We start from the raw sequence: 121,484 nt of genomic DNA on the forward strand, positions 1-121,484 counted from the left end.
AGGCTTATAAGCCTGAACATATGTCATTTTTTTGCGCCGATTGTCCTTATTTGGGGTTATCTTTAAATTTTGTCCCTCAAATTGCTAGTCTTTATGTTTTGTTCTTCGCTTAAAAAAATGATTAGAAATATTTTGAGATTCTGAGTTCGAATTCCCACTTAATAAAAAAAAATTACAAGGTCAGGCTTTGCAAAAAATTCTGTCTTATGCGGCATATTAAAAGTCTGCCCCATACGGTAGAACTTTTCCTCAAGGCATAGACTTTACCCTATAAGGCAGACTTTTAGTTATGCCTTATGGCAAAATCTACCGCATAAGACAGAACTTTTTGCAAAGCCTTATCTTGCAATTTTTTTTTATTTTTTTGATTTAAGCCGAGATTCGAACCTAAAACCTCGAGATATTTTGGGCGAAGAACAAAAATTAAAGACCAGCAATTTGAGGGGTAAAAACTAAAGACCACCCCCAACAAAGGGAAATCGTGCAAATTTTAGAAATTCTAATAGAAGTATCTGTTTTTTTCTCTGAAAATTGATCGGGTTTCTTGCGATTGTTGTAAAATAAAGACTATAAAGTAAATACACCAGAGACAAGTATATAGAGAAAGACTAAATGTGTATTCCTTTCTATGTCTTTTCAGTACAAACAAGCTCCTTCATATATATAAAAGGGAAAAGGCTTCTAGGACAAGCCATAGTTGAAAAAGGCTTCTAGGACAAACCATAAAAACTTAATGACCAAACTAACTTTGCGGCCAAGTAAAATGGACATACAATATAATATTTACAAAACTCCCCCTTGGATGTCCATTAATAAATGATATGCCTCATTAAAACCTTATTAGGAAAAACCCTGTGGGAAAAAGTCCTAATGAAGGAAAAAGAGTATTCATATCTAGTAATACGCTTTGAGAGTTGCCTCATTAAAAACCTTATCAAGAAAACCCAATGGAACAAAACTTGGTTAAGGAAAAAAGAGTACAACGCGTATTTCACTCCCCCTCACGAAGACCAAGATTCAGATGTCGGAGTCTTCGCATTCCAATCTTGAATATCATCTTCTCAAGAGTTGAAGTTGGCAAAGATTTGGTGAACAAATCTGCAGGATTGTCACTTGAACGGATTTGTTGCACATCAATATCACCATTCTTCTGGAGATCATGTGTGCAAAATAACTTTGGTGAAATGTGCTTCGTTCTATCTCCTTTTATGAAACCTCCTTTTAATTGAGCTATACATGCAGGATTATATTCATATAATACTGTGGGTATTTTGGTATCACACTTCAAGCCACATCTTTCTCTGATGAAATGTATCACTGATCTTAATCACACACATTCTCTACTTGCTTCATGAATAGCTCTTATCTCAGCATGATTCGAAGAAGTAGCAACAATGGACTGCTTTGTAGATCGCCATGATATAGCAGTACCTCCGCATGTAAACAAATAGCCTGTCTCAGATCGAGCTTTATGTAGATCAGATAAATAACCTGCATCTGCATGACCAACAAGATCTATGCTGCAATTGTTAGCATAAAACAGACCCATATCAATAGTACCCTTTAGATATCACAGTATATGCTTAATTCCGTTCCAATGTCTCCGTGTAGGAGAAGAGCTCTATCTTGCTAGCAAATTAACAAAGAATGTTATATCAGGTCTTGTAGCATTAGCAAGATACATAAGTGCACCAATGACACTAAGATATGGTACTTCAGGACCAAAAAGCTCTTCATTTTTTCTTCGTGAGGTCGGAACGGATCTTTACTCACTTCAAGTGAGTGAACAATCATTGGGGTACTTAAAAGATGCGTATTGTCCATGTAAAACCGTTTTAAAACTTTTTTGGTATAAATAGATTGATGGATAAAGAACTTGTTTGCTCAATGTTCAATATGCAGACCAAGACAAAGCTTAGTCTTTTCAAGATCTTCATTTAAAATTCTTTCTTTATATATTCGATTGCCTTTTGGAGCTCTTCTGGAGTTCCAATGAGATTTATGTCATCAGCATAAACAAAAAGTATAACAAACTGTGATTTTGTTTTCTTAATAAACACACATGGACAAATGGCATAATTTATATAACCTTCATTTACCAAGTACTCACTGAGGCGATTGTACCACATGTGCCCTGGTTGTTTTAGAGCATATAATGATCTTTGTATTCTGATTGAATACATTTTCCGAGACTTTGAAATAATTGCTTCAGGTATTTTAAGTTCTTCAGGAATTTTCATATAAATTTCATCAAGTAAACCACATAGGCTGTGACAGCATCCATCAGTATAAATAATGTGACATTTTCTGATGTTTGGACTGCTAGCCCAATAAACATTACGTTTACCAAGATGCATCATTTTACTTGGTAATTATTTCTACATCAACATGCTTTAAGAGACGTAGAAATCAAATCCTCACAACCATATACAATATTGCGCGCTATATTATATCAAAATATTGTCGACAAGATATCATATTGTATCGGTTCGCAATTCGACATAACTTACTGATATCTCATCACTTCATTATTTTCAGGTACCTGAACCTCGCATAAGGTTTCATGAAGTGTTATGTCGTCGGCTCTTCAAGAGCACTTTGCCTCCTTATTATGATCATTTGCTCCTCCCTTTTTTCAAGGATTATTATATTTGGAACCGACTGGTCTACCATGCTCCATGCATGTTGTAGACTCTGTCCTTCAGGGACATTAGGAGCATTTTGCAGATGAAATATGAAATAGTTGGATCAGTAAATGCTTCCAGCATTTTACTTGAATTATTTGAGGATCATACTGATGATAATTCACAACATATTTCTTATTTGCATATTTTTTCCCCTTATGTTAGAAAAACTAACACATATTCCCATTTTCTTTGGGAAATCCATCTATGTGCATTTATAGTATATCCATTAATCATATAACGCACACCAAAAGCTAAAAGATGGAAATATTTTGTTCCTGACCCAGAACCAGTTATGAGGGGAGAATTTAGCATAATTTATTGGTCTGAAGAATATAAGTGGTGTTGTATGCAATATATTATATCTCAGACCAACATCCGAAGCTTTGTTCTCATAAGCAATGGTTTAGCTATATAATGGAGGCATCCAATGCCAAACCAGCTTAGATATAAACCAACTTATCAAGATGAATTGTCTTGATTACATATTCTGAAAATTGTGCTTCCAACTCAATTATTTTGAGCAAGCAACTTTGTAAATGTCAAACTGCCAGTTGACAATAAACATACATGTGATCGTCTCGCAGATGCATCTATTTAAGACATCACATGGCAGGTGAAGGGGCCCACATTCACCTTTTATATTTTTCAAAATTTAGGGGATTCAATCCTAACATTAGTTGGTGTAATCAACTTATCACGAGAACAAGCAACACAAACAAATTCTTAAAGAATCTTCTAGTTCTTCAATATATTTCGAATACTCAGTTAGCACATCAGATTTAAATCAGGACAATTAAAATGGTCTTGTCAACTGATAAAATAATCTGTACCCGTAAACTTCAAGTTTACCATGAGGAGTGCTATTTATTTTAGTAAACTTCGGATTTACAATTGCATGAGATTTTATGTCAAAACTTCTGGTTTACTGTGACGCGTGATCTCATCATGCTCGGGTAACGCTTTACACACGTGTCCCTACCCGTAATAAGTTGGAGATATTCAATCTTCCAATCATCTGTAGTCTCAATATGATGACCATTTTTCTCGCTAGTAAACTTCAGGTTTACTATAATTTATTTTCCGATCGTAATAATTATGATCTAGGATGAATGGTACTATCATATATAAGCTCTTCGAGAGACATCAATTTGTTCACCATAATCATATATTATTTGGACGCTGCTGGTGTCATGATACTTGTAGATATACAATTAGCTCTTCTGGAACCCTTAATCATTAGTTTCTAGTACCAAATATTTTCTAGATACTTCTGGTATCACAAAAAAAAAATTTGGTTAAACACTACTGGTGTCATGAAAAAAAACAATAATCAAATGGAAATTTAAAGACAATTTTAAACGATAAATTATAAAAAGTAAACATTAAACTATAAACTTCAGTATTTCAAAATATCTCCTTCAAGGAGATTAACCGTTATTATCTGCGTATCCTTCAGGGCGGGATACATTAATGTTTATTTCCTTCAAAGAAATCAACAACAACTAACCATAATGTATCAATGTGGTTATAGTAGAAAGCATTTTACTCTGCTTCCTTTTGCCTTAGGATGATACTTTAATACGTTTCGACGTACGACAGGTACGTATTGCAATGCCTTAATTTCATACCACAAAAATAACATGTATATCCATTGTTATTTTATCTCTCCAAGAGAGGGGTCGTGGTATTTTTCATTTACTTGAAACTGATTATTCAAAGGTGCTTGCAATACGACGTTACTCAATAACTCGTCAAGCAGAAGAAGACATTACTAGAATATTTCTTAGATATTTTACCAGTTCTTTCTGCTTCAGGAGTAAAGTTAAAGATTTACTACTTCAAGAGTAAAATCTAAAGTTTTATTACTTCTGGAGTAAAGTTTGAAGGTTTACTACTTCGAGAGTAAATTTCAAGGTCTTACTACTTCAGGAATAAATTTCAACGTGCTACTACTTTGGGAGTAGAGTTCAATGTTCTACTACTTCGGGAGTACGGTCCAAAGTTTTGCTACTTCGGGAGCAAATTTCTGAGTTTACAACTTCAGGAGTAAAGCATAAAATATTCGGAATATTGATATTTTAACAATCATTTGCACGTTCATATTTATAAGCTTTACTACATACTGTCACATTCACTTCTGGGAATGGATCTGTATTTGAAGCATTTATCAAAAGTTCTCATTCTTCAAGAATGAAACATAATTATCCAAACGTGCCTTAACTAAATTGTGATAGCTTAGAACCTCTTTTAAGAAATTGCTACTTCGGGAGCAAATTGAGGCATACATATTTAGTCCCAACAATAAGCCCATAAAAATACTCCCACTTCTGGTGGTTATAGACATAAATGAATTTAATCGTAACGAGATTTAACAAATATTATCACTTCGAGTGATCATATATTTCTTCTAAACTCTCATTCTTAGTCATTTAAGGGATATAAAATTAACATCATGATCCCTCGTAACAAAATTATTCTTCAGGAACAAATTTAAGGCATAAATGATCGAGTAAATCGTTAATTAGGTTGCGGAGATCAAAATAATTCAAGTATACAAAATAATTGTAACAAACATCCAAAATCCATGAAGGATAATATATAATATACTACTAATGCTATGTATTCATAGCTCTTTTCCGTAAAAGCAATTTTGCATATGGCAATTAATTCCAAATGTTTAATCACGTACAACTAATAAGAGAGGATGAATACCATTTTTATTCAGGCCACATGGTCAGAATGTCAAAGAACTCAGCAAAGAGAACTGGTGTCCCTCGCTATATTAAAAACAACAGAGGGAACAATAAAAAGAAACGAAAATTGCTAAAAGGGATACCTGATGCAGCTCTTACTTTCTTCATCTTTTAAAATATTTGCTCAATAAGGTAGAGTCTCGTGCTGATAACGTGTTGTAAAATAAAGATTATAAAGTAAATACACCAGAGACAAATATATAGAGAAAGACTGAATGTGTATTCCTTTCTATGTCTTTTCAATACAAACAAGCTCCTTCATATATATAAAAGAGAAAAGGCTTCTAGGACAAGCCATAGTTGAAAAAGGCTTTTAGGACAAGCCATAAAAACTTAATGACCAAACTAACTTTGCGGCCAAGTAAAATGGACATACAATATAATATTTACAACAGCGATGTTGTTATTTATTTTTTGTCCTCATTTTTTTAATATGCTGCAAAAATAGGCTCTTTATTTATATATATATATATATATATTATCGTTGATATTTTTATTCCCTCATTTTCCGCTTGTTCTCCAACTCTCGTTCCTCAAAATGATGGTTGATTATTGTAAAAATCATATGACTATTTATTATAGATACTTAAATCGTTCGTTTAAGGCTTCACTGATTGGCTTGAAGAATTCAAAACTTTATTTTTGGTCATTAACAAATGTTGAAGAAGATTTTTTTTTTTTTTAAAAAACGAGTCTATTGTTTGGAGTTGTTTGACTGAATTGGTATTTGGCAATTGTTTGTATTGGAGGCTTTGTTCCAATTTTTAGACATTTGAAATAGCTTTTGGGGGGTGGTTTGATCAAAATGGAAATTGCAGATTCACAACGCAGCTTGTTGAACAAGAATTGTTCTATTGTTTCTCATTGAAAATGTTTAAAATCTAGAGGGAAGTGAGCTGAGTGAACCATACTAATGAAAGAATTCCTCAAGTAGTATAGCTGGTATTCATGAAGATGGCTATGCTTTACTGAAAAGATACGATACGCATTAACGAGCATCTGATGACCAACAATTCTAATTCACCTACATTTCTTCATAGTCCACACTTATCCGTTCAAATAGTCTCTTTAATGAGATAACTATAATGGAAAAAACCAAAAAGCCATAACAATTCGGCGTGACTTATGAACATTTTAACAACACAAATATTTTAACAACACAGACAAATATTTGCAATTCGATTGGACTTCAAAGTAATCATTGTGTTGCTCTACTTGATGCTTCAACACTAACCTTGTCTCATGTGGCACTCTTAAAAAATAATATTTGGCAGGTCTAGATATTTGGTCTGAAATATCTACTTCACAATAAAATAATAGTAGGAACTTGAACGAGCTCATATGATGCAGCTTCCCACAAATAACGTTGAGTCCGGAACCAAAATGCCCAAAAAACAAAAAACATTTTGAATCAAAATATCCCAACAAAAAAAAAGTTACCAGAATACCTTTAGCGCAGTATTTTACTGCGCTATAACACTTCACGGAGACGGAGCCGTTAAGTGCTATAACGCAGTAAAATATTGCGCTATACAAAACTTTCTCTCACCTATAGCGTAGTATTTTACTGCGTTATAGGAGTCCGGCATTTTCAATAACATCACATTTTCACTCCTCTTTACGTAGTTTATCTTTTTTACGTAGTTTAGCCGTATATTAATCATGCTTTGAGATTCCGGAACTTCAATATTTTATATAGAACTCTAGTTATATTTGTACAATTAATAAAACAGGCTCAACACATCAAGAATACGCAATACTTTGGATTGTCATTTTAGTGGTTGAAAAGTGCTCGAAGTCCTTTTTTGTTTGAAGACTTACAGTAATTAGCTTTAAGTTATTTATCTTTTAGGGTTTCGTCTTAGTTTTAAATTAATAATGCTTAACTTTATTTTGAATGTGTCACTTTTTTTTTATTATCAATTTACGATGTGAAACTATAAACAATAATAAAGACTAAGATAATATTTATAAATATGCAAAAAAATAGATAATATTTACGATAAATTGTACAACACTAATGTATATACACTATCGAGGATGGTCCCACATGTAGTATGCCGAAGACTATCCCTAGGCCTAAGGCTCATATCATCCCCACCGCCCTCGCCATCGTCTCCATCGCCCTTTTTCCTCTTAATAACCGGGCGCTCCAAGCCATGATCATCTCCTCTTCCCCTAGCCCTTGCGCCCTTAACTAGAACGTGCTTCTTCTTAGGATCTGCTCCCGCTGGCACGCTCAGAACCTCAGGCTGAGCTGGGTCTGGAAACTCGACCTCTTCCTCGTCGGGAGTCGCCACCGCAGGCGCCGAAGGATGAACCTGAAAAGTATATAAATATTAGTACCACATCTTATTTATATTGAATACATTAACGTTATTTATTTAATCAAACTTGTGTGTCAACGGGTGCCTGAGTAGGCTCCTGATATGGGTCTGTAGGCTCCTAAGATGGGTGTGGTGGTGAATATGAGGTAGTCTCCTGGACGACATGTTGTTCGAAGTCCAAGTAAAGGTTATAAAAATTAAATAAATATTTACCTTTTATTGAATAAAATTAGTTTTAAGTAAAAAACTTACATGCGCCTCGGTAGTCTCATGAGAAGACACCTCTGCCTCGGCAGGCTGATGAGAATGCTCCTGAATAGGCAGCTCCTGTGGACCCACTGGCGCCGAATCCTAAAATATGAAAAAAATGAAATCATAAGTAGCATACATATTTAAAATAAGTACTTTAAATGATCAAATATGTATATTAAATATTGACCTTATATTGAATAAAACTAATTTTAATTAAAAGCTTACATGTGGCTCGACAGTCACATGGGAAGACATCGCTGGCTCGGCAGGCCCATGAGAAAATGCCTGAGTGGGTGGCTCTGGTGGACCCGCTGGCGCCGAATCCTAAAATATAAAATAGTACTAAATAATGAGTAACATATATATATTTAAAATAAATAATTTAAATGAACAAAGAAGTATTTTAAATACTAATCGGGATCAAAAACTCATCGAAGTCAAGAATCTGGGCTCCCTCTAAATTCCTCACAGGCCGCTCATCAGCTAATGAAGCGCGTAACGCCGCCCAATCAACGTTATCACGCTCCTCCATGTATGCATCCTGGCTCGGCTGTGATGAAGACCCGGGTATCTCAGCAAGTAAGAGCGCCGGCGTAAACGTAGGTGAGTCCCCAGGTGAGCTGCCACCGGCCTGGAAGGGCTGCGGATGGACTAGACCGTGAACACCCTCTGGAATGGGATCTGCCTCATCCGCCTCATCTACGAGATGGTGTCCTCCACCACCAGGTCCTCTAGCAGCAGCACCGCGTCCTCTACGCGCACGGCGTCCTCCGGCAGCACGACGTCCTCTGCCAGCACAACTTCCTCCTCTGGGAGCACCCGGTGCTGCCTGATACTCAGCCTCCGGAACAGGCTCCGCCATGCACCTAATCTCGCTTGCCTGCCGGATACCATCCTCGGAAATCGTAACCATCTCCGCGGCAAGCCCCACAAGCCCAGGGTAATGCATATGCTCTAACCCCAAGATGTATAAACGTTGTACGGCCACCAGTTGCATTTGTGTTTAACAGAAACAAAAAAAGTTTATTTTTAAAACGTAATATTAATGAAATTAGATAAATCTAAATACGATAAACTTACCAATGCCTCGTACTGCCCCGCGAGTGCTGAGTATCCTACATCCCTAGGGGGACGCAAAGCTGGGTTGCCGATCAATCGGCGTGTGATCTGATAATACCAGCGCATGTAACGCTCAATGGGAGTCAAATGGCCAACCACCGCTAAAGTGCCCAACCTGTTCTCCCAACGGTGGAGCTGGACATCCATGAAAGCCAAAAAATCGTCATCAACGGCAGCCCGATCGTCCCGCTGGTAGTGTCGGAGCTCATGACGGACATCAGGGGGTATACTCTGTGTATGCCCAAACTGTCGTAAGACACGCTCGGGCATGTGATCCTCTACGATGTCCAGGTGTATCAATGGACACCGCGACCTCCAAACCCCCCTGACCTGCCCTACAAAAGGCCGTCAAACCATCTAATATAGCAGCGTATGGCGTCCATATAAATAGCTACATAACATATAAATACAAATCAGTGATCACCGAGTAGAAAAGACGTTTAATTAAATTATTAATGTAAATTTAAATAGTTTTACCGCATCGTCCGTCATGTGATCAAGTTGGTCTCGGAATGGAAGAATACTGTGGTGCGTATTGACATTCCGGTCAAAACCCGTTGTCCGCCTCCTCGCATAAGACATGTCAATCTCGAGGTGATGCCTAGGTACGGGCTGAAAAGGCAGCATTCTCTTCCACGCGCATAACTGTAAGCGATATTGGAAAATACGATTTATTAGTCGTCCTTTCAAGAGGTTTGTTGACATTAAAGGAACGCACACTTAAAATATTACCTGGAGAAGAGCAAAAAATCCACACACATCTTTGACAGCGCCAATAGACGCTCGGCACAGGCATCTGTAAAGATATGCCAAAGCAGCACCGCCCAGCTGTAGTCTCCCAAGCGGTCCAGATGCTCCAAGAAAACCAAGTAACGTAAACTGACAAAGGCACCCGATGAATTCGGGAACAAGATGCTCCCGAATATAATAAGCAGGTACAAACGGGCATGACGATCAACATCGTCCTGCGGGGTGCCGTTGTCAACCGGATCCAGACCCTCCAAATAAGTGCAGAGTGCACTAAGCTGAACCCGACTCTGTCTCGAGATCTGGGCCACGGCATCAGGTACGAAGTGGGTGAGCCTAGTCAACTCCGTCACCCATGTCATACCAGGAGGAGGCTCGTACCGAGTGTACAATGGCTCTCCATCTACCCGCAATCCAAAGAGGACCTCCATATACTGAAGTGCAATCGTGGCCTCACCAGTGCGAAGATGGAAGGTATGTGTCTGGCCTCCACCACTCAACCATGGCCGTGATGAGCGCCCAATCATGCTGTACCCGACCAACGGACACGCAACGGTAAATGCCGCCCCGAAACAATATCTCCAACACGCGAGGGTGTGGGGGGTGCTCGCATAAAAGAGCCCACGCTCTCTGCAGCCTACGGGGACGGAGCCTAGTACATATCTTTACAATACCAGCCCATAATAACTCTGACCTATGATTGTCTTATAAAGACAATACTGATCTATCAGCGGGCCCTGGGTGAATAGCGGGCCCTTGGTGATCATCGGGCCCCGGGTGAGCATCGGGCGCCGTGGGAACATCGGGCCTAGGGGGAACATTCGGATCCATGAAAGAGTCCGGTCTGTACAAACTAAATTAGTCATTATTCTTGAAATGAAAGATAAATTATATTAACTAATCGAAATTCAGCGGTAATATTTATTTGGAACTCTATTTTGAATATGTGATATATTTTTAGTTGATCAAATAGCCAACACAACTATGATAAAATTAAACTAAAAGAGTATATTCGTCGACCACATATTTTCTTATAAACTTTACATTTTTTTCGTTAGCTTATGTATTTATGAAAAGAAGAACTTTAACTATTCTTTTTAAGATAATCTTTTTTTATTTAACATATATATTCACGCTTTTAAAATTATATAGATTAACATTTCATAATCGTTTACAACTTGTTTGGATGGTTGTTACCTATTGTATTATATTATGTTGTTAGTTTAACTAATATGTTTGCTTTGATTGCTACTTTAATTTTATTGTTATGTAACAACGAAATGTTCTATTTTATGTAACCACTGATTTGGTCCTATACAATACAACACAATACGATAAATGTCAAAACAATACATAATAATCATCCAAACAAAGTGTTAACAACATAATAATTCATTACCAATCAACTTCTTTCAATTCATAAAGAATATTTAGCAAATACTCAATTAACAAAATAATAATTCATTAACAATTCATAAATAATTAACCAAATTAACAACTCATAAACATATAACAAATTAACAATTCATAAACATTTAACAAATTAACAATTCATAAACATTTAACAAATAATCGATTAAACAAAAAAAAAAATGGAACAGTGGCTGAGGCCACTGCCTAGCCCGATAAAAAATAAAAATAAAAAAATTTAAGCATTTTTTTTTTGAAAATTAACGACGATTAAATGTTAAACATGCATGCAATATAATGTATATAACAAAATAATAACAAAAGTTCATAGTAGAAAACCTAATCAAAGATTTTTTGTAGAGTTATTTTAATCGAGTTGTACGCCGCTTTCTCAAAATTCGAACTTAGAATCTTGCTCCTTGACTTGAATATACCGAGAATCTAAACTTTCCGGACGAAATTTAATAGAAAACGACGTTTTTTGGAAGTGGGGACCACCTTGGCTCGCCTCCAATGGCGTTTTAATTTTTTTTTTCGCCACTAGAGGGACCAGTGGTGGAACCCGATCGGGTTTTAGTGGAGTGATATAGCGCAGTATGTTACTGCGCTATAGGAGAGAGACAAAGTCCTATAACACAATAAAATACTGCGTTATAGGTGAGAGAAAGTTTTGTATAGCGCAGTATTTTACTGCGTTAAGCACTTAACGGCTCCGTTTCCGTGAAGTGCTATAGTGCAGTAAAATATTGCGCTAAAGGTACTTTGGTAACTTTTTTTTTGTTGGGGTATTTTGGTTCAAAATGTTTTTTTGGGGGGCATTTTAGTTCCGGACTCAATAACGTTTGCATTTTGGAATGGTGAAGGAACAAAGCAAGGCTATAATATCTTATTCTCTCCATTATGGCTCAAGAAATGCTAAATGTTTCAGTTTCAACAGTAATGTCAGAAAACGAATTTAACCAGAGAAGACAGTAACTTAGAGATAACCACCGCTCATTGGATAGCAACGCTATGAATGTTTTAAATTTTTATTTTTTTAGAGGCTAGAGTAGATTAGAAAGAAAAAACTACAAAACAATATAATGTTCCGGTTTGGCCCGAATCTTTTGACGGGTATAATGCAGATATTCAAATGATGAATCAACTGTTAAGAGTTATGGTGGAATGAATATAATTATCTTCAAAATAAAAAAATAAAAATAAAAAGGACGTTTGCCATGTCAGTGATAACACAAAAAAGAAAAAAAATGAAAGAAAGGGGAACCTACACTAACGGTAAAAAGGTTGAAGTTGGAAAAAGAAAAAATCTCCTTGCGATGAGAAAGTAAGTCATTTCTTTTTATCAATTCCAATCACCAATTATAGCATTTGAGACTCCAATCCATTGGCTTGATTGGAGAGTTTTTTTTTTTTTTTTGGTAAACAGTTCTTCTATTTCAACCAAATTGTTCTTTACAAACCAGGAAGTTGCTGACCAACTCCTACTCTATTTATGACAATAACCTATACACGTCAAAATTAGCTAGTATTAAGCATGGACAAATACATCAGAACCTAGCTACAAGGTATGGAAAAGAGTTCAATGATGCAAGATGACTCTGCTAGTTGGGAAATAAGCTGCTTCGGGTGTGTATATGGACTGCAATCTCTTTACAAAGTCTTTCTGGTGAACTGCTTCCACCCTGAAACCTGAGCTTGTTCCTATCTCTCTAAATCAAGTATACCATCATACCAAAGACACATGAAACAATTGCCCAATGTCCAGTTTTCCTTTTGGCACATATGTTCACCCATTGTACCTCAGCTTGCCAAGTAGTGATTTGCCTGGGATGTCCATGCCATGACAGGAGTCTAGACCAAATACCTTTAGCATAAGGGCAATCAAAAAATAAATGCTCAAACAGTTCATCAGTTAAACCACAGAATACACATGTTTGAGGTACTTGAATTCCAATTTTCTGCAGCCTATCCACAGTAGGCAGTCTACCATGAGCAGCAAGCCATAAATTGAACTTGAATCTGGGGTGCAAGGGTAACTGCATAATCAAACTCTTCCAAGGGACCCTCTGGAACTGGGGACTAAGTAATTGGTACAACTTCTTAATGCTAAATCTTACACCAAGTGTCTGCATTTAAGTCAATCTAGAGGTCAAGTCACCTTGCATATGCTGAAGTTCTGTAATGAGACCTCTAAGTCCAAATATCTTCCTCACAACCCAGGCTGCATTCTTGGGTATTGGCATAGAATCCACAACCTGGTTCTTTATTTAGTAAGAGTGAACCCACCTAATCCAAAGACAGTCTTTCTTCATAGTTACATCCCATAGATGTTTAGCCATAGCTGCTTTGTTTCAGTAATAGAGGTTCAGTACATTTATCCCCCCAGTAGCATGGGGCATACAAATTTTCTCCCATGACACCAAATGCTTTCTTAGAAATAATGGATGTACCTGTCCAAAGGAATTATCTACAAGTGGCTTCAATCATTTTCAGCACCTTCTTTGCTAGTAGGAATATTTGAGCCCAGTACTATTGTACTCCAAAAATAACAACTTTGATCAGTTGCAGCCTTCCTCCATAAGATAACATTTTTGATGTCCAACATTTTATTTTTGATGGTTGAGGAGTTTTTACTTCTTATTTCTTTTTTATTTTTATTCGGTGTTATTTTATAATTTTGATTAATTTAGATTTGCGTTGCATAAAATTCATGTAAGGAAAAGTGTTTTCTATCAAATTTTTTAATTCTCAATGCTCGAGATCTAAACTTCTTATCAAGGGTGAAGGTACTTTTATTCATTCCACCACAACTCTTAACTCTTAATAGTTTGAATTGTGACCTGTCATTGTTAGGACCCTTAACCTTAATAGTTTGAATTGTGACATGTCATTGTTAGAGAGAGTGTTTTATCCGAATGTGTGACTTTTTGGTGCGACTTCAAATTTAATCGGACTCATACCAGACACCGTGAGCGAAAAAAAAAAGAATAAGAATTGTGATAAAATTAATTTATCGCCGTCATTTATTTTTTGTATATACGCCTGTCAGTCGGTTCTATCTCTTCGGATTTTTTAAATTTCTTATGTAGAATGTAGAAATCTTCTTCGCGTCTACTATTAGAAAAGAAAAGTTCACGCGTTTTAGATTAAGTAAAGGTAAGTAAGTTTCTAATTTCCGCAAATACTCTGTCTATTCCTTTTCAAAAGCCTTTTCTTATTCTTTTTCCTACTGTATACATTAAATAATAATTAATTATTGTAAATATTTCATTTCAAGAAAGGTAAAAAAAAAAAAGAATTTATTCCCAACATTTAACGGAGAAAAGAGTTGTAGAATTAATAATAAGAAAAAAAAAAAAACAGAAAAAAAACAAAGGTAAAGGAGATGTAGGAAACATATCCAAAAAACCCATCATTCGAAATCTTCAAATCTTGAAAATACCCAATTTTTGACCAAATTTTAGCTCAGATTTCAATTTCAATTACAACCCATATTCAGAAAATTTCAAGTACCCTTTACTGTATTTTTTTTTTTTTTTGTGTGGGAAAAATATAATAAAGGGGTACCCTATTTTTCAGATTTGTTCTTCATTGACTGGTAAAAGAAAATTGCTTTTTTTTTCTTCGATTTATTGTTTTTTTTATTCCTTTTATTTGGTAGGGTAAACATGGTAAATCTTCTTTTACTATCCTGATTGTTGAATTTGTACATTGTTTATGATTTTTTTTTTGTTTGGATATAATTGATTGTGGATAATTTTTGGTTTGTGGGAAGGAAGAATTTGGATATTGACACTTGCCATAGAGATAAAAATGGGTGATTTTTTGGTGTTTGGTTAAGCAATATGATTTGTGTTTGACCCATCTTAGCATGAAAAACTTATGTGAATCCTGAGAAAAATAATGAAGAATTGTAGACTCAACTATTGGATGAATAATTGTAGCTGAAATGACCTTGCTTTATATTCTTAGGCCTAGTTTGAAGTATTTATTATTCTCTTTCATTTTGTCAAGCAGGAAGAATATATTTACCTCGCTGATCGGCAGAAATTAGCTCATTTAACACAATCAGGGAGAATTTGACATTCAAACAGATTGAAAGGTGAAACCTTTTTGTCTCAGCACATCCACCTTAATTGTTAGGCCTTAGGCCAAAGTTTGTATTTTTAGAAAAGTGTGTAGGACTATTATTTGATCAGGATGGATCCTTAGATTAGTTCTCAATTTAGTGTGTGAGCTTGGGCATGGCTATTTGGTTAATATTTTTGGTTGTGCAGATATGCAGAGTCAGTTGATGTGCAGTGGGTGTAGGACAATGCTTCTTTATCCCAGAGGAGCTTCTAATGTCTGCTGTGCAGTGTGCAACGCGCTCACCCCTGTCCCACCTCCTGGTATCTATTCTTTTCTCTATTCTCATGCTGTTACAAGAACATTATCTTCGTACTTGTGGGGTAATTATTTGGATTGAACCCCCCCCCCCCCCCCCCCCTCCCCCTCCCCCCTCACGCACACCCACACCCACAATCTTGATGATAAGTGTTGTTGCAAGAAGATTGTTGTTAGGAAAGAAAATTAGTGTATTTAAATATTTTAAACATATCTAATAGGAAAGCATGGAGGTCGAGAATTAGGGTAGAAGGTTAGTAGGTAGTTGAGCGATTTTTCTCTTTTCGGGTGTGTGTGTGTGTGTTTTTTGGGTTGGGTTGGGGGGGGGGGGGGGGGGGCATGGTTGTAGTTTACAGCACCTGGTTTGCCTGTTGTTTCTTTCACTTTGGTTATCTTTACTATTTCCATTGTTAATATTTTTCTTTTCTTTGATATTTTCATCATAGCTTCTTTATTTTTGTATTTTTTCAAACCTGTTTGTAAAACGTTTTTCTTGAGCCGAGGGTCTATCGGGAACAACCTCTCTACCGACAAAGGTAGGGGTAAGGTCTGCGTACACCTCACTCTCTCCAGACCTGACTTGTGGGATCACATTGGGTATGCTGTTGTTGTTGTTGTTGTGAGTATATCTAATATTAATGCTTAATGGTGACATTGTAAAATAATGCCGTAGAGGGGGCTAGATTTTTGGGAGGCTTGGTGCATGATCTATTGGGATTGAGGTGTATATAGTTATTGTTGTTGTTTTGCCTTGACATGGATTGAGGCGTAGTTGTTGTTGTTTTGTTCTGTTACTTGAATGCGTTGCTTAAATTCTGACCTTTCTCAGGAATGGAAATGGCTCAACTGATATGTGGAGGCTGTCGTACATTACTTATGCATCCACATGGGGCGACCAGTGTGAGATGCTCCTGCTGTCATACGGTGAACCTTGTCCCAGGTTCAGCTTATAACTTCTCTTTTCTTGATTTCTGAGACTAAAGTTGGTCTGCTTATGAAAATCTAGCATCTCTTTGCTGGAATGCAATGTTTCCTTCCTTTGAGCGTAATATGAAATCTAGCTTTTGATACTATCCGCTTAAGCTTGGGCTTCAGTTGTTTTATTTTATCATATGAGATCTTTCTTCTTTACTTCTTGTATAACATGGCACTTTTTTGTTGGGACCGTCACATTATTTTGATGATGTAACTATGTCTTACATAAATGAACATCTCAGTATGGTCGTGTTTTTAGTCGAACTATGTAATGAGTTTAGAGTGTGGTCCCAGCTTAAATTTGCAACTTTAGAGCCCTTTGAACTTTTGCCTGGGGGAAGGGAGCTGTATAAATCTATGTATTCGTCAGATTTAGTGGCACATGATTATGAGATCACCAAAAGCGTCATATTCTTTGCTTGTATAATGTTTTTTCTAATCGCGGGCACAATTTAATCAGAAGTCTTGCCTGATAGGTAGGTGTAACTACAATTGATATCTCTTAAGTTTGGTAGTTCCTCATAATAACGAGTCAGCATATTACTGGTGCTCTTTGTAAACTAGCAGCCAGCTCACAAAAGATATATCTCATCGACTGTTATATCTTCTCATCAGCTTTACTTATTGGTCATATCAGCTTCATTTTACAGCAAACTTATAATTAGCGTGGTGAACTTAGTTATGACTAGTAGTTGGTGGAGAGAACTTGGTGTATGCTTTTTTCTCCAAGCACACGTTCTTATACATCACGGACTAAGTCTTTTTATATGCGTCTTTTGTGGTTTTATGAAATTATATTGGAATGTGTACATGAGCAATCAAGTGGGTGTATGGTAAACTGTGCTCTTTCCTGTCCAAACTCAGTAGTTTTCTTTCCCCCCTAGGTCTTCTATCTTGTTTATAGTGCTGGGAATATCTTTTTTTCATTTTGCCCTTGGTCAGAAGTTGCGTGATTTGAAGTTGGATGGTGGTCCTGAAAGCAACAACATTTGTAGGTTGACCGTGCTAAAAACTGTAATGTTATGTGCAAAATCAGTTGCCTTTTTACTAGAGCTAAGCTGTAAAGAAAGGTGTGTAAGATGAGATAGTTATCTATGACACATTGAATTAAGGGAATTATGCCTAAAAAGTTCGCATGTTCTCTCTTTCAGTAAAATTTTGAAAGGTAAAGAACTAGATGAGTTCCTTTTTGAGGGTTTTGTACCTTATATAGCTCTTAGGTTTCTGGCTCCCCTGTTTTTCATGTGCCAATTTTGTTTCAAAGAATATCCTGGACGACATGTAATTGTGCTGTCGATCTTCAGGTCCTAACCAGTTTGCTCACGTCTACTGCGGGAACTGCCGTATGATGCTGATGTATCCATGTGGAGCTCCATCGGTTAAATGTGCAGTATGCCATTATATCACCAATGTTAATGTGAGTATGATGATTCATTTTTATCACCAATGTTAATGTGAGTATGATGATTCATTTTTCTTTTTGATCTTTGGTGAAAATTTTAGCTGATGCTTCATCTATATAGTTTACTGTATCTTTCTATGCAGATGAACCTGCACAGTTACTAAAAATAAAAGAAAAAACACAAAAAGAAAGAGGAAAGGATTTTAAGATTATGCTTTTGGTAATGAGAATTCTATTCAATGCAGTAGTTTACAAAACAAAATACAATGCAGTATGTTTCAATATTTCCTGTTGCTAATTTGTCTATGAAAATCTCTAAACAAAGGGTGTTTATTTAGCTTTATCCAAAGCAGACACAGGCACGCACAGACAGAGAAAGGGTGTGTTCATTTAGTTAGGCCTCTTTTTCTAACTTGAGAGGAGGGGCTCCTTTGAAAGGATTATTTCCAGATTTTAGTGTGCTTGAACTTATTTAATGTTGTATCGTCTTTTCATGTGCTGCCATTTCAATGATATCTACTGTGGAAAATTCATTATAAAGAATCTGTTTTTTTTTTTTTTTTTTTGTTTTTTGTTTTGGACGAGCTTTCCATGAGCTCGCAAAAATATTGACCAGATTCGATGTGTCATATCTTGTAATACTCCCTAAAATATTTTGTATTTAGTGAGTAGTAGAATATTTACCTACCTTGTTAGGATCAGAAAATAACCAACTACCATATTGATGCAGTTTAATCACAATTTGAAGTGGGAATATATATCACTTAACTGTAAATAAGTAATAAAATGTGTGTATGAAAGACAAGTCTTGCATTCATTGGTTGGTGTAAACACCAGGTGTGGATAAGTTTTTACTATATTGCATTAGGGTGCTGCTAATCAATTAAAATCACAATGTTAAGCCTTCTATGTAAATAGTACAAGATTTATGGACATTAGAATGATCAGAATTGAAGGAGATAAGAAGGGAATAATTAACACAGTAAAATGTTGTTTTTGGTGCTTCCAAATAGCCAATCCTAGAGCCATTGAGACTCAGGGAGATGGGTTGGGTTTATCTCTGTTTAAGCTGCTCTTATTCTGGTTTCCTTATCCACTTATAGTCTGAACCTGTAGGAACTAGGAATCAGTCAAAAAAGGCGATTAACCTTGCTTCATAGTTCATATCATGGGCTGTAAAGCAAGTAGATTCAGGGTGTGTTTGGTATGACGGAAAATGTTTTCCAAGAAAATATTTTCTCGGAAAATAAGTGATTTTCCTACTCATTTTCTTGTGTTTGGTACGCAAGTTGGAAAATGTGATTTTAAGAGCATTTGCATATATTCAAAGCAAAACACGATGAGGTTTTTGAAATCAGAGTGCAACTTCTGGTGGTGGGGGTAGAGGGGGTGAGGGTATATTGGGGGGGGGGGGGGGGGGTTAGTAAGGGGTGAGTTGGGGATGCCATTGGTGTGTTTTTATTGTTTTAGAAAATGTTTTCCCTCAAAATTTTAAGGAAAACATTTTCCAAAATATTTAGTGCAACCAAACAAGGGAAAATAGGGAAACATTTTTCGTCATACCAAACACACCCTAAATTGAAAATCATTGACATATTTTGAGCACTTTAATTGAAGGAAAGTATCAGAGTGGTTTTAATCCTTGTGGAAGTTTAATGGAGAAGCTTATGTTGGAAGGGAAGTTTGTATCATATTCTCGTGTAAAGATTTATGATCTTGAGCTTGTGATGTCAGCGTCACCAACTACTTAAATGCGAACCTGTTTTGAATTTTTAGCTGCAAAAGCTCAGAAGTTATTGATATAACAGATTGTGGAAGAAAAAAAAAAGGAAGGGGTGGGGAGTGGGGGGTGGGTAAGGAAGCAAAGCTGCCAAAAGAGATGTGAAAACTGTAAACATGTTAGTCATTGATTTCTCTTGTGCTTGTTAAGCTTTAGCCAAAATCAGGTCATTTAAGTTACTAATTGATCGCTTAGGCTATTTGCATGCTTACCTGATTGTGATAAGGTTCAGTTTTCATGTGTTTTTATATGCATCTCTCTGCAGGCAGGAGATGGAAGAGCCCATGTACCTGTGAACACTCCTAATGGCACTGCTACCCCTGCTTCAGGATCCTCTTCAAATGTGAGTTCACAAGTCCGCCACGCGTTCCTTTCTTCCTTACAATTTTCTAATTTGACTAAAATTTAATTTCTGAAATGTGTTCGTATCTGCTTTAGGCCAAGGCTCGTTCTCAAAATCAAACTGTAGTCGTTCAAAACCCAATGTCTGTCGATGAGAGTGGCAAGTTGGTAAGTTCCGTCATGTTTAACCTCTTTTTTATTTAATTTTCTTGGTTTCTTCACTCTCAATTTATCCACCTTATCATTAACGATACTGTTTTCCATTTCTAGGTGAGCAATGTAGTTGTCGGTGTCACGACGACTTCATAGCTTCTCAGTTAAATCTGCTGTCCGTGGACAAACGATTGAGAGTTTTGCTCACATCATTTGGAAAGATGAATATAAAGACAGCCGGTGCATATAAATATGGTAGTGTTTAGTGTTAATACTACAGCCACACCCTTATTTTTCTGTAACATTTTGAATATTGTTTGGGCGGTTGAGGCTGCAGTGATTGTGATGATTGTTTGGAGTCTGTAATTGATGACCACACATTGGATTTGTGGCGTGAATATGCCCAGCGTCATAAGTAAAGAATGTTGTTATGTACCTTGTATGCCATTATATTAATGTATGTATATGACCATATACCATGAGCCGTTAGTGTCTTAACGCCTTGCTTTAAGAGGCGAATTTAGGATTTAGAATTAGTGGGTTCCGAATGTGAGTGATTTTTATTATATGTATACATTTTTTCCCTTTGGCGTATGTGTGTAATGGTTTCGGTTGAACTTGCAGAACTTGTCCTGGATTTGTCTTTGATTAACATGAATGGTTAAAATATGAGAATGACAAGGAGGGGGGAAATCTTTCTTTTTTAATTCCCCTACCCCACCCCAAAATTTGTCTTCTTCTAGTCCAACTACTTTGGTTTCTTCTTGGGGTTGAAAACTTGTATATGTTACTCAAAGAAAAGATGGTAATATAGCTTCTTTATTCCTCCACTCAAGGCCTAATTAATTGTTGAATAATCAAAACTTACTGTTTTGTTGGGAAGGTGCAGGAAGATGTAAAACAAAAAAATAGTAATTTACGGAGGTTAAAAGTTGCAATTCACGGAGGTTTTAGCCTTCGCTAGTTGCTAGAGGAAGCTAAAATTTTCGCGAATTGCAACTTTCAACCTCCGCAAATTACTCATTTTTTTTGTAGTGTATAATATTCTCGTGAATTTTATAATTTTGTCGAACAACTAAAGTATTATGGTAAAATATTTCTCACAAGGACAAGTTGAAGTTGATTTTAATCTCAATTTTGCGTGCATAATATACCTACTCAAAGATCATGTCTAAACTTGTTGCATACTTCACCCAAAAGCCTTCCATATTTCCCACCAACTGATTAACCTAATTTGATGACAACAACAAAAAAGGTAAAATAATACGAGTGAAAGAAAGGCCAATTGCTCTCTTTATATAAACGAATCAACTGTCAGTAAGAGCAAGACAAACATACAAAATGGCTCAAGAAGGAAATGGACAAAAACCAGCAGTAGGGGAAAATAACAACATTACTAAGCCTATGGATTATTGTAAATGGGTGATGCCATTGTTGAGGTTATTGGCATTTGGTGCAACAATTTCAGCGACATTGGTTATGGCACTTAATAAGCAAGAGAAAACTTTTGTTGTTGCCACTATTGGTACCAATACTATTCAAGCCACCGTCAAGGCTAAGTTCCAGCACACTCCAGCTTTTGTGTAAGCCCTTTCTGCTAATTATCTTTTTTTTTTTAAATAATCGTGGTGTTAGGTTCAATTTGTGCGCATTTCGATTAGTTCTACGAGATACCTGGCTATCTCCCATCAACACAAATTCCAGGTAACTCTGTCTACCAAAGTTTGGACAGATGACAAGAAATCACGAAGTGTTTTTGCCTCCGCTAAATAAGAAACAGAGACCTCATGGTTCTTACAAAGCAAAATCTAATTCTCTAATCATATAAAGTACGGAAAAGGCTAAAAATGTTCCTAACGTTTGTGATTTGACTAATAGCGTCCTTCGTTAATTAACCTATCGGCTCATTGGAACCCAAACATTATTTTTTGTCTTAAATATACCCCTGATCAATTAAAAGGTTCAAATATATCCCTCACACCTAACTATTATAGTCACGTCGGATATATTTGAACCTTTTCAATTGCTCATATTACAACAAAAAAAAGTATAGTCAGGATGGTTAAATTAATTTGTGGATGCAGGTTCTTTGTGGTAGCAAACGGATTATGCAGTCTCCATAACTTGCTGATGTTAGCGTCTTGTTTTGTTGGAAGCAAATATGATTACAAGGGACTGCGTTTTTATGTGATTGGAATCCTAGACATGGTAAATAATCAATTAATTAACCACTAATTAATCACCCATCTTTATAATTCTTAAATTGTTCAATTGGATTAATTAATCTCTTGTATGGTAGATATATGTGGCATTAGTCTCTGGTGGGGCAACTGCAGCAGCTTTTATGGGGCAGCTTGGTAGAGATGGGAACTCTCATGCAAGATGGAATAAAATTTGTGACAACTTTGATACATTTTGTAGCCATGGTGAAGGAGCTATTATTGCTTCTTTCATTGGTTTGCTCCTTATGATCATTATAACTGGCATTAATATAATTCAGCTTAAGAAAGTCCAAAATTCTGGCAATTATGCCATTATTCCTTAATCACGAAACTCTTTGTATCACTTCATAAAAATCCCTGTATGGTTTTCGAGTGTTGTACCTAATTGTGTTTCGCTTTTCCGGCCTCTTAATGCATTTGCTTGTACCATTATAATGATGTTTTTAATGAAGTTTTTCATATTGGCTTTTATCACATCAATTTATCCTCCTCTTGCCACCCTTTCTCTATGTAATATATGAGTTTATAATTTATATGTATAGATAGTGTAAAGAAGTTCGTATACTATCAGGTTACCAAAAAAATAACATGTCTTCATTAAAAGAAATTTTTCAGGAGAAATTTTTTATGGCAATTCGAACATAAAAAAAAAAATTCTCTCCAGAAATTATGTGACGATTATGTGTCGTCAGAAGGAGTCATGAATGAACTTTTATAGGTCATTAGTTGAGCTATTGCTTTACTTGTTGTCTATGACGTTGAGCCTACGACATCTTAAAAATGTACTTATCGAAAGATTTGAAAAATCTCGAGAAAATTTTACAAGGTCAAATGACTCTCCATAAGTACAAAATACCATTATTCAAGTATTCAAACGACTAGAAATGAAATACAATCAATGTCACTAATGAAATGATGCATCTAATTTGGTTCGACTTATGAATAATTTATTTTCCTTTGGAAAGAACGATTTTTTATTAAATTTGTTGATTCAAATTTTAAATGATAAGTAGTACTTTAACTAAGAGTAATTAAACACCATCAAGTTGGTGTGACGCCGTCATATCAGTAGCATGGTACACTTTGGAAATTTTTGACGTCATATCAGCACTATGGTAGTACTTTAATTGAGATGTATAGACACCATAAAGAAGTTCTTATACTATCAAATTACTCAAAAATTACGTATCGTCATTAAAAGGGAAATTCCTAGGAGAAATTTTTATGACAATTCGAACGTAAAAAAATGTTGCTATCTTGCTTGCACTCCAGAAATTATCTGAAGATTATGTGTCATCGAATGAGTCATGAATGAACTTGTATAGACCATTAAATGTCACGAGAGGTTTGGGCCATTGCTTTACTTGTCGTCTATGATGTTGAGCCTACGGCACTTTAAAAATATACTTATCGAAAGATTCGAAAAATTTCGAGAAAATCGTTTAAGGTCAAATGATGCTCCATAAGTACAAAATACCATTATTCAAGTATTGAACAACTAGAAATGAAATACAATCAAATCACTGGTGAAACGGTGCATCTAATTTGATTGAATCCTGTACTAATTTCTTTCCTTTGAAAAATCATTTTTTTCGTTACATTTGTTGATCCAAATTTTAAAATGATAAGCAGTACTATTAATATTAATTAATTGTAATTAAATAGTGGCAAGTTGTTGTGACGCGGTCATATAAGAAGCATGTTACACTTGATAAATTTTTGACGTCATATCAGCAAAATGGTAATTTAAATTGACCAACTAAATTTTAGTTCTAGCCCAAAAAAAAAAAAAAAAAAAGGAAAGAGTACTAGCTCTTGCACTTAATGTGGGACTTAAACGTGCCACGTCATCAGAACCAAATTCCATAGTGGGCCCACTTAGAATAGTATTTTTTGGGCCCTAGGGTTACCGAACCATTGGTTACTCCGTGTGCATAACTTCCAAATTTAGGGCTGTACAAAACAAATCATTAAGGGCATGTTTGGAAAGCCACCCAGGTAATTGGAATTGAGTGTAATTACACAGTTTGGCCTGTTTGTTTGACCAAGTAATTACACAGTTAGGTGAGAATTAGGTGTAATTGACAGGGTGTAATTACACTCTCCAATTCTCAAGGAGGGCTGAGAATTGAGTGTAATTACACCCTGTAATTATAAGGTTACTTTTTAGTTTGTTTATTTTTTTACTTTAATTTATTTTTATTTTTAATTTATTTTATTTCTATTATTTTAATTTTTTTGATTTTTAATATTTTTTTATTTCTATTATTTTTATTTCTTTTTTATTTTTACTTTTTTATTATTTTTATTTTTTAAAATATATTTTTCTTTTTATATTATTTATTTTTCATTTTCTTTCTTTTCATTCCCAACCTTTGCTTTTTGTGATTCCATGTAATTGCTCGTATTTTTTTTATTTTTTTATTTTATTCATTTAGCATAACCGTGTTATTATTCTAATATTTGAAACTACACCTCTTAATATTGGAAAGAATGAGTTATTAACAAACTTGACATATAACGGGTGACGTTATTAAAGTAGAATTTCATTGTGAATGGATTATAGACTTATATTTTTCCTTTCTTTTGAATTATTTACTTAAGTTACGTTGGAATTTACTTATGTAATGTTGGAATTTGATATAAGAGTATTATGTTGAACTTTTTCTTTTGGATTTTGAATTTAGGTTATATTTTCAATTTTAAATTATTTACTTTCACGTTGCATGTTTTTTATTTTTCACTTACATTTGATGGATTTTTTGTGTCAAACATTTGAATAATGTTATGGCATTATATTTATTAATATTATTTTTTTGTCAAACATCCAATCCATGACGTTCTCACAAAAAAAGCCTTCTTTTAAGTTTTATAATTAATTAAAATTAAATATTAATTTGAAAAATATATATCAATTATTTTTGTTACAATATTAGTTACAAATATATGATTATTAATTAATATATTTTCAAGAAACAATGTGTTATTAAATATATTTAATAACATTTATAAAGGCAATATTTTTTAAATATTAATTTTAAATTTTTTATAATTAAATTTTATTTTTAAATTAAACTGACTATGTAATTACACTTGTGCAACCAAACAGCACGCTTGTAATTACACTGTAATTACGTTATGATAAACAAACAGGTCGTTGTAATTACACTACTGTGTAATTACTAGGCTATGTAATTACTACCCTAGTGATTACACCAATTCCAATTACCAGGTGGCTTTCCAAACAGGCCCTAAATCGCACCAAATCGAACCATAGTGGTTGGGTTTGATGTTGAAAAAAAAAAAAGCCGACATTATAAGGTTGGTTTGGTTTTAACTAAAAAAAGTTAAACCGAACCCAAACCGACCCGATTATATGTTTACTATTTTTAAATTATTTTATACATAAAAATATTTTTTAGAATGTAATTTATAAAAAAATTCTTAACTTTTTTCATAATTTATGTATTTTTACATTCATGTCCCGAACATTTTCATAGGCATGACAAGGAAGTAACTTACCGGGATATGAATGAAGAGACGAAAATCTAATAAGGAATCAAATCTTTCAAAGGTTTTTTTCATTCCTTCTGAAGCTGATGCCATGTTCCTGGAATCTTAAAAAGTTTTAGGAATATTTCTGCAGCTCTATTCCTTAATCGCGTGGTATTATGAACACTTTTGAGAGTAAAAATATGGCTATTTTAACATTTTAATTGTTCTGCCTGCATCTTAGATACGAGAAGTAGTGAGCCAAAAAAGGGAAAAACACGTGTCCCGTTCCCATATGAAACTTGCTGCTCGCTGCTACAAAGATGAAAATGGCGTTGTTTGCTGCCATTGGGGTCAGGGACGGATCTACAGTAGCAGGTGTGGGTTCTCGGGAACCCACATCCGCTAACGTAGGTCCTATTATTATACTGAAAAATATAGTAAAGTATAAGTATTTTCAGTTCGGAATCTATAATTAAATAATTGTATGGTTTAACGGCAAAGAGGGGAAACCTGGGGCTCTAATCGTCTAGCAGTGCGCGGGATCTATTCCTGCTAGACTCATTTTTTAAGTTCAATTTTGCTTTTTTTTTTTCTTTTTTTTTTCTTTTTTTTCCAGCAAAACGCAAGCACACCAGTAATTCAAACCCACGTTTTTCTCTTTTCTCTTTTGGTTTGTCCCTCATTTCCTTTGTTAATCTGCTTTTGATTTTTTTGACATTACACTGGGTATATTGTTGTTGTTGTTGTTGTAATTTATTTTTTTGGGAACCCACAACCTTAAAATTCTGGATCCGCCTCTGATTGGGGTGAAGTTTGGCCACTGTTGCAGCAGTGGAAATTACTCTCTTTCCCAATTGTTTTGGTGCTCGCCTCTATAACAAAATGGATAAATTCAATCGTTCAAGCATGGGAACTGCAAAAATTGTATAGGACATTGACTCATCACTTGCCGCAATTTTGTTTCTACAACTTACATGATTTTACTTATATGCGTCGACTTTGAATTTACATAGGAAATAATTTATCGTACGTTTGAAATATTGCATGTGCCATAATTCCTTTAAATTATATGATATTGAAGCTTTACATTATATGATATTGAAATAGTCTTTTAATTATGTTGATGTTATGTACTAAAACGCTTCTTAAGAAGCATTGCCCTTACTGTAAATGTTTGTACTGTCACCTGAGATGTTTCACACTTTATTTAAGATGTAAAGATAGTTACTAAAATGAATTTACCGTAACTTGAAATATATTTATCATGACAAGCACTTTTGCTTCAAGTTTATTATATTGAATGATATTATATTAATCCAAATGACCTGAATGATTTAAAAAATGTTTTGATATGAATATTTTGTATCTAAAGAAAGTAGTTTGAGAGGGAAGTTTAACGGGTCCTGTAACTAACAAGGGATTCGTTAGACCTGTAACTTACTGAGCATGTAAAATCCATTTTCGTATTTTCCCCAAATCTTTAGCCTTATATATTAAAGTGTATATCTTATTTGTTTGCAAATTATCAAGCAAATGTTGTTGTATGGTGTTTTTCATTAAATAAAATGAAAAATCCGAGAAACTCGAGAAAAATAGATATTGAAAACTCGATTTTTATTGGTTTGGTTTATAGATTTAAAAACCCCGACACAAATGGTTTAATTTGTTATTTAAAAAATCTGAACTAATCCGGCTCATGTACACCCCTCCACTACTTCCAATTCTAAACTTATACTATTGTACTATTCTCTTACATGCATTAGCATTTGTACCCTTATGAATATTTTACCCTTCACTTTAGTGGCTCTTGCTTCGTTTGGGGTCCATATTGGAAGTTCATATGTTTTGACTTCTCTAACCTTCTTCCGGCCATAGTTTGTATCCGCATTATAACTAGGGTCGTTCACGGTTTTGGTTAAAATCAAAACCAAATCGAAATTTTAATCAAATCGAATAAAAAAATCGACATTTGGTTTGGTTATGGTTATATTAAAAAATAACCGAATAAATAACCGAACCAAACCGATAAACTATATACATAAATTTTATAATTATTTATATGTATAATATTAGTTTTTCATAAATAATTATAAATATTTTATACATTTCAATCATTAATTTGATTTTTGGTCTACTTATTTCACACGATTGTTTAAGGCCCATGTTTTTAAGAATATGTCCAAACCCATGTCTTTAAGTCTTTTAACTCTTTAAGTGTTAAGTGTAAACCTACTAACAGAAGCTCACGTTAGAGTCTAATGTCATTAACTTAAATTTTTAGCCTTTCTTTGTCAGCCATTGAATTTTAGGTTGTTTCTTTTTTTTTTTCCCGAATTTATACCTTTCTTTTTTCTTGTCTGAATGGGTCCTAAACTTCTAATATTTTTCATATGAAACGGACAGAGGTTGTAGATTTGGAGGTTTCTATAGAAGATACTTCAGTAACATCAGCATTTGCTGCAACTCAAGCACATGGTAATGCCCTAATACTTCTTTCGTGGGTAATCCTCCTAAAAGGCAGAAAAGAACAACTCTTTGTAGTCGAGACCCTAGCCCTGGAGATAATGATAGAAAAACATCTGAAGTTTGGAATCATTACACAAAGTGTTTTTAATAAAATGAGAGAAGGACAAAATGCAAGTGTTGCCCCAAAGTTTGGGATCATTACACAAAGTTTTTTTATTTCATATATTTTCATTTTACTTTTAGGTAGTCTTTATGTTTAATTAATATGTATGTTTGTAACAACAACTAAAAGCTCTTATGCTCTACTTTATTTCCAGGTATGTGTATTAAGATGACAAAAATGGTGCAACCATTACTTAATCAGTTTTTAGCTCTATATGTAATAGTTTAGCAACTTTGGGTAACTTGACTATGACACTATCACTGATAGTGAAAATATTTCTATGATGTATGTTCCACCTTAAACGATAAATAAAAGTTATCGCTTAAACAAAAAAAAAGACATGTCTTTTTCAACTTTTTGATGTTTTACTGATAAGTCTCATGGCTGTTAGTCATAAACCGAAAAATCCAACCAAACCGAATCAAACCGACAATAACCAAACCGATGGTTATTATTTTATTTGGTTTGGTTATGGTTTTAGACATTTAAAAACCGACTAAATTGGTTTGGTTATGGTTTTAATCAATAACTGACTCAAACCGAACCATGAACACCCCTAATTATAACCCCTATTAATTTTTATTAATATCGCGTAAGACCCATTAAATGGAAATATGCTTTTTATTCGAATTTTTTCTAGTTCGGAGCTCGAATCTGAAAACCTGACTAAAGGTGAAGAGATCATATTCTTCCACTACAACCTATCGTTATGCCTTTCCACTACAATCTATCGTGATGCCTTCTCAAAACTTAAATGTTTAGAAGTTATTATTTGCATAAAATATTTTACAACAATTTAAAAGTAAAAAAAAATTACTCCAACTTTTAAGATTAACATATAGCTTAAAACTATATAGAATTTATGTCTGTTCTGTCCAAAATTAAAATGTTTTGATTTTCTTATGAAAAAAAAAAGACTATATGAGATTTGACTATGAAAATAATTCATAATAGTCATTTTGACAACTTTATCAAGCTTGACCATCAAAAGATAATGAAATCTATTAACAAGAAATTGTCAGGTCAAATGAGAGAAAACGATATAAATGGTCCTTTAACTATGAGAGTAGGTTCAAAATAGTCTCTTAACTATGCACTTAATAGTTTTGGTCGTTTAAGTTTGGCACAAGTTAACAAAAATGGTTGGTTAAAAATAGTCCCTTAAGTATGTGCTTAATAGTTATGGCCCTTTAAGTTCGCCAAAACTTAACTCTTTTAGTCTCCGACAAAATATTCATCAAACTCTGTTTATTGAATTTGACGAGAACTATTAAAAAAAAAAGGAAAAAAAATTAGCGAGAACTCACATTTAGAGGTACGCATCACTAAAGAAAAAAATAAATATCTCTGGACAAAACCGACGTCTGTTAGTCCATTATAGGGAAAAACAAAGGAAAAAACCAACAGACTTGATAATGTCAGAAAATAGTGTTTCGAAACACAAAGACCGACAGACTCTGTTGATTAAAACCGAGGGAGTCCATCAGCTAAGTAAAATACAACAGACTTAAGAAATAAATTAGAAATAGTAGAAACTACAAAAGTTGTCACTACTAAAAACAAGCGAAAAAAACGATGGATAAAATTGAGGGACACTATTTTTTAATTTTCTTTTTAAATTTTTTTATGAAAACCAACGAATGTCCGACGGTTATTTTCGAGGAAAAACGTGCGGATTTAAAAAAAAAAAAAGAATCACTACAATGGAAGTATTTATTTTTATACCGGGTTTTCAGTAAAAACGAGTCGAGTGTATTTTACTTAGCCGAAGGACTCCCTTGGTTTTAATCGATAGTGTCTGTCGGTCTTTATGTTCCGAGATACTATTTTCTGACATTATCAAGTCTGTAAATTTTTTCTCGGTTTTCCCTATAACTGACTGACGTCCGTCGATTTTTTCCCGAGGTATTTGATCGTTTCTTTAATAATGTGTGCTTCTAAATGTGATTTCTCGCTATTTTTTTTTATGGTTCTCGTCAAATCTAACAAACAGAATTCGATGAGTATTTTATCGGAGACTAAAAGTGTTAACTTTTGGCGAACTTAAAGGTTCAAAACTGTTAAGTTCATACTTAAGGAACTATTTTTAACCAACCCTCATAGTTAAAGGACCAATTTTGTTAACTTGTGGCAAACTTAAAGGACCAAAACCGTTAAGTGCATAGTTAAGAGACTATTTTGAACCTACTTTCATAGTTAAGGGACAATTTATGTCCCTTTTTCAGTCAAATGACATTAGTCTTTGCAACAAAAATATCATTTATCTAATACTTGTATTATTATCAAAATAAATCGTTTATACAAAGCATTACCAACAAATGAGTTCAACTATTTGGCCAAGTTGCCGAAATCAACTTATTTTGAGAATTACTTTTTTATTAAAAGTGTTTTGTGAAGAAAAAAATTGACAGAGTATCAATTTGTATTTGATTAATATTATTAACAAAATTGCCAACTTATGTGACGATTATGTGCCGTCAGAATGAGTCATATATGAACGTGCATAGATCATTAAATGTCAAGAGAGGTTTGGGCTATTGCTTTAATTGTTGTCTATGACGTTGAGCCTACGACATCTTAAAAATGAATTTATCGAAAGATTCAAAACATCTCGAGAGACTTGTACGAGGTCAAATGACTCTCCTTAAGTATAAAATATCATTATTCAAGCATTCAACGACTAGAAATGAAAATACAATCAAGCCACTAATGAAATGGTGCATCTAATTTGGATTGAATTCAGCCTAATTTCTTTTCCTTTGAAAAAACAACGTTGTGTTAAATTTTGTTGATTCAAATTTTAAATGATTAGTAGTATTATTAATACTAATTATTATTATTATTATTGTAATTAAAAACTGGCAAGTTTGCTGTGACGCCGTCATATCAGCAGCATGGTACAATTACACTTTATAAATTTCGACGTCATATCAGCAATATGGTACTTTAAATTGACCAACTGTATAATTTTAGTTCTAGAAAGAAAAAAAAAAAAAAAAAAGCAAACAAAGAAAGGAAAAAGTACTAGCTCTTGCACTTAAAATGGGACTTAAACGTGCCACGTTTTCGGAACCAAATTCCAAAATGGACCCACTTGGAATAGTACTTTAATACGCCCCACAGGTACCGCCTCATTGGTTTAATTCTTGTCACAAACTGTGTGCGTACGTGGGTTCACTTCCATTACTAACACTTATATAACTTTATTTTTTTATTTAAAAAGAGTGTGCACTTATCATGTGTGCGTACGTGGATTCACTTCGATTACTAACACTTATATAATTTTATTTTTTTATTCAAAAAGAGTGTGCATTTATTAAATTAAAAAAAAATAATTAAATTTATTAAGAAAAAATTAATTTTATTTTTTAAATTTATTCTTATTAAGTAATAAGTGATCAAATTTTAATACCTATTTAATTAAGAGTAATTTAGTTAAATTATCTATTTTTGTGTAAGAGCTAATAAGTATTTTTTTAAGGGGTGTGCAAATAGTTAAGTGGACACTCTTTTTCATCCGGAGGAAATATTCTCTTTCATGCATCAGCATTTGTACACTTATGACTATTTTACCCTTCACTTTAGTGGTTCTCGCTTCGTTTGGATCCATATTGAAAGTACATATGTTTCAACTTCTCTAACTTTTCTTTCCCCATATTCAGTAATTGCATTAAAATCCCCATTTTTTTTTGTCAAATGGAAATATTTTATTCAACCAGTAGCAAATATGTACAATTAGCTTTGGACTCCGCTAGGATTCTAAAAAATAACCAACAATAACAATATCAAAAATTCTATAGTGACCAGCCTGTTAACAATATCAAAAACTCTATAGTGACCAGCCTGTTATAAGTTCAGGTTTGGTCTTACACTCTTGGAAATCTACTTAATCTATGCAAACAGGTTGCCCATTTAACATGCTTTTGCCCCACAATATGTAGCTGCAGAGCAATATCTCTAATTAGAGCCTCGGATGTCTTCTTCTGCTTTTTGAACCTGCGATTGTTTCTCTCCATCTAAACTTGATAAACTGTTGCTGCAAATAGGAAAACAAGTGTAGCATTCCATGGTCTTTTGCTCCTTACCTTCTTCTCCAACCATTCTACTTCATTATGCCAATGGCCAATACGTCTGTTCAGTCCCACCCACTGTAAAAGAGCTGCACATATGTGCTGAGAATATCCACGATCAAAGAATAGGTGTTCCTGAGATTCAATCACTGCATTTTCACATAAAACACAGTCTGTTTGCACTTGTATGCCCCATTTGCTCAATCTATCAACTGTTGAGAGCCTTTGGTGCAATTCTAACCATATAATAAATTGGTGCCTAGGTATAGGGCCTTGAACTAGCACTAAGGATTTCCAGTTCACCTTTGGGTACTAAGGAAGCATCATCCCATAAGCAGTTTTTATACTGTACTTCCCCTCTTTTATGTGGAGCTGTAGTGCATGTATGACAGAGACTGCACCTGTAGAGAACCATCCTCTAGCAGCAAGTATCTTCCTGACTATCCAACTGGATTGTTTTGGAATAACCATGTCCTCCATTCTTTTACCCTTGATATAGTAACTATGTATCCAAAGAACCCAAAACTTATCTTTCTTCATGGCTACTGCCCAGAGTAACTTACTAATAGCAGCTTTGTTCCAGGTGTAAAAGTCAAGTATGTTTAACCCTCCAGCTGATTTGGGCTTACACAATGTTTCCCAAGAAACTAAAGCTTTCCTGGAATTTTCTTTAGAACCAGACCATAAAAAACTTCTACATATGCTAGTCACCGGTGCATGAACCTTCTTAGGTAGGAGGAACACTTATGCCCAATATGTTTGCATTTCAAATAGGACACTCTTGATGAGCTGCAATCTGCTCCCATATGAGAGAAATCTAGATTTCCAACACTTGACTCTAGCAGCAATCTTTTCCACTAGTGGCATACACTGACCAATAATCAACTTTCTAGAAGATAATGGTACACCCAAATATTTGAAAGGTATCTCCCCCACAGTGAAGTGAAACTTATCTATCAAATCAGAAATAAAGTCAGGTGTAACTCTAGCAATATACAAACAACTTTTCTCCATATTTGCTTTGAGCCTTGAGATTTCTGAAAAATGCTCAAAACATTGTAGCATCATTTGTATATAATGGCTATCAGCTCTAAAACATAACAGTAAATCATCAGCAAAACATATATGTATTAAGTCTAGTTTTTCACATCTGGGATGGAAATTAAAATCAGGCTGCATCCTCATCATCTTAAGTGATCTATTCAAGTACTCCATAGTCAAGACAAAAAGGTAAGGGGAGGGTCCCCTTGCCTCAGCCCCTTCTTGGCTTGGAAACTAGGTGTAAGTCCTCCATTCAGCAGCAGTGAGTAATTGACAGTGCTCACACAACGCATTATCAACTCAACTAACTTATATGGAATCCCAAACTCCAACAAAACCATTTTTAAAAAAGGCCACTCAACAGAATCATATGCTTTTCTGATATCCACCTTAATTATGCACCTAGGTGACACTCCCTTGTTATTATAGCCTTTGATCAGTTCATGAGCTACAATGACATTATCTAAGGTATTTCTCCCTTCAATAAAAGCAGGTTGTGAAGGACCCACAATGAAGTCCATTACTGTCTTGAGCTTGGCAGTTAGAATCATGGCAATTAATTTGTAGAGTGTGGTGCAACATACAATCGGCCTAAAATCTTTGACATAGGTAGGGACAGTTACCTTAGGCACCAAGGTCACAGTAGTACAGTTCACAGCTTTCAAGAGTTTACCATTAATACCGCGTAAGCCCCATTAAATGAGGATGTGTTTCTTATCATTTTTGTTTTAAATATTTGGAGCTTCAATCTGAAACCTCTAATTATAGATGGAGGGATCATATCTATCTTTATAATCTATCGTGATCCCTTTTCAAAACCTAATGTTTAGAAGTTATTATTTGGATAAATATTTTACAACAGTTTAGGAGTAAAAAAGATACTCCAACTTTTAAGATTAACATATAGCTTAAAACTATACAGAATTTATACCTTCTCTGTCCAAAATTAATGTTTTGATTTTCTTATGAATTTTTATAAAAAAGTACTCACTACTATATGAGATTTGACTATCAAACTAATTCATAATGGTCATTTTGACAACTTTATCAAGCTTGACTATCAAAACATAATGAAATCTATTAAAAGGGGATTGTCACGGTCAAATGACATTAGTCTTGCAGCAAAAAGGTCATTTATCATACTTGTATTATTGTCAAAATAAATCAGCAAATGTGGTCAACTATTCGCTAAGTTGTTCAAATCAACTTATTTGAGAATTACTTATTTATTAAAAGTGTTTTGTGAACAAAATATTTTGAGAGTATAACAGGTTGTGTTCGATATTTTTTTTCAAAAAAAAAAAAAAAAAACTGCTAGTATCAAATTACTGAAAAGGATTTTACTATTAATTTTATTTTTGTACATTTAAATTTATTATGATATAAATAATCTTATCCTAAAAATATCAAAAGTAATTGCTCCTGGAAAAAGTCAAAATTTTCAGCTTATCCACAAAAGCTGAAAAAACAGCAATTGTTACCATTTAAAAACACCTTTTTTCATAAAAACAAACATCTTTATTCTTTAAATTAAGTGTTTCTTTTTTTACATTAAGATTGTGGAGTACTACTTTTTAAAAAGTTTGAGGAAACAGTCTATTGGAATATCTAAATTAGGAAATTACTCTTGAAAAGTAAAATTAAAGTGGAGTAATGCTCTCAAATTTAGCCATTTACCTCTCAACACACAATATCTCTCTCTCTTTCTGACTGACAAACAAAAACACGTTTTCAATAGTCTCTCTCAAGATCCAACTTCCTCGTGTTTGCAGTCCTTATCCTATTTTAGTATATTTTCTCATTTTTTTAATAAATTATCTTTTTTAAAAAGCCTTTTCTTATTTTTTTTTCTTTCTAAAATCCCTCAACTCTTAATCTTGTTTTATCAACTAAAATAAAATAACCTCGTATACTTTTTGAACTGATAATATAGTTACTCTCTGTGTCCTAATTTATGTGACACACTTTTTTTTAGTGTATTTCAAAAAAGAATGTCGCATTTGTATATTTAGAAACAATTTAACTTTATGAAATGATTTACATTTACACATTTATCTAAAATTTATTTTGAACTACAAAATTCAACATTCTTCCTTTCTTTTTTAAACTCCGTGTCAAGTCAAATAGTGTCACATAAATTGAGACATAGAGAATAATATATATATATATATAAAATTACAGTAACCCATCATTGTTTTTCATGTAAGTAACAATAAAGTTTATTTTCCTAATAAAAAAAAGTATTTTTATTTCTTAATCCATTCCAAATTGAAGCATAATTGATATTTATTATAATAATCCTTGTTTTTAGTTGATTAAAATCAGTACTCAATATTAACTCCAGTCAAGGAATTAAGGAGCTGTTATATTAGAGGTAATTCTTTTTTATTTTGTTATTCTTTTCTTAAGGCTGGGGCTTTCTTGTTGTGTAATGTACATCACGTAGTATGGTTAGTGGAAAAACCTGAAACCCATGAAGAAATAATATATATTTATATATATATAGGATAAAAAAATTAAAAAAAGAAATCTTTGCTTTCTTTTTGGGGATTTCTTGTTTTTATTCACAATTCGTTATTCTTGTCAATGAAACTACAAATATTTTTTAATATAATTTAATTTGACAGTTCTTTCATATTCTTATTCTTTTTTGGGTAAGTTTTTAACTCTTTCTTAAATTTACCAAGTCTTCCAAGATTTGATTTTTACCCATTGATTTTATCTCCTTATTAAAACAAAGTAAAAAGATTGATCATTTTTCTATTTTTAGAATATAATTTGGTGAAATTTGAGGTCAGAATAGTTTGTTCTGATTCTGTCAGTATTGTAATGGTACAAGAATTTGCTTACGTGAATCATTGAATAAAGAGAAGGTTAAATTTGGTATACAATTGCTTCTTTGTTTTTATTTATTTATTTATTTTTCTTTTTGGGGTTTTCTGTTACATATATTTCTCTGGTTTTAGTTTTCAGTTTTTTGCTGTTGAGGTTTTCATGCATATAATATATTCAAGAATTCTGTTGTTATAATGGATTTTGACTGATATGGTTATCTCTGCAGGTGTGGTAAATTTAGGGTTGAATGGTATTAAGTCAGTGATCACAGTTTCAGTTAACTCAATTTCTCCATGATCTTGGAGGTAAAAAAGCTTGAATCTTTTGTATTGAATTTGCCATTGTCTAATTGTGTCCAGTTTATATTGCATTGTAATATTTACAATATACCTTTTCCTGATATCCACAGAAAAGTTTTTTTTTTTTTTTTTGGGGGGGGTGAGGGCGGGGGTGGATATTTTTGCTTTGAACAACTGTAGATATCATGAGCATGGCTTCCATTTAGCTATTTTTTGCTTCATATGCGAAAACTGACTTTGATGCATGTCGTGTCCTCTGACGAATTTAATTGAGTGTATGGATTCTGGCCTCAACAATCCCGATTAGGTGAGAGTTAAACGTTTTAATGCAATGTTGTTGCTTCGCTATCCTAATTGCAATTTAATTGGGCGTATGGAGTCTAGCCTCTACAATCCCGATTAGGTGAGAGTTGATCGTTTTAATGCGACGGTTTTGGTTTTCTATCCTAGGTGCCTTCCTTAGGAACCCGAGGGCGGTGAGAGATCGGGATTAGCTTAGTAAGAATTAATTCATTAATCTGATTCGGCAGGAGCTGTAATCACTAATTATTGTAGCTAAACTGCATAAGGTTAGCACTAAAGATTCGGAGGATTTGGAATTCACTTCTAAACGCATTAATGGTGTTGATAAGGCTTAGAATTTCCGTTCTGTAAGTCCGTGTTTCCATTGGATCGCTGGACAGCAGAGCTCGAAAATTGCAGACCCTTTGTTGGATATAACTGTATTTGATGAAAATAGACTGTTTTTTTAGTGTATCGAAATCGTCTTCCTTTTCTGAGACTAAATTAGGCTATAAACATGCTCGGAACGTATTCGGAAATCTAACCTCGTTCGTGCCAACTTTTGGAACGAGGTATGTTGTTAATCCAAGTACAAATGTAGCTTTAGTCTCTTTAATTTTGGAATTATCTCCAGTTATCTTTTTTTAACAATTCCTGCCTCAAAATGTTGATAGATAAATGAAAGCCTTTATTGGCTATTAAATTAGTGCAAACTCTGATTTAATCGGTGCCTAGGCATATTTAGGAAGGTCACCATTAAAATTTGAAAAACTTGGTCAACACATTGATATAAAGGGAACATACAGGGAAGGCCCGCGTGGCACATGCCAATCCAAGCTACCTGCACGGCCGTTCTTCCTTTGAATGGCCCGGGGGGTGGGGGTTGCAAAGATTGACTTTGATGCATGTTGTGTCCTCTGAAGAATTTAATTGAGTGTAGGGATTCTAGCCTCAACAATCCCGATTAGGTGAGAGTTAATGCAACGGTTTTGCTTCTCTGTCCTAAGTGCAATTTAATTGAGTGAATGGATTCTAGCCTCAATAATCCTGACTGGGTGAGAGTTAAATGTTTTAATGCAACAGAACTCTGATTTAATCGGTGCCTAGGCATATTGGGGAAGATCACCATTAAATTTAGAAAAACTTGGTCAACACATTGATATAAAGGGAACGCACAGGGAAGGCCCGTGTGGCACACGACCAATGCACGCTACCTGCACGGCCAGGCTTATTCCCGGAAAACCATTTTGCATTTTGAGAAATTTTCAGGATCTTGAATTACCTAGGGAAATTAGTGCTGCATGCATTGAATAGAGTTGTTTTCTGTTCCACTACCTGTCTATTTAAGTCAGCGGTAATCTTTGGAAGATACTCAGCAAATGGTCATTTATACAAATTTGCCTTTCATTCTTTCTAACTTCGTTGTTTCAATTCGTTGGCAGTTGAACATTTTTATCTGTATCATCAATACAGATTTCTGCAGTCCAGAAACGGCGGATTTATCTTCACCGCGAGGCCTATATATTGAAGAGAGAGCCCACCAGTTCAATAAGCATCGATCATTTTTAAGATCTCTGACAAGGTGAAGGTTATATACTATCCTTCAGGCATAAAATTAGGGGTACTTGTGCTCCAGGGCGCAATCTGAAAAAAGAAACATGAAGGTTTGAAGCTCGGCTTTTCATTTATAACTTGTTTGTGCATTTTGATTATTTTGAAGTGTTATTTTCTTTCCCATAGCGATCTTGTTCTTGGATATGTTATGTGGCCTTTACCTTATATGCTCAGTTTAGATCCGCACTTTTGTGATTGAGTGATTTGTAAAGAAACAGAAAAGGAAAAAAAAAGAAAAAGAAAAAAGAAATGGACATTTCGATGGGCCTCTACACGCTTCGTCAGGATCCCATCTTGAACTAATGGGGATGTTGAAGAGTCCCACATTGGATAAAAAAGGGATGGATGACTCGGTCGGTCTGATCCCAATTTTTTTTGGATAAAACCGACTGAGTTCGGCCCTTTTTTTTTTTTTGATAAACCGACCGAGCTCAGTCGATTTGACCGGAGTTTCGACCAAAAATCGACCGAGCTTGGTTGGTTTTTGAAATATTTTATTTTTATTTTTAAACAAAACCGACCGAGCCTGGTCGGTTTTATTAAACTTTTCGCAAAATATTTAAACGACCGAGCTCGGTTAGCTTTATTTAAAAAAAAATGGGATCAAACGGACCGAGTCGGTCGGTTTTTCGGTCGATTTTTTTGGTTGGTTTTTGCCGTGTTTTTAGTAGTGTCTTTTGGTAGTCACCGTTAGTTTTTAAGTCCATTTTGTTAGTTGGACCAGAAGTCCTTTAATTTAGCAAACTTAAGGGACTAAAGATGGTCAGGGTTGTAACAAAAATAAACCTACTCCCATAGATTAGGGACAAGTTTGGCTAAAAACTCAATATTTTAGGCTGGGTGTCTGACTGATAAAATGTACACTGGTATATCCATTATCGTTCTTTTGCACTCGTCCTACGTAGCTTTATGCCGTATTCCGTTACTGGCAAGATCTTACAGGCTTCAAGACATAGCTAAAGAAATCTTGAACAATTTATTTATAAATGCTGTTTGACTAAAAGAAGATTTCTTAAATAGAAATCAGACACGATCTGAAGTAAAACTCATTTCAAGACTGAATTCATTCGTCTGATTCAAATTTTCTGCTACCTTCCCTTGCAGGAACATCCTTCTAGACAGGCTACAAAAGGTGATAATAACATTGAGAGTTCAGGAAGCCCTCGTAGCCGGAAGGTAAAAAGGACACATCTACAAGTCCTTTTAATTTTGGTATTCATCATTGCGTGGCTTGCAGAAATATGATTACTCATATACTCTGTCTAAAAATGTGCCCATTCTCCACATTTGATGTCGTAGGAAGCATATTCATGCATGTGTTCTCGTTTCTTGGCATCTGGTGGATGTTGATCATGCACTTGGATAATTATCTTTTTAGTTTAATTTCTAACTTTTATTTTATTAAGCATGATCCCTTTGCTGTCTAATGCATAGGGTTTGAATAATCTATTTGACCTTATCATGGCACTCGTATCTCCCTCTTTCTCTCTTTACATAAGTAATTCTTTCTTGTTGTGGAACAGGTATCAGCAAGATGGAATCCTGATGGAGCATGTAGGCCCAACTTACAGGAAGCTCCTGTGTACTATCCAAATGATGAGGTAATCATCGTCATTATATTCCTTTTTTGTGCGCTTAAAGCCGGTGATTAAGCTCATCGTGTGGTTAAATGATAGGAGTTCAAAGATCCACTTGGTTATATTTCAAGCATTCGGCACAATGCACAGCGATATGGCATATGCAGGATCGTACCACCTGCATCTTGGAGTCCACCCTGCCCACTTAGAGAGAAGAATGTGTGGGAATATGCTAAGTTCTCGACTCGAATCCAGCAAGTTGATTTACTTCAGAATAGGGAGCCCATGAAAAAGAAAAAAACCAGGAAGAGAAAAAGAAAGACGGGATCAACAAGGAGACAACCCAGCAGATCTCTAGGTTCTGAATCAAATACTCATTCAGACAGCAGCGATGACAAGTTTGGGTTTCAGTCAGGGTCTGACTTCACATTTGAGGAATTTCAGACATTTGCCAGAGAGTTTAAAGAGTTATATTTTGGGATGAAGAAGGATACTGAAGAGGAATCTAAACAGGACGAGGTTTGGAAACCCTCCATTGAAGAAATTGAAGGTGAGTATTGGCGCATCATTGAGAAGCCAACGGATGAAGTTGAGGTAAGGGAATAGAGTTTGATATTTACTTTGTCTTTTGAGATATATATTAGTTGGATAAGATTAAATTTTTGGCCTGAATAGGTGTATTATGGAGCTGATCTGGAAACTGGAGTATTTGGCAGTGGATTCCCGAAAGCTAGTCCTTTAGATCAATATGCGACTTCTGGTTGGAACTTAAACAACTTACCACGCCTCCCATGTTCTGTATTGTGCTTTGAGGAGTGCAATATCTCTGGAGTTCTGGTCCCGTGGCTGTATATTGGAATGTGCTTCTCATCATTTTGTTGGGTATGTCATGAAAACTTTTTCGTTTAAGCATTCAACTTAATCTTGTTATATAGCTGAGCAATTGAACTCATCAAAGATAGCAAAGTCCGTGCATTTATGAATTTGAATAGTATTGATCCTTTTTCTCCAAGTATTTACTGTTATTGATGGCAGTTCTATTAGGGAACATCTTGTTTCATAGGTCCGTCTTTCTTTTTTGCCCCTTCCTTTCTCTTTCTTTTCTCTGTTTCCTTTATTATTATTAGATCAATTTATTTGCTTTGTATTCGCTAAATACTTGTTCTTTTTATCTGATTCCTAAAAGCATGTTGAGGACCACCATCTTTATTCTCTGAATTACATGCATTGGGGTGAGCCGAAGATCTGGTATGGAGTGCCAGGAAGTCATGCTTCAGCCCTCGAGGCTGCAATGAGAAAGCATTTGCCAGATCTCTTTGAGGAACAACCTGATTTGCTTCACCAACTAGTAAGTATCCATATTAAATCTTCATCAAGCGCTAGTTGTCCTAATTGTATTTGAAAAAAAAAATCAATTAGGGCTCATGCTCGTATCAAACTTATTATTCTTTGTTTCAGGTGACGCAATTGTCTCCTTCAGTTTTGAAGTCAGAGGGTGTACCGGTGTACCGCGCAGTTCAGAACCCTGGGGAGTTTGTGCTCACATTCCCAAGAGCCTATCATTCTGGATTTAACTGTGGGTTCAACTGCGCAGAGGCTGTTAATCTAGCCCCTGTAGATTGGTTAGAGCATGGACTAACTGCAGTGGAGCTCTACAGTGAGCAACGCCGTAAAACTTCGCTTTCCCATGATAAGTTGCTTATAGGTGCAGCTATTGAAGCTATCCAGGCACTGTGGGAGCTCTCTGCTGTTAAGTATCTTAACAGTAGAAACTTGAGATGGAAAAGTTTCTGCGGGAAGGATGGGATGCTCACTAAAGCCATTAAGGTAAATTTATATGGGTGTGGATTTGAATTCATCTGTCTTTGTGCTTTGACCTCATATTAGGTATCTTCACATATAAGGGATAATCTCACTTAGGTCTCGTAAGGTTCCGCGGGTCTAAGTATGTGGTATAAACTCCCCTAGATGTACTTTTAGTTTTCATTTGACTTCACATTGTCTGCCGAACAAAATTTTTGAAACTTTCCATTGTCCGGTACATGTGAAATTGTATTTGAGTTGAAATATAGAATTCACCTGCACTTTTATGATTTACCAACAAAAACATAGGCTAAGAAAGTAGAGGTAGAACAGTGGTAACTGTTTTTTTAGTGTTTTTTTTTTTTTTTTTAACAAGTAGAATACGACTAACTTCAATCACTTCATTGGAGATTTTTGGTAATTTTGGACACACCCCTTCAAGTAACCACACATGTCAGCATTTCTGTTACACATTGATTTCTGATCATAGAATTAAGTTCTTAAAGGAAGTATGAAAATGCAATATCACAACGATTCATATACTTAGAAGTGTAAAAAAAGCACATCTTTTGTTAGTAATCTGTCTTTTTTCCTACTTACAGAGAAGAATTGAGGTGGAGGAGGAAAGACTGGAGCGTCTTTTACCTCTTGTAAGACTTCAAACTATGGATAAAGATTTCGGCCTGAAAGATGAGCAGGAATGCTTTTCCTGCTATTATGACTTACACCTCTCTGCAGTTTGTTGCAAGTGTTCCCCAGAACAGTTTTCATGCCTTAAACATGCAAATCTTATGTGTTCCTGTGAACCAGAGAACAAGACTGTTGTTGTCCGTTATAACTTGGATCAATTGAACACATTGGTACAAGCATTGGAGGGGAGATTGGATGCAATTAAGCTATGGTCTTCCAAGGATTCTGGTTTTCGTTCTTTAAATTGGAGGCAGCATAACTTGGTGAAGCTGGATTCAGAGAGAGATGGATCAGAAATGGATCCCTCAATAAAAAATGAAGGCTTATCAGGTTCGTTGAGAGAGGGAAATCATAATGCAAAGAAGCAGTGCAGCTCGTTGCATAGTGAGCATGGAGAAAAAGATGGGACCTCCACATCCCTTGCTATACTAGAGACAAATCATGGTATAAAGTTACCAACAGAAAAAAATCTCCATTCATGCTCTGATGATGCGACCACCTCTTATGCTTCGAATCACAGTAGTGGCAGTAAGTTATTCGGTGTTGATCTTTCCATGTGTTCTCTTAGTGTTCGACAAAATGGAACACTTAACTCTGAAAAGGATTCCCGGAGCAGCAGAATTTCTGAACAAAAGCTTGGCTACCATGTCGACCCTCTAAATTTGGGGTCAATTGCCTCGGGAAAGCTTTGGTGCAATAAGCAGGCCATATTCCCCAGAGGTTTGTTAAATATTATTTTCATACTAAGAAAAAGTTGGCATTTGGTGTAACATTCTCTTCGAATTTCAATTCCCTCATTATATATTTCAACATTGATGCTCTTTAACAGGATTTAGGAGCCGTGTTAAGTTCTTTGATGTGCTCAATCCCGTCATATTTAGTAGCTGTATATGTGAGATTCTAGACGGTGGGCTCCTTGGACCTCTGTTCAAGGTAAGATCCTATTCATAAACTCTGCCTAATGAAATATGTAAGTTGAGAAAATTTTGGATAATGAGGATTACTGCATTTTTATTCTCTTTGAATAGTTGTACTTGGGAAGGAAATATGTGAGTTATTTCTCATTATTATGGCATAGTGGCGTTTGTATAGAAAAATTCTCATTATTTCCTTTGTAGCGGCACATTTACTTTGTTTTAGCAGCTAAGGATCTAGCACTTCGCCTCCTAAATTTATTCCACCAATCACCATCGCTAAGTTTTTCCGTTAACAATTTTTCAGTTTTATGAGCTCATAACAAAAGAACCTTTGGACCTTTTATTCACGAGCTTTGTGCAATTGTGCTGCTTTATATTAAATTTTTATTTAGGCTGTCTCCTTGCCTTCTGCATTTTAACTTTTTTTGTTATTGGCCTTCAAATGAAGATAAAGAAAAGTAAACTAGTCAATGTTGATATGCATTTGAAGATGTCCAAGTTCGACGTAGTTTCCTTCTACCTAATTAGAAAATTTTCAAGCTGTTTAAAGACACAGTATGTTTGCCAATATGGATTTTGATTGCAACAAACCCCAAGCCACCACCCCATCTGCCTGCAAAACAGAAAGTTGAACAAAGGCTAGGAATACACCCAGATTTTTTTTTTTGAGCATTCCATGTTTTTAATTCTTTGAAACAGGAGTAAATAATTTGCTAATCCGCTGCCACTGATTCTTTCTTATGGAATGTCGTGAATTCTAGTTTCTATCAATTTGCTGGACTCTAATTAGTGTCTACTTGGTCTGTCTGATTTCAGGTTAGCTTGGAAAAGTGTCCAGACACGAGTTTTGTGTGTTCATCAGCGCAGGAATGCTGGGAAATGGTCTCGCAAAGAGTCTATAAAGATCTGGCACCATTGCAACCTGACGTGGAAAGTATCAATGGGCTCGAGATGTTTGGGTTACTCTCCCTAGAGATAGCTCAGGTATGCCCATATTATTTGGCTATGTGCATGATATTGCTCATTCAAGTTTGTAATTAACTGGGGTTAGTTGATCAGCGAATAATTTGACATGTGGTTTTAGAGTAAACAAGGAAAGAATTTATAGTTGAACTCACCTTATTGTTATCCACTTTAGTTTTAGATTCTTACGCACACTTCTTGTTTGAAACCTAGGATCAGTTCTTTCATGTTGAGAGGAATCCCTTCTAAAACCTAGAGTCTAAAATGGTGGTACCATATATCAATTTGGGCCTTTGCTTATAAACAATTTCTTACTAGTAGGATCAGATTTCTTATTTCCGACGCTTTCAATAAGTACTAAACTTTTGCCGTCTTTTATCAACTTGCTTACAAGTGATTTATTCCTAAATTGTGCTAACTCTGGTGTATACAGTCCATTGAAGCCCTTGATACAAACCGTCAATGCTTGGAGTACTGGAACAACAAGCTAAAACTCAAGGACGGGTGTGCAAGTGCCAATAGGCCTGCAGGTTCTTGGAAGACCGTTGACGTTTTGGAGCAGCTACAGTCTCTCATGACAAGATCTGCTGCTGTGGTGGAAAAAGGGCAGTGTTCGGGAATCATGTTGGCTGCGGAGGAGCAGCAGGCCAATTCTAAGCTACAATTAGTACTTAGAAGGCTCTTGAGTAAAGCAGATCCTGAAGAACTGAGAATATTGCACAAGATCTTGAGCAGTGGATCGACAAGCCCAGAGTGGAGAGTAGCATTTGCAACCTTGAGTCAAGTGATCCAGAGGAAACTGTAAATTTTGGGATCTCTCATTCTTTTAGTTTAGTTGGGGTTTACACCGCAGCCTAATTCTTTAGAATATTAGCATAAGGAGGGGAGAGATCTCCAGTTGAGTCGCCCAATGGATATGTTAGTTGCGCAATGGATAGTCTTAATTTCCTTAAATAAGTTCTTATTTTGTTAGAAATGTCTCCTTTCTTTTTCTGCTATAGTTTCATATAAAGAAGGTCTAATGTTATTGCCATGATCTGATCATATCTCTTTTTTAATGAGCCCTCAAGTTTTACATTTTTGACAAGTTTGGTTGGTCAGTAAGGATTTATATAGTCGACCACAACTTGTTTGAGATTGAGACACGGTTGTTGTCATTAGTTTAGTCGTCATTTGGTTTGAAGAAAGACATTCAATACAAGTGAATTGAATATTACTTCACTGGGGAAAGGAGGTTCCAGAACCTGGTGGGAAAAGATACTACATAATCAAGAAGTATTTTTGGTACCTCTCTTCGATACCAACAAAGGATAAGAGAAGAATGAGGATCTTACATTTAGATTTTGAATTGTTTTAGGTATAGGAATTCCATCACCATAACTCATTGACCAACTTGTCATTTGGATATTGTTACTATCCTAAAATTAAAACACTTAAAATTAGAACAACTCTACGATTTTTTATTTTTTTTTGGTAAATAAAAGATTCAATCACCAAAATTTGATGGACAGTACATAACAATGATCAAACTGAGTATTAGACATTTGCCCCAATACTTCAGCCATACTACCATACTCGTAAACTATACTAAACTATTACAAAATAGTGCACCATACATTCTACTTACTTTCCTCCTCTGCCAGGCAACTAAACAGGATAGAAGTTGAGTCTGGTTAGCCATTGAGCAACTGTTGGTTTCATGTTCCCCGTGAAGTGTATTTATTGAATAATCTTCCTTACCAAATTATCCACCGGCTGTTTCTTGTTTTGAAAGCATCTCAAGTTTCGTTCCTTCCAAATATGGTCCAAAGCAGCAGCATTAATCATCCTATAAACTTCTTCTCTAGCAGTCTTTCCTTTGGTATGATGAGTAGCTAATGCAAGTTCTGCTTCCCAGTTCAAACTGTCCTTTGTATTCCTTGCCAACACAAAATTTTCTGCCATAGTTGACTAGAGTATCCACATTCAAAAAATAGATGAGAGTGGGATTCATCCATCTGTTCACATAGAGGACAAGCTGTAGCATTTGTGATTCCCCACTTGTGTAGTCTATCTCGTGTATGTGCAGCCAATCTAACACTGAATACCCATCTGGGAAGTCCCACATTATTACATACTAATTTCCTCCACCCAACTTTTGGAAAGACACCTCTGATTCTTTGATAGAACTGCTTTGTAGGGAACTTAGTCATTTGTAGGAGTTCTTGCATTGTATAGCCTGCTGCAGTCACATGTTTACTAGCCTTCAATATTTTCTGCATGATCCATGATGCCTGTTTTGGTATGTCCTCAAATATGTTCCTTCTGTTTCCATAGTAGCAGTGGGGCCATTTGATCCACAGTTTGTCCTTTTTCTGGCAAATATTCCACAGTAACTTGCTAATAGCTACCTTATTCCAAGAGCTGATGTCTATTATGTTTAACCCACCATTTTATTTTTTATTTTTTTCATATGCATGTTACCAAGACTTAAGGCAAACGTACTTAATGGCAAAAATATATTCCCAACTAATAGGTATAAGCTCGTGAAGAATCGACTCGATTCCGCTAAGACTAACGTAAATTCTATAGTACTTTTGATTCTTTTTATTTGAAAATTCTAGTTTCAAGTATCTAAGTATAGTATGTATTTGATTTCAAGGGAAAAGGGTCAAAAATACCCCTCTACTTTGGAAAAAAAAGTTAAAAATATCCTCCGAACTTATTTTGGGTAAAAAATACCCCTCTCGTCCTTAAAGTTTTCAAATATACCCCTGTCTTGACGGAAATCATCCCCCGAAATAACCCGAAATCATTTTTTAAACCCACTCCATCATTTAAACCCGACCTAACTAAATAATAACCCATAAGATCTCCTTATTCCCTACAACTTCATACCTACATATTGGGGGAATAAGGGGATCTTATGGGTTATTATTTAGTTGGGTCGGGTTTAACTGATGGAGCAGGTTTAAAAAAGGATTTCGGGTTATTTGGGGGGATAATTTCCGTCAAGACAAGGGTATATTTGAAAACTTTAAGGATGAGAGGGATATTTTTGACCCAAAATAAGTTCAGATGATTTTTTTAGCTCTTTTTCGAAAGTAGAGGGGCATTTTGGACCCTTTTCCCTAATTTCAATCACAATCTTTTGATGTGAATGGTTAATGGTCTATAATATTCCCTTCTTTTTTGGTTTAATCTTCCCTTTAAAATGACTGGATAAGTACCCTGTATCATAGACGAGTAAATCATTTAATAAAATTTCCAAGTAATAAAGGTGATTTCCTTTTTATCATGAAAAAAGTTTTTGATGTGAGTAACTTAATATTTGCAGACAAAGATAAAGAGAATAGAATTTTGAATTAACTAAAAGTTATTATAACTTTTTTTTTGGTAATTCCAGATATTATATTAATACATAACAAAATACAACAAATCAGTCTAGGGCACGAGTCCCATTCAGCTCAAGGCTGTTGTTGTTGTTACTAATAATATTACAAGCCGAAATATTTCTTTGAAATGTAGTTCCTAAAATGTTTGCCTAAACAGCTTCTGCTGCAAATACGGGAGGAACTACCAAAATGTTGATTCTTCCAAAAAGCTTTAATCGTGCCCCTTCTTTTGCCATAAGATCCGCAACTCTATTTTGCTCCCGGTAAATGTGCTTGATCACTGGGGCTCCTAGTTTTTCTATCAACTACCTGCACTCCATTATAATAGAGTCATAAAGTAAGTTCCCATTTTCTAGCATTTGGATCACTTCTGTTGAATCAGCATCTATTAGAAGAGGCATCAGTTTCCTTTCGTCTGCTACTCTAAGGCCTTGAAGGACAGCCATGAGCTCAACTTTGGTGTTGGTGGTATTCAGGATTCCCTTCATGAAACCTATTATTCAATCCTCATTATTGTTTCTGATGACTCCTCCAACCCCCCCAGTACCAGGGTTACCAAATGATGACCCATCAGTGTTTAATTTACAGTGGCCTCTAGGATGAGGGTGCCACTTCAAATTCATGGTGATAGTTTGTTTTTCATGGTTTAGTTTCCCCACAAAAAGTGTATACTCATTGCACCTAGCAATCATATTATGGATGTTGATAGAGTCTTTTTTTTGTTTTGTTGAAGAGGTTATTATTTCTACCAAGCCATATATGCCAAAACAAAATGGAATAAGGTTCTTCCAAGTGATTATGCTGTTGAACTTCAATTTCTTTAAACTATCCCATGTATTGGTCCACCTGTGAGCTTTGAAGTCATTTATGTTTACAAGGGAGTGACTGATTGTGCTATGTTGAAGGATATTACTCCAAAAAATACAAGCATTTGGACAGTTAAAGAAAATATGGGAAAGGTCCTAGCTTTGCTGGTTGCAGTAGGAGCACATGGGGTCAACATTAAGCCTAATTCTGCTAAGGTAAGAGCCTGTAGGCAATCTGCCATGGTATAAGAGCCATATGAAGGTTTTGATCTTGTTGGGGAAGTTGAGTATCCATATCCAACTAAAGTTTCTAGAGTTGGTTATGTTGTTAGGTTTCAGCTCCTTATCAATCATGTGATAGGTGCTTTTGATAGAATAGAGACCATTACTCGTCAAGTTCCAGATTAGGCTGTCTATTTTCGGGATATTTTGGGGTATGAAGCAACTTTTAATAATCTGGGAAATGTTGAGGGGAATTGTAAAGGAGAGTTTGTTCCATTGCCAGATGCCATTTTGGTACACATCACTGATTTTGAGGTTCTCTTCATTAAGGAGGAAAGGTCCCTCGAGCTGGCTTCTGATGGTAGGAAAGTCATGTATCCAGTTATCAGTGAGTAGTTTGACTCTATCTCCTCTATGGACATTCCATCTGCTTCCTTTTAAGGATAGGACCCATCCATTAAGGATATACTGCCAGGTCCTAGAAATAGGCTTTCTGATAGAGGTGGTCATGCTACAATTCTTGGAGATGAGAATGCTTGCCCAGAGGCTAGTATGTTGATGGTATATTCTCCGGGCAAGACTAGCATGCAGGGCTTTTTTTTTAATTTCACTCTTTTGGATCCCTAACCCCCCAAGGTTTTTGCTTTGGGTTATAGTGTCCCAACCAATTAAGTGCATCTTGTTTTTTTCAGCAATGGTGCCCCAGATGAAGTTCCTTTGGATTCTATTGATGGTCTTAACGGCCTGATAAGGGAGCTTGATGTATTGCATGACATGGTTTGGGATTGATCCGAGAGAGGCTTTGGCAAGAACAACTCTACCAGTCATGTTGAGGAATTTAGACTTCCAGCCTGCAAGTCTAGTGCTCATATTGTCAATAATAAATTGGAAATCACCATTGACAGGCCTTTTATAGAAGATTGGGAATCCAAGGTACTTCCCAAAATTGGTGCTTTTCTTAGCTTGGAGAGGCCATCAGCGTCATTGCTGCTACAGTTTGCTGAGAAAATGGCTTTGGATTTATCAAGGTTGATCTTTTGGCCAAATTTGGAGCTGAAGTCATTAAGAGTGTGGAGAATGGCTTGACAGTTGGCATGATTGGCTCTTGAGAAGAGTGCAAGGTCATCCGCAAAGAAAGGATGGGATGGCTTTGGACCATTTCTTCTTATTTTGATAGGATACCATATCTTAGAGTCAACATCTTTATCAATGGCTCTAGAGAGTCTTTCCAGCAGAGGATGAAGAGATAAAGTGACATGGGGTCACCATGTCTGGTCCCTCTTGATGGACTAAAAAAAATCAGTTTTCCCACCATTCACAAGAATTGATATAGAGCTGGAACAAACACAAGTCATGATGAGCTTGGTCAACTTTGGAGGGCGGAATTTGAACAAAATGAGAGTATCTTTGATGTATGACCATTCTAACCTGTCAAAAGCTTTTTCTAGGTCGATTTTGAGGATCATGTTGGGGTTCTTTCCTTTCATCTTTTTAAAGTAGGAGATGTATTCTTGAACAATGATGGCATTGTCTGATGCCCTTCTGTTACTTAGGAAGCTAGATTGATTAGGTCTTATGATCTCAGGGAGAGAGGGTTTGATCCTGTTAACAATAATTTTTGTAACCAATTTGTACGCTGTGTTGTAGAGTCCTATTGGTCCGAAATTTTTCATCATTATGCCATTGGTACATTTGGGGATCAAGCATAAGAGAGTAGAGTTCATCTCAGGAGGCATGTAGCAGTTATCAAACACTTCTCTACAGAAAGTGGTAGTCTTGTCACCAACAGAGTTTCAGTACTTTTGAAAGAAGAAAAGATGGAGTCCATCCGAGCCTGGTGCTTTGTTTGGTTTAGAGGATTTCAAGGCTATCCTAATTTCTGAGTCCCTACTGTTGGCATCAAGTAATTCTTGCATGAGGGGAGTAAGACTGATGCCTTGGTTAATGATGGGATCCTGACATAGCGGGGGAGAGAGTTGGCCAGTACAGTAAAGGGCATTGAAGTAGGAGAGAATATTATCTTTAATGGGGGACTGGTCAGTGATGATGTTTCCTACAACATGAGTGAGTGTGAGGATCCTATTTCTTCTTCTTCTGTTAAGAGTAGAGAGGTGAAAGAATTTGGTATTGGCATCACCTTTACTCAACCAATTGATTCTAGACTTAATTTTCCAAAAGTCCTCTTCATATTTAAGCATGGAGTCATATTCATTTTAGCAGCATATTTTCTAAGTTAAGGAGGAAATCACTAAATTGGTAATTTGCGGATCTCTGGATCCCATCAATTCTTGAGAAGATTCTCTTCATTTTGAGGAATATATTGCCAAATGTGTTCTTATTCCAGTCAGTGGCATGGGTTTGGAAGGATTCTATGGCATTTAGAAGGTTGTTGAGAGGTTCAAACACCCTGTGGACCAAGTTTTGAAAAGAAGGGTGCCCACACCACATGGTTTCCATTCTAAAGTGTCACGACCCAGCCCCGTGAGCCGCGACGGGTGCCCTATTTGGACACCCAAACAGACTTACGTACCAGATCGACATATCAAAGGTTTATTCAAACTTAACATACGTCATTTTAAGCAAATACTGAAAACAAATATCGTCTTAAGCGGTCGTCCGTACAGAAATATCATATCAAATCCTGTAGACTGGCGGAATAGACATCGCCCAGATATACACACACATACAAACAAATGGGCCGTTTTGGCCATAATAGTAAACGAGACCGCATTAAGACGCAAATCATAATCACAAACGAACAAATATGACCCATGACCCACATATATGACTACAGGCCTCTACAAAACATAACAGAAACATATGACAGGACAGGGCCCCGCCGTACCCGAATAGTCATATATACAGAATATGTATAACAGAAGATATGTACTACAAATATGAGCTCCGGATCAAAAGGAGTAATCCAAGTAGCAGAATATGGATCCTATAATGGAGGATCACCAAAACGAACGTCCGTACCTGCGGGCATGAAACGCAGCCCCCGAGGAAAGGGGGTCAGTACGAAATATGTACTGAGTATGCAAAGAATAAAATACAGAAATCCGAATCATAACCGAAGTGAGGAGTACAGAATATGGATACAGAATGAGTATATAAAAATCTGTGCAGAAAACATATATATATCATGCAAATAAAATCATGCATAAGGCATAGGAACGTGGCCGCCACTCCGACGCTGGCGCCACAACACATCATACTCTAGAAGGTTACATATCTCCGTACAATCCCCGAACACATCATATCATCAAACATACCACATCATCAGAACGCATCCTAGGCCATATCACATCATAACGTCGTATATAAGTGGAACCCGGCCCTATGGAGAGGTCTCGGGAACCGTAACACATCATACTGCCGAATATATCATAGTGCGCACGATCACAAAACCGGCTCGAGAACCGGCGAACGATGTCATAGTAGTAGGAACGAGCGGAGTAGTGCGGAAACCATATGCATATAAGTAAATAAATTCCAGAATTCAATGAACAAATATATTTACGGCATCCGAAGGCTCAGAAATCAGTTTCGGGTCAATCGGAGTTAGGATACGAAAGTTACGAACTTTTGAAGTACAGAACTTTCTAGAAGCATTTCAGAAGCTCTTTTCGGAAATTCAAGTGACATTCATATTAGGGGAACTCTCAACCATTACTATGGAGCAAATCAAATGGGGACTTTAATACCATACTTTTATATCGAAATATTCATCAAGGCTTTAGTCTTCTCGTTTTTCTTTCGAACAACATTCGGAACATTACAAATAGAATCTTGGAACATCATAGAATATGTATCCAGCCATATGGAGTAGCTTATGGAGGTCAAAGATGTTAGCCAACCTAGTGGCTCTAAGCGTAGGATTTTCTTAATAAGCATACATATACATTTTTGTTTATTCCAAAAAGGATCATGCCAAAAAAAGAAAGAAAGGTAGGCTTTACATACCTCGATCGCTCACTAACGAATCTTGATCACTCGCCAAACAAATCCCGACTCAAGTCTCGGGCTCTCCAATATCTACAATAATATTATCAATTACCAAACATTAGCTACAAGTACTTAGAAATTCAGTTTTTAACTAGTACTTGTCTACAGAAATTTCGGCAGCATCTCCCCTGTAAATTCAACATCCCCGAGAATTTAACTCGGCCAAATTCATCAACAACCATACCAACAATACCAACAACCATACTAATAACATCAAAAATCAATTTAAAATGCATTCAAACACTAGTAACATTCCTTTCCATATATTTCATCATTATTCAATTCAACTACGAATTTTCAAGCCGATATCGACACTTACATATTCACTACTAATTCAAGATCATTCAAGTGAAATTCAAAAGCATTTCATACCATTCTACAAAATATACAAAAATCCCACCAAAACTATAATTCACCCGAAACCTCCAACCTTCGACATAACATTCACAACACATTTTTCATCTTCCAATTTCATCAACAACAACCACAATTTGCACCTTACAACTCCATTCCCATAATTTCATAAACTATAGTAAAATCACATACTTTCCGACAACAACTTAACAACAAATTTTTCATGCTAACTAGAACCATTAATCTTCCATTTACATCACAAGGCCACAACAACATAATTAACATACTAAACAATTCAATTCATCTTCCTTCACAAAAAAAAGTACCACACGGCCACAACACACACACATACGGCTCCACTCCACACACAACATCTCCATCTTTTTCATTAAATTCTACTCACTATAACAATATAAATTTTCCATAAGAAAAGGGTAGAATCCTTACCTTTTCCAACTTTTCCCCTTGATAAAAAAAAATACTTTCTTGCCTCTAAAATTGCATCACGTTGAAGAGGGCTCCGGGCTTAGTAGGAATTCAAAAGAGATGAATTTTGAACCAAAGATTTGAGCTCCAACAATTTATTTTTTCTCTCTTAGGGCCGAATGCCCCTTCTCTTTTGCTCTAATTTTTTTTTGTGTTCTTGAAAGTTCTACTAAGTGTTGAAGACTAGAGGCTACTTCCCTTTTATTGTCTTGACTTTAATTCTTTCATGGGCTTGGGCCATGCTTATATGGCCGGCCACCTTAATGGGCTCCCCCTTTTTTTTTCCAAGCCCACTTAGTTGGGATAATATTTTGTAACTCCCGAGACTAATTTTCAAAATTCCCAATTTTTCCCTTGGCCTTCCTCCATATTTCCACATCAAAATTTCATGACCAACACATATATATAATAAAATCAAAATATGGCCTTATTTCCTACAAGTAAAATTTATTTCGAATTTTTTCAAATATGCAAAAATGCGGGATATAACATAAAGGGTCTGCCATTATGTCTGAGGATGGAGTTATGGTCAGAGTGGGTTCTTGGTAAGTGGGTCACAGTTGCATCGGGGTAGTCATTTATCCAAGAGCCATTAGCTAGACATCGGTCTAACCTTTCCAGGATAAGGTTTTGTCTGTTTTTGTATCTTTTGTTGGACCAAGTGTATATGCTGCCTTTATACCCTAGGTCAACAAGATTACATTGGTTCAGACAATTCCAAAATAAATTGACCCTTTTGTTGTTTATGTCGTTTCCACCATTATCCCTAGCTTGCAACACTTTATTAAAGTCACCACCAATAAAGGAGAAAAAAAAGGAGAAGAAGGAGAAGAATAAGGAGAAGAAGAAGAAGGAGAAGAAGAAAAAAGAGAAGAAGAAGAAGAAGAAGGAGAAGGAGAAGCGAAAGGAGAAACAGAAGGAGAAGGAGGAGAAGCAGAAAAAGGAGAAGAAGAAGAAGAAGAAGAAGAAGAAGAAGAAGAAGAAGAAGAAGAAGAAGAAGAAGAAGAAGAAGAAGAAGAAGAAGAAGGAGAAGCGGAAGGAGAAACAGAAGGAGAAGGAGGAGAAGAAGAAAAAGGAGAAACAGAAGGAGAAGGAGAAGGCAGAAGAAAAAAGAGGAGGAGAAGGAGAAAGAGAAGGAGGAGGAGGAAGAGGAGGAGGAGGAGGAGGAGGATGAGAAGAAGAGGAGGATCAGGAGGAGAAGGGGGAGAAGACAATACCTTAACCATGGCATGGATTCCTTGTTGAGATATAGAGAAGAAGAAGAATAAGAAGAAGAAGAAGAAGAAGAAGAAGACAATACCTTAACCATGGCGTGGATTCCTTGTTGAGATATAGAGAGGTCTTCAAGGTTGAGGATATCATTTTTCCGCATAATGACTATTCCTCTAGAAAGACTGCAGTAGATTGCAGATGAGCATTGAAGTTGAAAGCATCCACCAATGGCTTATGGTCAGCCATTCGTGTTTCTAGTAGTACCAGTATTGCAGGTCGATGCATTTTGACTATAACATCACAGTGTCTACGAAACATTGGGCTATTCGCACCCCTTGCGTTCCAAATGATGAACCTCGTCAGCAGGTTCAGTTGTGCAGGGTTTGATACTTGGGCTATCCATTTCCCCTTCTGGAATTATTCAATCAACTTTAGAATAGGGATTAGATTCACAATCAGAACTATTTCCCTCTCTTGATATTTCAGATTCATCGAACAAGCACTCAGATTCTTGGGACATAGAGCGATAATAACTTCGGTGAATAGCTCTTTGAATTCTACTATCACCTGTTTTTCCAGAATACGGGAATTCGGTATTATAATTCCACAATCCAGTAGTAGGCACTCTATATCCTGATTGCTTTTTCTCAGATGCTCTAGCGCTGACTAATTTTCTTCTTCTTGGCTTCCTACTTGTTCTTGGTTGGCTTGTGGTTGTTGCTCCCATGGTTGTGTTGGTGGTAACCATAGGACAAAGGTTGGGTTGATTGGTAGGAATTCCGGTGGGATCGAAGGGAAGAAGGGCATGGTCTGGCAAACTTGGTTCATGAGAAGGTTCATATCTTGGATTGACATGGCGTTCAAAGTCCCGTAGAGGTGTGACTGGAGGAGGGTTTGTAGCCAAAGCTGATGACCAAAGTTGGCCAAGACATGGTTCATCCCTTCTCTGATAATGTGAGACAGATATAGAGGGTTCTGAATGATGATGTTCACTGGTCGACCCTCGACATTGAGATTCAGTGATAGGCCTTGGTTCTGTAGGGACATTTCCAACCATGACGCCGCCGTATGGTCGTCCGACAGTGGTGCTGTCACAAATGTTAGAGGGGGTGGGGTGTTTGGTTGGTTGTTTTTTGGATTCATGGTTTTCTTAGGTGCTGCCAATAAAGCCAGGAGTCGAGTAGTGTTGATTTATGCTAAGGTTTTGGATATTTGGAGGAGTGTCCATATTGTAAGATCTCGAATCCGATAGAGATCCATTGGACGTGATGGGAAGTGTCATCTCCATATCAGAGGCGTGATGATTACTATCTGCAAATGACTGTTCATCAATCTTTTGCTCTGTGAGGAGATTTCCGGTGAGAGTGATTGGTGGCGCAGAGAGGGTTAAGCTTTAGGTACTGAAGGGAGAGAAGGAGATGGGGTGTTTGTCTTAACCCTAGCAGGCCCCAATATAGACAGTTGTGTACCCGATCTCATATCTTTTGAGATTTGGCTCATGCTAGCTTTGGTTGGAGTGTGTTGAGTGGGAGTGTGTTTTGGTGGGTCGCTATCCTGTGAGTGGGAATCTGACATGGGTTTGACCTTTTGGGTAGTGGCAATGTTTTTGGGCCCTTGAAGAGATGGGTCGTCCCTTGTTGAATTTTGTCTAGGGCCGCTCTTTTTTTGTTATTGTATTCCTTTTGGCCCACTCCAGATGTATTAGAAATATTTGGCTTTTGGCCCACTCTCGATGTATTAGCAGCATTTGGCTTATGAGTATTACCAACATTAACCACGTAATTAATGGATTCAAGGAATTTCCCAGAAGTAAAATTGAAGGTTTTAACCTAGACTTTCTTCATCGATTTTGGCTGACTTATACCTGAATCATCACCTATGTCTTTAGGGATAGATGTTGATTTTTTCCTCCTTGGAAAGGTAACGGTTTTTCCATTGATCGGAGTTTAGCGGATGAATAGAAACAGGGTCTTTAGGAGAGGGGGGAGGAGATGGAATTTTATGGTAGGGGCTTTAGTCTTTTGTATGTCCAATCCTTCCGCAGCCCTTGCAAAGAATTCCTTCTCCTTCATACAAAACTTCTTGCTTATGGTTCCCAATCGTAACACTCATTTTGACAGGCTTTTCTAGGGGAATTTGTATGCACAACCTTGCATATCTTCCACGTAGAGTTGCCGAAGTGCATGTGTCAACCTTCAGTAGTTTACCTAGCTTCCTACCTACTTTTTCCAGTATAAGCTTGTCATAAAATGCAATAGGGAGTTGTTGTAATCGGATCCATATTGCTATGTGGGATTGGGTTACTGCAATTGGGACAAAGTTTGGTTCCCATCTCTTGACAGTTAGGAAACTGCCAGAAATGAACCAAGGACCCTCCTAGAGTACTTTGACCATGTTCTCTTCTTGGGAAAATTTCACTATGTAGAATTCCCACCCTAGATCAATGAGCGTGAGAGTTTCTTTGGGCTTCTAGAGGTCAAGAAGTTTTCCTTTCAGAAACTGGTGGGAGGTTCTCTTTCCAAAAAGTTTCACTATAAGGGAGAATTTCCATGGTTGGTAGAGCCTAGCCTTCTCATCCATACTGAGGGAGATCTGGTCCTCATCTATTGTTGGTTCACTCGACGCACTTGTATCGAGCGTGTTTGTGTAATAAGCTTCATTTAGGACATTCTTTTTATCCAGTAGAATGCCTTTGAAGGTTTGGTTGGTTGGGGGGTCTTCCTCCATGTCCTTAGCTTGGTCTGGTGGTTCTGGCAGTTTTGGAGGTGGTGGGGAGTGTTTGTTCTCGGGTTGGGGGAGTGAGTTCATTCTCCAGGGTGGTCTATCCTGGAGAGAGTTTTTTTTCCGAGTTAGTCAAGCTCTGAAAGTTGAATTATTATAACTTTTACATGTACGCAACGTTCGATGAGAGGACAAAGAGGAGATGAGAGAAATTTATCAAGTTATGTTGATTAAAGGGAGGTATAGTGTTAATCTCCAAACAATATACCACCAGAACTTTATTTATCTTACCCTCTGTTTGGATGGTTGTTTCCCGTGGCTCATTAATGTACAGTATGGTATGGTACAGTATGGTGTTGTATTGTATTGTACTGTATTAATGAACACAATGTTTGGATAAACTGTATCGTTTGTTGTGATTTAATTACATTTGTATTGTTTAGTTTGATTGTATGGTACTGTATAATAACTTGTAAGTTTACTAAAATACCTTTAACTCTTAATTAGAAATTAGTTTTTAGATTATTAATAAAACTCAGGTAAAGAATAGAATGGGAACTTTAAAAAATAAGTAGGTAGTGGGTGGGGGTGGTGGAGGGGTGGGTGGTGTGAGGTGGGTGGTTGTGGGATGAGGGTGGGGGTAGTGGGTGATAGGGTGGGTGAGTGGTTGTGGGAATGGAGTTGGGTAGTAGTGAGGGGTAGTGGGTGGGGTGGTGGAGGGATGAGTGGTGTAAGGTGGGTGGTGTGGGATGAGGGTGGGGGTTGTAGGTGGTAAGGTAGGGGTGAGTGGTTGTGGGTTGGGATTGGGCGGTGGTAAGGGGTAGTGGGTAGGGGTGGGTGGCAAAAGATTAGGGTAGTTGGGTGTGGGAGAGAGTGGTAGGGCGAGGGGTGGGGTGGGGTGGATGGTGGAGCGTGGGGCGATGGTGAGTGGTAGGGTGAGGATGGGGTGGGAGGATGGTGGAGGGTGGGGTATAACGGAGAAATGAAATATGTAACTACGGAAAAATCACCAAATTCGTGGTTACAAAAATTGGGACTTTTCATGGTTATATATGCATGGATGAACCACGGGTTTACAACACCATACCACATAATTTTAAGAACAATGGAAACAAACATGGTTTCATAGAAAACCATACGTTAATGAATCGCGGGAAACCACCATCCAAACAGGCGGTTACTGTATAATCTTTCAAATAAACAAATAGACTTGCATATGTATTATTTCAGCAAAAGGAAAATAAAACAAAATTCAACATCATTCTGTAGAGATTTACACAAGATAACCAAGCAAAATTTGACAGAAATGCTCATACACTTGATGATCTAATCCTAGACTTAGCTGATAAACACTATCACCAGCAAAATTCCATCAAGAGTTTCTATTTTTCAATAAAAGAAGGCATGCCATAAAAGAAAGAGTAAGTCTTTTTCTTCAGGCAAAACCCCAAGGGATAACAACTACTCTCTGTAAATCAGCAAATGGATCAATGAAGTCCTTGGTTTCATGTTAACCTGCAAGACCAAAGTGCTCAGTTTAAGAAACCCCAAATTCAAAACCTTTAAATTAAGACTTGTTTAGAGAGAAGGAATTTAACAAAATAAGTGAAGATACCTCTCTTGGAACCTGAAGATCCCAATAGCTCAGGTTTCTTTGACCAATATGGCTTAAACCTCTGCCTAGCATACTCCAAGTAATCGAAGTCTATCTTATTGACATGATGCTGAGGAGAGGAAAAGATGAACTTTAGAATTAGATAATAAAAGCCTATGCAGCTCAATAACAACATTGTTGTCAATGGCAGAAAGGTCGAGAAGAGCCAAATCTGTTACAGCTTAGGCACAAACTGCAGTGAACCGTGTGCTTTAGTGAACAATAGATCCAATTATCTCTTAGTTGTTGACAGACTTCTGATATTAAGTTTTCTACAGTAAGACTTGGTGTACAGTTCCAAGCCCCTACTTAGACTATTGACTGTTCTTTTCTGTACATGATTCGTAACTACTCTTATCATTATAGAATAGATAAGTCACGAGGAGTACCGATATTATTCCCCATAGACCCCAAAAAAGATGAGTGGCAAGAGTATACTTCTCCACTTCTTGAGCTAATTTCTCCAGCTCCTGTTCACTGGGAGAGCTACCTGTTTACCAGACTAATACATCTTAGATTTGTCATGAATAAAACATAAATAATGACGAGATCTTGAGATTAACTAAATGTATAAAGTTGTTACAACTCTTGGTATGCAGAGTGCTCCATCATAAAATTTGAATGGTTCCACATATGATAAATGATAGAAGATGCAAGTTCCAGTCTACCTGAACTACTTAGATATGCACTTAAAAATCTTTTTCGCTCCTCCAAGCCTGCACATATTGTAAGGGGTTTAATTAGATTTAAAGTAGATATCCAAAAAATACTTGCTTGTGGCATTTCAGGAACCAGATCAACAAAACGAATTTGCTTAAGATGATTTACTAGTGACTCACCAGGATACTTGCTGAAGTCCATAATATGAGGTGTTTCTGTATGGTAATCAGCAACCATTTCACAAAAATGATTAGCTATATCAAATGCAACATGGTTGTAACCAGCATATTCATAGTCCTGTTAATAGGAAAAAATTAAAGAAAATAACAAAAAACTAATCCAAATAATAACTGTACGAACAGCAAGAATTAGAAGCCGTGTTAAGTTCAACATTGATGCTCTAACTTTTCATCTGAACAGATCTATGAATTAATAACTTTGGTACTTACAATAAAGGTTATTGATCTTATCTCTTCATCCATCATTATGTTCCCATACTGCAAGTCATTGTGGCAGCATCCCGTGCTTAGATTATTGCCAGCAAGATTCTTTTCCAACGATTGGATCTCGTCTTGTAGAAGGTCCAACCGAAAGTCCTTAGCTTCTTCAGCAGAAGCGAGACCTTTGGCCACGTTAAGCCAATTTCTAGAGCATCAAGAGAAGAAGAGGCTGGTTAGACATTTTAGTATACGATAAACATATGTTGGCAGTTTTTATTCATCGGATATGTGGTAAGAAGAAGAGCATACTGCAGTCTATCCCAAAGGATGACGGTCTTAGGACCAGGCATATCAAGCTCGTGAAATTCTCTCATTTTGGCAGCTATCAAGGAAGATATCTCTGGATCACGCAGATCAGGAGCTGATAGTGTCTGAAATGACAATAAAGGAGATTGTATTATATTTAATGAATGCCCCTGATTCTCCTGAAGTATCAGTAATTACAAGTGCATCACAGATAATAATCTCAATCAGAGGTAGGTTTAGAATAATGCAAATGAAGCAGGAGCTAATCCTAGGGAAATTAGGCAACTTCGAAAATACCAGGAGCACTTACAAAGGAACGGCAATATGACAATCATGAGCTATGAAGAACCTAAAGCGCTTGGCGGCCAGATGCTTTTGTCAAAGTATCACTATGAATGAACATGAACCATAAGTCTTTGAGCATCTCAGCCAGCAGTTACATCAGGTTTTAACTTCATTAATAAGCAAACCCAAATATTGGGTTAACTTGAATGCATTATATCAAGAAACCACTTGGATAAGGCTCAAAGCCCCAAATAGAAACATTTAACTTTTTCAAATAAGAGGTGGAGAAGCTAACAGAAAACTCGGAGCTCTTAGTTCAACGAAGTACTAATCCAAGCCATGATAGTAACACACAAGTGGATATTAGGCATTTCAGCATCAATCTGGTTCGCTTCTCATATCATTCAGCATTCACCCAACCCCTCTCCTGGTACCCTTAAACCCTTGGCCCACTTCACATATACATCCTTCATCACAACAGAAATACTTCTTACTGTCATTAAAAAAAAAAACGGAAATACTTCTTATGTGTCCCAAATTGTTCATCTGTTTTGAATTTCTTCCTTCAAATACCTGTCTTTCCGTTCATCATAGCAGTTATACTACCTTTAATTTCTTCTTAGGGAACCCCTCTGCTGCTTTGTATGATACCGGGCAGGAAAGACAAGATTATTATGTTCAATTAGACCTATTAGTTCTGCTGCTACCAAAAGAAAAGTTGTTTCCACTTGCATCATACGGATAACAATGGTTAATTGTACATTTGGGAAGCTATTACTTAATCTAAATCTTTAACAAACAATTCATTCTTTCAAATTACTATGCAGAACCAACAAACGGGTATAAATCCCTTATAGTAAAAAGACAAGAAATTTAATAATGCAGAAAAACTAACATTTAAGAACATTGCTTCAGATTCGGATAAAGGTGAGCATACTGAAGACATTCATGGAATTAATCATTTGGTTTAGACTAACCATCTTAGATGAGAATGTTAGGATCTAGCCAAGCAACGTCTTAGAAAAAGATATTATCACATCAATGAAAACTATCAGAATCTTGTCAAAATTTTGAAATTCCAAATATCAAGAGAGAAATCCTATAAGATTCTCTATGTGCACAGATGCTTATGTACATGCATACATATGTATATAAACAACAGGAAAAATTCACACACCACTAGAAGGGAAGGATGAATACAGAGTAACAGTGCAACTTGCCAATGAGAACAAGAGTAAGAGTGCAGCTTAACCTAAATTCTCCCTCATTTACATGTGAATTGTTTGCATTTAACAAATCAATTCACCAGCTAATAGATTGGAGAAGCAAAGGATAGTTGAATTACGAACTTTCAAGTTTCTTCCATGCAGAAAGCATTAAACTCTAATTAAAACCTAAAAGTATTGTGCCTCAAATTACTACGATTGCAATTAAGTAATAGAGTTACCAACCAAACATCACTCCGATGGGCCAAACCGCCAAAGAAAGGACTCAACACACTGCCCCTCTGTCTCATAGAGACGTCAAGCAAGAAAATATGTCAAACATAATCAAATCATACTATAGTACTTTTTTGTTCATTTGACCTTTGCATTTTTCCAAAGGAGGTGGGGTCTGGGTAGGATAGGTTACCTTACCTTTACCTCTACCTTTGTAGGGTAGAGAGGCTGATTCCTATAGATCGTCGGCTCAAAAGAAACGTAGTTCATGTAAGATCGCAAGAAAAGCTAATATTAATAGACATAGAGCGTAAATTTTCCCAAAAAAAAAAAAAAGGAACTAACCCGAGCTCGAATAAACTCCTCAATACGACCATTCTGAAATCGACCAAGCAACCTTGGTCCTTGTCCTTGCTTAGACATAAACTCAAAAATCCTAATTTCATTTTGTCGATCAAAGAACACATCAACACCTTTCCCATAGATCCTCACCAACACTTTCCTAGATCGCTGTTGTACTGGATTCCTACTTGGCCATTTGATTTGATACACCATGTTAGTCATAGCACCTTTTAATCTGATAACATTTAATGCATTTGGATCCACTATATCGTCCCATTCTGATGCTAATTTCTTTAATTTCAACTTTGCTTCTTCAGGTATCACATCTGAATTTGAATTTTCCATTGGATCACATACAATGAAATTACCTGTTGTGAAATATTTGAAGCTAGTTGTTGTTGAATATGCCTTATAAGTTAAGTTTTATTCCGTGACAGATGCTGCATGTGCTGTGCTGCCCTCTTATTGATTGCGTCACGTGGCTCTCTCTAAGATTGGATTTGGAGTTCCTAGGCGTTCAATTCAATACATTTTATTTGCACGACTAGTGAATCATTCGCACTTCGCGCGATAATAAAAAGATCTCATTAAAATTTATAATTTTTTTCTTATAATGATATTGAAATATTACAATTGTTTAAAACTTCAAAAATTATAATCACTTTTTATTTTTCAAACTAATGAATTAGATTAGTGAAATGCGTTTCTCTAACTTTGATTTTTAATTAATAAAATATTAGTAAAGATAAAACTTATTTTCGTTAAAAATTATTGCATTAGTGCTAAATTTTTGTAATTTTCTCACGTTCTCCTTGTTTAAAATCTAATTGAAGTTAGAAAAGCAAAACGAAAATGAAAGAGGAATAAAATAACAAAATCGGATCCATCTTACCCCAAATCTTCTAAATGAATAACTTTTTATTTACCTACCTTTTCTCTCTATTTTTGTGTGCGTTTGTTATTGTATGTTTTCTTTATTTCTAGTTCTCATACTTCTCTGCCTAGTTATTTTCCTAAAATGAATTAGGTATTCCATTTTTTAATTTCTTCTGCTTTGATTCTTTTTAACTATTCATTACCAGCCACTTTTTTCGATATAAGATAATATACTTTTTCTTCAAAATCATCAAATTATACCAAATTGCGGAAAATTCGAAGAGGTATGTTCATTCTTTCTGAAAATTTATCTTAAAAAATCAAAATACAAATTCATAAGAAAAGAATGGCATAGGAGATATAATCTATAGGAGCTTAGGTTTTGCACGAGCTACATCTATAAATGGACAATTATTATCTAATTTCATATATAAAAAGTTCATACAAGGTGCATTTTCACTCTCTAGTTAAAAATTTCACATCAATTTTTGTCATTCCTACTTCTCTTCCTCTTTGGAATCTTTCTCGCCATTTATTTCCTTGTTATCTTCTTCCATTCATAACTTCTTGTCTGGATAAATAAATAAAATCAGAGATTTAATTTTTCAAATATTTTCTAATCAAAATCATCCAAATAAATCTATCCGGCAGAGAGTAAGATGGCGCATTTTGCAGACAAAAAATAAATTTGATACCCACCCATTTCAAACAATGATACAAGATAAGATTCCAAAATAAACTAAGACACACAAGTGGATATTAAGCATTTCAGCATCAATCTGGTTCGCTTCTCATATCATTCAGCATTCACCCAACCCCTCTCCTGGGTACCCTTAAACCCTTGGCCCACTTCACATATACATCCTTCATCACAACAGAAATAGTTGTTACTGTCATTTAAAAAAAAAAAAAAATACTTCTTATGTGCCCCAAATTGTTCATCTGTTTTGAATTTCTTCCTTCAAATACCTGTCTTTCCGTTCATCACAGCAGTTATACTTCACCTTTAATTTCTTCTTAGGGAACCCCTCTGCCGCTTTTTATGATAACGAGCAGGAAAGACAAGATTATTATGTTCAATTAGACCTATTAGTTCTGCTGCTACAAAAAGAAAAGTTGTTTCCACTTGCATCATACGGATAACAATGGTTAATTATACATTTAGGCAGCTATTACTTAATCTAAATCTTTAACAAACAATTCATTCTTTCAAATTATTATGCAGAACCAACAAACGGGTATAAATCCCTTATAGTAAAAAGACAAGAAGTTTAATAGTGCAGAAAAACTAACATTTAAGAACATTGCTTCAGATTCGGATAAAAGCAAGCATACTGAAGACCTTCATGAAATTAATCAGGTGATTTAGACTAACCATCTAGGACAATTTTCTTCTACATCCTAGATGAGAATATCAGGATCTAGCCAAGCAACATCTTAGAGAAAGATATTATTAGATCAATGAAAACTATCAGAATCTTGACAAAATTTTGAAATTCCAAATACCAACCTATTAGATTCTCTATGTGCACAGATGCTTATGTACACGCATGTATATAAACAACAGGAAAAATTCACACGCCACTAGAAGGGAAGGATGAATACAGAGTAACACTGCAACTTGCCAATCAGAACAAGAATAAGAGTGCAGCTTAACCTAAATTCTCCCTCATTTACATGTGAATTATTTGCATTTAACAAATCAATTCGCCAGCTAAGAAATTGGAGAAGGAAAGGATAGTTGAATTACAAACTTTCAAGTTTCTTCCATGCAGAAAGCATTAAACACTAATTAAAAACTAAAAATCTTGTGCCTTGAAAAACTATGATTGCAATTGAGTAACAGAGTTAACAACCAAACATCACTCCGATAGGCCAAACTGCCAAAGGAAGGACTTAACACACTGCCCCTCTGTGTCATAGAGTCATCAAGCAACAACATATGTCACACATAATCAAATCATACTACATTACTTTTTTGTTGAATTGACCTTGCTTTTTTAATCAGAAAGTGGACTATAAGGATCATCAAAAAAAAAAAAAAACACACACATAAACAACATTGAGGATTATATCATAGATCTCGAACCTACTATTGCATGCAGAAAAATCTCCTTTTTATCACAAAGTAACAGCTAAAAACCATCATACTGCCATCCTGTTAGCAGTCATAACAATAACAGAAACAAAAGCAACACAAATTATCCATGTTAACTAACGAAAATCGAACCAGCAAGTCAGCTAAATGCAAATTTTACATATCTATGCAGTTTACAAATATTGCAATTCAGTCCAAAAAATGTTTTTTTTTTGGGCGAAAAAAGGGAATATTTTCAAAAACTACACAGCTTTTGAAAATATTTACAATGTTATACAACATTATACTTTGGGGAAAGCATTATACATAATGTATCAACCTCGCATAAAGTGTATAATAGTGTATAAAAGCTATTTATACACAAATAGATCGAAAATCGGGTGTTTATAAATACTATAAAAACATACTCAATGTAATCCCACATGTGGGGTTTGACGGTCTGGGTAGAGTAGGATGTAAGTCAACCTTACCGCTACCTTTACAGGGTAGAGAGGTTGTTTTCAATAGACCGTCGTGCTAAAAAAAAATGTAGCCAATGCAGGATCTCAAGAAAAGCTAATATTTTCAAAAATAGACATATAGCGTAAATTTTCCCAAAAAAAGAAACTAACCCGAGCTCGAATAAACTCCTCAATACGACCATTCTGAAATCGACCAAGCAATCTTGGACCTTGTCCTTGCTTAGACATAAACTCAAAAATCCTAATTTCATTTTGTCGATCAAAGAACACATCAACACCTTTCCCATAGATCCTCACCAACACTTTCCTAGATCTCTGTTGTTCTGGATTCCTACTTGGCCATTTGATTTGATACACCATGTTAGTCATAGCACCTTTTAATCTGATAATATTTAATGCATTTGGATCTACTATATCATCCCATTCTGATGCTAATTTCTTTAATTTCAACTTTGCTTCTTCAGGTATCACATCTGAATTTGAATTTTCCATTGGATCACATACAATGAAATTCCCTGTTGTGAAACATTTGAAGCTGGTTGTAGTTGAATATACCTTATGGTTAAGTTTTGTTCCGTGAGAGATGCTGCATGTGCTGTGCTGGTCTCTTAATGTTTGAGTCACGTGGCTCTTTTTCAAACTGGTGAAGATTGGATTTAGAGTTCCTAGGAATTTGATTTTGACTATGTTATTGAGACGGTCAATTCGATACATCTTGTTTGCCCGATTGGATTGTGCTGCGAGGAAGTTCCTATTATCCCTTGCCGACTTGAATTGATCTATTTTTTGAAAATTATAAATTTATATGAACTCATTTTTTTATTAATTCATATAAAAAAAGAATAATTTTTTTAATATTTGGAAACAATTTACCTTTATGCAATAATTTATAGTCATACAAAATAAATGTGACTCATTTTATACTACAAGTTTAAAAGTTTTCTCTACTTTTTTAAATTTTATGCCCAATTAAATGGGTTCACATAAATTAAAACGGAAAAAGTATATGTTATTTTAATTTTTATGTTAAAATAACAAATAAAAGTAAAAAATAATATAAAAGTAAAAACAATTTAATAAGGTTCTATTTGGGAAGTCACCTTGTAATTTGATTTAGGGATAATCGACTGTAATTACATAATTTGGTATTTTTTTCTGACAACATGTAATTGAGGTTGAATAATTATGCACTTCAATTCTCAAGGATTGAGAACTGATAAAAAATTACATGGCATAATTACAAGATTATTTTTTTCCTATTTTAATTTAAATTTCTATTCTTTTTAACTTGTCTTAAATTTTATTTTTTCAAATTTAAATATTTTTGTATTATTTATCTTTCATTTTTTTCTCATTTCACAACATTTACTTCGCGTGCTTTCATTTAATTTCTCATATTTTTTTATTCCGCTTAGTTGTGTTATTATTCTATTTTATTTTATTTTTTAAAATTATACCTCTTAATCACGGAAAGAATAAATTATCTACAAACTTAGTTTAATGAGTAATGCAATTAAAGTTGAATTTCCTTATTAAATGAGGTTAGACATAAACTTGACTTATACTGAGTAATGTCGGAATTGGTAGATTACTTTTTATCAAATATTTGACCAATGTTACTCCCGTTATTTCAATTTGTTTGTCTAACTTTCCTATTTAGTCTGTTTAAAAACAAAAAATGCATCTTTTCTAATTTGGCAACTCCTCAATTTCAACGTATCATATGTTATGTTTAAGATCACAAAATTAAATAGTATTTTAGTACATTATACATATCTTTAATTTATGACCACGAGATTCAAAAGTCTTATTTACTTTTTTAAATCTGTGCTAAGTCAAACTATGACAAACAAATTGGAACGAAGGAGAGAGTATGAAATTATGGATGCAATATTTTTTTTTCCTATCAAACATATAGTTCATGATGCTCCTGCAAATTGTGTGAGTAGTTATAATTTTTATTAAAAATCTATGTAGTTACACTCATGCAATTAAACATTACGTTTGTATATTATGACAACAAACAAGTCTTGCTAATCATCAATATACTCTGTAATAACACCAAATTCAACTACTAGGTGGCTTTCCAAACAAATTCTTAGGCATAGTTTGGTTGTTGTTTAGAGTTGTGCAGGTATTAGCAATACAAGAATTAGGTATGTTGGATTTTGTTATTCGTGTGTTATTAATCTCTGTATGTTGTTCCATCTTCTATACATAAATTGGCTCGTAACTTATACATATTTTATTTTTGTGCGATTGTAAAATAATAACCAAAAATCATATTTAGTGTCCTAAATTTGATACAAAGCAACTAACAGGTTATCAATCATGATATTAGCTAGGTTAGTTTTAAGAAACAGATAACTCTCCTCCTAACCAACAACTAATCGTCCCCTTACAATTTGAAATAGAAGAAAATAACTTTTTAATTTTTTTTGTGTGTTAATTTCAATTTTCTCACACTGTTAATTTTAATTTTCTCACACGTAAAAATAAAGATCTTTTGTTAAAAAAAAGTAAAACTAAAAATAAATTTGCGAAGGACTACAAAACCAATTGATCGAATAATGGAGGGATCGATTGATTTTATTATAGTCTTCGATAAAGTGATTTTAGTTGTATTTTTCTTTTTTCATATAAAAGAACTGAAAACATTATTTTCTTATGTGAATGTTGAAGATGATTTCCTCGGCGGCGGAGTGCAATTTAGCTTTGCTCCAAAAAATTAAGGTGATCACGGTATTGTTTAATTTAATGTTTACCTACAATAGAAAAAATCAAATTTAGTATATAGGTTAATTTGAATATTGAAACATCGTTCTAGCCCTCGTTCAATTTGATCTACCAACTCTAAAATCAACTTAAAATTAATTGAATACACACCAAACAACCAAATAAAAAGAAGTATCAATTTAAATTGTTGTAAGTTTATTTATTTTTTACTTTGCAATCACAAGAGATGTAGTTTCATTCATTTAACTATTATTAATATTAACTGCTTCAAAATACAAAAGAAAAAATAAGTTTAAGAGTATTATTGGAAAAAGTCGGACAAGTCCAGGAGCAAAAAAAAAAAAAAGTGTTATCCCTTATTTTTCTATCTAATATATCACTTGGCATAGCTACATCTAAGAGGTAATTATTGATAATAACTATCTTTTAATTTATTTATATTTAGTAGCTACAGTGATTTTATAAATTACCATTCATAGCTATACCAAAATACATTAAGCCTCTGTTGCTGGAGTAGTTATTGGGTGTGGGCTCTGCCCTTGCCTGCCCACATTCGAACCCAGCCAACCATATTATTTTTCTTACATATTTTCCCTAGCTTCTTCTCCATGTATTATGAGTGTATTTCGTCATATGTATTTGGCTCATATTGTATCGCATATGTATTTGGCCCGAGTGTATTTCGTCATATGTATTTGGCCACACGCGATACATTCAAATACTCGTATTCTATCGCACACGTATTTGGCTGGAATATATTTCGTCATAAGTATTTGACTGTATGAGATACATTCAAATACACTGAAACACATGAAATAGAGCGAAAATGCCCAGTGCAGCTACGAATTGTAAATATGAAAAAAGTAGTTATGAATGTCTAATTGCTCCTAAAAGGCAGTTATTTATGTAACAACAACAACCAAGTGAAATCCCACAACGTGGGGTCTGGGGAGGGTAGAGTGTACGCAGACCTTACTCCTACCAAGATAGGACGGCTATTTCCGAAAGACCCTCGGCTCAATAGAAAATATAAAAAGAGGTCAGATAAGGCCAATACAGTCATTTATGTAAGTTGCCCAATTTTAATAGGTCTGAACTTTTACCTCGTTGGCGACTTTTGATATCTTGGTGAGAGGCCCAAATCCGCACGGCCCATTTACCCGTTTCTAACATTTCACTCTTTCCGTCTCTTCTACCATCCTTAAACCCTACTAAACTCTGCTGGTCCTAAAACCCTAATCACTATATTGCTGTCCCCTTGTTTTTTCTTTTGTTCAGTTCCAATCCAAATTTTAGCTCATTAGCCAACTGGGTGTGTTACACCCCTGCAAAAAGCTCTAAATTTTGAGTTCACAATTCAAAAATCATGAAGACCAAGAACCTAAAAAAGAAGAAAGCTTCAGCTCAAAACACCCAAAAGGGAAAGAAAAGATTTTCAGTTGAAAAAGACCCATTTTTCCATGAGGACAATGACTTGAAAAGGCGAAAAAGGTTTGGAGATGATGAAGATATAGAGAGCAGTGATGATTCTGAGGATATCTACGGTTCTGATGATGATGGAGTTGATAGGAATGAAGAAAAGGATGAAGAGGAGGTGGAGGAGACTGCGGCGGAGAAGAGAAAGAGGGTGGCTGAGGCATTTTTGCATAGCGTAAGGGAGTCGAAAAGGAAGGAAGAGGAAGAAAGAGAGAGTGGTGATGAGTATGATAGAGAGGATAGGGAAGCAATGAGGGATTCGTTGGTAGCTGATATGTTGCAGCAAGAGCAAATGGAGGAGAGTGGTCGTGTTAGAAGAACTATTGCTTCCAGGTCTGTGATTGTTATTCTATTTGTCTGGTGGTTGTTTTAGAATGAACACTGAGGGCTTTTTACATTATGTTACATGTATTTACTCTGTTGTGGCATTGACCCAACCCCAAAAGCTAGCTCAGGATTGCCCAAGTCCATATAAGGAGACCAAATCTCCCCTCCCTTGCCTACGTGGGGATGGCTGTGTGGTTAGGTATACGAGTAACAACTTAGAGTATACAATGTATAATTGGTGATTTTAGAATTAACAGTAATGGCTTTTAGATCATTGTACCTGAATTTGGTTGTGGAGTGGATATAGCTGGATGAATTTTACTAAATATATAATTGCTGGATTGGGTCCCCAAGGGGATCGCTGTGTGCTTAGGTATATTAGTAACAACTTAGATGTCCTTTGGTTTGAAGATGAGTTATGCAAAGGGATTAGTGATGCATAGAGAGTTGTAATGCAGGGCGTGTATAATGTAAAGATTATGTCTCGGTGAATGTTTAGTTTGATATATTACATATATTTTTTTTTGATGACATGGGAACCCGCAGCCGCTACCCTTCGGATGCGCACAGGGTAAACCCAGCTTCTGTGCAATAGCTCGCAAACCACACAAAAGAGGTAACCCGCACTAGGCAAGCCCGGTGCGACGAGCTCGACCCAGAAGGCAAATCCCCTACTGTCGTAGGAATTTGATATATTACATATTACTAGTATTCAATGGATAATTTGAAATTTTTGTTTACTTATTAAACAAAATAAAAAATTTCTTACTATAGTGTTGATTTCTAGGTGGAGATTAATCTCCTTAAATCCAAACCAGACATTGTATAAGCTTGTAATGTGGAGATTATATGTCCTACTAGTCAAACTAAACGGCCCCTTGTGGATCCCAAGTTTGAATCCATGCACAAAGGAGACCTAGACTCCATCGTCACCGAGCTGATGAATTGAAATAGAGTAGAAGCACCATGAAAAGCTCGTCATTGTGTTTGTTTTAATGTTAGAAGTATTGTGCTTGCACATAGGCTACAGCTGAGGTTCTTTTGAGCTGATAGCTGCTACTTCATTAACTCTTATCTAGAGAATCAAATAATATCTATGTAAGCTGTTGTGTTCCACTATAACCATGATAAGAGATATTATTCAAATTTCGCAAGTGGCTTAATTGAAAAGGACATTGTTGTAGATAGTTATTGAGTCATGCCATTATTCATTCTCCAGGATTCAAAAGCCTACTGAGGGATTTCGCCTTTTAGTGAAACATCGACAGTCCGTAACTGCTGTGACGCTATCTGAGGATGACTTAAAAGGATTTTCATCTTCTAAAGATGGCACTATTGTTAGCTGGGATGTGGACAGTGGAAAGACAGAAAAGTATGCATGGCCTACTGATGAAGCTTTGAAGTCACATGGTGCAAAGGACCCACAAGGTCGAGCAACGAAACATAGTAAGCATGTTTTAGCTTTGGCTGTCAGCTCTGATGGGCGCTATTTGGCAAGTGGAGGCTTGGATCGTCACGTGCATTTGTGGGACGTCCGAACCCGGCAGCATATTAAGGTATTATTATCAACTTTAGATTCTGACTCTCTCTCTCTCTCTCTCTCTCTCTCTCTCTCTCTCTCATATCTCGAATTAAATCTGTAGAGCTAGATGATAGCTTGGAACTCGTGTTGATCAGAGTTCTCCTTGCAAGTACAATAGCACTCAAGTGACTTAGCATTTCCCTTGCAAGTTCAATTGTTTGGAGCTAGTTGTGCTCTTCAATTCTGAAAGAGGCTAGTTCATTCATTGTTTCTTTAACTCTTCATTGCTACTCTAACTTGAAAATGATGCTTTTTACAGGCATTCCCTGGTCATAAAGGACCTGTTTCATGTTTGACATTCAGACAAGGATCTTCTGAACTGTTTTCAGGGTCGTTTGATCGATCCATCAAGATATGGAATGTGGAAGATAGAGCTTATGTAAATACATTATTTGGTCATCAAAGTGAAGTTTTGACCATTGATTCCTTGAGGAAAGAAAGGGTGTTGACAGTTGGACGAGACCGAACCATGCACTTATGGAAGGTAATTCATTGCCTTTCATCTGCTTTTCAGGAAGTTTATCTTTTTATCTAGCTATGTATCTGTTTAGTAAACTGTAAAAGAAACTCTGATTGTTGCGTAAGTATTCAATGAATAATTTGTTTCTTATGAAGAATTTAAACGAAGATCTGTGCCTTGTTGATGAAGAAATCCTTCTCTTCACAGGTGCATTTTTCTAGTGGAAGGTGTAATCTACTCTTAGTTGTGATCCAGCATGTCCTTCCTTAGTTCCTGAACTTTTTAGGATCTAAGAGTTTTTCAAAACTCCTAACTGGATTTCTTAAAGGCTGTTCTAGCACTATTACTGGGTCTCTGATGTTAGATAGCTTTAATTAAATAAATGAATAGTAAAAATATTAGTTTCAAGACTTTCAAAAAGAACAATATATTCTTGATTATTGAGTTTGAGGATGTCCAACTAAAAAGGCATTAAGGCGCGTTAATTGGGTTAACCCTAGTTTAAGGATATGCAATTTGTCAAATTTAAGCTGGTGAATCCAACTTTTATTGTAAGGTTGTAAGAATAGCGAACGAAACATTCTTGCTTGCTTACTCCCAGATTCAGTGGGGTGTTAGAAAATCTTTAAGAAGATTCTATGTTCAGGTTATAGGTGTTGCTGATCCATCGTTTCTGAGAGGATCTCTTGTGCTACTATTAAGTTGCCTTGGGGATCTCATTTTTCTGTTTAAAACATGATTACTTTATTACATTTTAATGTATTTGTTTCACCACAGTGATCATCATAGATATAGCCATATAGTTAAAAGGTAAATTTGGTTGAAGTTCCTTAAGTGAAAGTTAAGTTAAGAGGGTTCTGTGACTAGGTTCCACCCGTGGTAACACTGAAGGAACGAGGTTCTTTTGTGAATTAATAAGAACAAATTTTGAAGTGTCCTTGTGAACAAGTTAGATTCTTTTTACAGCTAAACTTTGCCAATGCATCAACATCTTCAAAATGCCTTATCTAACCCCTCCTTTTTCCGGACATGTATATGGAAAATTATATCAAGAAGATGCTAAAAAGGTGCAGCTTTGACAGGAAGAATATACATCATGCACACCAAAAACCATATTGGGGCACCAAATGTGATTCCACAGTTACTAACCACTGCCTTAGTGGGAATAGATTTCTGTAGACTCGGATACACCCAATCTTGTTTTTCTATAAATGAAATGGATAAAAAATGATCTGCTCTTGGGTAACTTAAAGCTGGAAATAACAAGTCATGCAGTGTCTCTGATTGTTGGAATCCTGTTTTTGGATCAGTTTAAGATTATTAAGATGCTGAAGACTTTATGAACTTCTGATTCCTCTAGTGTCATAGTTTCAAAGCCCTGAAGCATGGTAATTAGCTTCCATTTTCTTGTCTGGTGAAACAGAAAGCACAGTAGGACTGTAGGAGATCACTAAATATTATGAACTAATAGCGGATGGAAGTAATTTTACACTTCTTCTTTTGTCTTTCCTTCTTGTTGCCTTTATTTATACATCATGTTCTCAAAGATAGCTCTGACTCTTGGTAGTTTTCATGACCTCTTTGCCTCCCTCTTTGCTGCCAATAGGTTCCAGAGGAATCTCAATTGATTTTTCGTGCTCCAGCAACTTCCCTTGAGTGCTGCTGTTTTATCAATAATGATGAGTTTTTATCTGGTTCTGATGATGGAAGCATTGAGCACTGGAACGCAATAAGGAAGAAGCCTGTTCACATTGTAAAAAATGCACATGCTTCATTGCAATCAGTGGGAATTGAACAGAGCAATGGGGCTCTATCAAATGGCCACATGGGTAAGCTTTAATGTCTATGATGGGATTTTTTTTAGTTGTATAAGTTTTTATGTCATGATTTTGCTTCAATAGGATTTCTTTCACAAAGAGATAACTGAAAAACTAAAGCGTGTTAAATCTTGCAGAAAATGGCACCGTTAATCCTCAGTGTCATTCCTCATCAGCACTCTCTTGGGTTAGTGCGCTGACAGTCTGCAGAAATAGTGATCTTGCAGCATCAGGAGCTGGCAATGGGTCCATTCGGTTGTGGACAATTGAAAGTGAATCCAAAGGCATCCGGCCGTTGTTTGAGCTCCCAGTGGTAAGGAATCTATCAGTGTGTGTCCATCTGATTCTTTGAAACTTCTTTGGATTTATTTTGGTAATCCCAGGAATCTGCGACTTAATTGTACCCACGGCTAGAGGGGGGATATGTGTGCATGAGTGGTATTGATTTTGTTGCTCATGAAACACCTACAAGTATTACAAAAGCAGAAAAGTCTTTGTTAGATGGACATGGATGGGCTACCAACCCTGTACAGGTCTAGTACATATTTAAGCCATACAGCTTTATGTCTGCCTCTTAATAGAAAAATGATACCTCTGCAGGGCTTTGAACTTAGCCATAATAATGCAGAAAAATATAGGAGTTTAGACTTTTCACCTTTATTATTTCAGCTCTTTAGCTTCAGCACTAGTTTAAACTGAAGTTCCTTCCAGATATGTAGAATGAATAAACTTTTAAAAGTTAATTGATCTTAGCAGCTGACTAGAATGTTGTTTTCGGATTGCCTTTCTAGTTAGTTTTACGTTATCTATGTTTAAGCTGAGTTCTTTGCCATCTTTAATCTAAGTCAAATCTTCCAGTTAGAAGTCTTACAATGAACTTCTTAAGCAGTTCATCGGATATGAACTCTGCTAATTTTTGCAAAGTTCCTCCCCCTCCCCCCTCATCCTCAAGAAAATGCAGTATCTGTTCTTCATTTTGGGATGTTGGAAAATGATGTATCTCCCCATAAGAATAAAGGTTTGCTGTCTCGAAGAATTTTAAATCGTAAGGTTATTGTTTACCTTTCAATAAAAACAAAAAAGTTGAATTTTCTAGCTAGTCATGATTGTGCATGAAATTAAGAGTAAACAGTTCATTGTTATGGTTATTAGATGAAACCTAATATTTATCTAAATTGCGTTTTTGTACCCTTGTTTGTGGATCTTGATGCTCAATGAAATTGGCAACTGAGATTTAATGTGTTCAATTCTCTTTTCTGATTTATATTGGAACTGAAGTTAATGGAACAATATTTCTGGGTTATTTGTATACTGTCATGCTGATATGATTATTGTTTATTTGCAGGCTGGATTTATAAATTCTTTAATTTTTTCAAAATCAGGGAAGTTCTTGGTTGCTGGAGTAGGGCAGGTGAATGGTTCTTTCTCCACTTTTATGTTTCAAAGCTTTTCAACTTTGCGAAACAGATCAAAAAGATTTAATTTCTTACATACTTGTTCGTTTTGATGATCCAACTTCTTGATACAACAATACATCAGTCGACAAGTTTTTGCTTGGCCAGTTCATTTTGACTGAGATCAATGTCCTCTTAGGACTACAGTCAAACCACTCTATAACAACATCGTTGGGTACCGAATTTTTTTGGCTGTTATAGAGAATGGCTGTTATACAACAGCATTGCCATTTAAATAATATTTTGTTGTTATAGGTAAAAAAGATGCATAAAATCTAATTTCTCATTTTTGATTGCTAAATTCTAAGCTTAATCACACTTTGTATAACGAAAGAAAATCTTTTAATAATGAAAATATATATATTCATGTGATATTCTTTGTCACAAATAGTGTATTAAAGGATCAAATATTTGGTCAAAATCTCTACATTTATTATTGGTAATCATAGAGATTCTATTTTTATAAGATGGTTAATTATTATATTACCAAAAAAAAAGATAGCTGTTCTATGGGGGGTAATTTTACAAAGAGTGTACTGCTATAAAGTTGGATATTGCTGTTATAAGTAAAATGCTGTTATAGAGAAGTAAAATATAACATAAATATTCGGTTCCGAAAAAATTGGGCTGCTATAGAGGTGCTATTATATGCGGATATTGTTATAGAGAGGTCTGATTGTATTGGTATCGGGATAACACGTTAATTCTTTCATAAAGAGAGTAGGATGGTTGTTATTTTGGGATAATAAGTTATAACTTCTTAATATGATTTCCTCTCTTTGCCGTTACATATTTGGACATTTTCAGGAAGAGTCTTAATTCTTCATCGTCCTTCAAAGAACCAACGCTTTCTTCATTAATTTTTCGGAAGCTACTTCTTTTCATTTCTTTTGATATGGTCTGTCCCAGGGGATGTTCAAAACTGTTTACTAACACAGAAATATGCCTGCCTGAAGCTTGAAATTTGATTTTGACCATGGTAACAAGATTTCCTCTCTTGTTATAAAGGCCATTTAAGGGACAAGTCTTCTCAGGGTTTGAGAGCAGAACGTGGAAATAATAAGACCTATTTTTGAATCGGATGCAGGAAATCAGCATGTTATACTTGCAAGAAAGTCTATAACTTGATTTTCATTGTGGTGACTAGTTTTTCTCCCTTGTGGAAGAAAGAACATTTTGTTCCATACCCAAAAAAATACGTATATATACGGGTCTTATAACAATATTTATGAAACATATCTGGGTAAAAAATATTATGTTATTGAGTCTGGGCTATTGATCTGAAGACATTATTTGTAATGTGCCCCTGCAATATAGAATTTCCTGATAATGTTTGAATCCATCATTGATGCATTGAATTCACAACTGAAGCATCGTTGATGTTCTCTATATTGCTATTTTATCTCATATACCATGGTCTAATCTGATATGCTTTTACTTCAGGAACCACGCCTAGGAAGGTGGGGGCGTATTGCTGACGTTCGAAATGGAGTTCTTGTGCATCCTTTGAAGCATTCGTGATATTGACCTCGTTGCTCAATTTTGGCTCATGCTAAAGGGGGGATAGCCTTCTCTTGTACTTCTTTTTGTGAAATTAATATTTATTTTTATGTTAGCAAAAATTTTGATCTATCAATTTTGATATCTTTTTCTTCTTTCATTTTCACCTTGTTCATATTGAACTAGCTACGTCATAGAGAAATACGGAACAATTTTAATGTATTAGTTTAATTCATATGAAAACCTCAACAAGTTTGAAGGTTTTAGTTATGCTTTTGCAAGAACAACCAAAATCTAATGCAAACTCAAGAAAAAAAAAACAGAGTTTTCTAAACCACACTTCACCTTGTCGTAATGTGTAAATGAGAAGGACAAAAGAATTTTTGATTGTTGTCAGAATTCATTTAGAAAAAGTGCCAAGTGAATAAGTTATGTTCATTTGCATTTCACATGTGAGTTTATTTCTACTAATATAGAAACATGAGTGAAAGTTGGGATGGTCATCTGTCCTAAGGGCAATTATGACATTTTAACCAAACCCAGAAGCTTCTTTTTATTTTATAACCAAACCGATAAGCTTTTGCTTTTTAATCAAACTCACAAGCTTCTCCCCTTCTTAGAAATACAGTATACTCACCTTCTTTTCCAAAAATCTATCAGCAAATCAAGAAGCTTTTAGTAGAAAAATATAGTGATCATCTAGCTCAGACCGTTGTTGCAATTTTCAGGTATTTGTTTTTGAAGTTTTCTTGGTGAAAAAGAATGATAAAAAATATAGAGTGTTGATTTTGACTTCGATACTATTTTGATAGTGGATGTTCGAGATTCTTTGTCTTTTAAGTGTTACTTTGAAGATCATCTCAATTTGGTTCACAAAAAAGTTTAGTTATAAAATGGGTACGATGCTACCAGTTGGATTTTCGTTGATTTGGTTGCTGTTTATTTGTCCAATTTTGTAGCATTTTGATCCCATTCTTCCTCTCATGTGGACTGTTACTATGGGCTGTCTGCCAAATGGTATCTTAATGTTTTGGTATTTTAATTTTAGTTATCTATCAAAATTTATGACTCATTAGTCATTCTTCTTTGTTTCCCTAGAAAGAAAATACAACACATTTGTTAATATGGTTTATCTTTAGTTAATTTGTTAAGGAGCAATAGTAGTATCTTTTATGTTAAATTCATAAATCCCTCCCTACAACTCATGAATTAAGATTTCTCACAGCAACAAGGTCTATTCGACACGAATTCCTAAGAGGTGATCTATGTAGACAAAAGGAAACTGATTGCAGGTCCATCAGCAATGAAGTTTGAGTTTGACTCGCAACATAGAATACGTATCTCCCTTAATGCTCAATCCAAGTCCTATTTTACTGTGATTTCCAGGGTTTATTTGTTCATTTATATATGTAAAATCGATCTTTCGTGTAATTCCAGAATTCGTGATGAAAGAGTATTATGTAGTACAATCCTTTTGAACAGTTCTTCCGTACGACAAGCTTTAACTTTTTGATTTTTGCAGAAGATAAGTTTATGTGCTGCTAATATTTAGTAGAAAATTGTATAGTATACAATATTTTTCAAATTTGTAATGGATAAGTTTATATTTTCATTTAAATATTTTAGCTTGCAAACAGAAAAATAATTAAGAAAGAGAAGGTCAATTTTCATGTTTTTTTAATTGTAATTTACCTGTTATTCTGGTAGATACAAAAATTAAGATTTTTTTTTAAAATAAATTAAAAGCAGCTAGGATCGACGGAGCTTCCTTTATGTTCTATTTTTAATTCTATTGATGTTTACTGTTATTTTGTCATTTCCCTCTGATTTCAAAAGTGCTTCATTTTTTTTCCTTGTCAAGCTACCTGGGAGAAATTTAAGTATTTCCTTTTTGTTCCTTATGATGTAGTCTTGGTCCTTAGCTGTGTGGCTGACAACTGTTCATAGTGTATCTTACTGTGAGAAATTCAAGAAGAAATTTAAGCAGAAAAATCCTAGTGCGAAGATTGTGCTAGTTGTTACTTTCATAATCATGTTTCTCCCCTCCAGGTCCTCCCAGGGCCATGTGTCTGCAGTTTCCCATGGGAAAGGAAGGCCAAAAGAAAAGATCAAATTATCATCCAGTATAAATAATTGATGGCCTATGAAATTTTTTGTTGATGACTTCATGTTCCTTGGAGGTAACTTCATCTTTGTAAAAGAAGATACAAATTTTATTGAGAAATTGCATTAGAACTTACATATTCCAGCGTATACATCCGTCCAAATTCTAATATTTTCATAATTTTCGATTATTATTTGTTCGTTTTCTTCTACTTGCAGACTTTACTCCTTACTGTGAGGTATTTCAGGAAGTTGAAAAAGGAAGCCGAGAAAGACCAAGAGCTGGAATGAAGGATCAAATGAAGATCCATGAGCGCATAGCAATTTTCTACTTAAAAGTACCTTTTAGTTGTCTTATACTATCTTACCTCATTACTTGCGATAATCTTCTTACTGTTGGATTAATATTGTGAAAGAATATCCTTATAACTTGCAATAATCTTCTTATTGTTGGATATTTTAAATCATCCCTGAATATTGTGAAAGTGAGCGATTTTTAAGTTGGTTTTGGGAAGAGCAATATCTGTAGAATTGATCAAAGATTTGCTTGAGCTTCTCATTTCTTTGAAAGATATCTTAGATGCACTAGAAAAGGTTGTGTGAAGAACCTTGGTTGGTGAGTTTGACCTGTAATATTATGTTTATTTGACTATCATTTCTCATTAGATGCTTACCTTTATATTTATCTTTAGTGCATTGAATCTACCATTAGTTTCAATTTCATCTTTTAGGATATCGTGTATGCTTTTAGAGGTAGTAGATGTTAGCATTATTAATGGCCTGACTTTGGTACTTAAGGGACTATCTCAGTGAATTTTTTTGTTCAGTTGTAAGTTTTCATGACTGATAGTTCTCATTAAATGCTTGGATACGCTTTATATCTTGAACATTTAGAGACGTGTAGAGATGATAAGTTTTTTCACTATTTATCCAAAATAAAGGTTCTTTCCATTAACTTCATAATTTTTCAAACACTGAACGTGACATTTCAATCTCCCCTTTACTCTGCGTCATTTTTTTTTGGTGTGGGATGGCTTTGTTTATGCCAAGATACGTTGATCGAGTAGACTGTTTCAACTAAATTGTCTATGTCAAAGTATTATACAGTTTCTATGCCATCTTTGTTTTGTTCATCTGAAAGGATATTTCAGCTAGGTGAACTTTATGTATTGATATAATGAAACTAATGGTCTTTTGAACTATAGAACTAACTAATGGTCTTCTGATAAGCAGTTTCCCAACCGTATCTGTTTGAGCCCATTTTGTGGCTTGCTTATTTAGTATTTCCGACAGAAATTATATATCTCCAACTTTTCTGGAATTTCAATATCATTATAAAAGAGAAGACAGAGCTACTGCAATTAATTTAAAGGCTTATATCTTTTCTGTATATGTTTGATTCAAATCATGTCCTTGATGTTTTAAATTTTAGGCCACCCTGGTACGACTTGCATAACAGAGAATGAGAGAAATGGAGAAATAGACACAACAGAAATAGAGAATTCAGTCATTTTTACAGGAAACAACCTATGATAATAGGTTTGGATCAACCCGCAACAAATCTCCTCATATACCCTCCTTTTCTCCTAAGAGATGTCTCATCAATAAATTGTTATAGTTTGATTTGGAGATGCTTGCTTCCCCAAAATAGTGTCTGGGAGGGAGCAAAGGTTTACTATACTCGAATGTACATGTTATAAAATTCTTTCTTTTGTTTTGAATTATGTTAAAATTTCTATTTAGATATGGAATTATGCATCACTGATGCATTAGTAAACCCATAGGTATTCTCTTTTTCAGGATTTATTGTTATTTACAGTTTTTGAAATTATGGTTATTTTCAAGTAGTTATTGCCATTTAGGATTTAAGTTACATCTGAATGAAACTATACAAGTAGGGGGTAGCCACATTAATTAGTATCACATTTGTAAATGTTGCGCACGGGCAATACTTATCTAGTATACTATATAGAAGCAACCCATGCTTCGTCGTCCGTTAAGCATTAAAAAAAAAGAAAGTGTGGTCCCCATATTAAACACCAACCCAAAAAAGTGAATCCCATATTAAAAAAACAAACAATGTTAAAAAAAAAGTGCAGACTTTGTATTCGTAGCAAACACTAATATAATAAAGTTTTAAATACGGAGCACAAACTACAATGTTATTAATCGTGTTTTGAACATAGTATCCCACATTGACAAAATCAAGCAATATATAAAAAAAAGTGAATCCCATATTAAAAAAAAAGTGCAGAAATTGTATTCGTAGCAAACACTAATATAATAAAATTTTAGATACGGAGCACAAACTACAATGTTATATTAATCGTGTTTTGAACATAGTATATGTTTATATATTATATGCATAAAAATAGTGCAAACTAATAATGTCCAAAAAAAAAAAAGAGTGCACCCCATACTAAACAACATCAAGCAATATAAAAAAAAAGAAAAAAAAGTGAAACCCACCATCTCCAAACTCACAGTAAAAAAAAGTGGACCCCATATTAACAAAATCAAGCAATATCAAAAAAAAAAAAGTGAAGCCCATATTAAAAAAAAATAATGTCAAAAAAAAGTGCAGACTTTGTATTCGTAGTAAACACTAATATAATAAAGTTTTAGATACGGAGTACAAACTACAATGTTATATTTATCGTGTTTTGAACATAGTATATATATATATATATATATATATATATATATATGCATAAAATTAGTGCAAATTAATAATGTCAAAAAAAAAGTGCACCCCATATTAAAAAATCAAACAATATTCATGTAATTTCCAAAGTATCTCATTAAGTCAATAATGATGGATTCATTGCACATGCGTATCAATCCATTAGTGGGAGCAAATGAAATTGCTTTTCTTCAAAAGGTTAAGTAGTCAAAGCATACAATTTTCTTTCTTTTTTTATATTAGCCTGAGATCTAATTTAGATATTAAACTGTTGTATTTGCTATTCCGCCATGTCATTTATTTGTTATGTTTACTAAAATAACTATACTTAAAATATTTATATTTTAAAATAAGAAAGAATTTAATTACTTTTTTATTTTATTCTTACTCTAATAAATGTGAAAAGAGATTAATGTCGTAAAAAAAATAAAAAATCAAATGGAGATCAAATAATGAATAAGGTAAATTAGTCAAATTATAATTCTAATCGACGTTTTCTTAAAAAATCATGCCAAAGACAACATGACAAGTAAAATGAGCTAAACCGAGAATATTTACCAAAAATTAAAAAATAGTATTTCTTCGTTTAAATAGAAAATCAATTTCTACTTTGTTTCGTTTTAAACATGTAAAATTAATTTAATAATTTGAATTAGAATTATCCAAATCAAAATTTGATAAAAAATAATAAGTATTTTACATCTTTAAATTAATCGAATTAAAATTGAAAGTATCAACCGATGCTTAAATATTGCTATTGTTTTATCTCAAAGAGAGGAAAATAGTTTCCTTTTAAACAAGTCTTCTCTTTTAAAAAATATTAATAAATTTGCCGATTTTGTATTCGTAGCAAACATTAATATAATAAAGTTTTAGATACGGAGCACAAACTACAATGTTATATTAATCGTGTTTTGAACATAATATATATATATATAATCACTATTCAAAGACAACTACATACACATAGATGCATTATAATCTAAAGTGTTGGGTCCGTGCGCAGCACGAGCATAGGCCGTCTAATAACAATTATATAGGGAACCAGGGAAGTATTATCAGAAAATTTTGGTACTCCTGGTCCCTGTTGAAATGACCAAAAATAATGCATCTAAGATAAACTAATTCAAAGGCCCAAAGTGGTTCTAAGTTCTAACTCCTAATAACAATAGTATCATCATATGAAGCCAACAAAAAAACAAGTTAAAGCCATTGGAACCCAGAAAAAAAAAAAAAAAAAAAAAACCATTGGAAGGTCTTCACCTCTTGGAAAAGTTGGCAGGAAACTTTATCTGAAATATTTTTGATACTTATGAAAATTGTGACTTCCATAAGACTTGTGTTATTATTAAGAAGAAAAGGAAAAGTGTAAGGTTAAATCTTTTTCAAAAATTGAAATGTACGCTCACTTTGTCAACGTCGAACACAAGTTTCACATGTTTACATGCCATCTTATTATCAATTGTATCATTCTAAGAGTAATTGTTATTTAAAAGCAATAAAAAGTATAGTTTTATTTGATACCTGTGATATTCAGGTTAGTTTGCGCATCTATGAGATACCTGTATCTTTCACCAACACAACTATCATATAACTTAGTGCGTCATGACTTGGACATATGAAAAGAAATTACCTTTTTTACCGCTGAATTTTGAACCAGAGATCTCATAATTTAATAAATTATTATAATTTATAAACTGCGATAATCCTTGGATAATTACTTTATAGTTGGATCATGAATAACATATTAGCCATAATAAAACATCGACATTGTTAGCAAAAAATAAAATAAAATAAGTATTCACATGTTCCTACCTGCAAAATTTACTCAATGTTCAAGAACCAAAACCCAAAAATATTCTTTTATTTTCACCAATTAGCACCAAATTTTAATGTTACAGGAGGCCACAATTAGATTGATTCTAAAAACTTCTAGAAAGGGAGATGATATCATCGTTAAAGAGAGTTTAAAGAGGTATGACCTAGGAGGCACAAATCAAACCCACTTGTTGCTTCTTAAGTTAGAGAAACTACCTCCTGTTAAATTTTCATTGTATAATAATATTATCCAAGCATTGTAATAAGCATTACCAACTATTGTGCTTCTCTCGATTATTATTACATTTTTAGATCCAAACGCACCAACAACGCATCACGTACATAAATATTAGTAATAAAATAAATACTTAACAAATTTCTAAAAACAAATTACGAACATATACACTTTTTATCCATTAAATCAATTTTTTAACTCCGATAAATATATTTACCTCTTTTGATATAAATATATACATTTATAGATCACTAAAAATGTACCTTTTTTTTGCACGGATTGCCCTTCTTTTGGGGTGGTCTTTAAATTTTGCCCCTCATATTTGTGGTCTTTAAATTTTGCCCTTCGCTTGGATACCTGAGGTTCTGGGTTCGAACCCCCGCTCAGGCATAAAATAAAAAAATAATTTCGCAAGGCAGGGCTGGGGGAGTGTATGCCGGATCCGGCATAAAGTCCTTAAGGAAAAACTAAAGTTATGCCGGAGGGGGCATAACTTTTCCTCAAGGCATAGTTTAGTTATGCCTTATGAGGCAAAACTTTTCCTTAAGGAATTATGCCTTATGGGGCAGACTTTTAATTAAGGCATAACCAAAAGTATACCCCATGAGGCAGAACTTTTTCTTAAGGTATAGACTTTGCCTTATAAGGCAAACTTTTAGTTATGCCTTAAGGAAAAATTCCGCCTTATGTGGCATACTATAAAAGTTTGCCCATTAAAAGTATGCCCCCACCGGCATAAACATGTGAAGGAATTACCAAAGTTATGTCGGACCCGACATACTTATGCCAAGTCTGCCCATAAGGCATAAGTATGCCGCGTCCGACATAAGTTTGGTAATTCCTTAACAAGTTTATGTCGATGGGGGCATACTTTTAATGGGTAAACTTTTATATCGGACCCGGCATAAACTTGCGAAGGAATTACCAAAGTTATGCCGGACCCGGCATACTTATGCCAAGTCTGCCGGGTCCGGCATAACTTTGGTAATTCCTTCATAAGTGTATGCCGATGGGGGCATAGCGAAATTTAAACTCTGCCTTGCGATTTTTTTTTAAAATTTTGACTGTGTGGGGGTTCGAACCTGAAACCCATGGGGTTTAGCCGAAAGACAAAATTTAAAGATTTCAAATATGAGGGGCAAAATTTAAAGACCACCCCAAAAGAAGGCGAATTGCCCAAAATGTACAAGCAAGTTGCCCTTCAATTTAAATAATTTTTGTTGACATTATTATCTCCTTTGGAACATCATACTAGTAGTTTCTCCTTTTGGTTCAACCATATATAGTTTGGTTCTATTTATCTGGCATGCTCTATAATAGCAGCACCCCCTCGATCTCAATTTAAGTGTTATTTCACTTTCGATCTGTTCTAAAAAGAGTGTCTCTTTCTATATTTAGTAAATATCACAAGACGCAAATGATATTTTTAATACATTACACCCATCTTTAAATATATGACTACAAGATTCAAAAATATTATTTTATTTTTTAAATTTTGTGTTTAGTCAAATACATGTTATTTATAAATGTTTTCCTTCTCATAAAAACAAGAAAAAGTATATGAATCAATTATTAGTTCAATGGTTATTACATAAATTTAGTGAACTCCGATAAGACCGCGGGCATATTTACTAGTTAAAATACTTAAATTGAGATGGAGGATTAGTATTTTTTTTTTTTTAACATCCTCAAGTAAAAGAGGTATCATTTTATTTTATAAGAAATTCGTAATTGTAATTAATTCTGTGGCTTGTTTTTCTTCTGAAAAATGCCTCTTGCCACCATCTCACAATTGCTGGAACTAGTTTAAATTCTTTTTATTTGCCTTTGTTTTATGTCACCATAATAATTATAACTATTAAACCGAATCCAATCCTATCGAAATCTTGGTTTCAACCAAACACAAACACTCTCTGCTTCCAATTATTCTAGGGCTTCATCAGGATCATTGTGTTCGGGTTTTTTTTTTTTTTCTAGATCCGACAATTCTCTTCCGGGTCGGGTTATTTGATTGCATAAAATGGCCATGTTTTGGCGTATGGCTGGTCTCTCCACTGCTTCTCCAGTAAGCCCTTTAATTCTATGGCTTATATTGTAATAATATGGGTGTTATTTTTACTGCAATGAAATGTTTGGGTACGATTTGAATGTTTTTGTTTTTTTTTACTGTCTGAAGTGTTTAGTGATTGGAATTGTGTGGGGTGTTTTTATTTTTTAAGGGTATGAATTGAATTTTGTGTTATGTATGTTTGTGTTGTAGCAATTTCAATTTGAAATTTAGAATTGTGTTGAGGAAAATTGACATGTAATTGTACTGAGATGTTTATAGTAGAGTACTTTTTTGGACTGAATTTATAGTGGAAGTTTATGTTTTGAGGTCCATTGTTTACTTGTTGCATTCCGATTATCTTAATTATGCAACTGGAAGAGACTGAGTATCAGATTTCTTATTAAAAAAAAAGGAGCATTAGTGTTAGATTGACTTGGATGATGGTTTATTCTTTTGCTGAGTTAAATCGTAGAGCAATGGAACAGTGGCGGAGGAGAATTTTTGATGGACTGGTAGGCTTTATGATCGGATCTAATTTTTAGGATTTTTTTGATAATCGATTTGTTAACAACTTTCATTACTTGACCAGCAACTTTTTTTGGGTCCATTTTGAATTTCGTGTTATGCATGTTGTTGTTGTTGTAGCAATCTCAATTTGGAATTCCTATTGTGTTGAGGAAAATTGACGTGCAGTTGTACTGGGATGTTTATAGCAGAGTACTTTTTGGACTGAGTTTCTAGTGGAAGTTCATGTTTTGGGATTCCGTTGTTTACTTGTTGCATTCCGGTTAACTTGATTATGCATCTGGAATAGTGGGATTGTAAAAGAAGAAAAAACTTTGATTGTGCAGATAATGTAAGCTCATCTTTCTATAGCCAGAAACTGTTTTAAGTTTACAAGGATTGAGAGTTTCTGATATCAAGGATAAGAAAGAGAGGAAAAAGAGCGAACATTTAATAGGCTTTGGTAACAACATAGGGGCTACATGTATAGGAGTTTTTCCTTTGGAAAACACAAGGTTCTTTACCTTAGTTGGATCTTGCTAATGTTATCTAAACAGTAGGTCAGCAGCCAATGTATGACAACTATATATCGGGCAAATCTTTAGTTCCGGCCTCAATAATTAAATCGAATAATCTTTATAATATACTTATGGAATCTGAAAATATTTTGCAATTTTTTCTTTGGAATATTCGGCAATATTCTTCTACTCAAATTTTAATGAATGCAGTTGCAGTTTGATATTTGAATTCATTACTTCTCTTGACTTACAATATTGCTTACTCCATAGCATTGTATCGGTATTCAACTAATGTTGTTTCTCAAGAAATTATGTGTATAGATTTATTTAATACACTTACTATTTTCAGGTGGAGACGATTTTGGATAAGGAAAATTTTGCACTGGATGAGCTCTTGGACGAGGATGAAATAATTCAAGAATGTAAAGCTCTTAATGGACGCCTTATTAATTTGTAAGCACCTTACTCTCTCGTGTTTCTTCCGAGGTTGTTGGTATACTAGGTATAAGTTGTGATGACATTAAGGTCTATTTATTTTGAATGTGATGTATAAACTACAAAGTGTCTCCCGGTCATTGATGTTTTATGGCAATCCATTTAAAGTAAAGATCTTATAAGTCTAGATTTGCTGCTGTATTCCAAATAGTGAGGTTTAGACGAGGGAATCTAGTGATGCATGCCGTGCATTTTTGAACTATTATTTACGGTTTAAAACTGGCTAGTCTGGTTAGTTAAGAGCAGGTGGTTAACTTTTGTTATTCTGTTTTATTAATCAAGACTATGAAAGTTAAGGTGTGCACTGAATAAACCGTGCCTGGTTCAGGGGTAGTTAGGTATACCGCCTAGATTCCTTTTTATTGGGGGGGGGGGGGGAGGGTTGTTGATGGGCTGGGGCCATCTCTGCACAACATTTTTCTTGTTGTAGGTTTTAATTGCCAAAAAAAAAATTCATTCCATGGAAGAAACTGATCTTCTTATGCTTTTGTTTCTGACAGTCTGCGAGAAAGAGCTCAAGTTGAACAACTTGTCAGGTACATAGTGGAAGAGGCTCCAGAAGATGCTGAGAAGAGACGAACATTTAAGTGAGTGTCTGACTGTGGCTTGGATGTTATTTACATTTCATATTTATAGGCTCTGGATAGGGGTGACAAATGGGTGGGTTTGGTTGGATTTGGTTTGATTGAAAATGGTTTGAACAAAAATGGGTTGGGTTTCAAACCGCCCATATTTTATGTGGGTAAATATGGGTTGGGTGATAAATGGTTGAGTTGGTTATGGGTTAACCCATATTATACAAGTGTAATATTATTTCAAGTGTATGTTATAATTTTTTTCTTTTGTCAAGTTAAATTAATTTTTTCATATAAATTTCAGGGGTGAGGGGTGGGGGTAAGATTTTTTTTTTTTTCATTTTTTATAATTTTGTTATAAAAGTAAAATATATGAAATTGATTTTTTGGGGGGGTGGGGGTGGGGTGGGGGACCAGAAATTCTTTTCCATTATTTATAAATTTTTTATAGAAGTAATATATATGAAAATTTGGGGGGGGGGGGGTCGTGGAGGGGGTGGGGTGGGGGTAAGAATTTTTTTTCCATTTTTTATAAAACTTTTATAAAAGTAAAATATTTGAAATTGATTTTTTTGGGGGTGGGGGGGGGTAGTGGAGGGGGCGGGTGGGGCTAAGAATTTTTTTTCCATTTTTTATAAAATTTTATAAAGGTAAAATATATGAAATTGAAATTTTTTTTGGGGGGGGGGGATGGTGGGGGTGGGGGTAGGGATCGGAGTGGGAAGTAAGAAAAAAATTTCTCCTTTTTTATAAGCTTTTTATAAAAGAAAAATAAAGTATATGAAATAAAAAAAAGTGTGTGGGGGTGGGGGGGGGGGGCATGGCGGGGTGGGTGGTGGGGTGAGGGTTGGGGTGGGAGGTAAGAAAGAAATTTCTCATTTTCAAAATGAGTTGTTATTGGGTCTAGTGTGTTCTTATATGGATACCCTTATTTGCCCATATTTTATGGGTTAAAGAGAGACTTGAAGCCCATATTTACCCACCTGAAATATGAGTGACCCAACTCACTAACATGTGGGTAAAATGGGCTAATTTTCTAAATATGGGCTCAAATTGCCACCTCTAGCTTTGGATGATTCTTTGGATGAGAATATGAGTTCTTTTTGTTCTTTGATCCAAGCGCTAATATGAGTTCTCTTTTTCTTTGACCCAAGTGATGTATTAAAAGACTGGTTGTTCAACTTGTGCCATAGGTTTCCTTTTATTGCTTGTGAAATTTTTACGTGCGAAGTGGACATAATTCTCAAAGCTTTGGTTGAGGATGAGGAGGTATGAACTCTAATTTCTTCATGTTCTTTATTCAGCCTTTGTTCGATGCTTCGTTCCTTGAATATTGTTAATTTAGATTGGCTCTCTCTTTTTGAATGTCAGCTAATGAACCTGCTATTCTCATTTTTGGAACCTGAGCATGCACATAGTACTCTGTTGGCTGGTTACTTCAGCAAGGTATTGTCATTATCCACCAGCTACATTAGTCTGAATTATGCTTCACTCAGCTATATATATATATATATATATATATTCCTTTTGTATTCAAACCTTTCTTGATCAAAAATATATATTCCTTTTGTTTACTTCTCTAAATATATTTAACTGGAAGGCAAGTGGTTAATAAGTCTGCAAGGTGAATTCCGTTACTTATCAAAAAACAAACTTGCAAGGTTGACAACTTTTCTGTTAGTAGAAAATGTAGAAACCTCTGGTGTTTGAGACATAACCCAAATTATTGAATAATGTAAAAAACGGGTCCAAATTCTGTTTTTTCAATCATGATTTCTCCAAACAAATGAGAAATTGATGGAGGGGAGAACCTTTTTTGTTGCTGGGGAAAAGTCTTTCGAACTGTTAGACATTAGCGAAGATCGGATCAGATGGTTCATGCTCTACGAACGCAGCATGAGGTTCATAGGGAAGATTCGGATTGATGAGAACAACTTAAGATGGGTTTGTGGTGCTATAAAAGAGGCTTCAAAGGGCCAAGGTAAGCTTTGCCGGAGGTGGGGAAGAAAGATCGAAGCATATACTTACAGGGTTCATCAGAATTTTAATAGTTATGGTAGATTTGTTCGCATAGAAGCTTGGTTGGGAAATAGGAAGTCCTCAGTTATCATCCCCGAGATTATCAATAACGGTGGATGGGAAGAAATCGCCAACAAAATTTTGAGATTTCTATGGAAACCCCCTATTCAGTTGGAGAGGTGGAGCCCGCATTCCCAAGCAAGGTCTTACTGTGATGTTTCCAAGATAGAGAATTGGCCATCTCTAGAGTCAAACAATGCTAATCAGTCCATACCAGTAGCATCCCCTAACAGTTCCAGCCACCTTGCCAAATGCCTGGTCGGAAGATTCAACGACACCTTCAACACCTCCCCAGATCATGATACGATTCAAAAGTGGTTCTATAATAGGTGGAAGATGACAGCAGGGTTGAAGGTTTCTTCAATTTCACACAATCTTTTTCTCTTCGAAATGCCTTCTCGACAAGAAGCAGTTAGAGTTAAGGCCGGTGACTGGTTCTGGAATGGCCGGAGACTTACCCTGGAATGGTGGTCGCCAGACTTTGATCTGAGTTCGCCTGCTGAGCTTTGGATCAAAGCTTTTGGTATTCCACTTCATGCCTGGTCTAACAACTCATTCCAAAGGATCGGAGATTTATGTGGAGGCTTTGTGGACATCGATGAGGACACAAAGAAAAGATCTAATCTGCAATGGGCAAGAATATGCATCAAGGAGACCTCTAGAGATCTCCCTTGCAAATTGGAACTCAAAGTGGCTGATTTGAGTTACGAAATTTGGGTGATTCCAGATGCCCACACAAAAATTTGGGTCGCCGGAGATGAGCATGGTGGCAAAGGAAAAAAATTGGTAGGAGAAGACGATGCAGAGGTTTCAAGAAAAGAAAAAGAAAAGGACAGAACAGGCAGACCACTGGTGCAGCACGTGGTCTCTGACTTTAATTCAAATATTTCAAGAAAAGAAAAAGAAAAGGACAGAACTGCAGGCAGACCACTGGTGCAGCACGTGGTCTCTGGCTTTAATTCAAATATTTCAAGAAAAGAAAAAGAAAAGGACAGAACTGCAGGCAGACCACTGGTGCAGCACGTGGTCTCTGACTTTAATTCAAATTTGCCACGTAATATCAGATTGGGCCCAACACTTAAACCTAATGCTAAAACATTTGAGGTTGGATCTTCCTCTATAGTTGGGCCCACGAAATTAAAATCAACAAACAAGGCCTCTCTCTACAAAGGCCCATATCAGAGGAGAAATAAGGGTGGAAGTATCTGGAAGCCAAGGGCCCAAGACCCATGTATTTTTAACACTCGAATATCCCCCCCTCGTGATTTTCTTGACCCTCTTTCTACTGAGCTGCAGGCTCTCGAAATTAAACGCATGGTTTCAGAGAAAGAGGACGATGCTTGTCCAAGCATTTGTGAAGCTGATGATGAAGGAGAAGATGGAGAAGAGTATCAACAATTGGTACCCACTGGAATTGGAGAATTTCAACAAATTGGTTCACTTGGAATCCCTTCGCAGCTGATGAATCCTGCAACTGCATCTGGGATCGGAGAATTTCAACATCCACTTGGAATTCCTCAACAGATGAATCCTGCAATTGCCTCTGATTCTGACCAGTCTTCTATCGCATGTAATGGGTTCCCATCACTTCCTTGGTATGAAGACAATGTACATAACCATCAGGTGGTCCAAACCCCATCAGTTATTCCTACTTCTAATTGGACTAAATTGATCATGGTCAAGGCTTGCAAAGCTTTTGGGGTAAATGTCGCCGGATTCGAACATGAATTGTTTGACATGATCATAAGGATGGAACAAAGGAGGCAGCAGCAACAACAGATGGTATCTTCAGAGGGCGGGCCAAAGCCTAAAAAGAAGAAAGGGGCAACTGAGTTAAAAAGATTATCGTCAAGTTTAATTCAGGATGCCGAGCCATCAAGGTTGAGGGGTAGGTCTCACAAAGCTCAGTCAAGATGAAATTAAAAATCTTAAGCTGGAATGTCAGGGGTTTGAACGAAAGTCAGAAAAGGAGTACCATTAAGTCTCTATTGATGAACTGGAAGGCTGATATAGTTTGTTTGCAAGAGACTAAAATTGAGGACTGGTCACATCAACTTGTAGGCTCTCTTTGGGGTAATAGATGGGCTAGCTGGGCAGTTTTACAAGCTAGTGGAACCAGGGGGGGAATTATAATAATATGGGACAAAAGGCTGTGGAAAAGCATCATCATTGAGCCTGGAACATATTCAGTTTCTGTAATTCTGGAGAGTCTGCAAGAGCAATTCAGGTGGTGCTTCACTGGGGTGTATGGTCCACATAGCAACAATGAAAGGGAGGATCTTTGGTATGAACTAGCTTCTATAAGGGGCACCTGGGATGGTTATTGGGTGTTGGGAGGAGATTTTAATGTGTGTAGATTTGATTATGAGAAATTTAATTGTCACAGAAGGACAAGTGCCATGAAAACTTTCTCAGATACTATACTAGATTTGGGTCTCATGGATTTGCCTCTCCTGGGAGCTCAATACACTTGGTCTAGAGGAACTGAACAATTGCAGGCATCACGATTAGACAGATTCTTGATTTCTCCTGATTGGAATGACTGTTTTAAGGCTATAAAACAGATAGCTCTCCCTAGAGTGGAATCTGATCATAAGCCTTTGATGTTGGAGTGTGGGGACTGGGACTCTAGCGCATCTTACTTTAAGTTTGAAAATATGTGGCTGCAGACAGAGGGGTTTCTTGATTGTGTAAAAGCTTGGTGGAATAATTATGAGGTTGTGGGTAGTCCTGATTTCATTCTAACACAGAAGCTTAAACTTTTGAAAAAGGATATCTCCAATTGGAACAGAGAGGTATTTGGGAAGTTGGAAGACCAAAGAAGCAAGGCTCTAAATGAACTTTCAAGACTGGAGCAATCTACTGAAGGCAGAATCCTTACGGAAGATGAAAAGATTCAATCGCTTAATTTGCAGGCTCAGATAGAAGAAGTAGCAAGGATTGAAGAGATATCTTGGAGACAAAAGTCAAGATGTCTATGGCTCAGGGACGGGGATAGAAACACAAAGTTTTTCCAAAACATGGTTAATGCACATAGAAGGTATAACTGCATTGATAAGATGCAAGTAAGGGGGTCCACTACTGAAGACAAAGAAGAAATCAAAGAGGAGATTTTGAGCTTCTATCAACAGTTGTATACAGAGAATGAACCTTGGAGACCATCGGTTAGATTTGATAATCTAGCTAGAATCTCTCAAGAAGAAAAGGTCTGGCTGGAAAGGGAGTTTGAAGAAGATGAGATTCATTCAGTCATTAAAAATTGTGCTCCAGATAAGGCACCAGGGCCGAATGGCTTTACTATGGCCTTTTTTCAACATGCTTGGGAGGTCATCAAAAATGAGATTATCAATGCCTTGAAGCACTTCCATCACCACTGTCACATGGTCAAATGCATCAATGCTTCCTTCATTTCCTTGATTCCTAAGAAGAAAGGGGCAATCGAACTCAAGGACTACAGACCAATCAGTCTAATTAGTAGTGTCTACAAAATTGCTTCAAAGTTACTTGTTGAAAGACTCAAAACAGTGATCGGGAAATTGGTGACGGGGAGTCAGAATGCTTTTGTTAGGGGAAGGCAAATCACAGATGCATCACTCATTGCCAATGAGGCTCTAGATTGGAGACTAAAGAGCGGAGAACCAGGGTTGCTATTCAAGCTAGACATAGAGAAGGCTTTCGACAAAGTGAGCTGGTCATATGTGCTTAACATTCTGAGTCATATGGGCTTTGGAAACAGGTGGATAAGGTGGATAAAGTATAGCATCTCTACTGTCAAATATTCCATTTTGGTTAACAGGGGACCTGTAGGTTTCTTTTCCCCTCAGAGAGGCATCAGGCAAGGTGATCCGATCTCACCCTTTTTGTTCATTTTGGCAATGGAAGGACTTAGCAAAATGTTGCAGACAGCTAGCCGTTTGCAATGGATTGTGCCATTTAAGATAGGAAGGAACCCTGGACCTCAAACTGATGTCTCGCACCTGTTATATGCAGATGATACTTTGATCTTTTGTGGTGCTGAGAGATCACAAGTGACAAAGCTTAACCGAACCTTATTTATTTTTGAAGCTATTTCAGGTCTGCATATGAACATGCTTAAGAGCACTATTTATCCTGTCAATGAGGTACCAAATTTGGAAGAGCTAGCAGATATCATGGGTTGCAAGATTGGATCATTTCCTTCCACTTACTTGGGTCTTCCTTTGGGTGCTAAATACAAATCTACCGAAATCTGGACAGGAATCATTGAAAAGTTCGAAAAGAAATTGGCAACATGGAAAATGCAATATCTTTCATTTGGTGGCAGGCTGACATTAATCAACAGTGTTCTCGACAGCTTACCTACTTATTATATGGCACTGTTTCAAATCCCAACTGACGTTCTGGAGCAAATTGACAAGTTAAGGAGAGATTTTCTCTGGGAAGGCAACAGTGAGGACCACAAATACCATCTCGTCAAGTGGGAAAAGGTGACTCAACCAAAATTTCAAGGAGGTCTTGGTATTAAGGACCTTGCAGCTCATAACAAAAGCATGATGATGAAGTGGCTTTGGAGATTCAACTTGGAGGATGCAGGGTTATGGAAAGATGTTGTGATAGCTAAACATGGAATATTGGATCCTTGGTGCACAAAGGCCTCTACTCTTCCTTATGGAGTGGGTCTCTGGAAGGGTATTAGAAGATTGTGGGACACCTTTGTTCAACAGACTCATTTTGAAGTGGGCAATGGCTCACTCTTAAGATTTTGGAAGGACAAATGGGTTGGAAGTACCATCCTTCAGGATGACTTTCCAAATTTGTTCAGAATAGCTCAAGATCCCAACTCTGTAATTGCTGCTAACAGAGAAGGGAACATTTGGGACCTGTCTTTCAGAAGAAACATGTATGATTGGGAAGCGAATGAGTTGCTAGATCTTTTTTTGAGACTTCAACAATGTTTCATCAATCCCACTCAAATGGGGACAACACAGTGGGGGAATCTACACAGTCAAGGAAGGATATCATCAAATGTGCTCTAGAAATCCATTCATAGACAATTGGCCCTGGAAACTCATTTGGAGAACAAAGCTACCTCTTAAAGTCATATGTTTCACTTGGACAGCTCTATATGAGGCTTGTCTTACTCAAGACAACCTGATGAAAAGGAACACTCAGCTTCCAAGCAGATGCCATATGTGCAGAAAGGAGGTGGAAACAACCAGGCATCTTTTTTCCTCCACTGTGAAGTTGCCTCAGAAATCTGGAATCTGTTTTTTTGCCTCTTTGGTCTTAATTGGACCATTCCTCTCTCAATAAAGGAAGCTTATGAGAGCTGGAATCTATGGGAAGTTGACAAAACCATCAAGAAAATTTGGAACATGGTACCAGCTAGTATATTTTGGTGTATCTGGTTAGAAAGGAATAGGAGATGTTTTCAGGGGGTGTCAACACCTTTAGGTCTTTTGAAAGCAAGATTTATTGCCAATTTGTTTAGTTGGACCAAATTGGTCCCTGTAGGTAATGCAGATCAACTTTTGGATTTTACTAGCTCATTAGTTCTGGCTTAGATATTTGTTGTACAGCCAGACAGTCTTCTTTTTGTAAGCTCAAATGCTATATCTTGTAATTATTGCATCTTCTTGATGCCTTTGATTAATACCACTTACTTCATCAAAAAAAAAAAAAAAAAACTTTTCTGTTGGCATGCCGTGCTTTTAACTTCCAAAAACAACTTTTTCTTAGAAAAACTTTGAGGGTCTTTCGGAAACAGCCTCCCGACATTGTAGGGGTAAGGTCTGCGTACACTTTACCCTCCCCAGACCCCCCATTGTGGGATTTCACTGGGTACGTTGTTGTTTCTTAGAAAAACTTTCTATTATTCAATTTATCCTATGTAGTTGCTATGGTTTTTCTCCCATTGCCGCCAAAAAGCAAGGTGATAGTTGCATGTTTGGATAGTCAACTGTAAGACTGAGTGAAGGACTTTACCCACTGGATTTTGGATGAAAACAATGCTGCATTTAATATTTTTTTTGGGAATACTTTCAATTGTTAAGGCTTCTTCCTTCTTGTGAGCTTATATTCAGTTTGTCAGTCTCTGTACTGGACTTTGATGCCCAAGTTTCTTATTTTAGGTTGTCATATGCCTGTTGCTGCGGAAGACAGCACCGTTTATGAACTATGTACAAGTAAGTCCTCTGCTTCTTCTTAGCTATCATAATTGATTTGCAGTACAAAATACACACACGCACGGAGGAAATGATTGGATGTTATATCAGTTGAGGCAAAGATGGGCTATGGATGTACCAATGTAACCTTGCTCCCGTTTAGTTTCCAATCCAATTCTTTTATTTTCTTTAAGATGGTAGAGGGTGATCGCCTGCTGTCACTTGTCTGTATCTTCTTAGGTTTAAAATGCCAGTTTTTAAGTAAAGAAAGATGATTAATTTGTTGAAAGAAAAAGATAAGATAATATGACTAACTGGTATGGTCTACCAATAAAATTGTTTCTGTATTTAACGTATCAATAGTCTGGCTAGATTTTGTTTTTAAAAAAATTTATTGTCCTTTGTACAATGGTGAGAAGTTGATTTCTGCCACCTCTTAATTCTTTCAATAAAAAAGTCAAGGACAGTCAATGATAATGGTTTATTCTCTTGTAGGCTCATCAGGATATTATCAAAAAGTTGGTTGATCTCATTGGAATTACATCCATCATGGAGGTTTATAGTTTTTGAAATGGTTTAAGGCATGTTTTGGTTGATCGACTTTAAGTAAATCGGGAAGTCCTAATGCTTTTGATTTTAGGTGTTAATTCGCCTAATTGGCACTGATGAACATTTGTATAGCAACTTCTCGGACTCCATGCGGTGGTTGGAAGATACAGATGTGCTGGAGATGATCGTTGACAAGTTTAGCTCATCAGTATGTCAATTTCCTGAATTAATTTAATGACACTCTAATTTTCCATGTCATTACATGATCTTTGTGTCTGATATCAGACCTGGCTTGTGGAATTAAGATAATACTGCACTTCTGCTTTATGTTACCATTCTACCAAAAACAAACAAAAAAATACAGCATCCCCGACGATATTTGCGATGAGACCTAGGTGTTGGGGACTGATGGCAAGGTTAATTCATCGATTTTATATGTTTAACATTATGTGCTTATTAGAGAATGTTAGATGGGGCGGATCAAAAAATGATGGTCTGGTATTAATCTATTTAGTTAGTGACTTGGTACCCTGCACGCTTGTATTGGTGTAGGTTACTATGGTAATGAGATGCTCTGTAATTGCAGGATTGCCCTGAAGTGCATGCTAATGCAGCAGAAACTGTGTGCGCCATTACTCGATATGCTCCCCCAGGGATAGCTGCCAAAATATCCAGCCCAAGGTGCTTTTAGTATTGTGGACCTTCATTAACTTTGGATTCAGATTGAAGCCTCAGGCCAGTGATAGTACTGTATTTTCTAGGATCTAACAAACAGATATTTGATTATACGATGTTTCGCAGTTTCATTGGGAGGTTATTTCGTCATGCTCTGGAGGGCTCAAGACCTAAATCCGTTTTGGTTAACTCGTTATCTGTATGTATGTCATTGTTAGACCCTAAGAGGCTATCATCGGGAACATATTACATGTACGGTCGCCAGTCAATGCTGTGCTCTGGAGTAAGTGCGAATCCTGAGACTGTTGAAGGGATGTTGGGAAGCTTAGGTATGGATTTGTTGGTTTTCTTTCGAGAATATCTATTGGTAGACAATGTTTTTGTGCATCCTCTCAAACTCCCACCTTCCCCTTTAAATAGAAAGGATTTTAAACATTTTTTATCTTGCAGATAGTGATTTTAGGCTCTGCTATATTGCTTAATACATTTAACCTTTTATATATGGGATACAAGATTTTCCTAGTCATACCACTTGTAGATTTAGCCCTGCGGAATTCGTTCTCTCTTCTTCTTTGGAGATGAGTACACCTTGAAACAAAAATTATGTGGTGCCTTCTTTGCCTTCCATATCGCTTTAAATCTCGTATCCGAATCTCTTAACCTTATCTAACCTTATCTGACTTCTTTTTATGCTTTTATTGAGCCGGGGGTCTTTCGGAAACAGCCGTCCTACCTTGGTAGGAGTCAGGTCTGCGTACACTCTACCCTCCCCAGACCCTACGATGTGGGATTTCACTGGGTTGTTGTTGTTGTTGTTGTTCTTTGCTCTTAAGGTTCCCTAGAGTCTCTATTTGGTAGCAAGTGTTAGTCTGAATGTGGTAGGGAAATGGGGGAAGTCTTCTAGGAGTCTTATGGTGTGGGGGACGGGTTTCCCACGTGGATAACAGTGCCTGCAACAGTTTTGTCAAATTGAAGGGAGTTGATTGGTATCAAATTTCACTTGGTATTTTGACTTGACTTGTAGAACATATATGTTGGTTTATTTTAGTGAGATTGAAGGATAGATGTGCGGTGTGTGCTTACCATGGAATGAAATTGTACTTCAGCAAAGTTGGATTTTGGAGAAATAAATTGAAAGCACAAATGAAGTTTAATATAGACATGGTATGTGTGACTTCATAGTACTTGATCAATATAAAACCAGTTGACTTTTTCTTTTATTCGCGAGGTTTAGATTCTAGGTTCTCTTTATGAGTTGTGTATGTGATCTTTGAGATATTTTTTACTTATGTGCGTTTTTGCTCTTTGGTTTGACATAATTGGCTACACCACACGCTATTGTGAGTAGGCTGATGCTTACTGTTGGAAAAGGTAGTTGGGTACACTGGTTTGATTGTATCATACCTCAATTTTAACCTTTCACGTCCTAATTAATTGGAGACCCATTTGATGTTATGGTTGTTCCTCTTCTGCCTCTTGTATTTTGTTTTTGTTTTCTGCTGGATGTCTTTTTTTTTTTTTTTTTGGAAATACTGAGTTTGAGATAATACATTGTGCTGTACGAGTTGTCTAGGTTCGGTATGTTTTACATGTAAATTAGATATATATGCTATGATTTAAAATTGTTTCTTGCCATTCAAGTGGAATAACTTTTTATAATTGTTTGTTTATGCAGGTGATTTACTGAAGCTTCTGGATATTTCATCAGAGGATTATGTCTTGCCCACAACATATGGAAGCTTATGTCCACCTCTTGGGAAACATCGTCTGAAGGTAGTTATTGAACATTTTCTTTTAGGAAAATAGCATGTTGCTTGGTTCACATACTATGTATGCTTAGATTTTAATGCAAGGGCTGTTTATGTGGAGATTAATAATGAGATTGCTGTACATGAATTGCTTTAAAAGAGTACTTTTGTCTTTAAATAATATATTCCCTGCATTGCTAATACACATCTTCTTATTTCACATTCTATCCATAGATTCCCCCATAACGTACTGTATGTATTATTTAGTACTTCCAACCAGATGCTGTAGTTATGTGGTTATTTCTTACTGATGCGGCTAACCAATACTGTCTTATCTTATGCGGAGTTTTATGGTGTCATTAATTATTTCAAAGTGCCAAGCAACTGACCCCAAGTGTCTGTCTTTAAAATTTGAGACTGGAAATGGATATAATCTAATTTTGCTTTGGTCTAGCTTAGAGATCAGCATTGTCAAAGATGAAAAGTGCAGAAAAACGCCAAGGTCTTTGAGGCTTTAAGCGCAACACAATTCTCGAATGCATTGTGCTGATAGTATTTTCTGCGGGAAATGGAAATGGCGTTTAAATCTTTACTTTTTCTTTTAGTAATTGGGAGTTTCAGTCATTTTTTTTGGGATAAGACATAATTAGCCCCTCAACTGACCTCATTTTTTCCAAGTACACACTTGAACTTTGGTGATTTGAAGTAGAATTATTATTCCCTCTTTTGCTGACATAGCATGGAGTGATTATACTCTCTTAAAACGTGTGAGAAGCATTAGGAAGACATCTCTTGGCTGGAAAATCAGTAATCTTGGCCGGGAAACTCAATTTTTGATCGCCAGCCTATACTACTCAGCTTTAACTTCACTCTATCTATCATTTTTCAGAACTCCAACTCTTTTATCTCACTGATCTCCAACCCATCTCTTTTATCGCACTAAAAGCTCCTTAGTGCTGTAGCAAACAAACAACTCAAAGACGCCATTAGAAAAGACCCCCTCAACATATCCACTCAGTTCACAGTTCATAGAAAAAACCCAACGTATTTGCCTTGCTGACTTCACCCAAAAACCACATCCTAGATCCATCTAAAGGGACCTTCTGTATGGTGCTTTCTGAAGAGATCTTTGTAGTCCAAAAAATAACTTGTAAGAACTTGTGCTAGGATTTTCATTTGCTTTTTCAGTCAATATGCGTGTGATCTGTTGATTTGAGTGGTTAAACTTGAGTGTTTTTTGTATTGAAATAGGGGAGATGAAAGTGAAGAAAAAATTAGGAAAGAAAAAGAAAAATGGGTAAATGACACGCGGCATGCTGCAGCACGTGTATAGTCACCCTTTTTTCCATTTGGGTAAATACCTCTTAGGGTGGTGTGTTTAGTTGGCAAATGAGGGCCAGTTTGGGGGCTTAATTGCGTATTATCACTTATTTTTTCTTTGATCAAACATGCCCTTATATCTATCTATGTCGTGCAATGCTATCAATACTTTGGAGGTCCACTTGGTCTCAATACAACAACAACAACAACCCAGTGAAATCCCACATCGTGGGGTCTGGGGAGGGTAGAGTGTACGCAGACCTGACTCCTACCAAGGTAGGACGGCTGTTTTCGAAAGACCCTCGGCTCAATAAAAGCATAAATCCACTTGGTCTCAATAAAATTTGAAATATTATCCTTCATGCTTTGTCTCCAGCATTCATTTCTCATGGATTTAACCATGTGCAGATCAATAATTAACTTGCATGTTAAAGTAGCATCAAGTTTGCAGCGCATTATACTTTTGTTGAGTCTGTCAGCTTTATCTTTTCAGTAAGTAACTTAATAAAGGCTTTTGGAAAAAGATGAAGACACGTATACAAATATAATTGAGTTTATGAATAAGAGGACTATACTTTAACATCAGCCTGCCTTTTTCAGCGATTCGTCCATATTGCTTTGCAAATCCTTCCCTAGGTCCCTTTCCGCTACTCCGACCCAGAAAATAAACAAAGAATTATGATGTAAATATTTTTATTCTCTCTCCCGGCATTTCTTTTAGGCTATTGCTTACATATATGGACACGACATGGCGCAGTTACAGCTTACCGAGGACATGACCTTAGATAGGAGGGTTTGGAGGACCCATATTAGGGTAGAAGGCTAGTAGATAGTCTCATTACCCTGCCTTATTAATAGTCGCATTATCGTAGTATAATTTCTTGTGCTCTAATTTATGCTATTATGCTATTATCTGTTATTTCCTGTGCTTTGATTATTCTATGTTATCTGTGTCGCTTGCGTTACTTCATTTCCATATCGCTTTGAATCTCTTAGCCGTATCTGACCTCTTTTTATGTTTTTATTGAGTCGAGGGTCTCTCGGAAACAGCCATCCTACCTTGGTAGGAGTAAGGTCTGCGTACACTCTACCCTCCCCAGACCCCACGTTGTGGGATTTCACTGGGTTGTTGTTGTTGTTGTTGTTGTATTGCTTACATATATGATATTGACCGAACTCCAATAGTCTTGATTTTATCTATCTAAATAACAAACAAGAAAAAACAAACTACCGTCCACCTGCACTGTGTTTTACAGTTATGCTGGGTGGTATATAGGACTTTGATTCCTCAGATTTTGATTTCAATCAACTGGGAATTTCAGATTATAGAGTTTGTTTCAGTCTTGGTGAGTGTTAGCAGTGAAGCTGCTGAAAAGGAGTTGATCCGGCTTGGTGCTGTTAAACGCATCCTAGAATTGTTTTTTGAGTAAGTGCTCCGTAGAATTATTAAGTTACTATATTTTCAATAACCTTTTGATTTCTGTTACTTGGTATTGTCTACGTATCTGATTAGTGTTACTTGGTATTGGATATAGGTATCCATACAACAACTTTTTGCATCATCATGTTGAGACTATCATAGTTTCGTGCTTGGAGAGTAAGAATATTCAATTTGTTGAACATCTTCTTAGTGACTGTAATCTTCTCGTGAAAATTCTGGAGGCAGAGAAAAATTCAACGCTTGCTGCTGATCCATCCAAGGTAATATTCAAAATATAGGTGCTTTGACTCAACGTTCTTAATTTTACTTGCTTTTCCCTCCTTATTTTTTTAATTCTTTTCCTAAATCTTGGGCTATAGTGTTGAAGCCTTCAGTCATTGAGTTTTTTACCGTGGATGCAGCCAACAGCCTCTGTTGAGGGAAGATCTCCACCCAGGATTGGAAATATTGGGCATCTGACACGAATAGCTAACAAACTTATTCAACTAGGGAACAACAATAATGGCATACAGTCGTGTCTGCAGGTGTTTTTGAGATCTCTGGTTTTATATGTTATCACTTCTTTCTATTTGTTCACGTAATTCTTCCAATTTAAATCCATGCTGTTTTACTGTGCTATTCAGCTACACAAGGCATAGGGATGTTTGTGCTTCAAGTAGCTGAATTTTGCTTTTTGGTACTCAAGGTTCATTTGGGTTGCTAATACTGATATGTCGCATTTTCATTAAGCGGTTCAATCAGGGAAAGTAATCATGACTCTATTGAATAGGGATAGAGGGAGTAATGGAGTTTTAACAAGTCACTTCTCTAACTTTGTTTGGTCTCTTATTTGCTTTCTGTTGGTCAGCCCAGAAGTTGCTCTATTCTACTCATATACCTGGTAGTGTAATAGGTGTTCAATCAACTATTTTCTTTTTGATAAGGTAATGCTGTATATGTGAATGATCAGCAACAAGATCTGCTGGAACATTAAGAAAATTACAAGCATCTGTTAGTTATGACAGAATATGTAAAGAGTTGAAAAAATCAAACATGGCCTCCAAATCCTACTAGACATTTACATTTGCCATGTCTCAAATAGATAGGAAGAGAATACATTCGAACTTAAGACTAAGTATATTTAGGGTCATCATCTCTGGGTACCTTGAGGTTAATTTCAAATGCCTCCTATTATCTAGAGCATTTACCTACTTGTGTCAAGTTTTGCTCTTATATGGTTGGGTTTTCTTAATGCAGTCACACTTTAGTGATTTAATATGGTCAAGTTCCTATCCACATTAGTTTGAGTGGTTGTTATTGATTGCCTAAGACATGTATGAAGTAGGAGCCCTTTGCAGTTCCTTTTCATCATTAGCTTCTGCAAATTCTTTTATCAAATTATCATCTTTTGCAAATTCCTTGTCCTAAATGCAACTACTTTTGGCAGGAGAACAGTGAATGGATTGATTGGCAAACAAACATCCTTCAAAAACGGAATGCTTTGGAAAATGTCTTCCAGTGGGCTTGCGGGTGAGTGTTCCTTATTTGCCTGCTCAAAGTTATTTTGAATAGGAATCACTTTGTGCTGGTTAGTTTCTCTGGTTAATGCCACATTTTTGCCATACACCTTTCGTGTTATATGACTAATTTTGGTTCTTGAATATGTCTCATTGATGCTGCATTTATGTTGTAACACAGAAGCATTTCTGAGTTTTCCTGGCTGAGTTCTTTTAATGACATTTACCTTATAAAAAAATATCTGGCTGCAATGGAAGAGAGATTCATGCCCGGATTTGAGTGTTCCTCACTTGTTCGTCCGTGTGAATTTTATAAATGTTATACCTTTTTTCTTTTGATTTGGACAAAACATTTTATACGTTATGAAGAAAACAAAATTGATGATTATGCGAGTCTTTTTCTTACTAATGGTCAATACTCAGTACATCCTTTCTATACAAATGATATATTTTCATCTTTTTATTGGATTGATCCCGATTGTAGTTTTCTACTTTCTTTACCACCATAGTATAACATTTTACTATTAAATTTTGTTTCATGTAACCTTTCTCAGGAGACCCACGTCACTGCATGACCGAATGAGGGACAGTGATGACGATGATTATCAAGATAGAGACTATGATGTTGCAGCTCTGGCAAATAATTTAAGCCAGGCTTTCCGATATGGAATCTATAACAATGATGAACTCGATGAGGTGCTCTTTCATACCTTAAAAAAAGACAACATAATTGTGCATTTCCTTATCTCTCTATTCTTTTACCATGTAATGGTCAAGGATCCTGTGTTTATAACTGGAGAAGGTATCGTTGACAAAAGTTTTGGAACACTGATAGGTAGTTGGAGAATTGATTTTTTCTTATATATAGTGGTCCTTCCTTAGAGCTGCCTGGATAGTGGAATCTTTAGAGATGAAGCAAATGTGTCCTTATAAAAAAAAGTGGGATCTTTAGAGATGAAGCAAATGTGCACAGTAAATGTGCTTTGATTCATATAAGTGCCATACCTTTTGGCATATATATTTTATTGAATTTGAGTGTTGTTTGTATCTTCAAGTCTCGATCACAGCGACGGTTGTTCCGCATCCATGATAGAATTTTTGACTGTATAAAGCCTCTGCTGAAAATGGTAAGCTCCACAGTTCAAATAGATGTAACTGGGTTAGACAAAACGTCCTGGAATCCGGGGCAGCATTATATGGTAATCAGTCTAGATGTAGTAGGGTAAGACATAAATGAGTGAAGCTAGAGTGACTTTTATCCTGTTAATATCATAAGAATAGTATTCCTAATTCTGTCATCATTAGGAATATTGGCATTTAGGTAATCTTCCTTATTAAGTGGACTTCTTTCATTTTAAGCTTAAGCTTACCTTATCTCAAGTAGCCTAAACTCTTTGCAGATAACACATTGTCTGCAACCAATTCAATACAAGTTCTATCTTCTTTTTCCTCTCTTTTTTAACAGTCCCAAAACAACGGGATGGCTTGATATTTGTTTGTTCTTTTGTAAACCTTTTTTATAACTTCATGTTTAATCTTTAAATATCTGATTCGTTTAAGCACATGGTCATTAAGTATATTATCATCAAATCGTGTACTCAAGGAGGAATTTATCTGCATGCAGGCTCGTGGTTCACTTGAGCGTGATGATGAGGTAACTGTCAAGGTTTTATTTTAATCCTTCTGATTGTTCAGTTAATGAGATATACAAACTCTCTGCTACCGTACTGCTATGCTGTTTGTGCATATGCTCGAGAGAGAGTACAAGACCTACCTTCTGTCCTTCTCTCCTCCTGATCCACTTTAGTTTAGCTATCTAAATTGTTATGGTTCGTATTCATTTGAATAAACTCTTCTGATTTCCTGTAGGATGTCTATTTTGATGACGAATCTGCTGAAGTTGTGATATCTTCACTTCGTTTGGGGGACGATCAGGAAAGGTGGGTAAAAACATTGTTCAGAATGCATTTTTTTCTTGTCCCGGTATCATTTGCATCAATAAAGTTACTTATAATTGCTTTGCAGCGGATCACTTTTTACAAATTCCAACTGGTTTGCTTTCGAGGATGACAGAACAATTAATGATCAGTCCATTGAATTGGTTGCTTCTCCCTCACCTAACACTGAAGACACTAATGTTATTAAGCTCAGCACGAATGATGATGCAGCTGTTGCTGATGAAGATGAGGATTTGGCAGACACTGCCACATCTGAGCGACCTGAGGCAAAACCAAGTTCTGATCTTCCTGCGCCCACTAGTTTGTCTGAGGACTTGCATCATGCTACAGGCAGTGAAGCCATTAAGCCTCCTGAATGGGTCGAATGGCGAGAAAGCTCTGATGCAATTGGAACGTCCGATCAAGCCTCGGATTCACCTGATGTTGCTGTTGTGGTCGGGCCTTCTTTACCTAATGGCGATGTCAAAGTGGAATCAGAAGCAACGAGGGGTACTATTCAGTCAAAAGAAGAAAATGTACATATTCCACCCACCAGTAATGTGGAAATTGAATTTGAAGGATCACCAGGTGATACCTCACAGCCTCCAGAAAGAGGTGGGAGCCAAAACGCTGGCAATCCTAGTTCTGTTAGTATCGAGAAGCCACTTGCTGCAACTGAGGGTTCATCTAGTGGAGAAACCAAGAACTGAAGTGTGGAACTACTATGAATTCTTTATGTGCCGCCGTGGGAGAGCAAACCCAGCACTTATGCCATTGACCTGGCGCACTGATGAGGGTCTCAGCTCTTGCTGTCAGCTGTGACTAATATATGTGGTTTTGGAGCCTGATGTACATTACTGGGGCTTAATAGTCGACTTAGCTGCAGATGATTCTTTCCTCAACTTAGGTAAAGACTGCTCTTAATTTCTTCTCACTTATAAAGGCCTTTAGTGCAGGTGATCAGTAGATCATACTTTTATTATTAACACAGAACTGCTTCTAGATGAGTCCAAACTGCTGAAGGGAGTTGTATGCCTTACACGTTGAAAGGATCTTGTTTATATGTCATAATTATCATTTTTCTTTCTTAGTCCATTCTCTCATCGCCAAATTACTGATCATGGTTGGTGAAGTATGTCTACTGATCTTTCGGTCTTCGTCAATGATATTGGCAACCATTTTATGTTTTACATATTCCTTTCGAGAAATGCACAGCGTTCCTGTGTAGGCTCCCAGTTAATAAGATGTTGCGATCGACTCTGTAACTCCACTGTTCTCTTCCCACTAAAGTTTGTAGTCAATATAATTTAGCTTTTATGAGTGTTCTTCATGACTTCTGTCTATTTGTTGTGTTGTAAGTTCTCAATTCCTCGTTTTCAATTTCAATCAATATGTTATTTATGTCGAAGGCCATTTGGAAGTCTTAAGTAAGTCATAAAAACACAAGGTAGTCCGGAAAAAGTCCGGCGTATTTCACATAGTCAACATATCATTTGATAACTTTAATAACTTTAGCGATGTAAAAACATGCACAACACCGCAGAGCACATGCATCTTAGAGAAAACATAAATGGAGGGTAAGATCTCCACTTACCTTGATTCTAACTTAGTTGAAATGGAATATCGAGTCAACGCTTCAGCAACGTTTAATCTACAGATACCATAATTTAATCATGTCAATCAAGGCCTGAAAAGGACAGTTCTATCTCTGGGACTTAGCTTTAAGGTCCTTAAACCATCTTTACGAAGCAAGCTTATGGTGAATCACATTTGAAGCGTCAATCTCATACTAAGCCCTGTTCCATCTTCCTTAGACTTTTGTCATGTGCACAAACCTCCCTCGCAAAGGTAAACGGGAAAGTCATTATAACATACACGTTTTATTCTTTCAAGTTAGAGAGCGTTTAGATGAAGTTTGCACTCATTGGAAAGAAAATAGAAAAAAAAAAAGAAAATAATAAATCTTGTTAGAGTTTTCCCTTCTTGATTTACCTACGCCATTTGCATCATACCCATAGCATATTCACACTACCCATGAACCAAAAGAATCTATTTAACACTCTTAATTTGTTTAAACATGTTTTATATGCTATACCTATCATTGATTATGTAATTGACTCGATTGAAATATTCTAATCCTAGTTTACTTAAAAAAGTACCATGAAACATTTGGGACCTAAGGTAGACGTGAGGAGGTTGCATACATTCTAAACTCAGATCCACTTATCCTAATCCTAATTTACTTAAAAAAGTACCACGAAACATTTGGAACCTAAGGTAGACGTGAGGAGGTTGCATACATTCTAAACTCAGACCCACTTGTGAGATTACACATGTCGTTGTCATAGTATTTGGGAACCTAAGTTTAACAATGAATTGCAATAAGGAGTGAAACGCCACATTGCACAACTCTTGCTGTCCCAAAACTAACTTTCCACAAAACTCCTTGAGGTATATCAAAATCCCAACTTCCACCCCCTCCCAATTTCAACCATCAATTTCCCCAGTCTCCGATCAGTACCCGACCCGTCACAATGCTGGGCGGCTTATACGGCGATCTCCCGCCGCCATCCTCCTCCGGCGACGACGACAACAACAAATCCACCACCACCGCCGCCGCAGCAAATGTATGGTCCAGCAGCGGCAAAATGGCCCCAACAGCCCTTCGCAAACCCTTAACACTTCTCCGACCTTTGCCCAAACCTAAACCCAAACCTAATTCCGAGAACACTAACCCTAACCCTAACCCGACATTCACAACGACGTCGTTCCAACCAGCCCTAGTAGCTGTTACCAGCAACGTATTAGAAGAATACGACCCGGCCCGGCCCAATGATTACGAGGATTATAGGAGGGAGAAGAAGAGGAAGCAAATGGAAGCTGAGGTGAGGAGAGAATTAGAAGAGAAAGAAAGGAGAGAGAGAGAGAGGGAAAGAGAGGAGAAAGAGAAGAGAGAGAAAGAGAGAGAATTGAATATTTCAGGTGAAGAAGCGTGGCGGCGAAGGGCAGCAATGAGTAGCGGTGGCGGTGGAGGAGCACCGCCACCGCGATCGCCATCGCCTCCACCGGGGAATGAGTTTAGTATTGGGAGATCAGAGAGTGGAGGGTTAGGATTAGGAGCTGAAGGGAAAATGACAGCTGCACAGAGAATGATGGCTAAGATGGGGTGGAAAGAAGGGCAAGGATTAGGGAAGTTGGAACAAGGGATTACGACGCCATTGATGGCGAAAAAGACTGATAAGAGAGGTGGGGTTATAGTGGCTAGTGAAGCTAAGCAGCAGCAGCAGCAGCAGCAGCAGCAACAGCAACAACAACAACAGCAGCAGCAGCAGGAAAAGAAGGTTAAGAGTGTGAGTTTTAATATGGCTCCAACAAGAGTTGTGCTGCTTAGGAATATGGTATGGATTGTTTAAGGCTTTCTGTTAACTTATTGTGGATTTTTGTTGTATGGGCTTGTTTAGCTGCATAAATTATGATGGTTTCTTGCTAGAATACTTGCTTTCATAAACTTAAATGCTTTCATTCCTTTGGACTTAGGCTTAGTTTTACACTTGGTGCAAGTGGTTTTGAGGGGGGCTCATGTGTTAATGAATCAGAGTTGTTTCAACCGAGGAAATTGAAACAAAAAAAAAAATCTGGTCTTTTCATGATTTCTAACAAATACACCAGTTAGTTTGCAGTTTTGGCATGTAAAAGTGAAGTTTTTGGTGGTGCCATTTTGAATAGGCTTTTAAATTTGGTTTCCACCTTAATAAAATTATTTACCTCATAAAAAGAATTGGCTTCCACCTTAATCCATCTTTCTAATATAATGGAGAAACTACTATTATGCCTTTGTCACCGGAAACAAGTTTCAGATGGTTATATTGATGAACTCATTTAAGGTCCAATATTTGATTGTGAGTGTTTCTGATTGTTTTTATTAGATGATGGGTGTTAGATTGTTAACTTTTCATTGTTTAATTTGCGCGTCTTGAGGCAGTCATGTAGGTGTTACGTTTAATAGGATATTAAATAATGTTTATTCTTCTGGCATTTGTTAAGTCTTGAGTTCCAGTTTGTTATTCATATACTTTGACAGGTCATTTAGTTGTAGTAGCTAAATACACTTAGATTCACTGACAGATCTTTTTCTTTTTGATATAAGGCTCACCAACAGATCTTTATGGTAGTGTATTAACCCTGTTTTTATGTTGTCTATAGGTTTTTTTTCTTCTAAAGGGAAAATGACCAATTATCCTTATGTTGTCTTTCGTGGACTTTGTGCCCTAATAAAATATTTTTGGGGTCTAACAATAAGTATTAGTGGTTTCTAAGGAAAAAAAACTACTGAGTACTAGTATAATTTTTTATTGTTTTATCAATCTTTAATGATTGCCTGATAAGTGACATACTAAAGTAGCTACACATTATCCACTTCTGCCCATCATTTGCTGTTGGCATTGACTACTTAATACATTTACTCAAAAATTTATTCGCGCATCAGCTGTGTAATATCCAAATGAGTTAACGCATCATTCTTGTGCAATTGTGTTCAATGAGTCCAATTTTGTCTTTGTTTAGGCAATTCAAGTACACTGGGCCCAGTGCATCATGATTTCTCCTTTCATGTTGCATTTTGATTCAATTAAATTATGTTTTCTGCTGACTACTTTCACATTACACAAAGGAGATTCCACTTTGTCTAGATAGAACTTCTATTATTGTGATTCTAAGTATTTCTCCACCACACCCTAGGTTCAAAAGCTGATCAATTGTTCTGCTCATTGTGGAACTCACACTTTTAGTGAATGGACCATTGACTCAAACTTCTCTAGCTCATACGGGTCGTTTGGTTTGTGGACAGGATGCATACATATGATACTTCGGATTATAGATGGTGTTACGATGTGGATGAAGTAGAGATAGAGTTGATTTAGGAAGGATCATAATATTGGGGCATGGTGAGTTTGGTTGCAATGAGAAAATTAAGGTGAATTATATCTGGAAAACTGTGGATGGATTGGATATACATCCTTTGTTCGATTAATGGGATAGAAAATGTATAAAGCTATTAAAGAAAACTGAAAGGTAATACAACCAATTTAGTTAAAAAGAATTATTTGGAATTAGAGAAAGATGCACTGTGGTGGGGGCAGGGCGGTAGCAATAAGGTGTGAGGGTTGGAACTAAGAGCGCATTAGGATACCGAACCCGCTTTCCTTTGGGATTGAACATTTCCCTAATAAGTGGGTTATCATATTTCTACCTTTTTTAAACCGCAGGGGTGGCTCAGTTGGTTGAGCATGGGGCTTTCATATTGGAGGTCTCAGGTTCGAAACCCCCTGCCTACGACAGTAGGGGATTTTCCTTCTGGGTCGAGCTCGTCGCACTGGGCTTGCCTACTGCGTGTTACCTCTTCTGTGTGGTTTGCGAGCTATTGCACAGAAGCTGGGTTTACCCTGTGCGCACCCGAAGGGTAGCAGCTGCGGGTTCCCATGTCATCAAAAAAAAAAAAAAAGACTGCTGCATTTTGTTTTGGGTATTATGAGATGAATTTAAATGGGGAACATGTTTAGTGAGGACTCACATAGCCGACTCAACTTTTTTTGGGACTAAGGCTTAATCTTTGTTGATAATCTTGTTTTTGGGCTACTTAAACTGTACAATATATTTTTTCTTTCTTAAAGTAATGATGTTCATGTATATATTTATTCTTAAGTTAAGTCTTCTTACGAATATTTTTTTTTTTTCGGAATATCTTTGGGTCAAATGTTAACCTCTTTCTATAACTTCCATCTTCATCCATTTATTCTTCATAAATGTTGACCAGTATGTAATATTTTTTACTAATGGAAGAAAGATCCTGATACCAAGGTGGTGATTGGAATGGACCAAGTGGGCAGTCCCTTGTACAAAAAGAAGGGAATTGCCTCTGTACAAAAGTGTCTCATCTTGTAACATTTTAATGAAATCTAACATTCTGCAACGATCATACAGTCTTGGAGTTTAACCATAGTACCGGCAGATGTAAACATATTTAATTTCAGCTCTGGTACAAAAGTGGCCTTGTTAGCTCCATTTAGTACTTCTGGTTGTGGTTGTGATATGATATTTGTGTCTGGAGCTGTCTAATGTCGTATGTGATTCAAAATCTTATTGAGAAGTATAAGGAGTGACAATTGTATCTTCTTCTTCTTTTTATTTTTTTATTTGGATCTTCTAGTTATTACTGGAACATTTTGGATCATAATCATAGTTTTGCCATTTAATGGAAAAAAAAATGGGGCTTGCGTGAAGCTACGCTTTTCCACGAGCTTCATATCTGCGCAATGTTGAACTTTCTTTCCTCTAGGTGGATGAGATCCGTTACCACCCAAAAAGGGTGTACACAGAGAGAGAGAGAGAGAGAGAGGGAGAGAGAGAGAGAGAGGGAGGGGGGAGGGGGGGGAGGGAGGAACAAATATTTTTGACGCTCTGACTTCATGTTCTTTATGCTCTGACCTATGTTTTTGTTCCTTTTTTTCTTTTGAAGGTTGGTCCTGGCGAGGTTGATGATGACCTAGAAGGTGAAGTTGCTGAAGAGTGCACTAAATTTGGCACCGTAACTCGTGTCTTAATATTTGAGATAACAGAAGCGAATTTCCCTCATGAAGAAGCTGTTCGGATATTCGTTCAATTTGAGAGAGCAGAACAAGCAACTAAAGCCCTTATTGAACTTGAAGGTCGATTTTTTGGCGGTAGGATTGTTCATGCCTGTTTCTATGATGAGGAGAGGTTCGGCAATAATGAATTAGCTCCCATGCCAGGAGAAATTCCTGGCTTTTGAAAGCAGTTCCGGTTACAAAATGTAAGTTCTCTTTAGTTTGTCAGGGGGGCTCTAATTTTGCAAGCTTATTTAGTTACTGGCTTTCAGTAAAAGACCTTATGTAATAGGTCTCATTGTATCTATTGTCTCAAGTTTACACAAAGCTATGTATCAAAAACTTTTGACATTACTCAGAGGAACTTGGTTTGGGATCCTTAGTTTTCATTGTAATGCAGGATATTAGGGCATTATTGTTTTACACAGTTGGTTCATTATTGTTGAATACCTTTCAGGTATATTTTCTCTTTGCCATCCAAGTTCTATTTGTTTCTCCGAGACACAATCTGCTCTTTATACATTACTAGGTTTGCCTGCACTTTGTTATCTATACTTGTTGAAATTCCTGTACTTCCTCATTCCAGCCAATTTCAAGCAAAATACTCAAATCGTGAAGCTAAATGCAAGTGTAACTTCTTCTTTTTTTCCCTTTCCTATATGAAAGTTGTCTCGAAGTCTGAAAAGATTTTAAATCTGATCTTACAGTTGAATAGCTCTGCCATAAGCTGCTGATATATGACAAACTGTAACATCTTCTCGCACTATAGATGATGAAATACAAATCTGCAGGTTATGATTGTCTTTTCGCAAACCAGAAATCATAGTTTCGCCTTGATATATCACTATCATGCAATTTTAAACACGAACCCATATGCTACAACTGCATACATTCACTTATTTAATACCAGCATTTTAGTTGTAATTTAGTTGGTGTTTCACTGCACGAATTGCTATTTGATGGTGCATTTTGACATTTAATTTTGCAATTGCGTAGTGACATCCGAGTATGATGGCCAATTTCTGGTGATTTAAGATGTTATTCATGATCTGTCAACCAATAATATATTTATTTTCCACCTTTAATAGTTGCAGCATAAAATATATTTAATTCTGTAAACCTGATGATTGTTCTTACAATTAGCTATTTTGCTCATTTCGATTGTGTATCATACTACTAATTCATTGACTTTTTTAAAAAGAAAAAGAAATATATGAGTGAATGAGAAAGGAATTCTTGAGGTATGAACAGATGAATTTGGAAGTTTGTTTGTAGCTAGTGGTAGTTAAATAACTAGTGTGCTTTGTCTCTATTAGAAAGCGACCAAACAAAAAGCATACATTTACTGTCTGAAAACTTTTTGTGGGGTAGTTTGTGGTTGTTAGAACTTGTTCTCATGTAACCACTACGTTGTGGCATTTTCCAAACAATCCTTCAACTAATCACTATGTTGACTAATGACTAGTCTACTATGACTGTGTTTCTTCCCTTAGAAAGTTCCATTCATTAAGAAAAATATATAATATTAACATGGCTAACAGAGGTAATGCTTGCTCTTATATAGATATGAGATTAGAGGGTGTTCGGCTAAGTTTATAAGTTAGTTACATTAGTTTATAAGTATTTTTAAAATTATTTATGCGTGATAAATGTTTAAAGTGTTTAAAGTTTAGTATTCAAAAGCCAAAATCAGCAAAAAGTCATAAGTTGATCATCCCTTTTCAGTTTATAGTTAATTTGATCAAGTATTTTACTGTATCCTTAGTATCTTCTCTAATTTTAATAATACTCTTCTCAAAATAAAATTCGTAACTCCATCTCAAATCCGTTTTCACCGTTGTTATTCTCTTCATACAAATACTCATATCAACCGTTATTATCACTTTTAGCAATTCAAGCCAAACAAAGGTATTTTCTTAATTAAAAAAATTAGTTTTAGCATTAAAAAGTACTTCTCAGCACTTAATACATATCATCTACATTCAATCAACTAGGCCCTTGCTTACTTGGATTGATAGTCTGATTTTGTTAATGCTGTATTTGTGCTAAATAATAATCATCTTGTTATCTAAGTAACCGATCTCCCTATGTTTTTTTTTTTCTTCTTTTTTTCGGGAAGGAAAGTTTCAGGTTGTCTTTTGAAGTGATAAACTTCTGTCCATATACATTCCATCAATAATTATGGCTTGTCATGAGGACCGTTCTTTTGTAAATAAAAGTTGATCAATGTGTTGCAAAAGGGGAACAATACGTATGCCCAGTCCCACAAGCAAATGTGCGGTAAGGCCAGGACTAGGAATTACAATGTGGGGATTCGAACCCTAATTAAGAGTTTAGGTAGCCAACCAACCGAGCTACTGGATCCCTACGCTTCGAAATGTCTATTTCATTTCCTTACTTTTTTTCAAATTAGGATGAATTCATCATCAACAATTATGAATACCATATAACAAGATTAACGTGTTGCAAGAAAATTAAGTGATAACTACTAAAATGCGCATCACTAGCCAATGTGTAGCAAGTTTATTTCCGGCTTCTTCCCTTACAATTTTGATGAAAATACCTCCTAATTTACAGAGGTCAAAAGTCAAAACCATCACATATATAATCGAAACATCTAAAATTTAGTTTCTAATCAAAGTTGGTACACTCTCTCTCTCTCTCTCTCTCTCTCTCTCTCTATATATATATATATATATATATATATATACTAACTCAGTTGCAACTTCGCTGTTTTGTTCTTTGTTATTTTTGACTTGTTTGAGCACACTTTTGAACTTCTATTAAGAACCACATAAAACACAATGTTGAAATTGTACTGAAATTACCTTATTCCTTAAGGAAACTTCTTTGACAACGTTGTTCATGTAAATAACAAGGAACCTTCAAAAAGCTGTTCAAAGAATTGATAGATAAATATCAAATAGCAGTGGCATACACAGAATTTTTTATAAGCGGTGTTGACATTTAAAGAAGTAAACAAATGAAAAAATTGTTATAACATCGTGTTAAAAGAATATTTAAATAGTATTAATTAAAGATAACTCACATAAAAAATATTTAAATCATATTAATAAAACCTAATTCACATAAGAACAGAACTTATAAAAATATGGCAGCACATAGCACGCCCTCCTAGAAATTGCAAAGGAGAATGGTAATTTATTTTCAAAGTTAGAATTTGAGTGACTAGATTATCATGGAAATTGATCCTAGCTGGCCGGTAAGCGGTAACCGGTAAGTTTGGTCTTTTTAAAGTAAGGAATGATCAAGTCTCACACTGTTTACTAGCAGACAAAAAGATTGAGGAAATTAAATAAAAGTTAAATATCAAAACAAACATCTAGCCGTGGATCAACTTAGAACTCCAGTGTGGGCATGCAAGGCGCAAGACCAGCGAGCTAGGCTGCTGGCTATGTTGAAGTTGTGTCACTTATATACTTTATATATAGTTTTCAGATATGTTATATATATATATATATATATTTACTAAAATTTCCGGACGAAGTAGTGAAGGATGACACCCCTCAACACAACGTGAGTCCGCCCCTGTCAAAGAAATCGATTTAATATTTTAATTTATGTCATGTTAGGAACGCGTTAAACGTATTGATTGTAGAGGTGATTTTCAACTACATCTCAATCATTTTTTGCAATCATACGATTCAATTATGTCGTATATGAACCTATTTGTAAGACGACTTTCGAGAATAAACATTCTTTAAGACGACTTTCGAGAATAAACATTCTTATAGATTATAGCTAAGTTGGGAAACTAAATTGATGTAAAATGTTGACGTGGTTTGACTTAATGCTAGGAATAAATGACTTGATAAGGCTGCAAAGGGTAAAATCCATCGACACCAAGTGGACGTATCAAAGGATGATGCGTGGCGATGGTGACATTTTAGATTTGGATCAGCAAGCGAGGGGCTCCGGGAGAGCATAACGACGCTCCGGAGGGGTAACTTGGCAGTCACTACTGGAGATAGAAACTACAAAGGGTCCGAAGAAACATGTCAACTCACCGGTCAAACGTCATTCAATATGCAACCGTTACAAGAAACCCCAAGTCTTCCTCCGGTCTTAAATGTGCATTATTTCCCTTCATTGCCATTCATTGTCAAAGCATTGAATCTCTTTATTACTTTTTATTACCTTTGAGATTAATATTGGTAATGAAGAGGGCATAAATTGTGAATCATGCACCCCATAGCTCTAGTATAAATAGATGTGCTCATCTCATTGTACGGATCATTTGAAAATATATGCAAGAATTACCTTCCTCTTATTTTGCTCTTAGTTCCTAATTGCTTTTGTTCAACTAAGCAAAGATTTGATTGCTTGCTTGCCCGGAGACTCTAGCTCAAAAGCTTCTCCAAGGCTCAAGCTATTGCTTTAAATTCCTTTAGCTTTCTTTATAATTATCTTGCTTAATTTTACATGTTATCTCATTATTCAGTCATATTGATCCACGTGTCCTTGACCACGTACACAAATTCAACTATAACGATTTTCCGTATGAACAGTTTGGCGCCCACCGTGGGGCCAGGACAAATATGGTATCATTGTGACCTATTGTCTTATACAAATTCTCTTAAGTCTTTTTTGTTAGAACATATAATTCAGATATGACAAACACTACCGATGACCAAACTCATCTCACTCCCAGAAACAACGATGGAGCAACTGGCCTCGGAAACGGTCTAAATCAGTAGGTTACAGAGGAAATAACGCCTGCTGACGAAACCCCCAAGAAGCAATGTAGATCGTTAGGTAGTAACAACGATCACTGATGGAGGAGATGAAATCCATGAGGCAAACTATCTCAGCACTTTCTGACAATCCAAACGCCGGAGTCAGAAGGCTCAAAGGGACTCCTCCGGCACTAACTATCGGAAACAATACACCCAGTGAAGACCGAATGGAGGGAAGGACCGTTGGGAATGAACATGCATCCGGGAGTGAATCTGTCCGAGATTGTCACGCCCTAAACCATAGCCCGGGCGTAACACGACACTCGGTGCCTAACTACATGTAACCGAGCGAACCCATAGGCTGGTTGAATCAACATGTGATATCAAGACATGCAATAATAAGAAAATAAGACTAACACATGCTGATCTACTTAAAAGTCTGACTGAAATATATTAAAAATATGAAAATACTGTTTAAGTCTAAAACATCTGAAATAAATGCTAATGAAGGCTAACATATCAAAGACTGCTAATATCTGACTAATTGGACTATGTCTATGAAGCCTCTAAAGAATACTGCAAGATACTGTCTAAAACTGGAAAGACTGAAAGACGGATAACGCCCCAGAGGAACTGGGGCTCACCAAACAGCTGATACGATCAGTCCTAGCTAGTTGAGTCGTCAACCCTCGATGCAGGCCTCTAAACAATAAAAGGGACATCAACACATTTGAATTGTACTGATATGTAAAGCAATTGAAAGAAAGAAATATAAGTACTGAATCTGAAACTGAAATTGAAACTGATAACTGTATAACTGAACTAAACGGGAAAGTAAGAATCTGAAGTACTCCCTGTTCTGAATGAAGAATCACCTGTATAACTGTAAATATAAACTATGGCCTAGGGCCCAAATAAATGTGCATAAACAACTGTGGCCTCAGGCCCAAGCAATACGTATGTATAAACTATGGCCGAGGGCCCAAAAATACAGATATAGGTGTTCAACATTAAGCAAAATAAGATACTGAGACTGAGCTATAACTGATAGACTGATAACTGTTTTCTGTTTATGGAACTTTAAGCCAACAACCGATTATACTCTGACCGAGACTTATGTGATGTTAATACACAAGTTTATAATGATTACGTACTGAGTTCATGATGTTCAAAACGATAATCATGGACGAATTATGAAATTATAACCCTAGGAGATAGCAGTTCTACAACTATTCAAGAAACTAGGGCTAAATTGAATTATGAGTAAATTTATTGATAAGTATGAAGAATGAGGCGTAGGGAGAATCATGAATATCCCTAATGTAGATAGTTAGCCTCACATACCTTAGCTGCTTCACAATCCACAATAAAAGTCTGAACTTTGAGAAGAATCCCAAAAGCTTATGTCTCAAACCTTGAATATGGATTTTCTTGAAAACCCTAGGTTAAGAACAATGATTCCCTAATTAGGTTAAATGAACACATGATTTAATCCACTTGGAATAGGTTAGGATAGCTTACCTTAGTGTTCTTGGTAATGGGGAAGAAGAGTCGTTCTAGGGTTTCGGGACTTGAAAATAAGAAAATAAAACTAAGGCTACGTATTTATAGTTTCTGGTGCGGGTTGACTTTTACGGACTGAATTACGATTAGTAATTCGAATTATGGTCAGTAATTCGAATTACAGCCAGTAATTCTTGGAAGTAATTTTTCATGTCTCAAAACAGAATGTCCAGCTAAACACCTCTTCAATTATGGTCACAAATTACGGTCAGTAATTTGAATTACGGCTAGTAATTCTTAGAAGTAATTTTTCATGTCCAAAACCAATGACTAAATCAATTTTCATGGACCGAGTTACGATCCGTATCTTAAGTTACGACCCGTAACTTCTAGGCGTAATTTCCTTTTTCTGAACTGTAGCAAATTCCAATTCCAACATCTTCTCTATGATATTCTAAATCTGGAATCGTGGTAATAACTTAAGTTAAAGGTATGAGGTGTTACAGAGATGATCCTTTTCGGAGACAAGTCTTGTAATTTATGAAAGACATAACTGATAAGATGAACAAAAGCGCTAAGGAAGCAGAAAAGAACGCGAAGGTGTTGCAAGCCCGTATGGATCAAATACCGGGGGCTCCGCCAATTGTCGAGGGCCCAGATGCAAAGATATACAACCAGCTGGCATATAAGCCCGAAGCCGCATCGAAGTTGATCCCAAAGAGGTTAAAGATGCCGGACATCCCTAAGTATGACGGGACGACATATCCGCAAGAGCACATAACGGCCTATACCATTGCTGTCAAGGGAAATGACCTGAAACTGAATGAGATTGAATCGGTCTTGATCAAGAAATTCGGCGAGACATTGGCTAAATGGGCTTTAACTTGGTATTCTCTTTTGCCCGAACACTCTATTGATTCATTTGCTATGCTCACAGATATGTTTATCAAAGCACATGCTGGAGCCTGGAAGGTGCGAACGTGAAAGGCAGACATCTTCTGTAACACCCCGTACCTTTAACCTAAGCTTTGACCATGATCCTAGACTTAGAAAACCAGATAAAGAATGTGAGAATTGGAAATTTCCTCTTCAGCTGTAAGATGGTGGTTTACGCCCATGAACAGTGACCGTATTTCAGTTTACGGGCCGTAAATCAAATCGTAAACTGGTAGTTGAATGTCATATAGTTAAATACGGACCGTATTTCACAATACGGCCCGTATTTCAAATCGTAAATTGAAACCAAGGATTTCTGAGCATTCTGGAATTTGGCAATTTGACGTCAAATGGTTAAATACGGACCGTATTTCAAAATACGGCCCGTATTTTAAAATGTATTTGTAATTTGGGAAAACTTCCTTCATGAAAGTTGTATATCTTTGAAATACCTTTCCAACGGTATATTATGGGGGTCAAACGGACATCTGTGAAAAGAGTTATGGCCATTTTACTGAAGAGAGGCAGTGCTGTCCGTATTTCAAAATACGGCCAGTATTTAACTGGGCCGAAAAATGAATTTTTCCAGAACAGTATATATTCGTCCATATCAGTTCAAATCATTATTTTTCATTCCTTCAAGCCCTAGAACGACTTCCTACCCTCTTGCATCATCAAGAACACCAAGGTAAGCCTACTCTAATTATTCCAAATCAATTCTAATACCTATCCTTGTAATCTAAACAAGAAATTATCATTCCTAAACTAGGGTTTTCAAGAAAACCCATCTCAAGGTTCAAGAATTCAAGATTTTGGAAATCTTCTTTAAAGCTCAAGTCTTTAATTCAAGTTTTGGAGCAATTAAGGTATGTAGAACTTCCATCCACGTGTGGGAATCTCTACGTTCTTCCCCATGCTCCGTTTCTTGATATCCATGAAGTTCAAACCCTAGGGCATTAAACCCAACATATTGGTAGCCTGTATTTATGTAATTATGTACATGAATTTTGTATCTATATCCGTTATTGTATTCCTAATCTTCCATTACGGTTATTAGGAACCCTAGCTTAATCCATGAATCATGAATTCTTCCTCATGTGTTCTCATTATGTTTATATGAAACTTTATAATTTTATGTAGCAAGTTACAAGCATGTTTTCAAGTCAATTATATATATATATATATATAATTATGAACTATCGTTATTACTCATGAATCAAGAACATGTTTTGACAAGACTATGACAAGTTATCTCATGAAACTATATTACAAGATATGTCATGAAACCATGTTTACAAGTTATTTCATGAAACCATGTTTACAAGATATTTCATGAAATCATGTTACAAGTTATTTCGTGAAATCATGATTACAAGTTATTTAAAAGTTATTTCACGAAAATCATGGGTTTCTTAGCCAACTATATCATGTTCATGTTTTTGGGAATTGCTTAGTTAACCGAGAAGGCTCAGATAGCCTGAAACTACGTT

General features: G+C 35.8%; 8 protein-coding genes across 21 annotated transcripts; 6 read left to right on the forward strand and 2 right to left on the reverse strand.

Annotated features, from left to right (window-relative positions):
- Positions 1-14,318: 14,318 nt before the first annotated feature.
- LOC132621740 (protein LSD1-like) lies at positions 14,319-20,815 on the forward strand. 3 transcript variants are annotated; one of them, XM_060336115.1, is made up of 8 exons: positions 14,319-14,451; positions 15,313-15,397; positions 15,573-15,686; positions 16,511-16,621; positions 17,961-18,073; positions 20,104-20,181; positions 20,277-20,348; positions 20,451-20,815. In XM_060336115.1, the coding sequence occupies exons 3-8, from the start codon at positions 15,575-15,577 to the stop codon at positions 20,487-20,489; spliced, it is 525 nt and encodes a 174-aa protein (XP_060192098.1). In that variant the 5' UTR covers positions 14,319-14,451; positions 15,313-15,397; positions 15,573-15,574; the 3' UTR covers positions 20,490-20,815. The 3 variants fall into 3 exon arrangements, with proteins under 3 accessions (XP_060192098.1, XP_060192099.1, XP_060192097.1); XM_060336114.1 differs by lacking the exon at positions 14,319-14,451 and adding an exon at positions 14,634-14,893; XM_060336116.1 differs by lacking the exons at positions 14,319-14,451; positions 15,313-15,397 and adding an exon at positions 14,633-14,893.
- An 826-nt stretch (positions 20,816-21,641) lies between these two features.
- LOC132622446 (CASP-like protein 1B2) lies at positions 21,642-23,029 on the forward strand. Its single transcript, XM_060337047.1, has 3 exons — positions 21,642-21,916; positions 22,418-22,541; positions 22,633-23,029. Exons 1-3 carry the CDS (start codon positions 21,675-21,677, stop codon positions 22,876-22,878), a joined length of 612 nt encoding a protein of 203 aa, XP_060193030.1. The 5' UTR covers positions 21,642-21,674; the 3' UTR covers positions 22,879-23,029.
- A 9,666-nt stretch (positions 23,030-32,695) lies between these two features.
- Positions 32,696-34,311, reverse strand: LOC132624469 (uncharacterized). The gene is made up of 4 exons (XM_060339246.1): positions 34,001-34,311; positions 33,582-33,839; positions 33,151-33,407; positions 32,696-32,898 (listed from the first exon to the last, which is right to left on the reverse strand). The coding sequence occupies exons 1-4, from the start codon at positions 34,309-34,311 to the stop codon at positions 32,696-32,698; spliced, it is 1,029 nt and encodes a 342-aa protein (XP_060195229.1).
- A 1,676-nt stretch (positions 34,312-35,987) lies between these two features.
- Positions 35,988-45,803, forward strand: LOC132622339 (lysine-specific demethylase JMJ18). Of its 10 annotated transcripts, none has more exons than XM_060336936.1 (13): positions 35,988-36,164; positions 36,852-36,930; positions 38,649-38,870; positions 39,925-39,996; positions 40,344-40,421; positions 40,497-40,991; positions 41,073-41,279; positions 41,584-41,745; positions 41,856-42,224; positions 42,803-43,610; positions 43,720-43,823; positions 44,624-44,791; positions 45,204-45,803. In XM_060336936.1, exons 3-13 carry the CDS (start codon positions 38,865-38,867, stop codon positions 45,573-45,575), a joined length of 2,841 nt encoding a protein of 946 aa, XP_060192919.1. In that variant the 5' UTR covers positions 35,988-36,164; positions 36,852-36,930; positions 38,649-38,864; the 3' UTR covers positions 45,576-45,803. The 10 variants fall into 10 exon arrangements, with proteins under 10 accessions (XP_060192919.1, XP_060192925.1, XP_060192921.1 ...); XM_060336942.1 differs by having other exon boundaries at positions 38,680-38,870; XM_060336938.1 differs by lacking the exon at positions 35,988-36,164 and adding an exon at positions 36,222-36,240.
- A 13,347-nt stretch (positions 45,804-59,150) lies between these two features.
- On the reverse strand, positions 59,151-67,276 carry LOC132622455 (probable choline kinase 2). Of its 2 annotated transcripts, none has more exons than XM_060337060.1 (8): positions 66,665-67,276; positions 61,017-61,138; positions 60,717-60,912; positions 60,447-60,564; positions 60,276-60,323; positions 59,997-60,097; positions 59,569-59,677; positions 59,151-59,468 (listed from the first exon to the last, which is right to left on the reverse strand). In XM_060337060.1, exons 1-8 carry the CDS (start codon positions 67,226-67,228, stop codon positions 59,464-59,466), a joined length of 1,263 nt encoding a protein of 420 aa, XP_060193043.1. In that variant the 5' UTR covers positions 67,229-67,276; the 3' UTR covers positions 59,151-59,463. The 2 variants fall into 2 exon arrangements, with proteins under 2 accessions (XP_060193043.1, XP_060193044.1); XM_060337061.1 differs by lacking the exon at positions 66,665-67,276 and adding an exon at positions 63,083-63,563.
- A 3,150-nt stretch (positions 67,277-70,426) lies between these two features.
- Positions 70,427-78,136, forward strand: LOC132622025 (U3 snoRNP-associated protein-like YAO). Its single transcript, XM_060336532.1, has 7 exons — positions 70,427-71,059; positions 72,273-72,609; positions 72,895-73,119; positions 74,702-74,924; positions 75,050-75,225; positions 76,258-76,323; positions 77,810-78,136. The coding sequence occupies exons 1-7, from the start codon at positions 70,617-70,619 to the stop codon at positions 77,885-77,887; spliced, it is 1,548 nt and encodes a 515-aa protein (XP_060192515.1). The 5' UTR covers positions 70,427-70,616; the 3' UTR covers positions 77,888-78,136.
- An 8,179-nt stretch (positions 78,137-86,315) lies between these two features.
- LOC132621798 (uncharacterized) lies at positions 86,316-107,330 on the forward strand. 2 transcript variants are annotated; one of them, XM_060336223.1, is made up of 19 exons: positions 86,316-86,770; positions 88,127-88,230; positions 88,773-88,859; positions 90,041-90,116; positions 90,219-90,293; positions 97,037-97,090; positions 97,565-97,624; positions 97,710-97,826; positions 98,205-98,299; positions 98,420-98,622; positions 99,969-100,066; positions 102,684-102,787; positions 102,897-103,062; positions 103,204-103,326; positions 104,229-104,311; positions 104,853-104,994; positions 105,923-105,964; positions 106,168-106,238; positions 106,324-107,330. In XM_060336223.1, exons 1-19 carry the CDS (start codon positions 86,726-86,728, stop codon positions 106,943-106,945), a joined length of 2,367 nt encoding a protein of 788 aa, XP_060192206.1. In that variant the 5' UTR covers positions 86,316-86,725; the 3' UTR covers positions 106,946-107,330. The 2 variants fall into 2 exon arrangements, with proteins under 2 accessions (XP_060192206.1, XP_060192207.1); XM_060336224.1 differs by having other exon boundaries at positions 86,319-86,770; positions 105,923-105,952.
- A 1,283-nt stretch (positions 107,331-108,613) lies between these two features.
- On the forward strand, positions 108,614-113,281 carry LOC132621799 (DNA-damage-repair/toleration protein DRT111, chloroplastic). Its single transcript, XM_060336225.1, has 2 exons — positions 108,614-109,633; positions 112,750-113,281. Exons 1-2 carry the CDS (start codon positions 108,770-108,772, stop codon positions 113,041-113,043), a joined length of 1,158 nt encoding a protein of 385 aa, XP_060192208.1. The 5' UTR covers positions 108,614-108,769; the 3' UTR covers positions 113,044-113,281.
- Positions 113,282-121,484: the final 8,203 nt, after the last annotated feature.

Source organism: Lycium barbarum, chromosome 12 (assembly GCF_019175385.1).
Source record: "Lycium barbarum isolate Lr01 chromosome 12, ASM1917538v2, whole genome shotgun sequence".
NCBI classification, from domain to species: domain Eukaryota; kingdom Viridiplantae; phylum Streptophyta; class Magnoliopsida; order Solanales; family Solanaceae; genus Lycium; species Lycium barbarum.

Excerpts from the sequence above, each read along its gene's own strand:
- LOC132622025 (XM_060336532.1), top strand. The coding sequence starts at position 70,617 with ATGAAGACCAAGAACCTAAAAAAGAAGAAAGCTTCAGCTCAAAACACC. Across the intron at positions 72,610-72,894 it reads GAACCCGGCAGCATATTAAG|GCATTCCCTGGTCATAAAGG; the intron begins GTATTATTATCA and ends TGCTTTTTACAG. Across the intron at positions 75,226-76,257 it reads CGTTGTTTGAGCTCCCAGTG|GCTGGATTTATAAATTCTTT; the intron begins GTAAGGAATCTA and ends GTTTATTTGCAG.
- LOC132621799 (XM_060336225.1), top strand. The coding sequence starts at position 108,770 with ATGCTGGGCGGCTTATACGGCGATCTCCCGCCGCCATCCTCCTCCGGC. Across the intron at positions 109,634-112,749 it reads TTGTGCTGCTTAGGAATATG|GTTGGTCCTGGCGAGGTTGA; the intron begins GTATGGATTGTT and ends TTTCTTTTGAAG.
- LOC132622339 (XM_060336936.1), top strand. Across the intron at positions 39,997-40,343 it reads GAAGCCCTCGTAGCCGGAAG|GTATCAGCAAGATGGAATCC; the intron begins GTAAAAAGGACA and ends GTTGTGGAACAG. Across the intron at positions 43,824-44,623 it reads TCCTTGGACCTCTGTTCAAG|GTTAGCTTGGAAAAGTGTCC; the intron begins GTAAGATCCTAT and ends GTCTGATTTCAG.
- LOC132624469 (XM_060339246.1), bottom strand. The coding sequence starts at position 34,311 with ATGGACTTCATTGTGGGTCCTTCACAACCTGCTTTTATTGAAGGGAGA. Across the intron at positions 33,840-34,000 it reads CAAGCCAAGAAGGGGCTGAG|AGCTGATAGCCATTATATAC; the intron begins GCAAGGGGACCC and ends GTTATGTTTTAG. Across the intron at positions 32,899-33,150 it reads TAGAGGATGGTTCTCTACAG|TGATTGAATCTCAGGAACAC; the intron begins GTGCAGTCTCTG and ends GTGAAAATGCAG.
- LOC132621798 (XM_060336223.1), top strand. The coding sequence starts at position 86,726 with ATGGCCATGTTTTGGCGTATGGCTGGTCTCTCCACTGCTTCTCCA. Across the intron at positions 88,231-88,772 it reads AATGGACGCCTTATTAATTT|TCTGCGAGAAAGAGCTCAAG; the intron begins GTAAGCACCTTA and ends TGTTTCTGACAG. Across the intron at positions 90,117-90,218 it reads CTTTGGTTGAGGATGAGGAG|CTAATGAACCTGCTATTCTC; the intron begins GTATGAACTCTA and ends TTTGAATGTCAG.
- LOC132622446 (XM_060337047.1), top strand. The coding sequence starts at position 21,675 with ATGGCTCAAGAAGGAAATGGACAAAAACCAGCAGTAGGGGAAAATAAC. Across the intron at positions 21,917-22,417 it reads CAGCACACTCCAGCTTTTGT|GTTCTTTGTGGTAGCAAACG; the intron begins GTAAGCCCTTTC and ends TTGTGGATGCAG. Across the intron at positions 22,542-22,632 it reads TGATTGGAATCCTAGACATG|ATATATGTGGCATTAGTCTC; the intron begins GTAAATAATCAA and ends CTTGTATGGTAG.
- LOC132621740 (XM_060336115.1), top strand. The coding sequence starts at position 15,575 with ATGCAGAGTCAGTTGATGTGCAGTGGGTGTAGGACAATGCTTCTTTAT. Across the intron at positions 15,687-16,510 it reads CACCCCTGTCCCACCTCCTG|GAATGGAAATGGCTCAACTG; the intron begins GTATCTATTCTT and ends GACCTTTCTCAG. Across the intron at positions 20,349-20,450 it reads TCGATGAGAGTGGCAAGTTG|GTGAGCAATGTAGTTGTCGG; the intron begins GTAAGTTCCGTC and ends TTCCATTTCTAG.
- LOC132622455 (XM_060337060.1), bottom strand. The coding sequence starts at position 67,228 with ATGTATCGAATTGACCGTCTCAATAACATAGTCAAAATCAAATTCCTA. Across the intron at positions 60,913-61,016 it reads ATCCTTTGGGATAGACTGCA|AAATTGGCTTAACGTGGCCA; the intron begins GTATGCTCTTCT and ends TTGATGCTCTAG. Across the intron at positions 60,324-60,446 it reads GGACTTCAGCAAGTATCCTG|GCTTGGAGGAGCGAAAAAGA; the intron begins GTGAGTCACTAG and ends CAATATGTGCAG.